At 33.7% G+C, this 135,879-nt stretch overlaps 11 protein-coding genes, 2 long non-coding RNA genes and 1 other non-coding gene across 23 annotated transcripts; 6 read left to right on the forward strand and 8 right to left on the reverse strand.

Annotated features, from left to right (window-relative positions):
- Positions 1–8,843: 8,843 nt before the first annotated feature.
- Positions 8,844–12,513, forward strand: LOC112324045 (AP2-like ethylene-responsive transcription factor ANT). 2 transcript variants are annotated; one of them, XM_024584595.2, is made up of 9 exons: positions 8,844–9,547; positions 9,684–10,368; positions 10,598–10,680; positions 10,808–10,816; positions 10,911–10,999; positions 11,118–11,191; positions 11,271–11,321; positions 11,420–11,496; positions 11,583–12,513. In XM_024584595.2, exons 1-9 carry the CDS (start codon positions 9,226–9,228, stop codon positions 12,248–12,250), a joined length of 2,058 nt encoding a protein of 685 aa, XP_024440363.1. In that variant the 5' UTR covers positions 8,844–9,225; the 3' UTR covers positions 12,251–12,513. The 2 variants fall into 2 exon arrangements, with proteins under 2 accessions (XP_024440363.1, XP_052303230.1); XM_052447270.1 differs by lacking the exon at positions 10,808–10,816.
- Positions 12,514–20,059: 7,546 nt separating this feature from the next.
- On the forward strand, positions 20,060–21,643 carry LOC112324043 (receptor-like protein 44). Its single transcript, XM_024584565.2, has one exon. It carries the CDS (start codon positions 20,530–20,532, stop codon positions 21,334–21,336), a length of 807 nt encoding a protein of 268 aa, XP_024440333.1. The 5' UTR covers positions 20,060–20,529; the 3' UTR covers positions 21,337–21,643.
- A 3,768-nt stretch (positions 21,644–25,411) lies between these two features.
- LOC7488852 (DUF21 domain-containing protein At2g14520) lies at positions 25,412–29,423 on the reverse strand. Of its 3 annotated transcripts, none has more exons than XM_024584919.2 (11): positions 28,981–29,423; positions 28,251–28,327; positions 28,074–28,157; positions 27,621–27,734; positions 27,392–27,478; positions 27,143–27,282; positions 26,967–27,054; positions 26,431–26,504; positions 26,207–26,313; positions 25,861–26,117; positions 25,412–25,769 (listed from the first exon to the last, which is right to left on the reverse strand). In XM_024584919.2, exons 1-11 carry the CDS (start codon positions 29,156–29,158, stop codon positions 25,722–25,724), a joined length of 1,254 nt encoding a protein of 417 aa, XP_024440687.1. In that variant the 5' UTR covers positions 29,159–29,423; the 3' UTR covers positions 25,412–25,721. The 3 variants fall into 3 exon arrangements, with proteins under 3 accessions (XP_024440687.1, XP_002320671.1, XP_024440688.1); XM_002320635.4 differs by having other exon boundaries at positions 26,189–26,313; positions 28,981–29,419; XM_024584920.2 differs by having other exon boundaries at positions 26,189–26,313; positions 28,985–29,053.
- Positions 29,424–30,958: 1,535 nt separating this feature from the next.
- Positions 30,959–33,925, reverse strand: LOC7497310 (pentatricopeptide repeat-containing protein At3g49710). The gene has a single exon (XM_002320636.4). It carries the CDS (start codon positions 33,621–33,623, stop codon positions 31,461–31,463), a length of 2,163 nt encoding a protein of 720 aa, XP_002320672.3. The 5' UTR covers positions 33,624–33,925; the 3' UTR covers positions 30,959–31,460.
- A 10,803-nt stretch (positions 33,926–44,728) lies between these two features.
- On the forward strand, positions 44,729–47,018 carry LOC7497311 (1-aminocyclopropane-1-carboxylate synthase 3). Its single transcript, XM_002319979.3, has 4 exons — positions 44,729–45,019; positions 45,257–45,388; positions 45,501–45,661; positions 45,759–47,018. The coding sequence occupies exons 1-4, from the start codon at positions 44,873–44,875 to the stop codon at positions 46,723–46,725; spliced, it is 1,407 nt and encodes a 468-aa protein (XP_002320015.1). The 5' UTR covers positions 44,729–44,872; the 3' UTR covers positions 46,726–47,018.
- Positions 47,019–57,574: 10,556 nt separating this feature from the next.
- On the reverse strand, positions 57,575–59,659 carry LOC7488853 (RNA-binding protein 1). Its single transcript, XM_052447009.1, has 2 exons — positions 59,282–59,659; positions 57,575–59,023 (listed from the first exon to the last, which is right to left on the reverse strand). The coding sequence occupies exons 1-2, from the start codon at positions 59,501–59,503 to the stop codon at positions 57,575–57,577; spliced, it is 1,671 nt and encodes a 556-aa protein (XP_052302969.1). The 5' UTR covers positions 59,504–59,659.
- A 14,682-nt stretch (positions 59,660–74,341) lies between these two features.
- On the forward strand, positions 74,342–78,262 carry LOC7497312 (growth-regulating factor 1). Its single transcript, XM_002319980.4, has 4 exons — positions 74,342–75,007; positions 75,720–75,947; positions 76,504–76,858; positions 77,093–78,262. The coding sequence occupies exons 1-4, from the start codon at positions 74,623–74,625 to the stop codon at positions 77,952–77,954; spliced, it is 1,830 nt and encodes a 609-aa protein (XP_002320016.3). The 5' UTR covers positions 74,342–74,622; the 3' UTR covers positions 77,955–78,262.
- Positions 78,263–79,769: 1,507 nt separating this feature from the next.
- LOC112324059 (uncharacterized) lies at positions 79,770–81,870 on the reverse strand. The gene is made up of 2 exons (XR_002977675.2): positions 81,687–81,870; positions 79,770–81,584 (listed from the first exon to the last, which is right to left on the reverse strand). It is a non-coding gene; the product is annotated as an uncharacterized LOC112324059 (long non-coding RNA).
- On the reverse strand, positions 81,335–81,422 carry LOC112324222 (small nucleolar RNA snoR8a). The gene has a single exon (XR_002977966.1). It is a non-coding gene; the product is annotated as a small nucleolar RNA snoR8a (small nucleolar RNA).
- Positions 81,871–92,709: 10,839 nt separating the features above from the next.
- Positions 92,710–107,538, forward strand: LOC7488856 (pre-mRNA-processing protein 40A). Of its 2 annotated transcripts, XM_002319983.4 has the most exons (29): positions 92,711–92,873; positions 93,294–93,355; positions 93,808–94,134; positions 94,229–94,426; positions 95,048–95,121; positions 95,380–95,449; positions 97,732–97,784; positions 97,909–97,966; positions 98,045–98,397; positions 98,592–98,664; positions 99,003–99,101; positions 99,394–99,462; positions 99,541–99,618; positions 99,786–99,872; positions 99,960–99,994; positions 100,094–100,199; positions 101,096–101,176; positions 101,258–101,350; positions 101,416–101,469; positions 101,547–101,663; positions 101,786–101,884; positions 102,717–102,764; positions 102,830–102,922; positions 103,658–103,765; positions 103,921–103,985; positions 104,103–104,205; positions 104,827–105,144; positions 105,222–105,355; positions 106,397–107,538. In XM_002319983.4, the coding sequence occupies exons 2-29, from the start codon at positions 93,323–93,325 to the stop codon at positions 106,428–106,430; spliced, it is 3,060 nt and encodes a 1,019-aa protein (XP_002320019.4). In that variant the 5' UTR covers positions 92,711–92,873; positions 93,294–93,322; the 3' UTR covers positions 106,431–107,538. The 2 variants fall into 2 exon arrangements, with proteins under 2 accessions (XP_024440121.2, XP_002320019.4); XM_024584353.2 differs by lacking the exons at positions 105,222–105,355; positions 106,397–107,538 and having other exon boundaries at positions 92,710–92,873; positions 104,656–104,873.
- On the reverse strand, positions 106,449–108,077 carry LOC18104793 (uncharacterized). Its single transcript, XM_024584354.2, has 3 exons — positions 107,453–108,077; positions 107,245–107,356; positions 106,449–107,148 (listed from the first exon to the last, which is right to left on the reverse strand). The coding sequence occupies exons 1-3, from the start codon at positions 108,056–108,058 to the stop codon at positions 106,505–106,507; spliced, it is 1,362 nt and encodes a 453-aa protein (XP_024440122.2). The 5' UTR covers positions 108,059–108,077; the 3' UTR covers positions 106,449–106,504.
- A 2,371-nt stretch (positions 108,078–110,448) lies between these two features.
- On the reverse strand, positions 110,449–116,754 carry LOC7488857 (kinesin-like protein KIN-7N). Of its 2 annotated transcripts, none has more exons than XM_006374757.3 (18): positions 116,568–116,754; positions 116,391–116,480; positions 116,192–116,310; positions 116,000–116,113; positions 115,813–115,894; positions 115,647–115,714; positions 115,481–115,558; positions 115,233–115,375; positions 115,047–115,149; positions 114,846–114,926; positions 114,677–114,745; positions 114,536–114,595; positions 114,296–114,448; positions 113,414–113,701; positions 112,815–112,901; positions 112,079–112,237; positions 111,717–111,986; positions 110,449–111,052 (listed from the first exon to the last, which is right to left on the reverse strand). In XM_006374757.3, the coding sequence occupies exons 1-18, from the start codon at positions 116,719–116,721 to the stop codon at positions 110,615–110,617; spliced, it is 2,556 nt and encodes an 851-aa protein (XP_006374819.3). In that variant the 5' UTR covers positions 116,722–116,754; the 3' UTR covers positions 110,449–110,614. The 2 variants fall into 2 exon arrangements, with proteins under 2 accessions (XP_006374819.3, XP_002320674.4); XM_002320638.4 differs by having other exon boundaries at positions 113,414–113,707.
- On the forward strand, positions 111,050–114,437 carry LOC112324030 (uncharacterized). 4 transcript variants are annotated; one of them, XR_008057350.1, is made up of 5 exons: positions 111,050–111,252; positions 111,334–111,406; positions 111,818–111,976; positions 112,071–113,960; positions 114,079–114,437. It is a non-coding gene; the product is annotated as an uncharacterized LOC112324030 (long non-coding RNA). The 4 variants fall into 4 exon arrangements; XR_008057351.1 differs by having other exon boundaries at positions 112,038–114,437; XR_002977600.2 differs by having other exon boundaries at positions 112,055–114,437.
- Positions 116,755–128,949: 12,195 nt separating the features above from the next.
- LOC7497314 (uncharacterized) lies at positions 128,950–134,119 on the reverse strand. Of its 2 annotated transcripts, XM_002320640.4 has the most exons (12): positions 133,732–134,117; positions 133,451–133,640; positions 133,281–133,355; positions 132,881–132,987; positions 132,579–132,639; positions 132,429–132,488; positions 132,266–132,340; positions 131,747–131,899; positions 131,150–131,204; positions 130,037–130,153; positions 129,573–129,802; positions 128,950–129,288 (listed from the first exon to the last, which is right to left on the reverse strand). In XM_002320640.4, exons 1-12 carry the CDS (start codon positions 133,761–133,763, stop codon positions 129,265–129,267), a joined length of 1,179 nt encoding a protein of 392 aa, XP_002320676.1. In that variant the 5' UTR covers positions 133,764–134,117; the 3' UTR covers positions 128,950–129,264. The 2 variants fall into 2 exon arrangements, with proteins under 2 accessions (XP_002320676.1, XP_024441477.1); XM_024585709.2 differs by lacking the exon at positions 132,266–132,340 and having other exon boundaries at positions 133,732–134,119.
- Between the last annotated feature and the right edge of the window lie 1,760 nt (positions 134,120–135,879).

The following is a 135,879-nucleotide window of genomic DNA, read 5'->3' on the forward strand; positions in this document are numbered from 1 at the left end:
GACGTCAGGATGCCCCTGGATCCAAACTAAATTGGGCTATTTGAGTGAACCTTGTAGCCCATTATAACAGTGGGCCACATTTACCTCGAGCCTAGCTATGGTACCGTAGGCATGGGCCATATCTAAAGAGGGTGAACCCCATGTCCATGAATGTCGATATGAAAAGTTAGACCCAAGTTAAGGATGGTTCATCATGTCTGCAAAACATTAATGTAGATCATAAAGAGAAAGCAAATGAGCAATCTAGTGTTACATAGAGCCGTAGAGAAGGACAGTTGTCATGTCAGTTTTTTTATGATGATTAGTAAATTTAAGTGATATTGATGGCAATGTGGGTCTTCAAAATCCCGTCGATTACCATTTGCACTGGTTAGGTACATGTATAAATTACCTCATTCAACAGGAGTACGAAGACTCTGGCTTGAATATGCTAGAATGAATTGTTTTTTATTTAAAAAAAAACTATTTTTAATATTAATATATCAAAACAATCTAAAAATATATAATTATTTTTCTTTAAAAAATTATAAAATATGATTTGAACTGCCAAAACAAACAACCTCCTTTATCATATTTGAAAGTTCGAACGTGCACCTTGAATGATGGTAGAAACTACCTTCTTGCTGCATTGTGCTAGCATTTCCTCCATTGATTTCCCTTTTCTTTTCCCGAGTGTTTATCATAATCACATACATTTCATTTCTTGCCTTGCATAGGCATGCCATAAACGAAAGTAGTGACCTAATAGTTCCACTATTAATGAAGCAATTAGGAAAATTGTTATAAAACTCTGCCAGCTCAACAAGTTAATCTTGTATATAAGCCAAGATAGTTAAAAAACAAATATCACTTAAACAGCATTGTTTTAGGATTTCTTTTTTAAAAAATTCCAAACTTTGATCAACCGGGATTAATTTACTGGAATCATGACATGGGTTCAGGCTAAGTTGATTCTTGAGCTGGGTTGATCCATGGTTGAATCTTATAACCATGATTACATTACATGTTGCACCTCTTTTTCAGTCGATGAAAGCTCTTGGATCTTCTGCAATTCCAGTCGCATGAGGATTGATATGTAATCGGGAGAAAAACGAATATGGTTCACCATTCAAGTGAGTGAACCATTATAGTAAAAAGGTGTGCACTGAGAGAATTCTTGTCTCTCTGATAGATACGTTAAGGAAACTTTCCCAGTTCATCAGGAAGTTTCAAATTTATTAACATCCAGTGGGTTTTGAATATGAAGTTGTCACGGGGAGCTCCGTTTTACTCCAAATCCAACGCATGCAAATTGGCCTTTTCATTAAAAAAATTAAGTGAAATTGAACCACCCAAATAAGAGTTAAATCAAACAGATGGCTGTCCTAATCAATCATGCTTTCTAAAGTCAAATACGTCTGCCACCTCTTTAGAAAAACACCCAAATGCCATAAACAAACATCCCTCTTTGGTGTCATTCCTTGTGCTGTTGGGAAGACAAAGCGAAAGTGGAAAGCAAATTGATCCATATTTCCAGGGCCTTTGCTGCAGACATGAAAGGCACCTCTTGTAACCAAAGATGGGATAGGAGTTTGGATTTTTCTTTGAAAGAAACCCTACCAACACTACCTTATTTTGTATGTGTGAGTATGAATATTATTCACTTATTTCCCTGCAGAACTTTCTCTGTTTGCACTCTTTCATTAATACAATTCAAGGGTTCCAGGAGTGTGGACAGCTTGGTGATTGGTGCTTTGATGGCATCAATAAGTGAATATAGGGTTGGGCCATTGCTTGCTCCCCTTGTAAATCTCCATCGGTTTCTCTATTTGTGAAGCAAATCTAGCAAGGTCTTGTCTCAGCAGCAGGGCTATGATCACCACTAAGTTTTGCCTATCTCTAGCCTTTTTTTTCTATGACAAGATAAATCTGTTCAAAATTTCGGAAATATTTTTTCCTTTTAAGAAACAAAACGCTAGTTCTTACACTGACCAAAGAAGTCTAGAAAGAGAATCTTATTTCTGAAAAGGACATGTCACATTTGCCCGAGACCACGACAATTCAAAGGACGGGGGAGGGAAAAATTGAGAGGAAGGTAAAGCTAGTAAAGAGAGTAATGAGGTTAAGTTGGGAGGAGGCTGTAAAGAGCTGGCAGGATCAGATGAACAGGGCACTTTATTTTTGCACAGTTATTAAACCCGTTTCAGTCTAATTCTCTCTATTAACCTTCCAACTTTATAGTTGTAAGACCTATTTCAAGGCCTACCCAGTTTAGAGGCCACGTCAATTCTATAATTATTTTGTTTTAGATAAGAAAATAAAAATAAAAATCTTAAAATTGACATGGATAGGTCAATCAGATTATGAATTCACCTGTAAAATCTCTCAAAGTTTAGACAAGTTAATATTTAAAACAGTTTTTAATAAAATTTAATTTAATTTAAGTTCATATTTATTTTTATATTTTAAAAGCGTTTTTAAAAACAATTAAATTTTATTTATTTTTTTTTACTTTAAATTAATATTTTTTTAGTGTTTGCATATCATTTTAATACACTGATATTAAAAATAATTTTTAAATAATAAAAAAATATTATTTTGATATATTTTTAAATAAAAAATACTTTCAAAAACAACTATAACCATACTTTTAAATAATTCTTAAATTATAAAACGATAAAATATCAGGTTAAGTCCGATTTAATAATGAATTACATTTCCTTTCCATTGAATTGCAATAATCTATCTCAGTGTTGTCTATATTATTGTTTGTCCTTGTTTTTCCACCATTACTTCTTGTTCTCTGACTTTTTATATGAACAATATTTTTCCAGGGCCATTAAGAAATTCTGGAGCACAGTGAAGTGACAAGGAGATCTTGTACATTTGAGAACCGGAGAGTAATTAACTCCATCAGGAGTTAACTAGATATTAAATGTTCTACGTCCTTGGTTTCGCTTAATAGTTAATACTGTTACGTAGTCATTCTCTCAGGGCCGTTTGTTTTATACAGAAATATTTTTTAAAAGTTGTTTACATGTAAATTAAATTTAAAAAGTATATTATTTTTTAATATTTAGTAATGTTATAAAAAAATAAATTAAAAAAATATTTTATAGTGTTTGACTATATTATAAAAAATAAACTGAAAATAATTTATCAATGTTTTAATTTTTTTCAAGTTTATTAAAAATAATGAGGACTAAATTTAACAAATAGAAAAAGTTGAAGAAAGATAAAATTAAAAAAATTCAATTTCATACATTATTTCAAATAAAATAAATAACAATCAAAATAATAAAGATCAGATGTAATAAATAAATAAAATTAAAAAATGATAAGATTGAAAAAAAATCAATTTCATAAATTATTTCAAGTAAAATAAATATCAATAAAAAAATAAAGATAAAATCTGATAAATAAAAAATCTCAATTACAAAATTAACAAGAGAAAACAAATAAATAACAGTAAAATAAATAAGGATAAAAAATTATATAAAAATCAAATTTTAAAAGATTATATTGACAAAGAATTCAAAATAAAATATATAACAATCAAAATATTAATAATAAAATTTAATATAATTAATTTTTTTTAATTTTCTTCATTTTTTTAAATTAAAAAGAAGCAGATTTTTGCTACGAGGAAACCACTTTTGATGAAATGCACGGTCACGGAAAACAAACTGGTATCCACAGTGATCATTAACGGCTAGATTTGCCTCACTTTTTTGCTTATGATTTTTGAATAATTGGTGCCTTTTTTCGTCACCGCAGTGCATCATTGTCCACTACACAGTCACAAATATGAATTTAATACTCTTAGTTTTTCTTTTATACACACACACACACACACGTGTGTGATCATTTACTCGCTTAAGTTTAAGCATTTCTAGATTTTTTCTAATTAAATAAAGTGCTATGTTAATTAGTAGTGGTCTAAGCTTTATGTTCCATTATTTATGGTTTTATATAATGTATAATTAGATAAATAATGAAAAAAAGGGATTAACCAATTTCTTTTTAATGAATCAATGATTTTTCCTTTTAGGTATTTCATGAGTACTGTCTTATACATGTTTTACGATAATACTAATATATACAAGATGTATTAATAGTGTATAAAAAAAAAATTAGCCGTGGGTCTCTAGTCTCTGAACACTCCTGCGCTTAATTTATTGATCAGCTCTACCATGAAAGTGTCGGGATTATTGTTTTAAAAACTGGATTTGACGCCTGAATTGGTGAACTTAATGAGAAAAAATAAAGATTTCGATGACTCGTTTAAAATTTCACTATCAATTCATTGACTTGTTTTTTTATTTTTTTTATTAAAACGAAATCGTTTTAATTCATTTTTAAAAACACAATTAAATCAACTTTCTTAACCCATTATTCAATTCAGTTAATTTTTAAAACTATCATGCAAATAGTTTCATGTGTCTCATCATTCTCCAGATATTGTTGTTCACTTGGCATGTCGAATTTGTATTTGTTTTTCTAAAATTCAACAATAAGGAATATATTTGTATTAACTTGTACGTCAATCAAGAGTATCTCTCTCGGCAATAGTAACAGCACATTCTTTATACCAGTCTTGTGCATTAAAATGATTCAACTCGTTTCAATGCTGGTTTCATAGTTCAAACTCAGAAGAAAAAAAATAGAGCAAAAGTGGGCTTGAGGCTGTGCTAGTTACAGGCTGCGCGAAAGGTGAGATTGGCTATGAATGATCGCAAGGCATTTGCTGAGTATAGTTGCCATGTCGTGGCTTCTGACATCCCTAAACGAATCAGCAAGATATTAGGCCTTGAGGAGAGTGTATCTTCAGCTGTGAGCCCAGTCGTATCCAAGTATGGTCACATTGATGTCTTGACCATCAATGCTGGGATAGGAAGTACCGGTCCTTTAGCTGAACTATCATTATATGTTATTAGAAAAGCTTGGGAAATCAACACGCTAGGGCAGTCAAGGTTTTTCAAAATGCTGTGCCTCAGCAGAACTCCATGCCATGTTCAATACCTTGCATGCTAAACTAAAATCCCCTTTGTGGTGCGAGAGGTAGCAGCCCATGCCATGTTTTTAAACCAGCTTTTTTAAACCAGAAATTAACCCGTAAACTAACACAATTTGAAAGAGACGCTGAACTATGAAACAAAGTCCAGTCTTTCAAAAGTCACGGAGTTTTGGAGTTTCTGTCATGTAGGGTATAGTGGTCAGTGTCCATCGAGGACAGTTGACCTAACTGTAGTTCTGTTGAAGGACCACTGGGAACCTTGTTAAAGAGAGGAGACACCGAGGAGCTGCTTCCCCACCAAAGGGTGTCGAGAACGAATAAAAGCAAGTTTTGCCGAGGCAACCAAAGCTCCTTTGCCAGGCCCATGAACCATTTCTAGCAAACATTTTATTGCCCTAGTGCTATTGTTGGTGGGTTTACTCATCATTACTTCAATCAGAAAAGGATCTTTCTTTTCCATTCCATCCGTTCTCTGTACATCAATCTCTCTTGAAATTCCTCCTTTCTTTTCCAAACCAAATCATTTCCCCACGAAAATCTGTCTCTTGAACTCGGTCATGCATAATCTTGCATGCACATATAATGAAATTTATTAAGTACATTATCAACTTGGAACATCCTTGATAGAAACTATGTCAAACATTTGACCGACACGAGAATTGAGATAAACTTCAATCCAAACCAACCTTGAATTTAGTAAAATATCAGAACAAGCTGACAGGAGTCATAAAGTAAGGTAATCATCCTTGAAACATTTATTTATTACAAATATTCAGTTACAAATTGAACAACCACAAGCTATATCAAATTACCTATGTAATTCTAAGCTCTATATTGAATAAAATCATGCTAGATATAATTGTTTTTATGGGTGAAGTCATGGATGAAAGAATATGCTTGGAAACTATCGAGTAAATGAATATGTGGAACTTCAATCGAAAGCATAAGTACATATAATTCCATGGTTTTATACATATGAAACCCATTTAACTTAATCCATAAAATTATATAACCATTCATGTCTCTCTCTTTTTTTTCTTTTTCTGAAATGGTAATAAAAAACTATTTAAATAATAAAAAGTCAGATAAAACAACGGTAGGGAGGAAGTAAAAACTAAACATATTTTCCTTTTCATTTCCATTTCTTAAATGTATTAAAAAATATATATTTTTTATGTTTTTAAGAAAATTATTTATAATAACCAACACATTAAAACATAAAAATAATAATTTAAAATTAAAAAAAATATTTTTTTAAAAAATACTTTTAAAATACAAAATAAACCCACTTTATAATTTCAAGCATCAAAACATATATTTGTGATGTCTCCCGTTTACCTTTACGTTTAAAAGATAATTTTGAAAAAATTAAGTTCTTTTAATTTGTCTACATGCTGCCATACACTACAAGAAAACAGGCTTTTTAGCAATGGATTTTTTTCTTCAATAACCAATATAAACTCAATCGCTGACCTATTAGCACCGAAAATTTTCTGTCGCTAGTTGGAAGCAACGAACCAAAATAAACCTTGCACGCACAGATGTTGACATGCACCATAGATTTTTAGTGACGGGATTTTCTATCGGTAACTGATATAAATTTAATCTCTAGCCTATAAGCTATGAAACTTTTTCGCTGCAATCAATTTTGGTTGAAAATTCGACAACATTCAAGCATCTAGTTTGCAACCGCGCAAGTGATTTTTGTTGCCTTCTTTGGATATAGTTTATGCGGCTGGGCATGAGTTTCTGCGGCAGGGCAGCATGATTTGTTTCCACGTTAGCCGTGTTTGGTCGTTTTAAAAGTATTTTTAAAAATATTTAAAATTTTTATTTTTTATTTACTTATTATTATGTTTATGATGTTTGCACATCATTTTAATATGATAATATCAAAAATATTTTTTTTAAAAAAATATTATTTTAATGTGTTTTGAAACGAAAAATATTTTGAAAAATAATCGCTATCATACTCCTAAACACGCTGTAAGTAACATACTTGAACTAGTTTGTGAGTTAATTAGATTAATTTTTTTAGATGATTTTAAAAGTATATTTTTATACTTGTTTAATATATGAAGATAAATTTAATAAATTTTCTTAAATATTAATTTTAAGATTTGAATATATAAAATTAAAGAAGATGCATATTCTTAATCATCAAATTAACTATTTGAATTTATGAAGCACTATAATGCCATCAAGTAACTCTCCAAGAAGCACTTCCATTTGGCTAGTGTACTCGGATTAATCATCAGATTAGATTTATTTTTATTGACCATTTTCCTTTTGAATATTTTAGGACAAAAAATATTTTGTAAAAAGCTGCTGTCCGTGAGAATCAAGATTTGAACCTCATGCAAGTAACCTAAACTAAACATTTTCAAGACTTGTCAGAATCACAATCCATAATAAACCAAACCAATATCCAGCCAAGGAGGTCCTCTGCTTGTTTGGTTCCAATTAGCTTGTACGCACTCCATGATAACCAGGTCTCTTGCACCGAAGAAGACAATTTTTTATAGCACTCGTGTATTGAGCTAAGTTTTTAATTGAACCAGGCCATGTATATCCACTATAAATAAATAAATAAATTTAATTGAATTTTGAATTATTCCGACTGAAATAAATGAATAAATAAATAAAATGAGACAGTTTTGGTAAAAGTAGTAGATGAAGACTAGGATGATATCTCATTATCTTGACACGATAACTCGGTAAACTAAACTCATTTTTCGAACCGGTCTCGAATCAAATCACACAGCTATGCTCCAGGCAGGACAAGACAAGAAAGACGGTCAGAGGACTGAGCTTGACCTTGGCAAGGTGTGATGGTCAGTGAATACGGCGTCGTCTTCGCCTCACTTGTGTGGCAGAGACCCCAAAGAGAGGAGGAGGTGGTAGACAGAAGACGAGATGCCTTGTTGCTGCCCGCCTATATCTATCTATAAATCCCTGTGAGGTGGAAATAAAGTAGGCCCTGCAGGACTGAACATTGAAGTGACTACAAGATGGACCGCTTTGTCTTTCTTTCTGCCCCGTGCTGTGAAATCTACTGATGCCTGCGCTTCTCACATTAATAAAGCAAAAGCATGATGTGGTTTAGTTCGTGTTTGATAAGATGTTTTTTATTTTTATTTGCTTTATATTTTATTTATCAAATACTGGCCTATACGGAGAGCATAGAGACTTCGTTATGTCTGCTGGGTTTTGCAGGGCATGGAGCTGAATATCCCCTTTTTTTTCTTTTTTTTTTAACTAATTTTTGTTTTGAAATATATTTAAATAATATTTTTTATTTTTTAAAATTATCACATTAAAATTATATAAAAATATAAAAAACAAATACGTTAAAAAAATCAACACCAAGTTATATTTACATTTCTAACAATTGTTTTTAGATTTTTATTTATTTTTAATATTAATATATTAAAATTATTACAAAATATTAAAATAATATTATTTTGATTTTTAATTTTTTAAACAAATATATTTTTAAAATGCAAGTACAAACACAGTAACAAACATATTAAAAAAAACATACTATTATTTAATGTGGTGTAACTGCTACCGCCAGAAATATTTGTGTGTTTAATACTTAGTACAGAATATTTTTTTTATTTAAATGATATTTTTATTTTTGATATAAAAATATTAAATTTATAGGAAAACTATATATCAATTTTATATATTTTCATACGACACGCATTTCAAAAACACAGCCAAACACTTCCTGAGACGCAATGAGAAACAACCGTGTGTGACAAACGAACCCTTAATGGTATCTTGGGATCATGGCGGTATTAATTAAGGAAAAGAGAAGGAAAAAAAAAGGCAACAAGGGAGCACAGGGTAAAGTAAAAGAAGAGGTCTTTCTCATACACAGATCCCTATGGAATGCAGATAGGATTCCCGGCATTGTTTGCTGGAACTCATTCTTTTTGTTTAGTTTAGAGGGAATTGCTTTGTTCTCTTTTAGATCTTTTCAGATAGAGAGAGAGGATAGATTCAGTAGCAGGAGTTTGGATTTGTTAGTGGCTAGACTTGGTCCTGCGTCCACTATATATCCCGTTCTTCAACTAGCTAGAAAACAAATGAATGCCATGTTGATGCTTCATGGTTAGATTATTTCTTGACCGATCGTTGTCTTGCCCTGCCCTTGCCCTTACCCTTGCCTAAGATTCTTTTGCAACTACGTTAGAATCCGGCAACATCAAAACACAAAAGAAATGAAGTCCATGAACAATGATGATGATAACAATAACCATAATGCAAATTGGTTAGGCTTCTCTTTGTCCCCTCAAATGAAAATGGAGGTTCCATCAGGTGCTGGTCACCATCACCAAACACAGCCTCCCTCTGCAGCTATTCCTACTGCAATCCCAACAGGTTTTTTCCACTCCCAATTACCACAACTCAACTATGGCATTTACTATGGCGTTGATGATCAGGGTGAAAATGGAGGGTTCTACTCTCCTTTGCCTGTTCTGCCACTCAAGTCTGATGGCTCACTTTGTATGATGGATGCTCTCACAAGGACACAGCCTCAAGGTTTGCCTAGTATAGTTCAAACTTATTTTAATACCATGTAGTATATTCTTTTCTTTTGGCTTTTGTTTTGTGCTTGGGGTAAATGCTGTTTCTCAAACTTCTGGACACTTGTGTTTGACTTTTATTTTATGTGAAGCAACAATGGTAACTACTTCAACACCAAAACTAGAGGACTTCTTTGGTGGTGCAACTATGGGGACCCATCACTATGAAAGCAATGATAGAGAAGCTATGGCTCTTAGCTTAGATAGTAGTCCTAGTATGTATTATCACCAAGACCCAGATCATGAGCCTAACAACCAAAATTGTCTAAACCATCTTCAACAAAACCCAAGACAGCAGCAGCATCAACACATCCAAGTTCAGCACTACCCATGTTACTCTAACTTTAGGAACAACGAGATGTTAGTAGGAGAGGATGCTAAACAAATGGCTCAGGCGTCAGATTGCAGCCTTAAGCTTCCAAACATGGGAGATGATGGGATAACTGGCATGAAGAATTGGGTTTCGAGAAACTATCAAGGTAACCATGCCATGGAGCAGAAGATGCTTAGATGCATGGTAGAAAATGGAGGTGAATCTGGGCCAAATATTAGCGCAATGGCATATGGGGATTTGCAGTGTTTGAGCTTGTCAATGAGCCCTGGCTCCCAGTCAAGCTGTGTTACTGGTTCTCTGCAAGTCTCACCTTCTGTGAATGACTCTGCAGCCATGGAAACCAAGAAAAGAGGACCTGGAAAGGTGGATCAGAAGCAAATTGTTCATAGGAAGTCCATTGATACATTTGGGCAAAGAACTTCTCAATATAGAGGTGTTACAAGGTTACTACTTATTTTATCCTTAATCCCTTTTTTGGTTTTCATTACAATAAAGTCTTGTCTTTGCACGTTAGTTTTTGCACTGCTCTTCCCTGTTGTCTTTGTTTCCTGTCTTGTCTGTGCCTCTGATCTCCTTTCTTTTTTTTTCTTTTTTCAAAAAAATTGCTTTTCTGTCCCTTTGTTTACATTAGATTCTCAAGAACAGATTATTTAATGGATTTTCTTTAATCAGGCATAGATGGACTGGGAGATATGAAGCTCATTTATGGGACAACAGTTGCAAGAAAGAAGGTCAAAGCAGGAAAGGAAGACAAGGTTAGCAAATAAATGCTTGAAAATCAATCATTTTCCCTATGATATTCTTGTTCTGAATGCTTAATATATCACTGATTTATTTTTTTATTTGCTGGGGATGCCATTTCAAACAAATGATGATGCTCAGTTTATCTGGGTAAGCCTTTTTCATGTATACAATGATCAGGCATTTTAATACACGCATACACACGAGTAATATTTATGAAGGCAATCCAAAATATAAATTTCAGGGGGTTATGATATGGAAGAAAAAGCTGCAAGAGCTTATGATCTAGCTGCACTCAAGTATTGGGGACCCTCTACTCATATCAATTTTCCTGTAATGATTTTTACCTTTTTTTATTTTTTTTATTTTTTGTTCCAATTTTATAGGGGGGAAGGGGGCCTCTTTTGCATTTCTTGTACTGAAATTCAATTTTTTTTTTGTTTCTTTATAGCTGGAAAATTATCAAAATGAAATTGAAGAAATGAAGAACATGACTAGGCAGGAGTATGTTGCTCATTTGAGAAGGTTAGGATCCTTTGCCTTTCTGCATATCCATTCCTTCACATGTTTTGTTCTGAATCTAATTCTTGCACCTTTTGAGCAGGAAGAGCAGTGGATTCTCCAGGGGAGCTTCAATGTACAGAGGAGTTACAAGGTCTTGATATCCTACAACTATATAATATCATATTAATATTGGTCATCTGCATTATGCAATTAGAAGAAAATGATTGTTTAAGTTTTAATTCCTAGCAGACACCATCAACATGGAAGATGGCAAGCTCGGATTGGAAGGGTTGCCGGAAATAAGGACCTTTATCTAGGAACATTCAGTGAGTTCTAGGGCTAATCTTAGTGCTTATAAGATTGACTTGCTTGCTTGTGCCAATTCTAATATTTAATCAACCTGAAACTTCAGGCACCCAAGAGGAAGCAGCTGAAGCCTATGATGTTGCTGCTATAAAATTTCGTGGAGTTAATGCTGTGACCAACTTTGTCATAACAAGATATGATGTGGAACGAATCATGGCTAGCAGTACACTTCTAGCTGGGGAACTAGCCAGGCGAAACAAGGACATAGGACCTTGTGATGATGCTTCTACCAATCACAGTATTCCTTCTACTCATAACAGCAATGGGGAATCCCTGCCCTCACAGAACAGTGAAAACGAGTCAGACTGGAAAATGGTTCTCTATCAATCATCACAACAGCAACTGGATCACAAAGCCTCAAATGTTATGGATAATTACAAAACTCAGGCATTCTTATTGTCCCCTGAAAATGTAATTGGAATTGATTGCATGAGCTCAGTTCACCAGCACGAGTTCGAAGACTCATCCAAGATGGGAGCTCACATGTCAAATGCTTCTTCATTGGTGACCAGTTTAAGTAGCTCTAGAGAAGGAAGCCCTGATAGAGCAAGCCTGCCAATGCTCTTCGGAATGCCGCCCTCAGCAGCATCCAAGTTGTTCACTAGTCCAAATGGTGATGTCAACTCTTGGATCCCATCAGCAGCAGCAGCCCAATTGAGGCCTGCAGTATCCTTGCCTCACGCCCCAGTATTTGCTGCTTGGACAGATGCGTAGGACTTGCGATGCAAAGGTTTTTTTTGCAAACAGGTTTCCAAAGAAAGAGATTGGTTTTTATTTGGGTTTTCTTTTAGTTAAATTAAACGACACTTGGGTGCATGGGACCTTTGTTCATGAACAAGAGCTTCAAATATTCAAACTCTTCCTTTTCTTGACCTTATTGGTGGAGGGAAGCTTTTAAAAACAATATGATTGGAGTCTATGGAATGATTTGTGCAATATGGGATGACCATTTTCATAATTAGACTCAGCTTTATTGCGTCTCTCAAGTACAGAACAAAACAAATAGAGTATGTATGGTTCTCTCTTTTGCTTTGAGCCTTCGACCATAATGTTTCTGATCTCATCACCAGTACTTCTGGTCCTCCATGTACATAACATAATGATTGCTTCCTTCCTTTATCACTTACCCTTTCTCTAAAGATGGCACTACAATCTACATTAAATTCCAATAATTCCAAAAGCTGAAAAAAAGTTGGGGAGGGTGTGAAGGTGGAAATTCTTGATTTTCAATTTTGAGGATTTTTTACTGGTTGCTTATGTCAGTTGCACTGAGGAAGGCACTTGATGTTAGGAAAAACCTCAAAGCTCTCTCTTTCAAAGCTTACTCCCCTACAAGATAATGATGTTAGGCATAAAAGCAATTTCATGTCCACATGTGGATTTCAATTACCAGTCAGTGTGCTCACACCCGTGTGCTTTCATAATCAATTTTGCCCCACAGAAAAAAAAAAACTCGAATCATTATTATTTGCTTCCAGTTCAATGCAGTTGTCAATTGTATACAAAAAGAGTATGGTATGACATCAAAATCTTCCTGTTTCATTCTATGAATTATTCAGATTGTTCGTTAGTAATTACCAGAACACTTGGAATAAATCGTATGAATCTTCTTGAAATATGAACATGGTAGGAGTCACTTCATGACAGCATTACAGCCAGTCAATACAAGCTGTTCGTCTCCTGACGTAGTAATAATATGATATGTCGCCATGCACTATCGATAATCACAACCCCAAGTTAATATTATTAGCCTCTCAAAAAATGACGTGCCACTACATATAATCATTTAACTACCTTTTGATGATCTTGATATTTTATGAAATCAGACAAATCTGAATTCAAGAAATCATAACTCGACGAAAGCTGCCCACCTACCTAACTAATCCATGAATTGAGAATGTATTTGGGACCAAATGTTTGAACTTTTCATGTTAGACTATACTAGGAAATGGATACAAGGTGAAAACGAGTTTGCCATTGTCTCGGACTTCATTTGTGGTCTGTAAATGCATTAAAAATAGTAGTTCAGTTTGCAGGTGCCTGTTTGGACTTTTCTGCGAGGTTATTGATAGCTAGCACCCCAATCCCTCAGCTTAGCTTCTCGTAACATTTCATGCTTGGTCTGGTTAGGAGCTAACCTAGGCTGTCCGGTTGTTGGCCATTGACGTAGCAACATCAAATGTTAAGTTGTTGGGTAAGAGTTAAAGTATAATTTATATTATTTTCTTGATATTTTTTCAAGTAAACATAATTCAAGCTTAAAAAATATTATTGAATAATTTCAATTAGAAGATAGAATATGAGCTGTTTTGATACAATGTTATAGAATAAGTTCAGTTTATAATTTTATTGAATGATTATTTTAATATTTAATTTGTATTATTCTTAAATAATACTCGAGTAAAAGTTTTTTGAATTTAAAACTTGTATGTATTTATAGTATATTATATTATGAACTAATTTTAGTTAGAAAAAAGTATAAGAATGTTGAAACTTAATCTCAGTGATGGGATCATTTAACTGTTAAATCTATAATATCATGTCAAAAACCTTTTCAAATAAAAAATTTAAACTATAAAGCCAAGCTTCAAGCCTCATTGATGATTTTGTATTGGTTGGAAGATGAATACTTCAAATCATTTGATTAATAAAATCTTGATATTATAATAAAAAAACTATTTTAAATAAAAATAAATAAATTATTAGTTGAGCATTGGTGGATAATTTTATATTAAAACTATAGCATAAATGTCACATCCGATTGTCCGTGCACAAGATATTGTTGTCTACCACACCCACGAGAGTTTGGATTCGAGCAATGAAAAGTTGGACCAAGAAAGAAGAGAAAATATTATTCTGTCCGAGGGACCATAAATGGGCTGCTGCCTGGAGTAGGAAGAGGTGGCAAACCCATAAAAGCAGAGGGCCTCACGATTTAAGGGTCAAGGCCCTCATTTTCACCACACAAAACTTCCTGGGCCCTTATGTCCCTTGGTAAGACCTCTCACTTTCTCCTTTCCAATTAGAAGATTTCCCTTCAACAGCATGAAAACGCAGCCCCAACAATGTGTTCGTTTGTCGGCGCTCATGTTCAGAGTAGCAACCAAGAGATTTTTCTTACTTAACATTGATATTACATGAATATTATTTTTTACATTGACAAAAAATTAACTCGTCTGACTTTTATCTTGTTGGACCACTAGTTGAAAATCAAGTACAGCAAAATCCAACTCCAGCGTTTATATAGAGAAGGAAGCATTACATTTCAGGTGCCAAGAACACTTCCTGGTTCTATCATGGAGAGCTCCGGTTGATGCCGTCAGCAAATTTCACCCCCAATTCAGATGAACTGTGGCCCAATTCAGATTACTTGATTGAGGGTACCATACAATAAATTATTGGACGTGTTCAAGAAGTTCTTTAACTAAACAAAGTGAGAACGAGATTTTATTGATGAAGTATTAAAGAAAACTTATTAGGGGGTTGAAAATTCAACCTTTTTTTTTCTTTCAAAATTAATTATTTTAGTGCTATTTTGATTGATAGAATTAAATAGATATTATACATATAAATATTTTTTTAACTCCTGTGAAGTTCATTCAAAAAGTCAAATATAAAAAAAGATATAAAAAATTATTTTTTCAACATGCTTCTTAACGCGAGATATGCTTTTATATATAAATTTAGAAAAATCAATTATTTTCTTTAGTAATTGTTTGAAGCAATTACAACTGTTTTATAACTACTCATCAATTTTTTTTTTAGTATACTGACCTGACCAAAAAACCAATAAGTGATGCATGCTTTATATGTATATTTGGCTATCAAAAATATTTGTGTGCTTCGTTGAATTAGTTTAAAACTATAGTCGGAGAACCCTAGCATTGATAGAGTGGTCGTGCCATTTTCCATTTTTATTTTTAAATTTTGTAGTTTTGTTTTTATTTAAAAAAAAACAAGAAACTTGTTTGGTTGGACAATTTTTTTATATATATTTTTCTTTGTAAAAAATACATATAGTTCCAATAGGACAGTCAAACTAATACTCATATTATTCAAAGTTGGAGGATGTAGCCCTATCTTTTTTTAGTCACGAGTCGATTCCCGTTCTCATTAATCTCGACTCAAGATGTCTTGAATCTAGTCTCAATTGACTCCTAGAATCCTTTTCTTCCTTACACTCTAGATCCAATGTCAGCTTGTTTCATAGTAGCTTCAAATATGATCCAAACCCAACTCTTAATGTCCGAGAGACTCGATCTCGCTTGACCCTAGCGCTTTAGGTTAGTCTTTATCCAACCTCTAGGCACCCTGGACTAGTTTTGACTCGACCCTCAAGCACCGTGAATAGTCTCAACCTGATCACGATCTAAATACTAGTAGTGGAAAAATAAGTTTTGAGAAATTTTAAAAACCACTTTTTTCCGTGTTAAAAACTGTTGCTTGGTTTTATTTGCTGAAAACAAAAAACGAAAACAAGTTTTCATATCTTGTTTTCAGTTTTTTAAAACCACAAATATTTTGATTCTCCCGTATTTGGAGAGTAGATATTCTTTGTTGATTTTTGGATTCATCGATCTGAATCTGGTGGGATGAATGCTCTTCATTATAGTCATTGGGAATTATTTCTGGGCCAAATTTATGCGCTTTTACACAAGATGTGTTTAGTTATGTTAGCTGGTATTCATATTTCAATTATTCTCTAGTTGTGCTTATTCCGAAGGTGGAGTCTCCTTCCAATATTAGTCTATTTAGATCAATTGGTCGGTGCAATGTTTCTTATAGAACCCTGATTAAGGTGATAGTGAATCGCATCAAGCCTGCGTTACCTTCTCTGATTGCTCCAACCCGGGTTAGCTTTGGCAGTGACCGAGTTCCCTCGAGACTTACATTCTAGCAAGATATGATTGTGAAAGATTGCATCCAGTCCAGTTTTCACTCACAGTTAGTTCATGAAATTGATCTTCTGTTGTAGCATCAATGGAAGGTTCAGTCTCGGCATATTTTTAGAGAAGTTAGCAGCGCTGCGGATTGGTTGGCTAACCGTGCTCATACTATGCACTTGGTTGTCGCTCGTTTGTTGGACGCTTATTTATAAAATTAAGAAGCATCCTAATTGTATTTTCTGGGCAAGATTGCTTGATTTTCTGTAATTTATTTATTTTATTGTTGATTTATCACTTTCTTTTACCATTCTTAACATGGTTTTTAACCTTTGTTTTTCTAAATATTTTTATATTATAAAAAAAACCTTTATAATTTATTAGACCCCTATGTTCGAAGGCCTGGCCATTGCTTTCTTTGAAATTCAATTACTATCGAATCTACAATTTGCTTAATCATGGAGTAGTAGTTATATTCTCCGAGGTTCAATTTAAACATTATTATTTATTGGAAGACTTCATTGACAACAAGTAGAATTTATAGAAGTGTGGCGATACTGTAACAATGATGAAAAGAGAGAAACCCTACAATCACTAATGCAAGTCTTGTTTTGAAATCAAAAAATGGAAATTCAATTAACTTTGAACTCAGGGGTCACAGTAAGATTTCTAAGAAGAATAAGATTGGTATCGAAAACAATTACAAATAAAAGTACCTAAATGAAAGATAGTGAGGCTATAGTGACTAGATTAGCACGAACAACTATTGACATAATTCGGTGCGCAGCAATAACAAATGGACACTTGGATAGTAGCATGAGAAGGCAATGTAATTAGGACAAACCCCACCAACAACAATGGTCTTTTCTTGATCTCGAATTCCCTTTCCTTTTCAAATCTCAAGTGATGATTATTAAAGCCAACCTTTCTTAAGCACGCCGTCTCAGGCTTCACAAATTAGGCATGCCGACTCTCCCTTTTGCATTCTTTAATGGAGGAGCAACGTGACTCTGCATTATTGGGGCAGCCCACAGAAAGGAAGTCCTTTGAGCACGAGTAGCTTTATAAACCTTGCATCTCCGACGATTTCTGAGGACTGCACTGCCTAGACATGTGATCCCGACTCGTTCTGGCATCTGCTCGTCCTGGACATGGACCCGCTCCTGTTCAACACGATTTCTTGCTGTGCTTGGAAAGAATCATGCATGTCATGTCCAATTCAAAGACTTCCCTGATCAAAACCTGGAATTATTATTGGTTTATATGTGTTTTCCATTCAAAAGCATCATTTTTATGCTTTTTTCAATCTTTCCAAGCGAATTCCAAGTTGATAAATGAGTTTACCTAACTTGTAAATTATGGTAAAATTTCTAGCATAAAAAATATATCGATTGTTATATTATATCATAAGCATGTTCATAACCGACCAATAATGATACATGTGACGAGGTTAGAGGCTACAAGTTCAAATTCAACAAGCTACTTGTGTTATTCCACTTTTCCTCCTCCTTAAAAAAATCTGTATGAGTTGGCAAAATACTAATATTGAAAACGATGACACCAAGGTTCCATTCTTAGTTTAGATTATTTATTTATTTTGAATCAAATTTTTATCTGATCAACTTGATTTTGAATGCACTAATCAGATTAACTCTTTATTTTTATTTAATTTTAAAACCGACTCGAGCTAAGTTAAATCATTTGATTTTCAAGTAAACCTAGATTTGACAATCGTAAAAGGGGTTAATATTTGGTACAAGGAAAGAAAAAATGGTCAAGATCTTGCACTCTTTTTTATGTTTTATTATTTTTTAATCAAGGATGGAATATCATTAAATACATAGAAAAATATCACAGAAGCACTCAATACATAAAAATAAATACAATAAAGAACAAATACCCAGAACAAAACTGATATAGCTTAACGAAAACAAACAAATTGCAGAGGATTAACCAAAATTCTTGAAACCATGTACACCAAATGTTCGTCGAGACTCTGGATCGAAGTCTCAAAATCCTACATAAGCTTGCTCCTCGAGTAACAATTTGAGCCAAAGGGCTCCAAACACAATTGTTTCCTCGTGGCCGTGGTGAATTCTACCTTGACAAGGCCTTGGATTTCATAGATCTAAATTGAAGTGCTGTGATCATGAGAAGATTGACCTGTAAAATCTTTGAATTTGCTATATTTTATCAAGGGAAATATCCCCTTTTAAAATCTGAAATATTTATCACACGCATACATACTTGATAAAGATATGAAACATAAAGGGAGGACATCACTAGAGCTAGGGATCTTGAAATCGAAGTGTTAGATTAAGATGTTGAATGGACAATTTATTATAAATAAACCCCAAAACATTATATCCGTTGAAGCAATCAAGGATTTGAATTCATTTATACAAGCTTTCGTCACCATTTTATTCGGAACATGGCAACTGTATCCGACATTTATAATACTTCTTTTAAAAGACAAAACCTATTTACAATGGTTGGAAAATCTTCTTAGTATCTTGAGAAAACTCTTTGTACTTGTGTAGAAAACACTTGATTTGATATCATGGTAATCTTTATTTTGTTTTTATATATATATTTAATTAATTAAATAGTATCTTGTTTTTATATTCACTTTCACATATAATTAAGTATTTCAAATCTTGTTCTTTTAAAATTAAAATGATATTTTTATTTATTTATTTCACACTGTCTGCGTTAAGAAAAAAAATCACACACGTACAAACGACATCAACAGGATTTATTTTTTAACATGAGAGGAGAGTATATATAATTCAATATCAATTGATAATTTCTCATATTCTATTGAATCATTTAACTCACGGTCAAAAACCGACAAAAATCAATCACTAAAATTCATGGTTACATCACCTTCAACGACTTCTACACCTAAGTATATATCACTTGCAATCAAAATTTCCACATGGTAACTTCACAAAGAAATTCTATCAACTACTTTTTTTTTTAGAAAAATCGTTGCTATAATCGACAACTAGTCTCGAGACTTGCTGTTCATAACACTTGTTGAGAGAGAGAGAGAGAGAGAGAAAGAGAGATTACAAGAATAAAAGATCATGTGAATGGTGATGAGTGATACACATATGAGAAATTTTATGGTATTAAAAAGGGTATTTACTCAATAAAATCAAGCTAATTAGATTGAGTTTTTAATAATTTGATTGGCTCGGTTGAAGATAACCAAGTTGATTTCAATTTTCTTTTTAAAAAAAAAACATAGATTGATCTGATAATTTATAAATTAATCAAATAATCTAAGAAGCTAGATCCTTTTCGAGTCTAACTCCGTTTCGGATTGAATAAAATATGAAAGGAAGGATGGGGTGAGAGCAGGGAGATATTATTCATCTCACGGATATTATGAGAAAACACTTTACCATCTCCATAACTTTTTACTTTCCTTGAATGGATTAACAGAAAAACAACACCCCAATGGATCGACAACGATGCCCCCTCCTGGTTCCCTAGGATTGGAACCCTTATCCTTTTTCATTGACCAAAATGCCCTCTATGCTCCAATAACGTGTTGTCACTATCTTGCGCTTCATACGTGCAGGTCACTACCCCACAGAAACCCCCAATCTCTAGCTTTCCTCTCAACATTTCACTTTCACCCAACACCCCCCCCCCTCTCTCTCTCTCTCTCTCTCGGACACTCTCACTTCCCTTCACTGCCACCTCCTCTCTTCCCCAATTCCCTTAAGCTCCAATCCAAACACCAACCATAACCAGCTTCTCTCCCCAATTCCCTTTAGCCAAGGTAGACCTTTACAATCAAGAATATTAGTAGTGAAGGAAAAAAAGAAAAAGAAAAAAAGAGAGTCCAACTACAAGAACAAGCCCTCTTTTCCACTTTGTATCCTGCCCTCATTTCTTGTTGTATATAACAAGAGTTCTCTTTTTTGTTGTTGTCAAAGGTGGGCTTGCCAAATTCTAATGGAAAAAGATAGATACAGTAGCATCCACCCATTCTCTGTCCTTTGAAACTAAGCTTGAGTCGGAGAAAAGAATTATTAAAAGAAAGTGTCTATTTGTCTAAGCCAAGAATCAAAATTCTTTCTTTCTCTAGAATTCTAAATGGGATTTTGGTTAGTGCTCTTGTTCACTTTGTTAACCTGCACAAATCTCTCAAAATCAGATCCAAGTGATGAAGCGTGTTTAACCCATTTAAGCCAATCCTTAAAGGACCCAGCAAACTTACTTCAAAACTGGACAAGATCAAATTTTGCAAGCCCATGTTCTGGTTTCACTTCTTATCTCCCTGGTGCTACTTGCAACAATGGTCGCATCTACAAGCTTTCTCTGACCAGTCTTTCTCTTCAAGGGTCTCTCTCTCCTTATCTTGCAAACTGTACCAATCTTCAGTCACTAGACCTCTCCTCCAATCAAATTACAGGTCCTATCCCCGCGGATTTGCAATCCTTGGTCAATCTTGCTGTACTCAATCTCTCGTCCAATAGACTGGAAGGGGAGATCCCACCACAGCTTGCAATGTGTGCTTATTTAAATGTTATTGATTTGCATGATAATTTCCTCTCTGGTCAAATCCCGCAACAGCTTGGTCTTCTAGTAAGGCTCTCAGCTTTTGATGTGAGCAATAACAAGCTATCAGGGCCAATACCTGCTTCATTAGGGAATAGGAGTGGTAATTTACCAAGATTCAATGCCACTTCTTTTGAGGGAAATAAGGATCTTTATGGCTACCCTTTGCCTCCAATGAAGGCTAAAGGTTTGTCCGTTTTGGCCATTGTTGGGATCGGTTTAGGAAGTGGGTTTGCAAGTTTGGTGCTCAGTTTTACTGGGGTTTGCATCTGGTTGAAGGTTACTGAACAGAAGATGGCCCTTGAAGAAGGCAAGATTAGCAGCCTCATGCCTGATTATTGACACTAATCAGGTATGTTTAGGTTTAATTCAAGATTACTGCCATCACTCTATTCAGCTAAAAAGGTTGGAATTTCATGGAGGTGTGGGCTAATGTTTTTAATTTTATTTCCTCTCTGATGGGTCATTTTCTTTCTTTTTTTTAGTTAGAAGTTGTATTTTACTGGTTTTTGGAGGGTTTTTGTTTTTTTCTTTTCTCCTTTAATATCCATAACCATTTTGGTTTTCTTTTTAGAAAAAAAAAATCCATTAGTATTTTATGGAACAATGTATAAATGAATTCAAATGAGATACAGTGCAGTTTCTTTCAGTGATGTGAGTTTGATATTACTGTAATTTTTTCAGTTGTGGTTAATTATAAATTATAGTTTTTTTTTTAAATTAAGATTCAAAGAAAAAACTTTCAATGTGAACGAAATATAAACCACGTCAAAATTATAGATTTTTTTTTATTTAAAATCTTTTTTAAAAAAGTCTTCAATACGGACAAAACATAAACCACAAAAATAAACGCAACTTTAATCTGAATATGGAAATGTAATTATCAATGTGATGTAGTAGTAATCTATATATCATCATATGGGTGGGTGTGTGGTGCACCTTGGAATTTTGTCAGCAGTGGCCAAAATATGCAGAAAAAGAAGGCAGTAGTGGACAACTTTTTAGTGTCTGCTGCAGAGACTTGGGGCTACTGGGCTAGGCTCTGCATTCATTAAAAATGCTCTTTTACCTACTTCTTTTTCTGAGTTTTAGTGCTTTGTGATTGTGAACTAGCAGGGAGACCAGCACCTCCACATGGATTGCAGATTGTCTGGTTTAATTATCTAAATTTATTATTATTATTATTATTAACTTTGATGGGCTTCGCTTCGCTTTCTTCTTACTCCAACGTTCTTATCATTTTGTTGGTCATCATTCCTTTACTTTGGATTGTTTTTCTCCTCGTATAGCAGATTCACAAACGGTGAACAAAACTTAGAGGAAAATGTGAGATTTGTTATATATATATATATATATATAGAGAGAGAGAGAGAGAGAGGAACTAGTTTGCAGTTCACATGTTGATGAAGTGGGTTTTATTCATTATGGCTACGTGGGTTTGTCACTTGATTTATAATTTCTGGGAGTTAAATTATGACTATAGTAAGTGTTTGTTTTTATGTTATAACTTATTTTTTAAAATGCTTTTTAAATTAATCTTTTGCTTGAAAAAGTAGTAATGTTGTTTAGGTGTTTTTAAATAGTTTTGATGGGTTGAAGTAAAAAATATATCATTTTATAATATTATAAGACATATAACTTACATGAAAACACTAGGCAGCTTGATTTGAAATTAAATATGATAGAAGTTGATTTGGTCAACATTTGATTTTTAATTTTTTTTTAAATCGAGGTTGTTTTTTTTTTTTTTTTCAAAACAATCCATGACTTGTGCTTTACTTCGAATTGTTTTTCTCCTCTAGTGTGATTCAAAAACAGTGAAAAGAATTAAGATATTTAAAAAAGAAAAAGTGAAAAGAATAATTAAGACCCAGTAATTAAACATGGCCTGACAATTAGATCCACCCAAAAATGATATTGATCACTTTTTTTTAGATTTTTTTTAAAAAAATCAATCAAAGTTAACACAGGAACTCATAACCTGAGCTTTATCGAGAAACGGTCACCGGAATCATGCAGGAGATTTGGTGGTTTATATACATACAAGTTGTGCGTTTATTCATTATGCTAACGTGGGTTCGTCACTTGGTGTTTTCGAGGAGTTAAATTATGACTTAGTCCTTGTTGTTTATAAGAACTAAATAATTAATCCTCTTGTTGGGTTTTGTAAAGATTTTGAAAACCATGAGATGGAAAGCTTGAACCACTTAATTAATATCATTACATTAAGCTTTAAAGGGATTAAGTTATGATTAACTGTTTTCCAGGCACCAAGGATTTTTTTTATTGTTCCCCCCCCCCCCCCCCCATAGGCAAGCGGCCTAGGCTTCTAGCCATGGATAGGATAGCTTTAATATCTTGATTAAAGAAATCTGTGAGATGCTAGTGGATTTCGTTTTTACTTGGAGCTTTGCATGCGGTGGCGTGCCGCCCCTCGTCTCAAATTGACTTCTTCGCTATTTGTAGATAATGGCAAAACCACCCTTCACATATTATGAATCCCAAACCTTTTTATATAATTATTTCTATAAATTAACCAAATATTAAACAATATCATCCTCACTAATAATAAATAGCAAGTTAAGAGATGTTGTCCAATTTGATTGTGTTTACTAAGTGTTTTTATTCGCTAAATTATGTTATATTATGCCATAAAGAACAGTTTTAGTGTCCAATTAAAATAAGTTTCACCTTGTTCTACTAGCTTGTACAAAAGGAAAATTGAAAGAAATTTATTGTGATTTTATGTTAGAATTATACTTTATAAGAAACTTGATGGTTATTTTCATGGATTGGATGGAATAACCAAAAATCACATATAAATATTGATATTAAAAATCACATATAAAACAAGTTTGAGAACCGGTTGTACTTGCAAATAACTTGGCAACCGTTTGCTTACATAATAATAATACAACATTTTAAACTGTATTTAAATTAAAAAAAATATTATAAACATTATTTTTCTCGAGTAAATCATAATTTGAACTGTACATAGTCTAAATGCTTCAAACAATGGGTTGTGAGCCGGTATCTTTTCCGAAAATGCCACAGCCTGGTGTGGTGGATTTGGCCCGTCCATTTTCAGAACTCACGCAACAATTTCTGCTTTGATAGCACCTGGACTGGGATTTTCGAGGATGAAGGGAGCAATGTGTCCAATGTTGTTCAATTCTATCACTCCTGATTTGTAGGCTTTGGGAAGGTGGTTTGAACTTTGAATATGTTTTGGCGTGTCTAATGTTGATTAGTCTAGGTTCAAATTAATGCTTAGAATTTGAGATAATGCGGGTGCTATGATTAGTACAAGTGACTTGTTCTTTCTAGAAAGCTGGTGACTGATCTCTAGGGCTTTGCTTGATATTATATTATCAAGTATCAACAAAAATATATATGCTGTTTAACAATGATTGACTAGTTAAAAGATTGTGCTTAATTAGTGTTTTAGAACAGAAAAAAATAAATATAGAAATGAATTTTATTATTTTTAAAAAATTTGAACTTTATTTATTAAAAAATAATCAAACACTAGCTATAGACATTGCTTATATAGTTTTTCTCTCATCAAAACCCATAACTTGGCAGAAAAGAAGAAAGAGGAGCAGGAGAAATCAAGATCCAGTTCCAAAATTGTAGGAGGGAGAATATTAAACATGCCGAGCACAAGAGAATTAGACAAAGATATTGCAACTTTAGCAAGACATGAAATTTGTCTACGCGAGGCACGGCTACCAGCCGAGCACGCCAAGCTTAACCACCGTAGGCCCACAAATATTCTCTGTCCCATCAGAGTTGATTAGTGATAGAACTCAATGGCTGTGATTGCAAGTAGTCAAACTCACACCGAAAGTTAAGATGGTCAAATTTGCTTCCAGTCCCTCACATTAATGGGTTCTTAAAAAATGGAATGCATGTCATTATGCTTGGGCCCATCCATCCCTGGCCCCGAGATCATGTTAAATTGTTAAAAACAAAAACAAAAAACAATTAAAATAAATAAATTGCTGATTATTAGGTCAAAATTCAAAAGAGGAAGTTGTATTTTTGGTCATCGATCTTTTACTTTTTTTTTTGTTTAAGTACATTACCTTTAATTTTACTTATTTAAGTTACTGATTTTTTATTTTTCTTTCTAACATGGTACCTAGCATTAAGTTAATGTGTTGGATGATGACGTGCCTGTAATTTATTTGGTGACACGTGACGACCTAATTAAGGTGGCATGCCCTCATAATCAATGATTTTGAAAAATATTGTATGATCACATAATCAGAAAGCATATATAATTGCCTGCCCTTAAATTCTAATTGAATGAATTTTCACCGATTTCATCGGATTTGTCCAATTTCTCAGATCATTAAGTTTATGAATGAATCTGTTCGACTAGAACCCATTCGAGAATTTCAAGGAAGGCACATTTTGATGCAATGCATATAGTATAATTTATTTTTATCGATAAAAAAACTCATTCTATCTTATATTTATTTTTTATAAAATAAATAAAAATAATAAAATTCAAACTTATAATTATTTATTCATTAAAATTCTAATACTATATTAAAAAATTTAATCTCCCTCTTAATTTTGTTATAGATTTGGAGAAGCTACCACCTCTTAGTTCTGTTAACAAGCTCTCCTGCAAAGTCCCAGTATCGAACTCACTAGTCCTCTTTGATTTGATGCACCATCACAACAGGGTGCGTGCGTGGTCATGGAAGGTTTTCAAGTCAATGATGGCACTCGTAACGATAATCTGTCTCGTCAAAAATCTCCTCCTGCGTGCAGAAAAGATTAGCAGGGTTATAAATCTTTGAATGAACTGAAAATTAAGTCGGCAGGCAAGAAGAAAACAACAAAATCACGTACTTGTAGTATCTCTTCAATGACATCTTCGAGTGTTATTATGCCAACAGCCTCCCTTTGGGTAAGCACCGGGAGCGGGTTGTCATCAATGTGCAGGACTTCAGAGTGGACTCCATTTGACCATCTCTTGCTCTTGTAGGCTTCCCTCTCGAACTTTTCTTCACTAGACAAACTACTCTTCGATTTCTTGATCCCTTTGTTCTTCAAACATATCTTCGGTGGGTGCCTTTCACCATCAATGTCGACCCTCACGTCTCTCACTGTATTATACATGATGCATTTGTTAGGGAATAGAAACAAAAGAATAGCAAGCTAACAAGTCAGTGTCTACCATGAGTTGCATTTTCACCAGCTAATTGCTTAGCGTCACTGCCCTCTCTTATGACCACAGCCATATGGCTATGACCTTTCTGAAACTCATTTAGTATGTCATATAGAGGCATTGACTCTGAAACCCTGGCACATAAAACATATTAACAACATTAGTTTCTTCATATCGTGTACCTTTGATATATTGAATAATTCTTTTGAACCACCTGTAACAGAGCTTTCGGTATAGGAAGAATGGACTACCTGGGGATTTTGCGAATAGTGACATTCTTCACAGGAACCTCATCTTCTGGATGGACAGTTAATAAGTTTTTTACCTACCATTTGTTTAGAAAGAGTGAATTATGAGTTGCACAACGAAAACAAAGAACTACTGAGAGCTTCGAATTCTAATGCCTAGACGACCTTAGTTTTTTTGGCAAAATTGTGCCATAATATAACCAATAATGCATCCAAGAAAATGCATGTTAAGGGCTCTGCTGATTAAGACATGCAAAATGAAGTAGGCTAAGTAAATAATGCATGTATGATGTTGAGATGTGTATATATTTATAGCACATAGATATTGTACATGCAAAAATCACATAATTAGCTTTAGGTAGCAGACACTAAGGTAGTGTTTGGTTGTTGTCTCGAGATAGAAAAAATAAAAACTGGAACATTTCGATTTGAAAAGACAGGAATTCACTAATAAACTGTAGCCTAACTACTAGTTAGTATGAAGATGATGCACTAGTACTCTCAAGAAATTATGCCAAATTAACTTATGAAGAAATTACCAATACAAGTCCAATAATGTTTCTTGGTTGCTCATTATAGACTGGCACTCTGCTATGCCCCTGCTCCAAAATTAACCTCATCAGAGCCCTGCACGTTAACGCTTCAATAAAATCACATGTCGTTGGCAAGAAACCAATTCTTCATAATGCTTTAGTTTTACAAAAATTCATCATACCTATCAAATTTAGCATTTATATCAACAGAAAAGGTTTCTGATATGGGAGTCATTGCATCCCTTGCGGTTTTCCCTGTGAGTTGAAGCGCCCCTGCAATGATCGTTGTTTCGTCGCGAGTTAGCTCTCCTCCTTTCCCAGCCTGCATATCATCAGCAAGAAGAATGGATAGGAATACTTTTTCCATGATTTCTTCTGAAGATATCGAGAAAAAGGAATACTTTGATGTTGATGAACATGATTATACATACCTCATTGCCATGAAAGTCAACAAGCGTCTCCAGCTCAGATCGGCGGAAAAGAGACATGTCTCCTTTCCCGAGAAAATAGTCCAGTAGCTGGAGAAATATTCACAGAAGTGAGTGAGGACCCTCATGCAATCAAACCTTATATGAAGTGAACTCTCTCGTTTCTAGTTTAGAAGGTTGAGTACCAAGGTAAGAAAGAAAATAATTTTCTTGGAAAGTCTACAATTTTCACCTTGCTTATTGGATATGCAATAGGAAAGCAAATCATGACGAGAACTTGGACAACTGGAGCCAACGCTGCACCGATTGCCAAACCATAGCGAGAACAAATAGCTTGGGGTATAATCTGTGTATAAAAATAAGAGAAAGTTTACATAAGAAGGGTTACAAATGATTTCTGTGCATGGAAGCTATATAGTTTAGCCTTGGCTGCCATTTCCTTCAAGAACACCAATTGAAATATATGGTTGTATCTAAAGCAATAAAGCTATCAACTCTGTGAGATCTCCAAGGGTGGTCTCAGCTACACTTTGAAGCAAGGTCCCGTGTGGCTCAAAATTCTCAATAATATAGCCACAAATTGACTGCAGTATATCCATCTATACAGACTCAAGATTCTGGTGTGATTGTTGGAGATCAGACACACGCACACAAAACCTAGTTAGGGCCAAGATACGAAACTAACCTCACCAAAGAACAGTATCAAGGTCACTGAGATAAGAATGGCACCCCAAGCTGATACCAAACTATCCAAAAATACAGGGAGTGCCTGCAAGACCAACCGGTTAAGAGATCATATAACTTTGACCATGCAGGATGTTTAAAGAAATTAGTGTTTGACAGCACTGTTGTTGATCATTACCTCCATTGCAGCAGCATTGCAGATTAGTAAGGTACAAAGCAACAGATGCTGTCTCTTAACAACCGGCAATATTTTTACTGTTACAGAAAAATCAGCAGCAAACAATTGTATGCTTTTGAGCTCAGTTTCTCTATGAAAATTTACAATCAAGCAATAACTTCCATAATGGATATCGATTAACCAAACAAAAAAGTATCACACAAATATCTGTTTAATGTGATCTTTCTAGTTGCTATCTTTTTTTATCTTAAACAGGAGCACTCTTCAATTTCTTCACTGTTACAGAAATATATCCAAATGTGAGGATGGATCTAGTCTTATTTGGAGCTAGCCAAAATGAATCATTGTAGTATAAAACTCAAAAGCTTTCCCTAAAAGCTAATCAATCTAGCTAATAATAACCTTGATAAGGAAATTAAGATTTATTTATCTTAAAAATAGATAATTAAAAAAATGTTATGCTGCACTCGAACTCGAACCGAGATGCTCTTCAGACACGAACTCTCGCAGCTCTGAAAGACAGGCAGGAGTTGAAAAACTAAATCTACAATGAATGGACTGAAGAACTAAGACTTTCCTTCTTTTAATGTAATTATTCCTACCCTTTGTCCTTAAAGAGATGCAACAGTCACAATGCATAGAACAAGCTAAGCATTAAAATAAATAAATTAATTGTAAGTAAATTAATCACTATACAATCATATGAAACAAAAAAAATATATATAATTACTTGCATGTTTACGATCATTAGGCGTTCCAGACTTGGCGAGAACCTCAAGATCAACAAGGCTCATAGACATGAGTCCTAACGTAAGTCCAGACATCATCCCAGCAAACAATACTAGAAAAGCCACAACTGCGACCCGACTCCAGAACCCAGCTCCACAGCATCTATACTCAAACCCCATTCGATTTCAAATTTCTCTCCTTTCTTTTATTATTTGCACACTCCTCTTTGGTTAGTATTAGTATATGAGTATCCACATGTGTACCAATTTATGACGAGGTGATTTGTGAAAAAAGGTTGAGCTACTTCTCGGAGAAGACTAGAATAAAATCAGATTCTGAAGCTTAGTGGAACTCCAAGTTGAAATATCGGGAACATTGGAACATTGCCTCTCTGTAACTAAATAATTGCTTTTCTATGAACAAATTATCAATAAATTAGTGTGAAAAGAAAGTGAAGGGAAAAGGAGTAAGAGCTAGCTGGCTGTTGAATGTTGGGGCCTTGATATGGACCGTCATCATCCAATATTTGCCCCCAAAAAAATCAGGGAAAAAATTTAAAAATAAAAAAAGAGAGAGAAAAGGCAAAAAGAAAAATGCCAAATAAGAGTCTTGGATAGAGGGCCAAGCCTATGCTTGTTTTTCTGGGCCATACAATCAAGCTTGCCTTTCCAAAAAATTGGAAAAGGTCCAATAATCAACATCTTTGTAGTTTGTCCTGCCTAGTTAAGTTTCCCAATGTTGATTCTGTGTAATTGGCCGGAAGAACAAACGGATTTTTAGGTTTTCTTTGGTATTGTTTGAAAATTTTTAATTTTTTTAATTTTTAATTATATTTTTAATTTTTGAATTGTTTTGATTTACTCATATCACAAATAAATTTTAAAAATTAAAAAAAAATATTATTTTAATATATTTCCAAACAAAAAACACTTTAAAAAACAATATCTACTACACTATCTAACATGCTTTTAATAAAAAATAATCTTTTTTTTTTAAGTTTTTTTGATCATCTTATTGAAAACTAGTTAGAAAAAAAAATCCAATAATTAAGAAAACCGTAGTTAATTAGACCAGACTGTATGATAAATTTTCATGGAGTAGAAATAGTAACTTCGATGACTGGTTTTTTCTAGTCATGTAAATAATCCCCTTAGTTAAAAATCGTAGGATCAATATTTGTTTTTTAAATAATTCATCTTAAAAAAATGGAGCAACACTATTTTATAAATCATTTTCTCCGTGATCGTTTAAACGCCGGGTTCAACAAAAATAAAATAATTTCCTTCTATAAAGGGAATTTTGCAAGTATTCCTGTATTCTACTCAAAATTATAGTTAAATATACTTTTTTGTTTGTTCAGAATTGAGTTTTGATGTTTTTATATATTAGGCATCAAAATATATATTTAGTTTATATTTTTATATAAAAGAAAAATAAATGATAAATTAATGTAAGCATCGTATCCTGTGTGCTTGCCTTCGTTTACTATTTTTACTGGATGCGAAAACAAAAATTAACCAATAAAAGAAAAGAGAAGAGAGATATATTAAAAATAATAGAAATTATATTTTAAAATTTTTAAAATTAAAATATTGAATTGAGATGATTTTTTAACATAATAACAGAGTCTTAATAATTAAGAGATCATAAATTCAAATCTTATTATCCCTATAAAAATAAAGTACAAAATAGTATAGATATATACCAGTTTCAAGCTCAAAAGATTCGGTTAAGTGAATGCATTAGAGAATAATATAAATTATATTTTGAGATTTTATCTAATAATTTTAGTTATTTTTAATTTAAAATTTTAGATTGAGATGATTATTTACAAGGTTTTTCAATGTTTTTCACCATTGGATAATATATTTCAAGCAAGCTGCTGCTGACTTCTGAAAACTGAAAAAACATATAACGTTTCAGGGGGGGGGGGGGGGGGGAATTTGACACTATCTTTATTGAGAGAAGAGGGAAAGATGTACACAAGAAAAAAAAGGTCTGGCCTCTGCAAATATAGCATCACCACACATTCTTGCCAACATAATAGTATCAAAGTGGTGTGTGCGAGGAAGAGATTCAGATTCCTGCTGTCGACTGCTCAGTGCTCCACTATCTTACGAGAACAAGGCAAGTAGGAAACGCAGTTAAATCTGTTGTCATGAATTAAAGAGAGAGCTGTTGAAATGCTGACAAGCCACATGAGAATAATAGCTCTAACAGAGAGTTTGGAATCTTTGGTTATCTACTATTCTAATCAATTCTAATGCACACTTTGAACACAATGAAAGAAATGGTTGTATTTTTACGAATCTGATCTATTCCTATATGATGGAAAATTTATGTATCTTTAACATAACTCCAAAATTGTTGTTGAGTTTTTGAGTTGAGGTTGTTAGTTGATGCTGTGCCCACTAAGGTGATAATATTACTAGCTGCTGATCTTCCTTGAAGTGAAAGAACTGAAAGTTCAGCTAACTATTATCACCAATAATCCCCACAAGAGCACCGCCCATCCTCAAAGCAATGAAATCTATAGGCATCCCTTACAGTAATTTTTCGACGAGCAATAGCCGACATAAATTTGATTGCATTGTGGCAATCCCCACATATCCTCAGGTTTTTCACCACAAGTAAAGGCTCCCCATGTTTTGTAAAAAGAAGTCCGAATGCAACTGCTAGCTTCTCGCTATGATGCGCTAACATAATCTCTTTCTCTTGTTCCCCTGTTTCATCGTCTTTAACAAAAGCCCATCTCACATCTGGCACATACCCAGCTCTCTTCATCTTGACAAACATCTCATCCAAGTACATGTGAATTTCCTTTATCCTTGGATGCGAATTATCTTCAGCCACAAACACATGCACCCTTTTGTTTAATTCAATCCAACTACAGCCTGGTTTCTTCCTTATGCCTCGATCTCGCATAAGCTTTCTAATTCTTGCTGCCTCTTCCCATTTTCTGGCAGCGGAATACATACTTGCAAGCATGATATAGGGTACAGCATTTGTAGGTTCCAGCTGCAAAAACTGGTTTGCTGCCTTCTCAGCTAGCTCCATATTTCCATATTTCCTACAAGCACCAAGTAGTGCAGCCCAAGCTGCAGATCCAGGGCTAAAGGGCATGGTGTCAATCAGCCTCTCAGCTTCACTCAACTTGCCAGCTCGACCCAAAAGATCAATCATGCATGAATAATGTTCTGCTTCAGGTTCGATCCCAAATATATCTTTCATCATATTAAAATACTTCTTGCCCTCCTCAACTCTTCCAGTGTGTGCACAAGCAGAAAGGATAGAAACCAAGGTTATACTTGTAGGGGCAATACTAGCTGCAAGCATCTGTTCGAAAAGGTTTAGTGATTCAGTTCCAATTCCATGTTGAGCATAGCCTGCAATAATGGAATTTAATGTCACAGTGTTATGTTGGGGCATCCTCTGAAATAATTTTCTTGCATCTTGAAGGTTTCCGCACTTTGAATACATTGTCACAAGTGCATTATTTACTGAAATTTGATTTGAAGGGATCTCAGATTTCATTGCCAATGCATGGAACTGTTTTCCCTGAGAAGGAGATGATAAATTAGAGCACGCGCTAATTGCACACACAAAGCTACAATCATCTGGCCAATAACCTGCACGCTGCATCTGTCTAAAACATTCAAGAGCCTCCACAGATAGCTCCTTATTCTGTGAATATCCAGAAATCATTGTATTCCAAACAACCAAGTCTGATCCACAAATCTCTTCAAATACTTTCCTTGATTCTGACATGCCAGCTCCACACTTTGCATACATGTCAATCAAACCGCTTCCTACGTGACGATTTTTATTAAACCCAGTTTTGATCGCCTTAGCATGGAACTGAAGCCCCCCGGACAAATCCTCCACACATGAAAAAGTCGTTAAGACACTCGCTAGAGTAAACATATCAATTTCAAAACCCCTATGAACCATATCTCGATACAATGCTAAAGCTTTAAGCCCCCTTTTATGCTGCCCATATGCCACAATCATAGAGTTCCAAGAAACCTCATCTCTAACTTCCTCTCCCATCCCATTAAACACCATTTCTGCCTCCTCCAAAATCCCATTTTTACTATAATAAGTAAGCAGAGAATTTTTCACCGAAACATAGGAATCGAAACCGGACGAAAAGGCCAGAGAATGCAACTGTCTAATCAAACCAACATGATTGCAGCAAGCAGTGATCACTCCAGAAAAAGTGAATCCATCCATGACAAGACCCATCTCTCTCATTTCCCCAAACAAACTTAACGCAGATAAAGTATCCCCACGATCCGCGTAAGCATTAATGAGTGTGTTAAAAGAAACAAGGTCTGGTTGGGGTATTTGATCAAACAAGTGGTGTGCAACATGAATGAGTGATTCTTTAGCATAAGCAGCAATGAGAGCATTAAAAGAAAAAACATTTGGTTCATGGGTTTGGTTAAAAGCATGGTGAGCAGTGGTTAGGAGGTTGCATTTGGAGTAAAGGAGGATGAAGTGGTTGGAGAGATAGGTTGAGGAAGGTATTAGAGATTTGAGGTAGATAGTATGGAGGGATTTTCCTGTTAAGAGGTCTTTGTTGGCTATGCATGATTTCAAGATTTGGCGAAAGCTTTGCAGGGTCCATGAGAATTGGGTCATCTGAAGTCTAAAACTTCTCAAAAGCTCTGGACAATTGCCCCTTCCTCAATGGTTTAACGCCCTTCCATAACTCGAGCACTAACTCGGGCTGCGGGTTGTTGTTATCTGTGATTCCAGTCATTTTCTCAAAATCTTATTATTGCACAAGAACATATGGTCAATGCTTGGTCACGAGGACAACACAGAATTTCACAGCTCAATTGCTATTAAAAATGTCTAGGAGATTACCAAAAGGATTTGTTGAAAGTTTTGTAACTTTCTTTTATTCCAGTTTTTTCCAACAAAAACTAACGTTAAGTTGCATTGATACACTTGCATGGAGTTATGAGTTATAACTCCTTTCTTATATCAGGCTTCATGGACCTTGGATCAGGCCTACCCATCATGAACGGATCAATCTTAATCCAAATCCAACATTTTCCACTTGGACAGGATGTTCCCATGAGCCCACATGTATTTTGATAGTTGTTATAATGTAAGTATCAGGTAATGTTTGTATGTGGCAGCGGTAGAGGAAATATATTTTTTATTTTAAAAATATAAAAATTTACTGAAAAAATATTCAAGAGACATGTTTATTTTCTATCTCTATTTTTATTTTATTAACCAAACATTTTTTACTGTTTTTGTCATTTTTATCCTAAAACAATAATCAAATGCTACCATAAAAATGTAGATTATTTTATTTTATTTATGTTTCATTGTATCCCATATATTTTTAATTATATTGGATTAAACGACCTAATCCCTTAAGGTTATATTGAATAATTTAATATAAATTGTCTTTTTTCACCCGCTCAAGTTCCAAACTGTCAAATCTATTAGTTCCCTGACACATCTTATAAGCTATTTATCTTCGCTGTTATCAGAAGCATACAAAAATATAACATATTACAAGGAATTTAAAAGTTACTAAGGCTATTTTCATATTTTAGTCTCAAAAGAAACTCACTCAATAAAAATATATGGATTGATCTTCATTTTCTTTATTGGTAGACTAAAGTACACAGTGGAGATTACATGTTTCAATGATGACTATACTATTTAGAAGAAATATACATATCATTTTTAGCAGTGTCTGTTTGAAAACGCTGCAACAATGTATTTCCAAACAGTCCGTCTCTTCATTTAGCTAAGATTTTGAAGGATTGGAATTGCAAAGGCAATTATTGGCGATGGAGCTATAAAAGTTAAAACCCAATAAAAATATTTTATTAAAATATAATATAAATCATATCTTAAAATCTTATCTAACAACTTAAATTTTTGAGTTGAGATGGTTTTTTAATATGATATCAGAACTTTAATAACCAAACGGTTATCAATTTGAATCTCATCATCCTATTTATTTGATAAAAATTAAATATAATATAATGTAAACATATACGAGTTAAATAATATAAATTATATATTAAAATCTTACTTAACAGATTATTTAACTTAATTCCAACAAGAGCAAGTGACAGGATTAAACCTGTAACATGCACCCTGTGGAAGCAAGACAGAACTTATGCTAATGTCTAAGTCTGTTGGGTAATATATGCACAATGGGTCCATTTCTTAATGGATTTAAGGGCTCTATGAAAGAGTGATCTGCATATCTGCCCATTTCACTTCGATTCAGTATTCAAAATGACAAAAAAGTGTTGAAATCTATGTTAACTTACAGAGTCACCGGGCCAAGACTTTAGCTGTCAGAAGTAACCCAACGGACACATGTTCTCGGCACTCCAACTAGCCCTGGGTCCATTGATTGACTCAATGGGCCTTCAATCTCTACACTCACCGTTAATCCTAGTTGGGTCTCAATCCTGAACCCCCACCACTTCAGATACTTATATTTATATATTTTTTATGAAATGATCTGTAACTCACCCAACCTAGCAATAGTTTTTCTGATTTTTCAAAAAAAATATCGAGATCGGATTCCTTTAATAATGAAAAAAAAAGTAATATTCCGTTTTAAGATAAAAAAACAAAAATAATTGGGATAAAGAAGACGTGTCTCTTTTTTTTAATATTTTTATATAATTGAATAATTATTTTGATGTATTTTAAATAAAAAATACTCTTAAAAAATATTTTATACCACAATACTAAACCCGTACGTATTTAAAGAAGAGTCTGGAAACAAGAGTCGGTATCCAAGGTGTAACAATACATACACGATTAGCGTGCAAATAACATTGAAGGGCAACGCATATATTGAACAATTATCACTGGAGTGTAGGCCATACACGAGGAACCGAAATCACTTTCAAGCTAGGCTGGACTGAGTGCCCATCGAAGGTACAATATGGGAAGCTGCATGGCTTGGTTGGAACTGTTTGATTTGGAGAAGTCCTTGTAAGTAATTGGAAAGAGGTTTTTATAACTGAGACCACTTGTTGTTTGATTTTGTATGCTCTCCATGCTTGATTGTTACCCCCCATAATGACCCCCTTGGATATATCCAAGACAGAACGTCGCAGCAAGTTTGACATGAACATGCAAGGCTTGTACTGGCTCTGCAGCATGGGTCCTCGGTTTATAAATCTCTACTGTGACTTTGAGAGCAACCAGACTAGACTTTCCTCGACGTCGAATTGCGTGTATTTATTTAATGAATTGAAGGTCAACTAGATGCTAAACTCAACATGTTAATTCAAATAGGATAAGAATTCCTTGATTGTTTATCATCATTGTAATCTTCAAATGTTGTATTATTTTTTTGGAAGGTAAAAAGCTTTGCATCCCTTCCCTCCTATCACAAAATTTTCCCAAACAAACTAAATACTAGACTTATTATCTTAGATAATATTACATTATATATAGTTTACATACATTATTATAGGATTTTTTGTGTTAATTATAGGTGAGCCATACCCATTATTACTGTATATTTACGTACCTTCTCAATTAATTTAGGTTTGGTTGCTATAAGTGCATATTTACCTTCTCAACTAGTTTAGACAATTAATTTCATATGCAATACAGACAAACTCTTTCACTTATTCTTGTGTTTTGTTATGGTATCACAGTAATAAACAATTTTTTTTGTCGTTTTCTTTTAAGTTTTCTGCTAGCTTATTAGTGTTCGAGGGAACCCCTACCTTTCCTCTTCACGGTGTTTCACTTTTGTTTTGCTGCACCTACATTATACTCCTAATCCATTATTTCTGGTGTTCGCATCCTTCGTGACACCTCCTATGCTATTAAATCTACCATCATTTGACTCGTTCGCAGTCCACTGTTCTTGGTAAAAGCTCGTATGTTTGTTTTCTTCGTCAACCATCTTCTCCTTCACTAGCTAGCCTTCTGTTAGCTTCGTTCAATCGTTTCTTGTCGTTACGAGCAATATTTACTTGAATTTATAGGTTCCAATCCATGTTAAATTGAGGTCTGTAAGAAGTTGATTGCTAACGGTCATTATATTAAATCTGTGCCATATCCAAAACATCTCTTAAAGCGATTTGGCTTGCTAGGTATGTAGACATCTAAGAACTCAACGAAACGCTGATAAAGTTTTTCACGTCTAAGGTTCAGAGTCGTTATGGTTCGAGGAGGGGGTAATGTTCAAGTTACGGTTTTGCTGAGAGCGAGAATATTGAGGGGGAAGCTAATACCAGAAAACTGAGAAATACAAATAAAAACATTCATATTGCAATGATTTTTATTGAAAAAATTTTTATTTTTATATCCATCGATAAATACTAATAGAAAAATTCATTGGTAAATACCGAGGGATTTGCAGTGCGAAAAAAAAAGAAGCAAATAGTATGATGACATGTAACTTTTACATATGGCATTACCAACGGTAAAGTATATCTGTAAATATGCCGACAGAAAAATCTCCTTTGTATATATCGAGAGGTTTATGGAGGGTATTACAGTGAGATTCCAACAGGCAGATCGTATGGTGATGCGATATTTTTACAGACAGAATGACCGACAGAGTTACTAACAAAATAATTTTGGTGATACTTAATTTTTTATTACAAGATAAACAATTTTCCACGTGATTCAGAACACATGTAAGTACTGTTTAATTAATCTTATCTCTTAGGATACTTAATTTCATTACACATTTCTCATTAACTATTCATGGTTGTACTTCATATACCGGGTTTATCAACTAGGAGGAAATGCTAGTGTTACTTTGTATTTACTAAGTCTGAGTTTTGAAAGAAAGTTGAAGTCCGATAACGAGTATTTCATCAATGGACATGTGTTTTAAACTGAAGAATATGAACAAGGTAGAAAGACATTTAACAGTGATGTTTGTGTTAAGGGATCGACTTCTAATGAGTTTGAAATTGACTACTATAAAAAGTTGGAAGAGGTCATTGAATTGCAACATCATAGCGAGCAAAATAAAGTATTTTTATTCAAATGTTATTTCCATGACACCACTGACAAAAGAATTAGAGTAGATCCTCATCATGGTTCGATCAAAATTAATTCAAAAGTTAGACTCTGCAACGTCAACAATGTTTTTGTTTTCGCTAAACAATGTGAGCAAGTTTATTACACATATATTCATTCCTTTAAAAATGATCGTTCAAGAGTTGATTGGAACAACTCAGTCAGTATATTCAAGAGAGAATTGGAAAATAATTACTACAAATATCACTGTTATTGTTAACTCGTCGACAGAATTACAGATGTTATTTTATCGGTGATATGTTATATTTACATATAGTTTTCATGTCGGTGATAAGTTAAATTTACCGATAGAGCTACTTACGGAATAAAAAGGGTATATTTTTTGTACGCTTTATCCATTTGTAAATTCATAGGTATATTTATTATCGATGGACTCACTATCAATTTATAAATTATTGACAAGAGTTTTTTTAATAAATTATTTCTATTTATCAGTCTATCAATAACATATAAATTGATGAATTATTAGGGTAAATATTGATAGAAATTTCTGTCAATAAAACTATTAAATTTAGTAGATCCCGGAAGTAGAATGAAGGGATATATTGATGTGGTGTACATCTAGAAACGGAGAAATTATATTGATTTGACTTGGTCGGTTTTAATAATTTAAAATAAAGGCTTAAACTACAAATGCATAGACTGGAAGGCTCAAACAATGAAAGAAACGGAGAACACATAATGCTACATCGTACACATGACATTCAATTCAATATCCTCAAGTTGATATATTTGTTGTACCATTGGGGTTAGGTGTTCTTTTATAATTAAGAGGTAAAGGAGTTCAAAAACTCACCATATATAGTTGGATCAAATTGTACTCGAAAGATCATTTTCAGAAAGTTCCTGATTCCTCAGTAATTAAGGGTTTTTTCTTATATATCGTCTACTGCACATTTCATCTGTTGAAAATGATTATCTAAATATATAGTTGAAGTTCAAGATCATGTTCTTCTTAACAACAAAGATTTTGCACGCAGCAAAGTTTTGATTACCTAGAGAGGCCTAATTATGCACATACTTCCGTCACATCCACATCATGAATTAAAGCTAGGGTACTAGTAGCCACAAGGATAAGGACCAGTCGGCAATTGAAATCGTAAGAAAGTGAAGTTGGGTTTATCTCATCATCCCAGCGCTTCGTATTTCCATGCAGAAAAGAAGCTAGTTATCATGCTACTAGCTACATGCACCTAGCGAGGTTCTTGACCAATAATTTTTCCCACTTCTGGGCCAAATTCAACCATTCTAATCGCTTACTTCATTTATAAGAGTGGCAACTTGATAGTATCCTTATTCGTGGGACATTCAACTGCCATAGCGTCCCAAATCAAACTTTGAGTTTTGAACCGTGGAATTGCTTGATGAACGACTTTTAATATTCTAGTCAATGCTAATTAAGAGTTTCTTATTTTGTTTTGATAAGGAATAAGGGAAGAAGAAAGGGATTTACTTTAATTAGCCCTTTGGAATTTACGTGTTTTATTCACATTAAAATAGCAGGTGGGTGTAGTTTTCGTTGACCTCTCCAAAATTTTACTTGGGAATGGACCTCAAATTGTGAAATTGCACAAGAGCAAATTTAAGATGGATAGATAGAGAATGAGACAAAGAGAGCATTCATGAAAGGATTAGGAAGGGGGCCAACGTTGTTGAATTGAGGGAAGCAGAGGGACCGTGCATTGTCTCCTAGGAAGTTTATGAGGAATGGACTAGCGTGAGCATCATGTTAGATGTCACCAAGGGACTATGGTCTCCAAATTGGTCCCCGAACCCTGCACTCTTCCTCTATGTGTTTTAGTGGGCTTTGTGCTGTGGGGGCAACTAAACGAGGGTTTCACATGCGATAATAACCCTTTTTCTACTACAAACCACGTGGCCACTTCAATTATTCGATCTCCCTTTCTCTCCTGTTCTTAACTCTAAACACTCAATTAATTATGTGGTAATTAATATGCCTAAGCTGATTATAACTCTATCGGGCCTGTTTCATTTGTCGACCTAAGAAAAATCCTGAGATAGGCCAAAATGTTAATTTGGATATACCCTTTCCAAGATACCAAATTCTTACATGTTTGAGCTCATCAATCGACAAACCAATAATTTCCTGCCCCGGAATCAGGTTCTTGATTGCTTATAAACTTAAACACGCAAACAGTCCGTGTAATTTACTGATCTCAATCTGGGTGTGTACATGTCCATCTCATTATTTGGGATTCCCCATAATTCTTTGCTTGTCGTCCCATAGCGAAGCTTGTGTCTGTCATAATTATGTGTTCATAAATTGCTTCAATCAGATCATTCTAGCTATAGAGGAGACCTGCATGGTAACAATGGGGGAGGGGGGCCAATATTTATCAAGCATTTAAGTTGGTTTGACCCTTTATTCTGGAAACATTATTGCCCTGTCACGTTTAGTAGTCGATATTTGTCAGTTTCAACAGTTTTGACATCTTATTCCACTATCTACCATAACACATTAAGGGCATATATGAATACAGGTGTGTTGACTCTCTTCTTTTTTTTTCCCATTTACTCTGAACCAAAAACTTTTTTTTAACGCAAGCTCTTTGTAATTTTGAATTAATTTTAAACTCCTTGATGGAATTCTTTTCGGTTGTATTTTATGTTGGTGATTTTGATTTTGAATATTTTATACTCTGCAAGTTATCTTTATAAAGATTTATTTAACGACTTAAGTTTTTAATATGATCTTTTTATAATATAATATAATATTAAAACTTATATGATAAAATATTAATTACAAGTTTAGATTAAATTAAAAATCTTAATAATATAAAATATTCATATATCTAAGAAAATTTTAAAAATTCATCTAAGTTTTTGAATCAAAATAATTCTTTAATATCTTAGAAGTAATCATAAGATAAAATTGATCAAATTATAGTTGCTAGTTTAGTTTAAATATTGATGTAATTATCAAAACTATATAAAAGAATTAGAAGGAGTATGATTCCGCCTTGGATAATGGATATATATAACTTGGTGCCTAAGAAGTATTTACCATTTTGTGTTGCATCAACTTGGATTAGGCAAGATTTTCTAATTGACAATGACATTGAAATTGATTTGATTTTCATTTCTCTAAATTACTTAAATCATCAACTTTGATGTAATTGTAATTGTAATTGTTGATTTTCATTTCTCTAAATTTCTCTAAATTACACATTGTCAAGGAGAAGTCATGTCCTCAGTATAAGAAGTCTGCAGAACTCGCACGCCAGCTCAAAGAGTCTGCAGAACCCACGCTAGGCACAAGTAAGAATCCTACGCTCAGTCTAAGTCAGAGTCAGAATTCTAAGCCTAGTGAAAGTGTTACAGAACCGACACTGCAACATGGTTTATAGATTTTCTCATGTTAATGTACAATTAGTTGATATCTTATGTACTTGTGTCCTCTTGTATCTAGTTTTATTATGTACAACTCCTATGTATAGTTTAAATATTAATGGAAAACACATACGAGGCTGCGTGCATATATATCAATAGCAAGGGGCTCGCTGCTATATCGTTTTCCTCTCTCTTTATTAATAAAAAAAAAAAAACTAAGTCTGATATTGAAGTTATTGTATCCCAGGTCTCATGAATTATCTTGATATTTGATTGTGAATATTACAAGTTAATTTAATTTATTTTTTTAAGTTTTTTAATTAATTTTTATTTTATTTTTATTCTTTAATAATGGATTAATTGAGAATTATACTTAATAATTTATTTTGATTTGTTTTTGGTGGAGTTATCATAGTCTCATAACGTAGATCGTAAATTTAACATGTTAACCTTTTGATCCAAGTCAAACCAATATATTGCTATCTTAATATTAAAAAAAATATCATCGTAAAATTTGTTTTAGTTCAATTATGTATTTACGGGTTGTATGGGTTGATTTTGAACATATAAAGTCAATCGAGTTAAATCGGATCAATCCTCATATAATTTAAAGCCGCAGCATAGCGCGAGTTAATGATTTGGTATTCTACTAATCACATTAGTAATTGGAGTATAGATTGTTAAAGAGTTATCTCAATCCAAAAACTTAGACTATTAGGTGAGATTTTAAAATACAGATTATATTATTCTCTAATACACTCCCTCAAATAAAAGTTATTTGCCTTTGAAACTTGTATAGACCTCTACTATTTTTTTGTGCTATTAATTAATTTTAATTTGAAGAGGAAAATAGAGTTGATGAAATTTAAATTCGTGACCGTATAATCAATTAGATTTTAAAAAAATATCAAAGAACCATTTTAATAAAAAAAAAAACTTAAATTTTTAGGAGATATAATATAATTTTTTAAAAAGTTTTTATGGCGGAGCACTCATTTTCAACTCTATATATTATGTTTTAGTGTTTATTTATTATATATAGGATTGATAATTCTAACACTCTCGTTTACTAGCGGCATATTTTTTAAAGTAGTCAAGTGAATTGGACTTGAGATGGCTCTGCTATTATATTAAAATATAATAGTTGAGTTTAGATGTGTTAGAATGAGCCGTCAAAGATTATAAATTAAAAATACAAGAAATCTATAAATTAACCTTATTTTTACTTAATAATTAGCATGTAATTATTATGTAACCTGTAAATCTTAAAGCCATATATTAATAAAGATGCGTGGTCTCTGTATTAAACTGTGAATTTGTAACTTTGCCTACTATTTTTAATTTTCCTTCTTTGTTGTTATATTTTTCTAGCTTATTCTAGATGCTTGATTTTAACATAATGGTATAAAACAAACTTAATTGTGAAATAATCTAAATAGATAAATTATAAAGTATTGGAGTTATTTCTCAACAAAAATGCCACCTACCGGGGAAGAAAAAAGAGAAAGACCTAGCAGACGAAAGGGTCCCCGGTCATTAAGCAACTACCAACCACATATTATATGCAGTCCTAGCTACAGGCTGCTTCCAAGTAGTTTCAAGTTTCAACATTCCATTGATGACTAATCCACCTTAATGCTAGAACTTGAAGAAAGATTAAGAAAGTTATTTGATGATGATGATAAGCATGAGCTGTCCCTCACTTCACTTGACTACAATGGTGAAATAAAGCAAAGGAATATATCATATCCTAAAAAAGAGAGAGAAAAGTCCTCTAAATCTGCAGCTGATTTGCCTGCCTCCATAATAAACACCACTACCACCACCACCATCTCACCTACCTCCCTAGCTTTGCCTTCCATATTTCATGCAGCGGCCGTACGACAAAGTAAAACTCTTAATATTTTTTCTCCCTTTTGTTTTTGTTACAAAACACTCAATCAATGACATTCAATCCCTTAATTTTAACTCTTCCTTTTGACCTTGAGTTTTTTAATACTAGTCTTAGCTAGGATCATATGACCATGACCAAAAAATATTGCTAGTGGGGGATGGTCAGAAATCAGGTAGCCGAAAAACCAAGTGCCGAAGATGGTTGGAATTAAATTGCTGCCAACAATTGCTTGAATTCGATGTTTGTTCGAATCTTTACCATACCCAGCTCATAAAAACACACAATCTCATTAATTACCTCCTTCCCTTTATTTGTCACGCAACAAAGATTTATAACGAAACAATCCATTTTATCAGTCTCCACCGTCCATGCTTGGTAGCTATATATCCTGAACAATATAGGCATTTTACTCAAAATTGATGCTGGTTCAATGATTTGGGTCACTACTCAAGTAAATATGGGACAGTTGGGAATCAAGTTCAACTGTTTCGTTCAAGGGAATAGGGCAACCTTTTCTTCACATTTCACATTGTTAACTAGGATTTATTCATTGTTTTCTTTGCCATCTAGCTGGTTATAATATAATCGACTATTATTAAAAAAAAAAAAGATTTATTAACATATTTATCTAGTGAGTAGTAATTAAGAGATTGAACCAACGGTCTAGCTACTTACCGTTTCTATAGGCCGACTGACCATACTAGTTGCTAGCAAATCACTCCATCTTTCTAATTGTGTTACAACCTACACAACATGATACCGACTAATTTCTTTCCATTAGAGACTAAAGGTTTGGCTTCAAATCAAAAGGTTGTGTTGTAGGTAATATATACATCTATTTGGCTCTACGGGTTAAAATTAAGCAGAAACAAAATGGGCCGATTTGAGTGCTAAAGAGGGAGAATGTGGCCGACAAGGTTTGATAGGTCCAGGAGGCACATGGACCCTCGGTGGCACTATCTAGAGTTCAAGTTACCGTGGGTCACTTTTAGCCATTTTCTATAAGATTTCCTGTCGGTATATAGCATTTGAACACCACTACTGCTACACTACTTGTATGTACAATCCTCTTTCCTTCTCGTAAGCCTTAGTTCTTAGTTTTCTACTCCCGTATCCAAAAAAAATATGTTAGCTACATATAGCCCCACGCGATCTTGCATTTGGTGGAGCACACTTTCAATCTAAAGGGGTATGGTATAAGGGCAACACTACCAGATTCGAGCACAGGAATGTGTGATGTCTTGTGGTACGGTGCAGCGCGTCGAATTAACATATGTTTGGTGTCCTGAGCAATTAATGAATTAATTATTAAGCATAAGAAATCCTGTCTCTATGGTCAAAATTGTCTATGACTAATCTGTCTTTAATTGAACTTCTCTTAATAAGCCACTATATATATATATATATGCTAGCTACAATATTGATATGCATTCCATAATTCCTTCTTCCAATTCTTATCTCTTGAGCTTTTCTTGTCTTGAAAATTCCTTCTTGCTAGCTACTTGTATAGTTGTTTCTTTCTTTTGCTAATATTCGAAGCTCTCTAGCTTGAAAACAACTTGTTCAATAGATAAACAAAATGAAGTTGTTGTCTAGAAAAGCCACGTGTAATACTCATGGCCAAGATTCCTCTTACTTCCTAGGATGGCAGGAATACGAGAAGAACCCATACGATGAGATCAAGAATCCAACAGGCATCATTCAGATGGGTCTTGCAGAGAATCAGGTTAGAAAAAACATACTCAAAAATGTTTCTTCTATCATCTATTTTGGTCCCTTAGGTGGTAAGGTCTGGAATATATAGAGCTTCAGGCCTGTCATTCTATCCCTGTTTTTATTACAGAGATGTTACATACTGCCCATTACAACTGTTTCTTTGCTTCCTGTGTCCTTGTTGTCATATTCCTATGGAGTATATATTGGAATTACAGGTAGCTTACGTTCCATTTGCTATTTTTTGCAGCTCTCTTTTGATCTTCTTGAGTCATGGCTTGCTAATAACCAGGACGCAGCTGGGTTCAAAAAAGATGGGCAGTCCATATTTAGAGAGCTTGCTCTTTTCCAAGATTATCATGGGCTTCCGGCGTTCAAGAAAGTAAGTTCATTATTGCTTGCTTTTTTAGGTCACACACGCGCACACATATACGTTGACGAATGATTTATGTATCTAACTAATAAGCTTGGCTCCAATATTTTTTTCTTTACAGGCATTGGTGGAATTCATGGCTGAAATAAGAGGCAACAAAGTAACCTTTGATCAAAACAAAATAGTACTCACTGCTGGTGCAACTTCGGCTAATGAGACACTCATGTTCTGCCTTGCCGAACCCGGGGAGGCCTTTCTTCTTCCCACTCCATACTACCCGGGGTAAGCATATGATCTATATACTTTATCCTCCTATATACTTTCCCTGTTACTACTTGCATTTCTACAGTATTAATTGGTTATTTAATTATTCTTGCAGATTTGATAGAGATCTCAAGTGGAGAACTGGGGTTGAGATTGTACCAATTCAATGTACAAGCTCAAATGGCTTCCAAATCACTGCACCAGCCCTTGAAGATGCCTTTCAGGAAGCCCAAAAAAGAAACCTGAGGGTTAAGGGTGTCTTGGTCACAAACCCGTCAAACCCTTTGGGGACTACAATAACCCGCAGTGAATTGAATCTTCTTTTAAGCTTGATCACCGAAAAGGGCATTCATCTAATAAGCGATGAAATTTATTCCGGCACAGTTTTTAACTCTCCAGGGTTTGTAAGTGTCATGGAGGTTTTGAAGGATATGAAATGTGAAAGCTCTCAAGTTTGGAATAGAGTTCATGTTGTGTATAGTCTATCAAAGGATCTTGGTCTCCCTGGCTTTAGAGTTGGTGCAATTTACTCCAACGATGACATGGTTGTATCAGCAGCAACTAAAATGTCCAGCTTCGGTTTAGTGTCTTCTCAAACTCAATATCTTCTTGCTGCTCTGCTCTCTGATAAAAAGTTCACGAGGAATTATATCTCTGAGAATCAAAAGAGGCTTAAACAACGTCAAAAATTGCTCGTCAAGGGCCTTGAAAAGGCAGGAATCAGCTGCCTAAAGAGCAATGCAGGCTTGTTTTGTTGGGTTAACATGAAGCATCTCTTGAGTTCTAACACGTTTGACGCAGAAATGGAGCTTTGGAAAAAGATTGTTCATCAAGTTAAGCTCAATATCTCTCCTGGTTCTTCTTGCCATTGCACCGAGCCAGGTTGGTTTCGAGTGTGCTTTGCTAACATGTCTGAAGAAACACTAAACCTTGCTATCCAACGATTGAAGTCATTTGTGGAGTCCATGAACATTAATAATCAAAGCCATCACCAACTGCTGAAAAACGCAAGAAGAAAGTCCCTCGCCAAGTGGGTCTTACGGCTATCCTTTGATCATGACCGTGAGCCTGAGGAACGATAGCCAGGTAATTGTGTGATCAAGTGTGAACATTAAAAAAATTTAACCAAAATTTTTTTTGGTTGATAAGAGATTTTTTTTCTTTTTTATCTTTTCTTCAATTGTAGAAAGTACATGCACTCCCCTGCGTGGATTTGGAGTGGCTCGATCTTAACTAGCTAGCTAGATTTCTTTTGTAAAACTTTGTGTTTATTCCCACCCGCCCCTTCCATAAAATTCTTCGAATCAAGAATATCATGACCAATGTTATTAATTATGAGTTATATATTTAACATAATGAAAAAACAAAAAAAAAAAAGTTGTCTTCTTTCTCCTTCTTCTTCTTCTTGTGTATAATTATGACATGATTGACTCATTTACATAATGTTTGTTTATCTCTCAAAATAAGAAAACTAAAGTTAGTGAAAATAAAAATAAAAACATGTTTTGTATTTTTTAATTTTAAAATACATAAATTTACGTAAAAATCATTCAATAATTATAAATTAATTAGTGTCTATGCTATATATTTTCAACCAAAGTCATTCGTATCTATTCTATACATGTCATTTCTATCCTAAACCAGCTGTAATCAATTGCAAACTCGAATATGTATTAGTATGTTTGATCACTACATTTGCAAATTACTTTACTTGCAAAAAACAACAAACTAACAAATAATGGCTGGCCGCGTATTGGTGGATAGAGACGGGTGACGTTTGTTGCCGACCTAGTTGTAGTCGGCCTCCATTAAATGCGTCTCGAGCGGCCATGAGCATTGCATATACACACCACTTTTTTTATACACTACTCGATCTTGACGTTGTTTAAGCCGTTTGAGCAGGCAATTAACATTAATTCTAGCTACGATTGGTGTATTAAATCAAAGTGAAATTAATCTATGCACTGTATGTATAGGACTGGGACACTGGGAGATGTGTTTGTGTGGTTCAAAAGGCCAATGAGTCAAAAGGGGGGAAATGTTTGTTTTATGTAAGGAATTATAAGCTAGGGTTTCCAAATGAAAAATAAATTCAAAAGAATCCCACCACTCTTCTATTAGCTTCAACCAAAAGGCATGTAAAGTAAAGGCAACAAGTGTCCGGCAAGATTGATTCAATCCAAAGTTGTCACTATTTACGCAAACAATATTTGTCTGGGAGAGTTTCTTGAAAACATTTCAATGCCTTTTTAGATGTATGCTCTCCAGGATCAATCAAGAGTGCTTGCTTTTTTAGAAAAGTTTGTTTCCTAAAGCTACGCGGCTTCGCATCTTATTTAACCCCATTACAATATTTGTCTCCCAAAAGACCAAACTTTAGGAAACAAAACATGCCTATGTATAAAAGTATAATCTAAAAGCTTTGTTTATACAAGAAAATAAAGAGAATTAATGTCCTTCCTTTCTCAATAATGTTTGGTTGGAGATTTTCTCTCTAATCATGTTGCTTTACACCACCAGATTTAACAATTTTATTGACGAAAATTTCTGTCGGTATTTACGCTAACAATTCATTAGTGATTATTTTATTGACGGGATCATGGATGGTAAGTCTGTCGTTAATAAATTTACTTGTAGCTTTACAGACGGATCGATCATGCGTGCTAAAAAAAATTATCCATTTTATTCTGTCGGTAATTCCCTAGATACTATTTAACGTATCGCCGACAAGAAAATCATATGTAATTTTGTCAGTGAGTTAATAATTGTAGTGACATTTACAGTATTTATTTTTCAACTCTCTAGAATATATCGATGAACTGATTACGTCGATGAGTTAACAATAGTATTGATATTTGTTATAATTCTTTTTCAACTCTTTGGAATATACCGACGGAATAAGTTTGTCGGTAACCCGTCAATAATAATTTTAAAATATTTTTTAAAAAATAATCTATTAAACATAATTAAAAAAATTAAATTAATACAAAATTCAAATATTTAAAAATAAATTATCTTGATATAAAAATCAAATATTTATTATAAATTTAAGCATTTGTATGTTTAAATACAATAAAACTAGAATAGAGACGGCGTTAAAGGAGGAGGCTGATCGTCCTCAAGACCGTGGGGTCAATAAAAGAATGTACTTGTATCACTCATATATGATCTTATCTTCATTAATTACCACTCGGCGGAGTTCTTCATAATCCGCCAGAAAATCGTTCATATTTTTCATTGAGATAGGTCATATTTCATACATGGATTTGTATATATGGTATGTACTTTCACTAGCATAATTTTTTATAAAAAAATACAAGTTCAAATAAAAATCTTCATAGCAAACAATAAAACATCATAACATCTTCGATAGTTTATATGTAACATGCCATTGGTTGTTTATATTCCAAGGGCTTGAACTTGTGTCAATATTTCCTTAATCAAATCCTCCTCAAATTGCATCCTCCTCGTCACCTCTAGCTTTATTTGCATTGCTATGTTCTCTATAAAGATTAATATTTAAAAAAATTGTGTTCATCATCATTGTCAAAGTTGATATCAAAGGCAATTAATATTGAATACATGCATGGACTTAGCTTCCGGTGCTGGGGCAGCACGAAAACTCTCCTTTTGGTGTCTGATAATTTCATCCAAAAGCTCAAAAGAGAACATTGAGTTTTAATGGAAAATTTTCTACCAACTTTAATTATCGAGTACTGATCAAGCATAGTAATTATCTCTGAAAAAATATAAATTTTACAGTACTCTTAAAAACCGCTATATATATTTAATAACATATAATATGTACGTAGACCTCACCCCACCGGCTTTCAGATGTATTATGCATCTCATGTTGTCATTAAACTTGACTCTGTTGCTTGTTCATGAAGTTTAACAAAGGCACAAAGCCCGTTTCCATGTGCTATGTGGGAGCGACAATCTATCACCTCCCTGATAAACAAAAAAAAAAGAAAAAAATAAGCAAATTAATAATTGAAGTTGCAATTTATTATATATATATATCAAAATTTAATAATTTACAATAATTAGAATTCGATCTTTTTGGCTTTTCCAAGATATGCGGCGAATACCCGTAAGAACTACCCACCCATGATCCTTGCATGTGACGAGGAGTCTGGTATATCTAACTCCCAATTGTGGTCAGAGATTAATAAAAAAAAATAAACAGACTAATTAATTAGTAAAGTATAAAAAGAAAATAAAAATTTTGGTCGATTTATGTGTTCTTGTTGACTATAAGCATAGCATGTGCCCTAGATTTTTTTGCGTTTTCGCTTTCTCATTTACATATAATAATAATTATTATTATTATTAGTTTGGAGGTCATAAGTAAATATAATTGGGATTGATGCAATAATAATTAAGAAAAAAAAAAGGATAATGTCGTTTCGCTTTCTCATTTACATATAATAATAATTATTATTATTATTAGTTTGGAGGTCATAAGTAAATATAATTGGGATTGATGTAATAATAATTAAGAAAAAAATGACAATGTAGTAGCTAGGGATCGTGTTCAGTTCTAATTGATATTAAATTATGATTTTCTGGTTTGATTAATTTATTATTAATTGAAAAGTCAACGCGATTTCAATTAATTCCATTTTCTTTTATCTGTCTCATGAGATTCTGAAAGGTAGATGAGCTATAAACAAATGCTCAGATAGTCTTTGAGTTGAGCTATACACAATAATATTGGTAAATTTAATATTAGTTACTTAGGAGTTGCTATATGACAAGTTTATTAAAATCGGTGAAATTCTATGGGTTGATTCAAGACTTCACCCGGATCAAATTTTAAAAAATCTTGGAAATTAACATGACTAAAATCTTAGTTAACTTATAATCAAATTAACTACATCAAAAATTTTGAAATAATATTATTTTATGTTTAAAAAATTAAAATAATATTATTTTTATTAACGTAAGTAGATTATCCAGAATTAATATAAGGAGGCAGAGTTTTATTACTTGACATATACAATGCTCAAATGAAAATTAGTTTCCCTTAGAAAAGCTTGCAAGAATGTGTAGCAACAAGGATTAATCGGCACCTTTTAGCTTGATAAAAACAGGCACGAAAGATCAGTAAAGCTTGAGTCAGCAAACAGCTAGTTTATTGGCTTTATTCTTGAAAACTACAAGAAAAAATCTGGACATGAAAAGAACTGATTAAGAACGCTTGTCTATAATCACTCGGACACAAACATCACAACTAGACATTAACCACCGCCAAATGTTTACATTTCCTAATAATGAAGGGACAATGACAAGAAAGCCTTCGCCATAATGTTTTGCCCAAAAATAATCAATCAATTATCGATCGGCATTCGACAAATTAAACCTTGAATGTAGTTAAGGTTATTTTCATTAATGTTATTATGATTAGTCACTAATTACTGCACTATCTACAAAGTTAGTTAACTAGAAGTAGCTATTTATGACATGCATGGTTATAAAACTAATCCCAGTTGATCGATCCATGATTTATTGATTTAGAAATACTTTGATCTGAATTGGGCTTATTTTAAATCTTTTACTATAATAACATCATTTCATTAATGATAAAGTTTGAAATCTCCAAGTAAGTTAAGAATTTAATTAATTAGTTCTAATAATATTATTTATTCTTCCTAGTTAAGGTGGCTTGTGGCTAAATAACTGTTAAATAAATATCTTTTTAAATATAAAAAAATACAATAATATTTTAGAGATAAATCTTTGAAAATATATATACAGTAGAAAATGAAATTTATGAACTTTTGTTCTGAAGATCTCAAGGTGTATTTATAACCCATGAATCTTGTCTTTTTATGAAGAGAAATAATTAAAATGTAATTTTAACTTTTGTAATATTTTGAGTTGTATTGTGAGTTATATTTTATTTATTTTATTTAGTTAAAAGATAGAGACATAATAGGTTATAAAAGATTTTAATATATCTAATGATGTTAATGAAGCGTAAACTTATTTAATTAAATATATTTATTAAAAAATAATTTTTCTATAATTTTATATAAAAATCAATAGAATTTAATAGCATTAGAGTCATATATTATATCCACGAGTATACTGAATTCGACTATACTCGAGAGATAAGATGGTAAAAATTCTACATACCTGACACCCTTAAAAGGCCGCAAACCAGGCCCAGCTTGTTGCCCTGGCTCAGCTGGACCTGGCAGCTGCCGCCAGTCCAGCAGCATCTACATTAAATTGCCGATTTAGTTCCATTCGTGACCGAAGTCTTGCTTATAACTAGGTTGTTGTCAGCGGAAGGGCCGCCATGAGAAGACAAATTTGATTATGTTGGTATGGGTGTCATGTGGGTTTCACATGAGCAAGCCTCGCCCATCAAATGCCAGGGGAACATAGAACTCCTGCACAAGATTATTTTTTTGACTAAGCGAGTGGAAAGGGTTAGTACGTAGGGTATAAAGGGTTTTTCTCTCCTGGCGTGGCATATATATCCAAGGAACAACATGGTATGCCTACCCTTTGGTGATGATGCTTATATCTATGGGGACAAAGAGGGCCATGCGAACATGGCTCTTTGCCTCCCTTGCAGTAATGCTATCTTACCCACTTCCCATACCAAAAACAAATTCTAGTATATATCTTAAACGTCGGGGTCCCATTTGAGGGGTCAAGACATAGATATTGGTGTTGTTTTTTCAATTTTTTGTTGAATGATTGAGCATATATTACATGTTTTCTTCTTATTTGTTTTGTCTTTATTCGTATGGGATATGATGTGGGGAAATTTAATATAGCAGTTTACGTGTGAGTGTGAGTGTGTGTGTGTGTGTTTGGTACTCAGGTCGAGTAGATACGTCTTTGTTTTCAAAATTGTTAACTCATGAAATAAGCGAAATACAAAAAATATCAGGGAATACAATCTCCTCGACTTGGACTAGTCGCTTGCTCAATATTATTAAAAATGTATTCTCGATTTCTGCCTCCATAATATTCAAAGCAACCATCAGTGGCCCATTGATCTGACTGAGCACTTCTAAGCTCTTGAAGTTGAATTGTGTCCGTCTGGAAACGAGGGCAACCTGCGTTTCCTAGTGAAAACCGAGGTTGCACCGCAAGTACAGCTTCAAAATTAAACCTACGCGAGTATTTATAAGCGCGGAGAAAATTGTGTTTTTAAAATTTTTAAATTTTTTTAAATAAATTTTTTATATATTTTTAAATTATTTTAATGCGTTGATGTTAAAAATAATTTTTAAAAAATAAAAAAAATTATTTTGATCCATTTCTAAGCGAAAAACACTTTGAATCGTCAACATCACTACTAGAAAAACTAGCAGTGATCATGTCCTCACAACATGCAATAGACTTTCTCCTAGGCATCTACACAAATCAATGGATAAAAATATTAAATGATTCCTGTTTAAAAAACAATTGACAACGTCTCCCCTATATAGGAGACTACCTGAAATTTTTAAGCCTGCAAATATACAACATATATGTCACAAATCAATTGATTTTATTTAATTTCTTCTAACAATTTAGCATAATTCAATTTCATAGAAAATTTTCTTTTTCTACGTGATAATTTTTTAATCATAACTTTATAAAAAATATTCTAAATTTATAAAAATTAAAATTAATCCTACACATTTAATTGAAATTGAACAACAAAATTGAAAAAACAAACAACTAAAATTCAACAAAAATAATACAAAAATTATTGCAATAACAACTAAAATTCAACACAATTATTTCTAAGTGATAATATTTTTAATCCTAAATTTACAAAAAATTATTCAAAATGGAAGAAATACAAAATAATAATTAAAATTAATCCTACACATTTAATTGAAATTGAATAACAAATTTGAAAAAAAAAACTAAAATTCAACAAAATAATGAAAAAATTATTTCAATAACAACTAAAATTCAACACATTTATTAATTCATAAAATTATTAAGAACACAAAATTGAACAAAAATAATGACAAAGAAAACACCAAAATGCAAAAAAAAAAAACACCAAAAAGGAAAAAAAGAATGAAAAATATTTACGTTAATGGTGTGCTTAATTTCGAATGATAATTAAAAAAATAAAAGAAAAGAGATTGTTAATAAACCCAAAAAAAAAACATACAAAGAAAAATGAAGAAATACAACATAGTTGAGGATGAGAAAAGAAGTGAATACTTGATTTCAACCGAGAATGAGAGAGGGAAGAGAAGAGAAAGAGAGATAAATGATGTTGTGAGAGAAGAAGATAAAGCACAGTCTGTTCTGATTTTGGTCTTTTAATTTAGTTTTTACCGACACCAACGGAATGAAAAGTCATCGGTAAAGTCAAACGGAAATTTACGACTTTCATGAAAAATTTTAGAAAGCCCCTTCAAATATTATTAACGGCTTTTCATTATATTGATGATGTCATTAGAAAAAAAAAGTTAATAGTCAAAAGAACATTAATTATTAGCGTATTAATAAGTGAATAGTTCACATAGTCTTTAGAATATACCGACAGATATATTTTATCGGTATACTCGTATATAATGAACATCGTGAATAGTGTCAGACAGAAGGGGAACAATTCTCATAGTCTCTGGAATATACTAACGGATACATTCCATCGGTATATCCATATGTATTGAACATCGAACAGTGCTAGGGAAAAGGAGAATAGTTTTCATGGTCTATGGAATATACCGACAGACACATTCTGTCGGTATTTCTATCGGTGTAAAATAGTGTGTAATGTCAAATTGTATTTGTATTCCCTATCTATCTATCCTGCAAATACTTAAATTCATTCATGCACACACAACACAATAACAACAGTTCACATCACAATAATAAAATAAATATTTCTTTGTCATTTAATAATAAATTAATATCATTGTCATTACATTGAAGTGAATTTCATCTATAAATATTATTTCATAATTTATGGCATTACATATTCGTGTTGTGTAAATTAATCAAAATTGTTTCTTCCTCGTCAATTGACTCGTCTTTATCTCCATCGCAATCTTTTACATTAATTTTGTCGCTATCATCTTCATTGACTTGTGTATTTCCACTGAAACTCAAAACATCATTCAACTTCTCAGTATCAATATCAACAAAAATATTATTGAAAATGCAAAAATTTAAAATATTTTTTAAGTCATTAGATAGAGCAACTCGATATGGATCAACTAACTCACCAAGTTGAAAGACATCATTATAGTTAATTCATCATTGTTATTCTGAACAATCTCGATATGATCCCTAGGTTTGGTTTTCACTACGGATAATCAATTAACTCTTGAACGATCCTTTCTAAAAGAAAAGGTGTATGTGTAATAAATTTATTGGTATTGCTTGATGAAAACAAAGACATCACCAACGTTACAAAGTCTAGCCTTTGAATTAATTTTGATCAATCCGATTTGGTAACCACACCATGTACTCCTTTGAAATCTGTTTCCTTACATGGTCAGCCACCACAACATCTGCTAGATTTGCTTCAACCTAGAGACACCACCAATATCAGCTGGAGTGTCCTAACATAACAGCTGCAGTTCAGAAGTCTTTTTAATCATCTAGTAACTTTGATCGATAGCTACAGGCATCCATCGAACTATCACAATCTCCCCTTCTGTTTCCCCAGTATTTCCTTCAGCTGAAATCACCTTAACCTTGTGTCTCCTCCTTCTACTAGTGATAGAAATCACAAAGGAGGACAACAGGCCCTGTTTCCACTGTTGCAAAATCAAGCCCAAGTTAACCATCCATAGGACGTGATGGGCTGAAAGCCTAGGGCTGATCGGATTCCTGTGAGTTGCCCAATTTGTTAGAATTCATTTGCTCGCGTCAAAGGAGATGAAAGAATGGCGTCCGAAATTCATGGTGGTCAGCCAGCGTGAGTGTTTATTCGAATCATCAAGTTCACCTAAATTAACTTGATTAATTAAAATTGATAATTTTATTTTGGATAAAAATTTAAAAAAAATCTTTGGAATTTCTCATCAATTCAATTTAAAATAATATTACTTTAAATAAAAAATTAAAAAAATAATCTTTAAAACTAACTCTATTGGATCTAATTTAGATTTGATAGGTGAATTATATCATGATTTAGATTTGATAGGTGAATTATTTATTATATCATGAGTTGACTTGCAAATAGAAAAGGCAATGGGTACTCGTGGATTGTAGTTCTTGATATTTATATCTTAACTAAAAAATTTAAATATTTATAAATTGTTTAACGGGTTTTGAATATTTATTATTAATTATTGTTTATTAATTTATAAAAATAAAATAATTAACATTTATATTTGAAATATGCATATATATATATATATATATATATATATATATATATATATATATGCTTGCGTGCGCGATTTTCATTCATACATGCAAGTCATCAGGTTTTTTGGATCAATATTCAAACCTGTTCAAAAAAACTCAGCTCAGCCAGGCTCTCAATCAAAAGTTTCCGGGTTGACGGAAATCCAAGATTTTGTGCTCTATAAAATTTAGCTATTAGAACGCCTCATCTTTCTGGTTCAATTTACTTTAAGGCTCAGTTATCAAACTCAAAAATCATCATCTCACTGTACCTAGCCACCAAATTCTCTACAAACCCATGATATCCCCCCTCTCTCTTGTCCCTCTCACCTAAATCTGCACTCTCACAGCTTGTAACAGTAGCAGATAACTATGGCTGTAATCTTTGAAATCATACAAGCGTCTTCCTCAATGAGCGCAGTGCTCCACCAATAAGTTACGTCCCCTAATCTGTGCATTGAATTTGTGGCGTCAAGCTTCTACACATAACGAGTGATTTGAACAACTGGGAATGTGAAAGCAACAAAATTAATGATAGTTATCATTTGCAATCCAGGATGATGTTAGAGAAGGAAAAAAAAATCGGAGGAATCAGATTGAAAATAAAAAGAAGGAAGGTTAGATTTGTCTTTTAACTAAAGGATAACCTCGAGTTAAAATGATGTTATTTTTGACAAAATAATAATAATAATAATAATAATAATAATAATAATAATAATTAATTCTTCATTTATTTTTTTAATATACAAAGCAGTTCAGACCCTAAGGTAGTCAGGTCTCGGACTCTCTATCAGGATAATTCTGGTTTTATGACATTATTCTGATCCTTTTAATAAATAATAACTCATCCCTCTAGTGTAATAAAATTAAGGGTGGCAAGCATTTTAATGCCTTTTAAGCAGCTAAATAACAACTGAGAATTGAAAATTTGTCAATTTAGTTTTTCATATCTAGCAGTAAAGATTTTTCAAAATAAAAAACAAATGTGTTGCTTTTTTTGCCTTAAAAATAATAAAAGTAATAGACATAAAACTTAAAATGACCCGAACACTGCTCTTATATTTTTTATAGTGGAGAATTTGAAAAATAACTATTTTGTTATTACGGCCTAAAAAGCTTACTAAAAAAAGAATCTTTTATAAAAATAACCACATTATAATTATAATAATAATAATAACAACAACAACATTATGGCTTGCAAATAATAATAATAATAATTACATTATGGCTTGCCCAAAAAAAAAACAGAGTATAAATGAATAGTTCTTATAAATGAGCCACAGCAACATGATTTTCCCGGCAGACATGAGCTCCTTCAGAACATGAAGAGCAAAGACCGAAGTTGAATTTAAATGAATTTATGTTAAGAGGACTGAATCATCTGTTAACAAATGATTGAAAGTAGAGAGGCATGGCAAGCAAAATGTTTATGGCGCAGAATTCACACCCAAGATATGGACATCTGAAAAGTGGTGGGTTATATTGTCCTAGCCAAATCAGTGAACGAAAGGTCAGGTAGAATTATCTACAGGTAAAGGTTTCAACTGTCCATCAAGATCCAAGACCTACTCTATTCCGTTAGCCACAGCACCATCATTACTACCTTGGTAACCCATCATTACTACCTTGGTAACCCAGAGCATCACTTCCAACCTTGCGCTCTTCACTCGGAGGTGCTGTTGCATTAGATGGAACATGTCCATTGCTGTCACCAAAGGCTTCCACTTCACCATTTACGTCAGGCTCAACAATCTGATTGTACCCGCCAACCTCTTCACCATTCACATCAGGCTCAAAATGCCCATTGATGTCAGGAACCGCATCCACATCACCACCTTTTAAACCAAAAGCATCACTTCCAACCTTGCCCTCTTCACTTGGAGGTGCTGTTGCATTAGATGGAACATGTCCATTGCTGTCATGAACTGCGTCCACTTCACCATTCACACCAGGCTCAACATGTCCGTTGTTGTCAGGAACCGCATCCATATCACCACCTTTTAAACCACTTCCAACCTTGCCCTCTTCACTCTCAGGTGCTGTTGCATTAGATGGAACATGTCCATTGCTGTCACGAACCACGTCCACTTCACCATTCACACCAGGCTCAACAACCTGATTACACCCACCAACCTCTTCACCATTCATACCAGGCACAACATGTCCATTGCTGTCATGAACTGCATCCACATCACCACCTTTTAAACCAAAAGATTCACTTCCAACATTGCCCTCTTCGCTCGGAGGTGTTGTGGCATTAGATGGAACATGAACATTGCTGTCATGAACCACGTCCACTTCACCATTCACACCAGGCTCAACAATCTGATTATGCCCAACAACCTCCATAGCCCAAGTGCTACTCGCATCATGCATGTAAGCAAGATAAAGACAGGCATTGTTGTAAGGAAACGGTCCAGCTGCAGGCATGAATGGGATAGTAGGGACCATTGGTGAAACACCCAAAACAGGTCTTCCGAATCCTACCATAGGATACACACCCCCATAGAAACTCATTCCATAAAAATACCCACGAACACCATCATACATCAGAAAAGGAGTATAATGTGGGTCGTGTGTCGAACCATAGAAAGGGTGATTTTCAGGTTCAGGACCTTTATCAGCGAAGCCATTTGAACTACAGCTACCAATATCACCATTTACTCTATCTTTTGGCACAGCCTTCTTAACCTCCACTGTCTTACCGTTCAACTCATGAAAACTGTTGCGCATAACCTTGGCAGCAGATTCCTCGGAATCAAAGGTGACAAACCCAAAGCTCCTAGGCTTGTTTGAACTATCCTGCATCACAATTGCATCTACCGTCCTACCAAACTTTTCAAAGTAATTTCTAAATTGTTCATCAGTTAGACTAGATGATAAACCTCCCACAAATATCTTCTTAGTCCTATAATAATTTACATTGCCAGTACTATTATCACTATTCATCCCCGACCCATTGCTAGCAGTTTCCTGGTTACCATGGGGGTGGCGCTGCCGGTGCTCTTGGTGTTTTTCAGTTTTGGGTATTGCTTTCTTCACTTCTACCTGCAAAAAAACAAACAAACAAACAGCATCAACCAACTAAACAACCAAGACATGCAAACAATAAATCCCTTTTAAAATAATATCCTAACACGTCCAGAATTAAGCCAGCCTTCCATGAACAAAATAAATCAAACAACAAAGGCCCCAGTTCAATTCTATTTCCACTTTTATTGAAACAAACAGCATGCAAATTCATAATTTAACATTAAACACACAAGTAACACATAAATAATACCAAGAACAAAGCAAGAAACTGACCGTTCTTCCACAAATAACATGGCTATCTTGAAGAGCCCTAGCAGCAGAAGCAGCTTCAGAGAACACAACAAAAGCAAACCCTCTTGGTAATTTAGTGATTTGGTCCTTGGCCACGAGTAAATGCGAAACGACACCGTATTTACTGAAGTGATCTCTTAGAGTGTCCTCGCTCGTCCCTCGCGGTATACCTCCCACAAAAAGCTTCCTTTCCTCAACATCCATCGTCAATTGCAATAATCAAACAAGAATTTTCAAAAAGCCCCAAATTCGAAACCCCAATTTGAAAACATAAACCCTAAAAATCTTGGATTCTAGGGTTTCTAAAACTCGCCCATGTTTCGTGTTTTTACCTTTTTACCGGGTACGATAAGCTTGATGTGGGCTTCGCAAAAATCCGGATTAAGTATATACCACGCAAGGAATTTGGTTGATAGCAGTAGTCTTCGCGACTTCAAACTCTGTATCAAACCAGGCCCAGACAACCCTAATTGTTTTGGGCTTATTGGGCTGCTTTTGGTCCACACTGTTAGAGTGTTCTTTCTTCTTACACCCGTTAAAAAAAAAAACACTGCGTGTCAAAAACTATTTTATTCTTTTTTCTTGTATCTATTTTTATAATTACACAACGTTCTAAAACCCGGATTGACTTACAAATGAATTGATTTACATGTCGTCCAAAGATATGATCCTGAAAAGGTCAATTGAAAAACCATGGTTTTTTTACCAAAATAATATTATTTCACGGGTTTAATAAAATTTAAAAGTTGGATGGAAGGGAGCAATCGATTTGATTAATTAAGAAATAGCTTGTTATAAAATTCTAGTTCATTTGACCCATTTGGTTAATTAATTACTTTCAATAAAAAAAATAAACAACCAACTTTTACTAATTATATATTTTTATAATGAAATATTGATATATTGAAAAAAAAAAACAGCCGATCTTGCTAATTGGATAAAATCTATAATAACTAATTTGTATTGGCAAGAAATTCTTTACGCATTAAAAGTCTTGTTTGATAATAATTCTTGTGTGGCTAATTTGATTTTTAATCAAATACTGATACTAATTTAATTAATTCTGATATTATCAACTTAAAAAAAAAATTCAAATATTCTACGTGACCGCGTGAGAATAGAGAGAAGAAACACCTGGAGCTTGTCATAACACGCTTGAAACCTTTAACGTCCATCAACAGAAGCGACTACCGAGACTGGTCCTTCTGGGTTCATGCAAAGGGCTCCAGTAGAGTCCACAATGCAGAACCTTGGATGTCATCTGTTTGAATTTTAAATATGAGGCCATGCGCTGTGGGCTTTTGCGGTCTTAATATTCCACAGAGGCTTTTGTGTCTCTGTAGGTTTTTTTCCATAGTAAAATAACATTCGTGCCCTTCATGTCTAAAAAATATTGGCCTTTAAAATAAGGGTTGTTGTGTATTTGTATATTTTATATACAATAAATTTTATGTTCGCCCTTTGACTTCAAAAAAATAAAAGATGTCTTGGGATGATTTTTTGGTATTTGCATCATGGTTTGTTTTTTTTTTTTTGTAATATTTGTATGTCCTTATGGCCTTTTTAGTAATTTTATTTTTATCATATTAATAAATCAATAAAGTAGGCATACGATTGCCACACGCGCATGGGCACGTTATCGCCCCCCGCGCCCTTCTAGTGGCGCGTGGGGGCATGTACGGTGGCCAAAAAAAGGCTGATCGCCTACTCACTCAACGCGGAAGTTGACGACTCATCTTTTAGGGTGGCATGTTTTGTCATCTGAACGACAGTTCAGCGACAATTGGTTTTTTTCCTGCTCCCATTACTTTCTTTCTCACAAGCCCTAGTATATGTGCAAAACTTTGACAAATTCAATTGTGTCCTCCAGTTTGTATTTGTCTTGTATTTGGTCCTTATTTATTTATTTTAGATTTGATGTTTCTTTAAGTATGTTTTGTTTTTAATTTTGTTCATGGTCATTTAATCTCATTAGATTTTTTTTTTATATCAAATCTGGTCCCGATTCTCTTGATTATTGTTATTTTATTGTTTTATTTTATTTTGTCCATGGGAGTTTGATTTAATTTTATTTGGTTTCCAATTCTGGTCCTTATTTTTTTATTGTTCTTTTTTATTATCATTTTCTTTATTTGTTTTGTTTTTCAATTTAATCCCTTATTCGTTTTTTTCAATTATTTGTGTGCATTGTTTAGTCCTTGATGTTTTAATTTTAGTTATTTTAATTTTTTTTACGGTTTGAATTTTTTCTCTATGGTTTTTTCATGTTTGTCTTTTATAAAGTAATCTCAATCTTATATCTCGGTCTATCAGTTTCGATGATGAACATGATTTAAGTTCGATTTTTTTTAAGGTCTTTTTAAAAAATTGACTTTTATTTCATTTTTATCATTTGATATTAAATTATTGGGCCTTAAGCTTCTTGAATTGTTTTGTTTTCCTTTTTGTTGGGCTATCCTTGCCTTATATTTCAGGTCGCAAGTTAGGTGAGTTAACTGAATTGATTTGTTTTTTTTTTGTTTTTTTTTTAAATTTATCCTTTGCCATTTAATTATTGACTCTTGATCGTGTTTTATTAAATATTATTTAAAAATAGATGCATGTGTTAGCGCGTGACGGGTTATCCCAAGTGCGAGGTGGTAAAGTTAACCCGAGCTAGCTTGCATTTTCTTACTAAGTTTTTTTATTAAACTTTGGTATTTTTTGCTAAATTTTTCTTTTGGAAGTCTGATTTTTTTCTGGGTTTTTTTATGATTTTTTTTTTCAATTTCATCATTTTGCATTGAATAATTCCCCCTTGAGCTTTGTTATTTTTTCGCTTTTCTTCTTTTTGGTTATTACGATGGTTGGTTGGTAAGTTAACTCGGGTTAACTTGGTTTTTTTTTTAATTTGTTTTGTTCAAGTTTTTTTTTTGCCACGTACCTGTTTTGAATTTTTTTTTTATCTTGATCTCATATCGTGGGTTGTATGTTTATCCAGTTAAGTCGAGTTGACTCGGGTTTGATTCTTTAGCATTATATTTTTTTTTATTTTTGACAATAGGTTATCATATTATGAATTTTATGATTTTTTTTGTTTTTTTTTTTACAGGTTATTTTGATTTTGTAATATAAGTTGTGATTTAGTAAATTTAACTTATGGCTGAATAATATTTTTTTGCTTAAAGAAAATTAGAACCGGATATATATATATATATATATATATATAGAGTACAAATGGCTAATTGATAGCAGTAAAAGGACACTGTATGGTAGGGCATCCAGATTTCTCAAAAGGTAAGATGGGATCGAGAAATATGAAAAAACAAGTCACAAAGCTTGAGCAGAGAGACTCAATCCCGAGATCCTGTCACATGCTGTGGGTTGAAGCTCAATGCTAAAGTAATAAGCAACGCCATTAGGCATTAATATAATCATATGATCTTATGCGTGCGAATATTCGGTAATTGAGCCAAAATTATTATTTCTAGGATACGTGAACACTAGAATCCACCTTAATCATTTATCTAATCAATTCTTTACAAATTTCCAATCCTTTGCATGTGATATAAACCTTTTTTTTTTAATTTAATATAACCATGTTGTATTAAATTAAAAAGATCCTTAAACAAATATGCATGATGATTTACAACTATTCACGTTGAATCATGTGGTAATAGCACGAACGATTGGGTTTTGATTTTAGAGCCTCATGCCCTCTTGGCTTGCATGTATTGAGTACCGAAGATAACCTCGTCTAGAGGCAAAAATTCTCCGAATTAACCTGTGACGGGCATCGTAAAAGTGGCAGATTAGGGTTTTCGACACCCTAAAGTGCACTGGGGAATTAATAAGGATAGTCGAGGTCTTGTGGTCTGGTGACTAAAATACACAAAAATATGAAGGGAGAAGCATCTCTAGGTGCATGTAGTATTTATTGTTAACATTTCTGGGGTTTACCAATCTTGCTTTTGTTAGTTATACCTTTGTCATCTTCTCGTTGCAAAACATTAAGAGTATACAATACTCAGAGCACATACTTCATAAAAGCATATCTTTTCCTGGGTTTTGGGTCCTCACTGGTTTCAAGGTATTGCCAGTGGATGCCATGAGTGAAGGCAGACCAAGCTCCAACTCAAGTCTATGATCAAGTCTTATTAGTGATGGTTTTTCTTAATTTAGACTAATCCACGGTTTAGCTAGCTGCTTCATGAGCTCTCTTGGGTATTTTATATATGGGTCTGTTCAGTAACATACAATTATGTTATTTTTTTATTATTTTCACTTCTTATCGGATTTTTTCTAATAAAAATTTGAAAAACGTAAAAAATAGATGAGAGTTTTTATATTAAAATAACAATAAATATGTCAAGATTGTAACATTTTTTATAAAAAATTGAAACCATAAATTTCAACAATCATCTTAATATTTTTACTTGTAATAATCGAATTATAAGATATTAATTTTATTATATTTAGATTAAATATTATCATGAAAATGTTATTTTTTTTAAAAGGAAAAAGTTATATTTATCACTTGAAAAGGATAAATAATCTATATTAAAATTTAATATTTTGCATTGCAAAAATATTGTATTGTTCATGTTTTAGTTTTATTTTTACTTGAAGAGTTTGCGAATAAAAAAATGTGAAAAACCTTTAAAATGTGTTTTCTAAACTCTCTACAAATTTAGAAAAATAAAAGCTGATTTTTAAGAGTTTCTCAATTTTCAAATAAAAAAAAATATTACATTTGAACATGAAAGTCCAACCAACTCTGATTTTTTGTAAAATTAAAATATTTTAAAGCTGGAATTCCTCCTTCACTGCCATCGCTATCCCTGTCCCTTACCATAAAAGTCCATTTAATCTAACTATAAAAAGTGGAGCGTCATAGGATGCACTTGGAACATAATCACCTGTGACCTGTCCTTGCTTCTTTTTTCTTTTTTCTTTCCCTTAAGCTCACACTAAATAGTTAAGGATGGACCTGTTCGACCCACATTATACATACAGAAAGAGTAAGGAGTGAAACACACACATTTTTATAATGCTCTTCGATTGGTAGCAATTACGAGTTCTCTAATCCGATAAACAATTGGAAAAGCCAGACTTCTTGCAGACAAAACACTTGCAAGGTTATTTTACACATTTGATGTGGAATTTGGAGTATAAGATTTGCTTCGTAATATATATATATATATATAAATAAAATTTAAAAAGCATTGTAAAAATGTAATTTGATTTACTATTTCAGATCCTAATTTTTCAATTACCTATCAAAAGCAAATGACCCTTCTCTGCAGAGAAGGAAATGGCATTACCAAGGACCGACATCTAATATATATATATATATTTTTTTTCATTACCAAGTTAACAAGGGAGTCATAATCAGTGCAAAGCCCAATGAGATGATGAGAGATGAGAGATGACCTTTGGAGCAATAATGACGAAAGACAGCCCTAGATAACCTTGGAGTCTAGGTTCTTGCAAGGAGACATCAGACTTGATGCGCTTGAATCCTTCTTGGACAAGGGAAGGACAGGCATGGTGGTTCATCGAAAAGTTTAATCCTTGTTTAATTTGACCGAGAGCAATGGTGATAAGACATGCCTTTGGGATTACACACTCTGTACATGTAAGCCCTAGAGAAGAATAAAAAAGAATTAAGGTCTTGTTTTTTTATATGCTCTTTCATCGATGCCTGCCTGGAGGTTATATGGTCTTGCTTTCTAAGTTTTTTTTAAATGATTTGCTTATAACCCCAACAAACCTATGGTTCTATGCTAGACATTTATGACCCACCATGCTGTCTAACAAATCCTAGACTTTCCTAACAACCCAATGCTCTAGTTCAAACCCCCAAACAAGAAAATAATAGTTTAGTAACTCCTCGAGAGTTTTTTAGAATTTATTTTTAAAATATAAAAATAATTTATTTTTAACATTATCATATCAAATCATCCAAAAACATATAAAAATTTAACTTAAAACAAAAATCAAAAAATTTTAAAAATATAGTTTTATCATAATACCAGAAAAAAAACCTTTTACAGTCAGTCCTTTTCTAACTTTTCACTATGAAACTTGTATAGTCCAGGCTGTCTCCAATAATTAAGATGATACTGTTTAAAAAAAATAAAAAAAATCAAATTATAAATTGACCCGTTAAATACAGAGTTAACTTTTTTTTATTTTTTAAAAAAACTAGAGGAACCAGTCCCAAATCAAATAGATCTCGAATTGACTTGACCTGCCAAGGTCGACCGGATTTAACCACTCTGCTTCCATCTGAACGAGAGAAGGGAAGAGGGGAAACGTGTATCCAATGTCCTCGTCCAAAAAAAAAAGTCCAATTGGGGGGGGACCAAAGTGATCTTTTGAGTCAGCAACACGGCATAGGGTTATTAGTTAGTCAAGATTAAGCTGAAAATTAGTAATTAATATTGATGGAAAAGGTAAGCTAGTCACGTGAGCATCATGATCTCAACTGGGGGCTACCTATGATATGTTCTCCCTCTCTCATTTTTATGTTAGGTTAGGCTTTTCAGATTTGTACTACACTAGAGTACTTACAGTTATTCTATTCTATTTTTATTTTTATCAGGCTGGTTTATAAGTAATGGTTTGATGAATGTTTTTAAGATCCGTCAGATTTAAGGCTGTCTTCTTGATTAGGGCATCCCACCCAGGTGTTGATCATTGATGTCAAGAATCTGTCTCTGGATTACTTGCTACTGCGAGAAGCCATGACACTGTAAACAACGACGAGAGCATTTCCTGTATTTTTTAAGGCTTTGCCTTTGGACTTGGAGAGAGAGGGCGTGCTCTGGTTGCTGCCGTTCTAATGCTAATACGCCTTTCCCTTGGGTTCGAGGTTTTTAATTTTTAGCTAAAAACTGTGTTTCAAACCAAAAAAACATAAAACATGATGTTTTTTTTAATGTTTTCTTAGCTTAAAATGCAATTAAAAGGTAATAAACCACGTAGACCGGACACTAAATGCTTAGTTACCAGGTATATGTGTTTGAAATGCGTGCCGATTGATGCAACACCCTGCTTTCGAGAGAAGATAGAACGGGAAGCCTCGGTGACCTCAGAATCATTTCGAGACTCCCTTTTGGATGGAAAATTATTGTGCAACTTTTAATGCACTAAACCTACTTTGCATCTAATGAAGTAGCAGGTGGCTCGAAACTGAATTTAATAGCGGTTGTAAAGGAGACCGTTTATTTATTGTGTCAAGTTTTGCAATCGATCCTTTTTAATTATTAATTGAAAAGAAATAATTATGATTCGCGAGAAATTACTCTTGCGAGATGTGTAAAGATTAATTTCTATTTCTGTACGTTGAAAAATTAAAAAAAAAAAACATGGATCTTCACAACTTGAATTTTGAGTTAAAAAATGATTAACGAGACGCGAAGCATGACCGGGATTTTCAGGTTCAATTTTGAAGAATTTATCCTTATGTTAGATAAATTCTTCAATATATCCTTGTAAGTTTTATTGCTTTAATTAGTCCTTGAATTTAAAGTCATTCTATAATTTATTCTTTTTATCAGATTCTTTTATCCAAAATAAAAATATATTTGAGTGAGAAACTCTAGCCCCACCTAATTTACTAATAAATATAAATATTCAAAATTTGAATTTTAACACCACGTGACACGATTCATTTTTTAAATATTTTCTTAGTAAATCAAGCTGGTTTGAGTTTTTCATGGAATGCTATTGCTGTCGATTTAGATGGGAATATTTATCAAAATATAATTTAAAATATAAAAATAAATTATTAGTGATTGGATTCGTTAAAACATGTTAAAAACTAAACCTAGAATATTAAAATAAACTGAGCCAATTCATCCAATTTTCAAATTTATATTGGCGAACGCTGCATACATCATGCACACTAACCACGAGCTTATTGCAACCTAAAAAAAACCACCAGTTAATAAATATTTGGTAAATATAATATTTAAAAGGGTGATAATAATTATTTTTTATAGTATTTTTGGCTCATGAAAATATCAAAATAATATTATTTTATTTTGTTTTTCAATATTTATTTTTGATATTGGTATATTATAATGATGAAAAAAATATTAAAAAAATAAATAATTTTTCATGAAACGTTATTTGTAGCATGAAATTAAACAAGCAATTTTACTACTTTGCAGTACAAAAAGGAAAAAAAAAAACTCACAATGGCCATTGAAACATATTTCTGTTATGGTATCACTGGTTCTATAAAATTAAAACAGGAGGAGAAAACAAAAACATTGAAAATGATGTTTTGTTATAAAAAAAATGTGAAACTCGATTTAATAACCAATCTAGAAAAAACAAAAAGAAGGTAAACTTGTCAAGTTAAATTGCAGGTCACCAATACAAACTTTGCTTTTATTAAAATCTAATTTTTTTGTTTTTTTTGTATTTTGGCATGATGACATTTAAATTATATTTAGCTGGGTCATTAAAAAATTGATTAAATCCATTAAATATTACTGGATTTAATTTAAATCAAGTTCCAAGTATAAAATATTCTTGGTCAAGCTCGGTGTATTAAATTTTCTAGGCTAATCCATCGGATAAAGCCGTGTTGAACAACTCTACTCATGTCATGTGCATGGAAGAGAGAAACCATTGTAAGGCGATGAGGGTCGCCACATACCAGCACACCGCCTTGAAAATATCAAATGTTAGTGAGCCCCATGCGGAGTAAAGGCCCGCTGAAATGGCACGACAGGGATGACGCAAGTGAGGACAAGTGAAAAAAATAAAAAATAAAAAAAGAGAAAGGGCGGTGTGGGCCCAGCCTATGACTGTCGGCAAATGGGAAGCGAATTGCTCTATCCACATCTCGCCCTCTCCAAGCCCACCAACAAACACCATCTCTTACCACCATTTGCAAGTGGTCATTACGAGGGCCCACATGGCACTGTCTTGGCCACACCCTCTGTTGACACGTCAACATCAAAGACTCTCCTTCTCTCTCCATGAAGCACATGCAGATATGGTGATTCCGAGATGATATGATGACGGAGAGATGTGTGCTTCCTTTGCCTTTTTTCAACCTTTGCCTTGTTTTGTTTGTTTATGGTTTGGTTTCTCTCCCTCTCATGCCTTCTTTATTGGCACCCCCCGTTTGTCTCCCTTCCTGCTACACGCAAACTCGCTCTTGCCTCACGCGCTTTCCATGAGTTTTTTCCTCTTCGTTTTCTTTTTTTCAATATGGGACCACGTCAGATTCGTCGCAGTAGGTTTTATCTATATTATAATTTTAAAAATATTCAATTAATTCACATACACTATAGTTTTAAATAAAAAAAATTCAAGTTTTAATTTACTTTTCAAATATAAGCTTATAGTTTACAACCTCGCACGGACACCATTCTGGAGGAAAAAATCTAGGCTGTTAGATCAGTTAGTTTATGGATTATCAAATCAAGTATTTATTATGAATTCGAACAATGAATATCTGATTTATCCTGGTAAGCAAACTTGGATTTGGGGCAAGAAAATCTTTTTAATGGGACCTACTGGTAATTACATTAAGGAAGGGAGTTCGTCAGTATTTTCACATTTTTGTATGTAATGTAATTACTAAATGACCATTGGGTAAAAATAATTTTCATAGTTTCAAGGGTTTTTCAGTTTTTTCATCTTTTTTTTACAACTCAATTACTTAAATGCCCCTAAAAATACTCTCCATTAACCTTGGATGCAGGGGCACTTTAGGCATTTTATTATATTTGTTTTGTAATTTACATGTGAGTTCACAAGTAATTGGGTCTTTTGAAATATATATTATTATTATTTTAATTTTAAAACAGTTGATGCGTGTTAGTCGAACATCAACAAGTGAACATTATCTGCACCATTTCAGTGGCACGTGTGGTTCCGAGACATCACGGTGGCGAGCGTGTGTTCACATTTGACAAATAGCAAACCTCCACACACAAGTTTTTCCCTCCGCCCCTCTCCTAGGAAAAAGGGTGTTAACCATTGCAAAAAAAATATTCTAGTTATTTGTTTATCATATTAAATTAATTTTTTATTTTTTTTATTACAATGTATTTGGTCTCAATTATTTATTGAGTTGATTTTATTTTTTAATTTTATCACTTCACCTTTGATTTTTATATCAAATTTAATTTTTATTTTTTTCATTACAATACATTTAGTCTTCGATCATGTATTTTATTATACTCACGAACATATCAGAGAATTATAAATCTATCATGTAATTTAAATTTAACATATCATTACAAATAAAGTGAAGTAAACATAAATATGTGTTATCTTTGTAGAAAATCAATGGAACGACTTTGAACATAATGCTTTTAGGCGGAATAATTTTTTTTTCTTTTTATTAATTTTTCAAGGTCTTCCGATTAGAAAAAATGGATATTTAGTTTATTGTGGAGGTTTTTTGCCTGGATAGTGATTGCTTCAATGTTGCCATCTCGAGTTAACTATTAGGAAGAGGTTCTAGTAATATTTTTTTAATCTTCTCGTAGATGTACTAATACTAGTATGGATAGCTTATTTAAGAATGGATAAAAAAAAATGTCTCGGCCATTAAAAAAGGACACCGGACCATCGAGATTCCTAGCTATTAAAATTCAAGATGTGAGAACAAATTATTTTGTTATATTTGAGGATGGACTGGTCAAATGAACTTGGTCAGCTTGTATTTTTTTTTTAGCATTGTTGTTTTATTTAATTTGGTTTTTTTTTTCTAGGTCTTTTTTTTCTAGTTTTTTTTTAATCTTGATCTTATTAATCAAGTTAACTCCGTCTAACTTATATTTTATTATATATATATATATATATATATATATATATATAATTTTAATATTTTGTATTAAATTATTTTTCCTTAAACTTTGTTACTTTTTCACTTTTTTTTATTTGGTTATTCCAAGAGCAGGTTGATAAAGTTAACTCGATGTTTTTGTAATATTTGTTTTTCATTGAACTTTGTTTATTTTTACTATGTTCTTTGTTTGAAATTTTTTTTATCCCGGTCTCATATCACGAGTTGTGGGTTCATCAAGTTACCCCAGTTTGACTCGGGTTTTCTTCATCGACATTATTTTTTTGAAATTTTTTGTTTTTATTTTTAACATCAGGTTATTAGATCTTGAACTTTATAATTTTTCTATATTTTTTTACAAGTTCTTTTGGTTTTATATTTTAAATCGTGTTTTAGTTAATTTAACCAAAATTATCTTAAATTATAGTCATCTAAATATTATTTCCAGCAATACCTAGTGTTTTTTTTTCCTGACAGTTTCTGGAGGTTTATAATAAAAATAATATAATGACATATTCATCAACCCAAACTAGCAGTTCTGTTTGAGAGGTTTCTTGGAGGTGGAGGTACCTCTACTCAGTTTGGTGGCGAAATTATTTAATCAGAAGCTTGTACAGGATCTCTTGCACTGTGGTGGAAGAATAATTATGGAGCATGGCCCGAGGTCAAGCTGTCTTCCTAAGCTACAAGCCTTGACAAGGATGCGTCGAGCATGCCTCCTCTGCCAGGCATCTTTCTTTCAATGTCAAATTATCTTTCTGTTTTTTCTTCTCTTTTTTCCCAATACCATCAACCCTTTCCCCACTATTTCCCAACATTCCATTGAGCTCTCCATTTTCAAACAAGTCTCCTGAATTATAATTTCAAAGGTCATGTGACACGAGTTACAATGAAGGATAGAGGGTTTAAATATATTTAATTTACGAAGCTCAAATTAAATTAAATATATAAATCTAATCAAGATTGCAATCTAAAAATAACCAGTAAATTTAAAAATATATATAAAATAATAATTTTCATACCCAACTCGAATGTAAAAACAATCCCATTTATTTTTAACAAATTAACTCAAGCGAGTGGAAGGTGTTGATAAAATCCCAACTTAACTCGAGCGATTAAATTAAAAACGATGCTTGTTCCTGTTTGGAAAATCGTTCATGTTTTTTTTTATACTTTTGCTCGCACCATCATGCCTTGACTGTATTTTTTTTTTTTTAATATGAATCGCGTGGGATTTTATTAGTACTGGGTCAGTTTTTATTTGCTTCCTAATTTTTACATTTTAAAATTAAGTCAGGCGCTCATCCATACAAACACATGACTTTTTTATGAGGTTCGAACACTGAAAAGGAAAGTCAACCTACCATGCTCCGATCATTGTTAAAAGAGCAATGGTAAACATCAATCGTTATCCAAACAACTCCTCTTGCTTTGTGGTTGGCGCGCTGCGCCGAGGAATAACTCTGCCTTGTACTGTATTCACACATTCTTGAACTCGTGATCTCTAAAATCCTAGTCACGGGGAGATTAATAGGAATTACGAGGCAATCTAGCTATCTCCATGGGCGCATGATAACTTTGCATTCGTTTTCACACGAGTCCCGTTTTGGAATTACTACTTTACTACATGACTGGTTTTTCAATAGATATTTTCTCACATTTAGGTTTTTTTCTTTAAAAAATTTAATATCAAGATAATTTAGAAACATAAAGAAATTAAAATATTTCGGTGACGCTGAAGCAGCCGCGTCACTGAACAAGCTCTAACATGTGTGATTAAACTGTGCATTGCCGTTCCAATGATCCGAAGGTCAGAAACTTCTTCGGAGTCCCGGACTTGGACCAGCTGCTGGTTACCTGAACTGCAGATGACAACATCAATTATCGTGACAATGACAAGCAGCAAGAACTTCAAAACTTCAGAATGTCCCTCAGCGTGAAAGTGTGTCCAAACATAAGCACGTCCATGTTCTTATTTATATTCTTCTGTTGTCTAATTTGTTCGTCCAACTTGACTGTTGAGCTCAGACTTTTCAGTTTTTCCAGAGAGTGAACTCTGCCTTGTAATTTCCTTTTTTTCCCCTCACCTGCGCTCCAGATGCATGCAATAAATCAATGACCTGCCCAGTTCGATACGACGTTTCTATTTAAAAATCTTTCAATCATTCCCGTGTTTTTATTTATGGTTTTACATGGATTCTCTCGAATTCTCTTCCCATGCAGGAATTTATTTTTCTTTTCCGAACTGGATGACCGGCTCGTAGTTATCAAACCTTTATTTTGATATAGAATCATTTTGAATATTAATTGGGTTAAACTTAAATAATCTAGTATGTAAATTTACGATTTGGTTGACTCAACCAGTTCAAACATGAATAAGACTTGATGATTTTAATTTCAAGGATTTTTTATTCATGTTTTCGTATGAATTATCATGTATACTTTCGAGCATTAATGCAATTTTCTCTTTTTAAAAAAAGTGGAAATCTTGCTAGGCTTTCATGATGGAAATAAAAACAATGTCTGCTTCCTACTGAGTCCTGCAGCGGGGCCTAAGAAATCAATGCCAACTCGAAGAGTGGGTGGAGCACTCGTCAGTGCTGGATTTGCTTCCCATCACGCACGCAAGAGTGAGGAATGGAAACTGCAGTGTTGCGCTTTTGTAGCTTGAGGAAGAACTAACATACGTGTCTCAAATTTAGAGACATTTTAGCTGGTAGATTTAATAGTATATTTGTCCCTTCAATTATGCAATCTCAACCAACTCATGGAAATATGGGACACTATCAATTAAGAAAAAAAACAAAAATTAAAGAAAAATCTTAATTTAAGAACTTAATCAAGACCAAGTAAGAGTTTAAACTTGAAACTTACAGAAATCTATCATTAACTCATAATTAAATCATAATTTCATCATTAAATTAATCTTAATATTTGAGAGAAAAGGAAGGGTAATAAAATCTAGGTGGTGCCCGATGCAAATGTCATGGGCCCATTTCACATAAAAGAGACAGGGAAAGATGGGGGAGATAAAGATGGGGCGTGTAAGTACGGCTTTATGAGACGACATTAGAATTTCTTTCAATGGCGTCTGTCACGTGGCAATGCATCTTCCTTCATGCAGCCCAACTTGCCATCGCCTTTCCAATCAATGAACGACAGAGAAAGAGAGAGCGAATAGATTCATTGTGTATCGCATTTGCAACCGCTAGCGGACTTTGCAAGGCAAAGTAAGCCATATTTCTTTCTCATCTCCACCTCCCACTACGAGAAAAAGTACTTTCAATCTTATTTAAAATAATATTTTTTTATTTTTAAAAATTTATTTTTAAAATTAACACATTAAAATAATTTAAAAATACTAAAAAATAATTTAAAATAAAAATAATTTAAATTTTAATAAAAAAACAGATTAAAACTCACTTTCAAACACCATATAAAAAATTAAAAAAAATTATTTTAATATACTTCCTAATAAAAAAAACTTTTAAAAATAATCTAGACTACAGTCACAGATGCTCTCATTATATATAGCTGTGTTTGGGAGTGCTTTTTTTAACAAATTTTGATTTTTTCTATTTTAAATTATTGTTTTTCTATTTTTAGGTTGTTTTATGTGCTAAAGCTAAAAATAAATTTTAAAATAATAAAAATATATTATTCTAAAGCATTTTAAAATAAAAAATATTTTGAAAAGTAATAAATACTGTCCTTGTAAATAAAAGTTCTATCTTTTAATTCGTTGATTATTAGGTTTAATTCTATTTTGAAATTAATCTGATTATGTAAAACTTAACTCTTCTTCATCAAGTGGTTTGACAACACAAAATTTTGTTGCTCGATATATATATTTATTAAAGTAGTTTAAATTATTTTGTAAAAATATTTTAAAACTAAAAATATATTAAAAAAATATCTTTTTATCCTTAATATCAAAACATTAAAATTATAAAAAAAAACATAAAAAAATATTAACTTAATAACTGTTTTAGGTAAAAAACAGTTTAAAACGTATTATAAACAGTGAACCGCGTTACCGAATGTAGCAAAAGAAAAATTTGGAAGATAGGTTTTAGCAGGAGACAAAAGTGACCATTATAGATTCTAAAAGACAATAACACCCTTGGTTTTTTTCGTTATGCCATGTCAATTACACCCCTCCTCCAGGGGTTTCTCTGTAATATTATTGAACAGAGGTTCTTGTGAGTTTGTCTGAAATATATAAGAGTAGTTAATACCAGCTTTGTCTGGTCAGTTTCCTCCCCACCGCTGTCTCTCTCCAATTATTTTTTATCTTTCCAAAAAACAAAATCAAGTCTTGAACAAAAACCAGTCTGGTTTTTTCAGTTTCAGCTTTTGTAGCTTTTAACTAATATCTATCATCTACTCTCTCATATGAAGCTCTTAAGATGAACCTGTCCCTAACACCTAAAAGTCCTGTCTTTTTACCGAACGGGCTAATGCTTCTTCAGTATTGTTTCTTTAGCGTAGAGGTTTTGTAGTTTCTGTTGGGATTTTCTATATGGATTTTGGGGTTCAGGTGGGTTTGGATGGGTTGGTGGGTTCAGACACAAGTAATAGTGGTTTTGCTTCTCTTGCTGGCTCAGATCCTGAAGCAAAGCAGAAGTTGTACGGATCTGGGTTCTTGAAGCAAGAGAGACCTGGCAACATCGATGGTGATTGGAGGAGCTCTAAATTGTCGAAAACTGAGTCAATGCTGCTTGAGCAGAGTAACACTTCACTTCTGAAATCTAGCTCCAACTTTCTCTTCGCTGATGGACAGCAGCAGCAGCAGCAGATGCTCAGCTTCTCCTATCCCAGATCAGCTCCTTCAGCGGAGAGAAGCTCCCAAAATGGCACATTGCCGTACTTTCACCTCACATCTTCTGCTCATAATAGAAATACAGGTACCATATTGAACACCATTAAGGGTTCGCCTATAAGTGGGATATGCTTCATTATTCGAGGATATGATAGTGTTATCCTTGGTTTCCTTTGTGGAAGCAAGTGGCTTCTACAGACATCATGGCTTTATGGGGCGCATTGCATGAACCCATGATTTTTTTTATTGAACTCACAGGTGACGGGGTTGTGGTTTTTTTGTTAACGTCTATTTGATCAATAGCTTGTTATTTGGGGTATGATTCCCGGTGCTAGTGGTGTCGAGAGGTCATTTTGGTGAAATCTAGGAGTGGTCTTGTTTAAAAGTCTTGTCAAGATAAAGTAGAAATTGTTATCATCTGTGTCTTCCTTTCTGTTTTGGGGTGATGGGTTCTGGTAATTAATCATGCACAGGGAACCAGTGTGCTCAAAAGGAGAAAATTTTGTTTTGGATTTCGTCTGTTTCTCCCTTTCATGGCTTTACTTTCTACCTTTATGGTTTGTTTTCATGGCCTCTCACAGACTGAAACTCATTAATGTTTCAGCCTCTTCAAGTTTTGTAGGCAAAAATTGATTTTTAGTAACCTTCTAGACACTTTCCATGCTTTCCTTCTCCTTTCTACATCAGGAGATCATGACCTTTTCTATTTTATATTCTCTGCGGACGAAGAGATTTTGGATTTATGTTGAAGTTTCTACATAGTTTGACCTGATTTTTTTTGGTGTTTGTTTTTTCAGGCTACAGCTCTGGTATCTACAATGCTGCCAGCATGCATGGGGTTTTGACCGAGACCAGATGGCCATTCACTCAATCACAATGGATGGAGCTTGAACATCAGGCCTTGATCTACAAGTATATAGCAGCAAATGTGCCTATACCATCTAATCTGCTCCTTCCCATTAGAAAAGCTCTTGATTCTGCTGGGTTTCCTAGCTTTTCTGCTGGATTTTTCAGGCCCAATACATGTAAGTTTTGTCTCCTCCATAAAGAACTGAGTTCCAAGTTCTTTTTGCTTTTTGTCCACCAGATTTGCTTCTCTCCCTCGAATTGATTCTGTCTATTTTGATGTACAAAGTAGCCATACATGCCTTTGTGTCTGTCTAGGTGTGCGTCAGTGTTTGTATTTTGTATGTGAAGAAGGGGTCGTTTGTGCAAGATGGGTTTTCTTTTCTTTTCCGTGGAGATTAATCCTGTGGTTAAATGGTAAATCTTTGAACGCATGGCCACAGATCATTTCCGCTGGAATCTCTAGCATCTTAGTGAAAAGAAATTCAATCGAGCTCTAATTATTAGTCCTTGCGAATAAGTAATCACCAAAGCAGTAGTCCTTTGAAAAGAACTAAAATTTCAGCTATAATACCTGTACTCCATTTAGTTTCACTCAATCTAAGTTAACACGGAAGTTCTATTCTTAGCTGCTTCGAATTTGTATCCAGCAGATTAGTCAGGAATCGAAATATCATTTCTGTATCTGACATTCGTATCTGTGTTCCATTTGTCTTGTGAAATGTGCAAATACAGTGCCATGGGGTGCTTTCCATATGGGTTTCTCCAGCAACACTGATCCGGAGCCAGGACGGTGTCGAAGGACAGATGGAAAGAAATGGCGGTGCTCAAGAGATGCAGTTGCCGATCAGAAGTATTGTGAGCGGCATATGAACAGGGGCCGCCATCGTTCAAGAAAGCCTGTGGAAGGCCAATCAGGCCATTCCGCTGCAGCCGCCACCACTGTAAAGCCAGCCAATGGCACTTCGTCTTCTACATCATCATCAGTGGTGGGGCTTCGCAGCACTGTGTCCGACAGCCTCACTATTGCTCATAATCAGCAGCAAGCAGCTAGTCCATCTAATCTTTCTGCCTCTAATACGCTCAGCAGGTAAAAGCAAGATGAATTTAAACCTTGACTGTCGTGGAATCCATTCTATCCTTTTAAAGAAGGTTTTATTTTTATTTATTTATTGTGACATAGGATTTCTATGTAATAGGGAATCGGAATTCTACTTGTAAGGAATTCGTTGATGTCTTCAGATCAAGTAGCTTATTCTTTTTTATACCCAAAATTGGCTTGTTTGAAGGTAATTAATGGTTTGTATTCATGGATAACTTGCAGGATGTTCCTTACTAAAGAGAATGTAGGTGAGAGAACGCAGGATGCGACAGCCTTGTCCATGCTTCGATCCAACATGGATCTTAAATCTAAAGAAACTCCATTCTTCATATCAAAACAACAAAACTCATATGGGGAATCCTTACGAAATGAGTTTGGACTTGTCACCTCCGACTCCCTCCTCAATCACTCACAGAAAAGCTCATCTTTAATGAGTTGCAGAAATTTTGGTTCGTCTCAGGACCTCACTGACCAGGAATCTGTTTCACAGCACTCCCTCCGCCAATTCATGGATGATTGGCCTAAAAGTCAGTCTGATCGTTCTGCTGTTTCTTGGCCTGAACTTGATCAGCAATCTGAGAGAACCCAGCTATCGATTTCAATCCCCATGGCTCCTGCAGACTTCATGTCATCTACTTCCTCCCCAAACAATGAAAAAGTCACTCTCTCCCCATTGAGATTATCACGAGAATTTGATCCAATACAGATGGGACTGGGAGTGGGAGGTGGAGGTGGTGGTATTGCCAACGAACCAAACCAAAGGCAAGCCAACTGGATTCCCATTTCTTGGGGAACTTCAATGGGTGGTCCGCTCGGGGAGGTCTTGCACAACACCAATAACAATGCAGCAGCAGAGTGCAAGACCACGTCATCGCTGAACCTGATGACCTATAGATGGGACAACAGTCCTCGTATAGGTTCATCTCCAACTGGGGTCTTACAAAAGTCAGCGTTTGCTTCCCTTTCAAATAGCAGTGCGGGAAGCAGCCCAAGAGCAGAGAACAAGACCAATGAAGGTGGCAGTCTCTGCAATGACCTCCTTGGATCCACTATTGTGCATTCTTCTTCATTGCCTGCCATGTAACTCTGTTGATCTGCTGCCATCCAAGAAGTCTCCTGTCATCGTAGCTGACAAAACATGGAGCACTTTGTTTTTGAAGTTGTTAATCTGTCTGTTATATTGTTATTTTTCGAATTTTATTATATGTATTTCTTTGGTTATTTGTGTGTTCAGAAGAAATGGAGAACAGTTTCAACGATGATCGCCAATGTGCTTGGCAGAAAGGTCCTTTAAGTTTAAAGGCTTGTAATTTGTATCATGGAATTATGCTTGTCTAGTATAATTTTGACTCTCAGTCCCTATGTGGTGTTATATAACCTGTGATTGTTCTATTATTGTTTTTCAGATGTTGAGCCAGAGGCTTTGTTGCTGTAGATGTGCCTGACGTAGTTTTTACAAATTGAGATGGATTTTATTTATTTTATTCTTTTTAGGACCGACAAGACTTGGATGGAAGAATTCAGATACACTTGCTAAATCACTCGATGAATATTTTGATAGGCTAAAATGTCAAATGTGAGTTTTTATTTTTTTTGAACATTTTAGAACATAGCTGTGATGTGAAATCCGACTTCATCAGGCAATATCTAATTTGATTGAAATAACCAAACTCTATTTAAATTAATTTAGTAAGGTCAATTTTAAATTAAGAAAATAATTTGATTGAGTTAACCAAACTCTATTTTAATTAATTTAGTCAGCTTTAAATAATAATAAAAAGGGAAAAGGATGAATCTACATTGTTTTTATAAGCATATTTTTTTTTAATAATTGTTTTTATAAAAAAATTAATCCAGATGACATAATGAGCAACCATTTTAATGAAAGTAATTAATTGATGACGAGGGAAGCAATGAGTTGACATAATAATGTTTAGTAATAAGTTATAGTGTGTTTTTGTAAAAGAAAATGTCATTTGAGAAAATATTTTTAAAAACTTTTTATTTAATTTTGATATGATTATATTAAAATCATTGAGAAAACACTTCAATTTAATATATTTTTTATGCGAAAAACAATCTAATCTTTTTGTTAGAAAAAAGCAAGTTAAACTACGAAGAAACACTTTTCTAGGGCAATCTTCAAATCGAACAAGGCAAATGTAAAATTATATATATAGAAGTATCAGCTGATTACGGTGCTGCGAGGGTGACAAACGTGAGCTGGCTGCCTAACTAGTGGTTACGATTGGGCTTCTTTTGACTATTTCATATTGGGCTTCTTTTGTTCACGGGCTTTAAACTCGAGAGTATTTATGGCGTCCAACCCTGGGACTTGACATTAGGCTTTCGGCTTTTACAGGGGAAAACTAAGCGGCTCTAGCATCTCTGATCTCTGTACAAAAAGAATTCCGTGATACTTTTTGTTGCAAATTTGAAGTGAATTGAGTAGAGCCAATCATGGTGAGGCTCTTTGTGGACTTAAGTTGGGCTTCCATATAGAAAATACTCACAAGTGTTAGCCTGTTTTTTTCTTATTAATTAAATGGGAGATCAATAAATCTAAGCCTACGCATTGAGAATCACAATGCCTAAATTCACCACTCATTCCCATCCCTCCGGAATTTAAATCAAGTCTCCAGAAAATTTCAAGCCTTGATAGTTTGGAAGGGTAAAAACTTTATATTTCTTAAGATGGAAACAAATTATGATTGAAAAATCATACTTGCTGTAATAATAATGATAATAATAGAAGCGGTAATATATATATATTTGAAAAAAAAACACACCGTAGATATACAAATTATTGAATAGTAGGTTGCCGTGGACCAGATTGAACTTTGTAGAACATCCGGTGTGCCTTGAAACAGGCCTAAAGAATCCATTGGCATGGCAACTCTAGGCACAAAATCCTTGCACAACACGTTTATTTGAACTGGGAAAGGAATGGGATATTGTACAATATACAAAGGAAATCGTCCAAGACAATCGTTTGAACTTTAAACAAGAACTGTATTGCGGAGACTACATGCTTGACTAGAGGAGAGACACAATAAGATGAAGCAAAGAACAGAGCTCATCATATTGCTTCTAGTTAACTGACAAATTTGATAAATTTACGTTTTTGGTCCATTAACAAGAAACCAAGGCCATCAAATTACTAGCTGATCAGTGCCACATGAAAATCAAGAAATTTCTATCATTTCTTCTGCTTTTTTTTATTCTTTTTCTACCATGATTGCATCAAAGTTCTTGAAACCTTCTCAAGCCTTCACTTTTGCTTTCTGGTTTAATGGCACGGTTTCTGTCCGTTACGCTCTTGTTCTTCCCTTCTTAATTCCAAGTCACAGACCACAAAACATGTAGCCGGAGAATGATTGAAGATAGCAATCAAATTCCAAAGATGGAACTCCCAGTAAGTTCTGCGTCAAAATGTTCATAAAATGCTAGCAAAATCGCATCTTTAACGAGTTTAAGGTCCCAACCACCCTTCCCACAATTATCTAGTGACCACCCAGCAGACAGACAACTGCAACAGAGATAGATTTCGGTACTGTCAACAACGAACCCGCAGGACACCCATTCTACTCCAATTTCAAACTCGTTTAGTTTCGCTTGACTCGTCTATGTTCAATAGATGGATGCTCATGCTGGAGGTTCTGGCCAATACACCTAACAAGGCACCCACGCCTGGGTACTCAACAAGCATCAACACCAATCCTTTGCATACAGGTTCCAGTTGTAAGGCTGGTAAAACCCATAACCATGCAAGTATAATAGAAAACAAAGCACCAAATATTTAATCAGAAACAGTATATAAACTCGAGTTTCCCTGTTTTACAGCACATTCAAATAAAGTTTCCCTAAATTCCTTCAATGCGAGAACAATTAACTATAAAAATCCTATGACGCTTATGATGTAACAATCAAGAAGTATGAATCGGTAAGAAATAACAATTTAGAGCACATGCAAACAAAATCTCCCAAAACTCCCACGATGCGAAACCAATTTACTAGAAAGATTCTACGATGCTTAAGCTGTAACTATCAATAAATCCGAATTGGTTAGAAATAACAGTTTATTGAAGAACCATCTTATGCTCAAGAAAATAAGAAATAAATTCAACAAAAAACGAGTTAAGATAAAGTCATCAAGTGATATGGAGGCGTGCGTAACCCTAATCCACAGAATTTCAAATTCCATCAAATTAGGGCTTTAAACACCACCAGATTTAATTTAAGGAGCTGACAAAACACAAAGCATTTAAAGCAAATGCATTGCAAATCATGGTCCAGCTCCTTCAAACCCTTTAATTAATTCAGCATAAAAACACTAAATTTAACATGGAAATGATTTAAGTTAGACAAATCAAATCAGATAAATAAGTTTTAATCCAATTAAAAATAAAATAAAGCAAAGAAATTCGATAAAATAGAATCTGAAATTGAAGACAAGAGAGGGTCGGTGCTCATATTCTATGGGTGTAAATGAGTCTGTCAAGCCATGGCTATAGCATTCAGAACGATGAATTTTTATAATCATCACAGCCAACCCTCTTTTTAATCTCTTTTTCTATCTGTAGATGGAGCAATTGATTAATAAAATTTGTAGAAACATAAAAAAAAAAAGAAGAGGAAAATATGTTAAGAGGATGAGAAGCGGGCTGCGCAGGCGTCATGTTCGTGGTGTGTTTAGTCCTCCTTTAAGCGGCATCTGTTATATAGAGAGGAAAGTCAGATGCCAAAAAACCCTAGCCTTGATTGCATAGTTATAAGTACCGATTGTTTCGTATGGAAGTGACGCCGTTTTACTTACTTGATATTGAGATTTTTATTGGGCTGTGCCGCCCGGATTCTATCCGGGCTTGGAGTAGCTATAAACTGCGTTTTCGAACAGAAATTGCAGGCTGTGTCTAAAGTTAGAAACCCACATAGTAATTTTGCATCTGAAAAAAAAGAAGAGTAGAAGCTTGAAATGGGTCTGATTTGTAATTAAATTAAATAAGACATTGAAATAATAAAAAAATATTTATTTGGTTGAGTTGTTAATAACCGAGTTTATCCAGCCAAATTTTATCCAAGCCCAACTAAAATAACATAAAATAATAAAAAAAGAAAGAGCAAAAAAAATATTTTCTTAATTAAAACGATTAATATGATGATTTATTCTCTTTTTTCGAATCAACTTGCAAGTCAATTCTAATAACCATGCCCCCCAAAAAAATTCAAGGTTTAGTTTCAAAGAACTTGTTGAGAGAAATGGATGGAAAAGTTTTGGTAGAATTCTAGTTCACAAAGGATTCTCTTCTCCAACTAAGCATGCCTGTGGGTGCTGGATTTTATATATATATATATTCTCGAGAATGAGATGAGTCATATTTGATTAAATTCGAATGTTAACTTCAATCCTAATCAACAATGTGATTTAAAAATAAAACATTGTTAATATCTATTATTAAAAAAATTCCCAGTCAAGAAAATTATGATCTTTATGACCAGACGTGATTGAGCGGCCGCCTGGGGCATTCCTAGTTATGTAGTTTTCAATGAACAAGTTGTATCCTGAAAATTTACCTCTGCATTTTTCAGTCTCCAGGATGCATGACAGTAAATTTCCTCACTGATTCCTTTCAATTTATACATTTTCCTATGGTTTGCCGAATTCCAAGTCTTGTAATTAAAAAAATATATTTTCTTTGTTTTCATTTTCTTACACTGAAATATATTTTTATTTTTTGAACCAATAACTAAACACAATTAGGGAGCGTTTGGCTCTGCTGTTCAACCTGCTTTTCGGCGAATTTCAAATTTTTTTTTTTTTTTTTGCTAAAATTGAGTGCGGTTTGTACCTTTTGGATCGTTTTGATGTGCTGATATCAAAAATGATTTTTAAAAAATAAAAAAACATCATTGGCATGTATTTCGGCACGAAAAGCTATTTGAAAAGCAACCACTACCACACTCCCAAACACCCTCTTAATATTGCTTCCGATTTGCGTTTGGTCGAGAACTTTGAAGAGGGGTGTTGTTGGCGCGATGACCCTCTACCAATGTTTCGCATGTGGAATAGCAAATATTTGACATGGGAATCTCAAAAGAGATCCCACCCCGTCTCGAGCATTTATAGCATTTTTGTTAATGATATAATGAATATTTTTTATTTGTAAATATATTAAAATAATTTTTTTTATTTTTAAAATTTAATTTTGACATCAAAATAATTTAAAATTATAAAAAAATTAATTAAAAAGATATTTTTAAAATATAAAAACAAGCAAACTCTTATGTTTAAATTTAATAGTGATCCTGATCTAGAAAAGTTTAGAATCCTTGACCCTGCTCGTATTAAATTGTGCACTATATATATGGGTGGGTAGGTCCAGCTTGTCAAAGCTCGGGTTGGTAGGTATGTTCTTGTCCCGGGTTATTGAGGTTCGAGTGCTAGGTACTTGTCTTAGATTTTTCAGGTTGGGAGGATTTGGTTTTTTAGAGCTCTTAGATCTTAGCATGTCAACACTCATGTCGGTAGGGTTAGTTCTTTAGAACTTGGATTAATAGGTATTTACTTTTGATTTTTCGGATCAGTAGATCTTAACTTATCAACACTAAGGTCGGTAGCGAATTTCTAGGTTGTTACTTCCCAACGCACTAGTGCAATAGATTAAGAAAAAAAAATCTCTACATTTAATAAAAATATTGCAAAACAAATCATGTTTAGATCTTGATATTTTAATTTCAAGCCACCACCCTTAACCTTAATAGTAATAAAATTTTAAAACTAAACTTATTTTGGATTTTAAAAAAAATGAGTTTTGTAATATTATGAAGCTCACCTCACAGAGGGTATTTGGACATTTGAAGTATAAAATTCAAGACACTTATTCTATAAAAAATAAAATAAACAACAACTGTGTCATTTTTCAAAAATAAAATACAAGTGTTTGACAATCCTAACTACCTTAAATCATGTATTGGTTCGTATAAACACATCTCCGAATAAAGCCAAGCCAAGCCAAGGAAAACCAGGAGCCCAAAAAATAAAAGATTAAAGGAAGAAAAACTACTACCAGCGTACGTAGTGTCTTCACAAGAAACGACAAATATTCAGCAAGAGATTTCAAGATCCAGTGTTTAAAGTATTGATGAAAAATCACTTTCTGTAAACAGTAAGGTTTGGCATGAAAAATACTTCTCGTTAAATCCAAGACGTAACAGACAACTAGAAAAGTAAATGCAACCGCAACTTGACTAGAATTTGCTCATAGTTTTTTATAATCGTATTCTAGGGTTTGTCTATTTCTACAATTTTCAAATGCTGACTAGGGAGTGGTTGTAACGTGATCTATAGATGTTCAAAGGAGATAAATTAATCACTAAGCACTGCTATCATTGCCATAAAAAAAATGGAATTTTGCTGACTTCGAAAGCAAAACTCAGATTTGAGAGAGTATTGTTTTGCCCACAAGTTTATGATCAAAGCATGGACATAGTATTAGACCATCCCTAAATCTTTATCGGAATCCTTTTGTTACATTATAGATATAACGATTGCATGATTGTTTGTTGACTAGGAGGTGTTTGAGAACGTGTTTGTGATTGATTTTTAAAATACTTTTTGTTTAGAAATTTATTAAAATAATAACTTTTTAAATTTATTTTTTATATTAGCCCATTAAAATGATTTAAAAAACAAAAAAAATTAAAAAAAAACTTGAATTTTAACCAACTTGTGTTTGGACCGCAATCTCAAAAATGTAATGTGTAGCCATAGATAGAACATCAAGACTTATTCAACCTACGTTAGAATCCTGAATTGTAAATAAATTTATTTAATATGTTCTGAAATTAAATCATTTATAAAATTGACTTGAAAAACAATACACAGAGGATTTATACAATGACAAAACCAATCTTGGCTATATATATATATATATATATATATATATATTTTGAAACTAACTAGAAAAAATAAATAAAATTCAAAATAACACTAAAATAATTTAAAAAAAATTGGGTCCATTTGAAAGCCTTTCTATCCTGACTGGTTATAGAAAGTTTACTCTTTGTAGAACTTGATGTATAAAATTTTATAAAATTCAAGTTTAATCTAACAATTATATTTATATTTATAATTATTTTTATTAGACTGGTTATTTAACGCTTACAAGTTTCTTCACAAATATTACCTCTTGTCTATGTGGTAAAACACATCCACAGGAGTAACTAATCCATCAATATAAAAAATTCACATGATATAAGCCGGTCCATGGTTAGCATATGCAATTGTTCAACTATTCAACTATATACGCAGAAGCCAAGCAAGCAAGTAAACAAAGCTGAAAATTAGAATTAGAATTAGAATTTACTACCCTTTACAATTAAGATTGCTGGCCCCTTGCAACCGGCACAAGCTAACCACTGGGTATTTTCTCCCTGATCTACATGACATTGACTCCCTTGACCATTCAATTTCCAAGTTGTTGAAGCGTAGTACTTCAACTTTCTTGACAACTTTGCTACGTTTCTTACGAATCATGTTATATATGACATAAAATCCTTAACAAACTGGACATGTTTTTCCTACTATATGTTTTAATTGTGTACTCCTTTTCGTTACCTAAATAACTGTTTGCCTTTTTTTCTAAGGAAAATAAGTGAGCCGTAAAAGGCATCAAGCACACGAGCATCTTCCTTCATAAAAGCCTAACCAACCATATCTCTATCCAGTATACCACCCCAGAAGAACAGGAAAAATGAGCCACGATGATGCAGTCCAGTCAAAAGTAAACGTGCCCTTTTCGTGGGAGCAGAAGCCTGGAGTGTCCAAGGTTACACGCCAAGAAGTACGCCCCGAGGACATATGGCATTTCAGACTGAAATTGCCGCCTCCTCCTCCTCCTCCTCCATGCGCGTCAAAGAGCACTAAGTTTCCTTCTGACTATAGCTTGCAAGTTCCTTCAACTCCATCAAGCTCTTTCAAGAAGGGTACCAGGATTCAAGAAGACCCCTTTTTGAGAGCTTACAAGAAGTGTATCGGGTCCCCTATAAATGGCAAGTTGACCAGTGATGGAAAGACTGATCATGGAAGGCCTAAGATCGTGAGGAAGAACGCTGGTAGTCGCAGTAGCTCTCTCTCGTGTAAGTACTCTTGTTCTGTTGCCGGTTATCATTTGGCAAGAAAGTCTCGGTTCTCTACACCGATTTCCAAAAGCGAAGGAACTGGAAAGGGACAATTACTGGGCAGTCGGTTTGCTAGCCGATGATCATATATATCCGTTTTGAGCTGTTCTCGAGATCTACTTAATTTGTTCATTTTCAATAATAATAATAAAAATGATTAGGAGTTCAAGTGATCAACTCAACTCGTCTGGTAGTAATCAAATCATTGTGTAGACCGTTGAATTATGGCCGGATCATTCTGTTCAAATTAGAGTCAATGAACCACCAATAGTTAAAGCCGGAGAGTTTCCATTTTAGGTTGCATACGGCTCTACAAGACAATTCAATTTTACAGTTTAAAATTTGTCATTTTACCTCTAAAAATTCCTAACATCAAGAGATCAACCAAATGATTTACAAATATATTCAAATAATTTTTATTTTGTTTTTTTTCACACATTAAAATCATAAAAAAATTAATTTAATATTTTTTCAAAACAAGTATATTTTTAAAATACATTTAAAAATATAATATCAAACAATCATCGATAACATTCAAGAAAGACACTTCATTTCAGTTAACGCGTAAACCTGTTGCTGTAAAAAAAACATTTTTTCAATTACTTCGCCATTAAGTTAAACACTAAAAACTCTCAATGCTTCCGTCATATCTAATGAATTCGAGTATGTTTGTCTAAATTTTTGTTTTTATGTTTATTGTGGAATACAATCCTTCACATCACAAACCGTGTAAGAATAAAAACATACTATATTTCTTTATTTTTAATAATAAACACCACCACTAAAAACAAAAATAAAAACTTGGATAAACACACTGTATCTCGGTCACCCCATGGTAAACGCATTGAATGAGTATCTCTAGATAAAGGTAGAACATTCAACAAATTTAGCAAAACGGTAACGAGGGAAGTTTGACAAGCAGCGTCGCTATATGTTCAAGGGATTGACCACGGATTTTTGAAATTTATACGGCTGTCCAAGACTACAACTCATGGAATACTTATATTTAATTAATGACTATACGCAAATTCGCATATAAATTTCTGAATAATCTCTTGTCACTATTTAATTATATAAATTTGGCTAAAACAATAGAGATCCCCTGAACTGTTCTCGATTGACACATCATTTTTTCTCTCTCTTTTATTTTAATAAATTATGGTGAGTAGCCAATTAATTTTATTGAGTAGCTAATGAATTGTAATTCAACCCCATATTAGTGTTTTTATTTGCTTAAAAGATCTTAAGTTTGAATCTCTCCTATATAATAATATATAAAAAAAACTATTCATAATTCAGGGAGTTTTTATGAGGTTTGCGTTGAAAATTTATTTGGTAGGTGTATATTTATATCATCAGGGGTCCAATAAGGAATGAAGTGCATGGATGCCATTAGATTGTGTTGCAAAGTTTGGGAAATTTCAATTTATAAATACGTGTTTATTTCTAATAGTACGTGGACGTGGACGAGTTTTAGCTTGGGGATTAGTTATGTCATGTTATTCGTGTTTTGTCGTGGCTAGGTTGTTTTATTTTTTATAAAAAAAAAATATATAATTTTTTTTTCAATATATTTTTATAATTTAAAAAAATTAAGTTTAAATAATTTTTTATACATACATATAATCAAATAAATCGATAATTATATATGCGAATAAATAAATAAAAAATCATTATTGATATCTAAAAATAAAACTTGAAAAATCATGAGACAAATATAAATCGATATATTTAATTTGAAAAGATGAGACATTCACCCGGTTGTATTTGCTAAATTTATTTATTAATAATTTATTTATTTAAGCAAATTATAATATAAATAGAGATATAAATTAAATTGATCGAATAAAATAAAAGGGGAAGAAACACATCTTGCAATGCTACACATATTAAAAATATTATTTGAAAATATTTTTTTATTTTTAAAAATATAGTCCATCTATGCAAAAGATAAAAAAAAAATATAGATGAATAAAAAAAAACTCTTCAAATTTAAATACACAACTAAAAAAATAATTGTTATTTAAAAGAAGCTTTCCAAATAAAATGAAAGAGAGAATGTTTACTAATTTAAACATAAAGTTTTAGAAGATAAATAAATGACCATGAAAAAAAAATTCTAAAAAAGAGAGCAAAGGTTAGGCACTGCAAGGCCTAATATGCCAGCCCAACCTGTCTCATCCGTTTTGTCAGGGTCCAAGCATGAGTTTGCCTTAGAGAGCCGCATGATTGGGCCTTTATATTTTTTTGTTCGCAATTGGGGAGGGCGACATGTTGTCCATCCTTTTAAAAAAAAATTCAAATGACACTTTGTTTGATTTGTCCAGATTTAGTAGCCGGAAAATCGGGGCTTAAGTTACTTTTACCTAAAAGTTTATTTTTCAACCCATTTGTTTACCCAAAACACCGTATGAATCGTGATAAATCTATTTATGGTCTAAAAAAAACTAAAAAACTGCCCAAAAATCAAAATCGATCCAAATTAAAAAATAAACTAGAGCTCATATATATTTTTTCATGAACTTTAAAAGTAAAAAAACACTTACTATGAATTTTTCTCATTAAATGAAATCATTTGACATAAATATCGTTCGTTTTGGTGGTCTAAATCGGTGTTAATGACACTTTTCTCTCTTTACCGCTGAAATTCGATAACCTGTCTTTTTCCTCTCAGCCAGAGACTAAAAAATAACAAAAAATAAACTTTTGCATTAAGATTGAATTGAAAAAATATTGAGGTACTGAAATTGTATAATTTGTGTGATTTTTAAAGTTCAAGGATCAAAGTATATCTTTTACAAAACTAATGGCATGCCACCTATATTTTACATCCCTTTTATTTTGGCCCCTTTTCTTTTAATTTTTTCTTTTTCATAAGAAATTAAAATCAATTGGAACTAAATTGTCAAAAAAAATTTAAAGATTAAATTAAAAAAAATATAAAATTTTACATAACTTATCCACAATAATATAATTACGTGAGAGGATCGACAATGAAATCTACAATGAAAACCCATACATTTTAAAGTAATACTTAATTAATGGTTTCATACAAATGGAGTCAGCCAACCACTTATTTCTCAATAGAAAATTAGATAAATACGTTAAAAATCACGCTTCTTTGTGCAAGAAATTTATTGTTGCATCGGACTTTTTATTTATATATATAAAATCCAAGAAAAGGTGAACAAAATTTAAGCATCGAGTAGGTTAATGTATCAAAAATAAAAAAGCATAAATATAAAAATAATAATAAAAATGTTAATTTAGTTGAAGAAACGAAACACTGACATAAATTTATTTAAAATAAATTTTTGTATTTTCAAAACTTGAAATACATAAAGATATATCTTCATTTTCCGTTATTTATATTCCAAGACTTTAACCAATTGCTACCGATTTGTTTTTAAGAATTTAAAATAAAAAATAAAAATAATATCAGATAACCGATAAGATTACGTATTTAATTAAACTTGAGTGTTTGAGAGTTGGACGGCAAGGAAAATTTATAAATATTCTCGAGTATCTTTGCTTGTAGTTTCTTAATAATTCTGATTTGTCTCTTTGCCTTGAACCATTTTTCCAAGCTCTCAACAAACTCTTATGACGCAGACCCCTAACGACTTAGTCATTTTTAGCCAACTTCAATTGTCTCCACTCTTACAATTTGTTTAAAAGGTGCTAATTAACCATGGCCTTATACCTCCCACGTATACGCCTCCTTGGCTCCTCGATCGTATCTCTTCCTTCTTCACGTTTTATTCGCTTGGCATCAACCTTGATCGGCCTTTGTAAGCGTACAAGGACTTGACCAACTCCAAAATCTCTCGAGATTAGGTGCATAGCATTAGGTATGAGCATGAAGCAAAGCAAGATTCACTCAAAAGGAAACGTGCCCTTCTCATGGGAGAAAAAGCCCGGAGAGTCCAAGGTAACTAGCCATCACGACTATCTTAGTAGAGAAACATCCGTGGTAAAGCTACAACCCCCTCCATGTCCGGTTGAAAGTTCCAGGATTTCAACTCACGATATCATAATCCCTCTTCCTCCATGCACGTTCCAGGCTCCGGGTGCTCCTTTGAGAAGTTCTTCAAGAAGAGGCCTCAAGAAGGATATTGATGACGACCCATTCTTGGCAGCTTATAAAGAGTGCACCAAGAAAGATAAGCCTGTTGGAAAAGATTTTGGGTCTGGACGGAGAAAAAGAGCAATATTTGACTTCTCATCATGCAAGCAATCGTGTAGTGTCCGTGACGATAACTTGGTTAGGGTTTCTCAGGTTCCCTACGAGAGAGAGAAATGGCACCATTCGTGAATCTTGACGGGTTCCACTTCCATGTGCTTGGTCAGCTATTCTGACGAGTTACTCTGTTTTTTGGGAGAAGAACTAGGCGATCGGCGACTTGGTTTTTGCTATTTGTCCGTGTTTTCCATGTAATAATATGGTGGCAATGGTGAAGATGGCCATTTCAAGAAGATTATGATTTGTAATTTTCATTTTAATGTTTTAACTTATAACTCTTGGTTTGTCTGTGCTAATTGGGAATATCGATGTGTATTTAGTAGTAAATTTGATATATTGAAGGTCAGGTGAATATTTGTTTTTGTGTTATAAAATTTTTTAAAGACGCTTTTTAAATTGATTTTATTTTTAGGTTTTTTTTAATAATTTTAATATGTTGGTATTAAAAATAAAAATTATTATTTTAATATATTTTTAATTAAAAATTACTGTGTATAATAATGTCAAACACTCATGTAATCAGAGATCCTCCAGCAGGATTGTTTAATATTTGGTCTAAATTATGTTCAGTCATCATATTTCTCCAGCAATTTTTCATCTGCAGATTTAATTATAATTATTAATTAGTAATTAACTACATGAGACATTATTATGAATCAAATTTTGTACATTATCTCTATTGTCAGTTATTTTTGTTAGGATCAAATAAAAGATTGTGTTGTAGACTTTCATTTAAGATGTGCATTTGTATCGACCCATTTCAAGATCTCTCAAGGTTATTTAAAATTTTAATTATTTTAATATATAGAGATTGGATTATACTTCATTTTATATTTTTATTATTTTTTAATTGAGTCATTTCTAAATAAAAATATAAAATCATGCGATACAATTTGTAGTGTTTTTTAAATAAAAATTCAAGTGTAATTAAGAATTTCAAATGAATATGTATTGGGTTTATAGAATAATTCACATATGTAATTAGATACACGTGAAAGCACATGTAAAAATGTATTAATCAAACCATCTAGGTGCTGGTCCAGTGGTAAAAACTTGGGACCAAGAGGTTTGCTTCTTCTGTGGTCTCAGGTTCGAGCCCTGTGGTTGTTCATATGATGGTCACTGAAGGCTTACATGGTCGTTAACTTCAGGGGCCGTGGGATTAGTCGAGGTGCGCGCAAGCTGGCCCGGACACCCACGTTAAACTAAAAAAAAAAAATGTATTAATCATTATAATTGTAAATGGATATCTTTATACTTTTCAAATCCTCTGCAGCATAGAGTAAAACAACAAATTATAGTGTTTCACTAACAGTTGGACTGCTGTATAATTTTCCATGCTTCAATTTATTTTTTAAAATATTTTTTATATGAAAAATATTAAAATAATATATTTTTAAATATTTTTTTATAATTTTTATATGATGATATAAGAATATATAAAAAATATTTATACAAAAATACACTTTTATGCATAACCAAACACACACCTAGATTATTGTCCCGAACTCAGATTATCATTCTCGGATGGGTGTTAGTGATAGAAAATTATTATATAGTTCAATTTGATATGGTGCAATTTTTTTTTTACAGCAAGCATAAGGATATTTTTGGTATAATTTACGCGTCTATAAAAATCAAATATTTTTTCTTGAAAGGATACAGCTCTCACATTAACATGTTATATTAACAAATTAATAATTCCTAAAAATTTAAAAATTCATTTGATTATTAACTCTAAAATTTTAAATCCAAAAAATAAAATAAAAAAATTTCCTTGACCTGATGCTATTGTCTAGAGTTAACTCGACATGTATGTTAGCAAAAACGAAGAATAGTTCGTGGATAAGGGGTTTGTTAAAGACTTGTCAAGGAGTGAGGTAATTTTTAATTTTTTAATTTTTAATATTTTTTAAAAATATATTTATTTTTAAAAATATTAATTTTAGTGTTTTTAATAATTTTAATAGATTGATATAAAAAATAAAAAACAAAACCTGAAAAAATAATTTTAATATATATTAAAATAAAAAATATTTTTAAAAATCAATTGATGGACTCATTGCTAAAAGTAATATGAAAATAATGCTTTTGATATTTTAATTTTGTGGTGTTAAGGGTTGTACTTCACAGCAAACACAAATCTAATTGTTAACCAAATAAAAAGTAGTGTATAATGTTTTTTAAAAATTATTTTTAATTACAAATACATTTAAATCATTTTGTTTATATTTTATTTTTTATATCAATATACTAAAACCCTTGAAAATAATTAAAAACATAAATTTAGTATTTTTTATGAAAAACATAATTTAAAAAATATTTTAAAAATTATGCACTAAAAATTTGTTAAACCCCGTGGCGGTTGATGATTGCAAAATCAGCCAATTGCAGGGGTAGATCAGGGAAACAAGAACTACCACCGGAAAAAAACACATGCCTACTTGATTTTAACCATCTCAACCATATCAAAATCCTCTGCGCTCCTATTTTCCTCTTAAACCCTAGCACTGAGACTCGCGCGTTGAGAGATCTGAAATTTTTCGATTTCTCTCTTGAATTCTTCTCTGCCAACTGCAAGTAATGCTTCTTTCTCTTCTTTCTTCTCCACTTCGTGCGATTTCCTTCTTGTACTTGCTTACTCTGCTTGCTTACTTGGAAAACTGATAACGAAAATTGAAAAACTCGAAATAATGTACGTAACCACCTCTTGTTTGGTTACTAGAAAAATATTTTTTCCTTCGCATTTCCAAGCGGTTCTTGATTAACATTCTGTTACGTAACAAAAATTATGCTCTCGTATTGTCTAGGTTTTGATTTCTTAGGGCGCAGACAGTTAATTGGTGTTATTGATTTTTTTTGGAACATTAGCTTAATTATTATTCGGTGCTGGCTGTCTGTTTGTTTGATTCTTTTGCTTTGTTTGTGGCTGCAATTTTTTAGCTACTGATTTCTGTCTCTAATGAGTGGTTATTGATTGTATCATTATAATTTATGCAGCCGTTGATAAGTTTTGCGTATGTGCTGGAATGGCCAGTAATCCTCAATCTTCTGGCGGACAGGTAGCTGTAAAAAATCTCATTCAACTTTTTTTTTTTTAAGATGGCTCAGCTTTTAATAGGCTGCTTGTTTTTGTGTGTACCATATTGCAATAATAATACATATTGTGCAAGATTTTGAAAAATTTAAGCTGGGTTTGGTTTTGGCCGACTCTAAAGGTCATTTGCTTAGCAGTGGACTATCATTAGAGTTTGTTTATATAATTGGAAACGGTTAATGTTTGGATATTTTTCGCAAGTGGCCCTTAGCTGCTAAGTTGTATGTGAAACAAGATATTCAAGTTTTTTCCCTCTCTCCACCTGTGGATGTGTGTCTTGGTGCTCCAGCCTACAATTGCTGGATCTTTTAGTATACCCTTTTCTGTGCAATTATTTTTTTTCTCCTTTGGTTTGGTGAGTTTTATTATTGGTAGTATTATCTGATTTTTATGGTTATTATGGATAAATCCTTGTAGTTTCGACCAATGGTTCCGACACAGCAAGGGCAGCCATTCATTCAGGTGGCTTCCCAACAGTTTCGGCCAGTTGGACAAGGCATGCCTTCTTCACATGTTGGGATGCCAGCTGCTCAAAGTCAGCACCTGCAGTTTTCTCAACCAATCCAGCAGTTACCGCCATGGCCAAATCAGCCTGGGGCACCTTCGGCACAGGCTTTATCAATGCCTTATGGTCAACTAAACAGGCCTCTGACATCATCACAGCCCCAGCAAAATGCCCCTCCATTAAGTAATCATATGCATGTGGTTGGCACCTCTGGAGTTCCTAACTCCTCACCATATGCCGTAAGAACTCATAAACAGATTTCTTCTCTTTGTTTATTGGCTTATTTCATGGGATGTCTTTTGGACTTACTTCTGAAGTTTTGCATCGTTTCAGTTTGCACCATCTTCTTTTGGCCTGACACAAAACAGTGCCAGTGCATTGCCCCAGTTCCCACCAATGTCTCAAATGCATGCACATGTTGTACCTATGGGGGGACAGCCTTGGTTGTCCTCTGGAAGTCATGGTGCTTCACTTGTTCCCCCAGTCCAGCCTACTGTTGTCCAGCCTTCTATATCTTCTTCCTCAGATTCAGTAAGCTTCCTCTCCCTCACCCTCTCTCTCTTTCATATTTATTTCATTATTCATGCTTCATCTTCTAAAAGCTCTTTATGAAGTGGTGCTGTTGATGATTCCTCAAAGATTCTTATTCATGTAACTTGATGCATATTTAAGAACCTTGTTTTTAATAAATTGCATGGGCAAATAAATTTGGATAAGATGACAGTTTGTTGTTAATCATGGTAGAAAATTTTGAAAATGACATTACTTTGAATTTGTTCCAAATTTTATGAGCTTCCCTGGATGTTAATCTTTTCAACATAATGACATGCATGCTCCTCAGGTATAGTATCATAGGTACGATCAAAATGCTATGTACACTGATTTCGAATGCAGAAATTTATAGAAGTAGAGGAAGCTGATTTAATTGTATCTCAGCAAGTAAAATTTTGTAAGAACTTATTCCTCCAGTGGATTTTGAGTTGGTTTTTCCTTATATTGAGAAATATATATATTTTTTTCAATGGAAAAATGCATCTATATCGTCTACAGATCTGTACTAAGTTATTTGCTCCATAAATTATCTTTTACCCACACAGCTACTGTTTCTCAGGATTTGGTTAGCCATGCTTAACTGTTTATATGGAATTTCAGACAGTAGCTGTTTCTAGCAATAGTCAACAGTCTTTGAGTGATTGGCAGGAACATACAGCGTCTGATGGGAGGAGGTATGTTTTTGTTTTTACCACATCATTACTTCTTATCTCCTGCTTGGGTATTCAAAAGGCTGGCCTCTAAAAATGCTTTCTTCTTAATAGATTATGGTTTCTTACAATATTTCAGATGTTAGGTACATGCCACTTGCATACAAGTTAAAACAACCCAAATAATTATTATGGTCTAACAAATCCTTCCCATGCAATAGGATGTTCCTGTTCCTTCTTGTACAATTCGATAACTAATAACTAATGAGTATATTTTGCCAGGTATTATTACAACAGGAGAACAAAACAATCTAGTTGGGATAAGCCCTTTGAATTGATGACGCCAATTGAGGTGAGCTGTATTCCTGAGCGGCTATAATCTGCATAACTTAAAAATGTTGTCTCTGTTATCTACTGTACAGGCCTTTGATATTGTTTGATATACATGCAAACATTGTTCCTTGGATAGATGTTGCAATTGTAGCTGCCCCTAAGTTGATCAAAATTATTTTATTCGAGATCTCTTTTTCTTTGCATGTTTCTTTACTTGTCTGTAGATTTCGTGGCAAGTCTGGAGAAATTTAATGACTGCTCTATATGGTCACTTTCAAGACTGGATTTCACTTTCTCAAGGCAGACAGCATTTTGTTATTTCCATTCTACTTGTCATTGGGCAAAATTTTATGCAGAAGCTGTGGTTGGTGGTGTGCATAACCAACTTTGGGCTTTAACAGTTTCATTTTTCTCAAAAGTTTAGAATGAGAATGGTTACTCATCTCAAATAGCATCTATCTATTTCTTTATTCACGAATCTCATTTGTTGTAGTTTCATGCTCCTACAGGTTAATGATCTGTGCAAGTCTGTAAGATAATTATAGTCTACTTAGCTGGCTGTTTTGCCATTATTCTCGCGCCACCTTTTGTTTCTCTTTAGTCATTATGCTGTTTATTTTAGGTCCTAGTGTTTTTTGTTGTTTTTGGTTTTCAAAACTTGTATGCATTGTTTTTTCTTGTATGGCTTTCTTTGATTTCTGAATAGTTCTCTCCTCTTTCAGAGGTATAAAATGCTTGGCTCTGCAGTGTTTCCTTTTAATTATGTATTTCACTTCTCTAGATAATTTAAAGGTTATTTTGTGTTTTAAATAGGGTTTTTATAGGCACCAATATTTTATGTATCAAAAAGGGATGCCTAGTTTATTCTACCCCCCCTCCTAAAGAAGGCCCTTGTGAATAGTGAAAAAGTGTTGATCTAATTACAAGGGAAATTGTAGCATGAGTATAGCTTTTGCAAAGATGAAGCTTTATGATACCTAAGAAGTCTGATTGCGCCTATGAGAAATAAAAGTGTTCACACAAAGGTCTTGAAGGAACAGCCTGTTTGTGATTTTGTATGTCGGGCATGTTCGCATCTCTGGTTGTAGTTGCTGACCTGGTATATACTGCTTGGTGCCTTTCTTAACAGAAAGTTTAGAGTCCTGGTTGGCCTAGATACCATGGAAAAAATATTGTTCTTGGTTGGACCCTTTTTGTTGTGATTCTACAACACCCTCAGTTTCCTTTATTGTAATGATAATGGATACTAGTTTCTGGACATTGGATTGTATCTTGTACTCAAAAAATGATGTTGCATCTAGAAGCTTGTGAAATTGATAACTAAAAGAAATATTAGGGGAGGGTTTAATTTGACTTAATCTGGATGCGCTGAAGTTGTACTTTATGGCTTCATGAGACTTTTCCTCTTTTTATCTAATTTCAGAATACTCACTGTTTTTACATGTAGATGCAATCACTTAACTTTATAACATTATCCTCTTCACAAAGGTGAGGTCTTTCAATCAAGACATGTTACTATGACTGAATGAAGTAATAACTTTTTTAATTGATTTTCGTTTTCTTCCTTTTGCCAAACCTATATAATTCTTCCAAGTGAGGGTTGGAATCAAAGATCACCACTTAGGAGGAAGTTTTACACTTCCAACTCTTCCAGAAACTGTTGGTACTGGGTTAAACCATCTGGATTGTACTAGAAATGGACCCTTTTTGGTCATGTCATGTGAAATTTCTAAGATCTGGTTGGTTTTATAGCTAGCGAGTCCTTATGCAACTGTAGATATGTACAAGCAAATGTTGCACATGGGGAGTTATAATTTCACTTTGTGATGATTATTTATTAAAAATCAGGAACTGAATATCGACTGGATACAATTTTGAGTGAGTTTTGAATGAAAAAAATACACAAACTATCACTGAAGGTGGTGGCATGCTAAGCTTTCCTTGAGCAACATAATTCAGAAAATGTTACTTTTCATTGTTTACATTGAATTACAAGTTTTTTTTTTCCATTGCGCATTTCTTTGTCCATGGTATGCTTAATTTTATTCTTGACGTTTATGATTTTGTTGCTTTCACTTACTGCTGTATTATTGCTTTTCTTGTAGAGTTATACTTTATCTTTAAGCCATAAGTACATGTTATTTTTCCCTTTTTTATCCTCAGTTTCATCATTCTTATGCATAGTTACCTTTCTTTGTAGCTGTTAAAGTGTTTTTAAATTTGTGATATCAACTGTTCTTTCCTTATATTTTCTGAAACTGATCTTGCTTATTCATCTGATAATTGCTGCCATTTTAACAGAGGGCTGATGCATCGACTGTTTGGAAGGAATTCACAACTCAAGAGGGGAAGAAGTATGTTTCGACTCCATTATTATTTTATTTTTGTACACCTAAGAGTTTTTGGGAGTGCTTTCTAGTATCTCTTCTTTCTTTTTTCAACAAGATCACTATTGAATCTGGGGGGTGGTGTTTACAGGTATTACTACAACAAGGTTACAAAGCAATCTAAGTGGTCAATTCCTGAGGAATTGAAGGTATGCTTGTGTAATTTTTATTATTTGTTTCCCTGATGTGGCATTTCTGATCTTCTCCCCCTCAACACCTGCTTCCAGATGGCTCGTGAACAGGCGCAACAAACAGTTGGCCAGGGGAATCAATCAGAAACCGACGCAGCTTCAAATGTCCCAACTGCTGTTGCTGTTACCTCAAGCGAAACATCCACCACAGCTGTTTCAGTTAGCTCTAGCTCTGTGATGTTACCAGGGGTCTCTTCAAGCCCAATTTCAGTCACTGCTGTCGCTAATCCACCCCCAGTGGTAGTTTCTGGATCACCAGCTCTTCCTGTTGCACATTCTACCACAGCTAGTGCTGTAGGTGTCCAACCCTCTGTGACTCCTTTACCCACTGCTGTTTCAGTAGGTACTGGAGCTCCTGCTGCAGCAGTTGATGCAAAGACAACATCACTGTATGGACCTCTTTTTAGTTTTTGATGATATTTTGTAATAAGAAACTGTCTTGCCCCCCCCCCCCCCCTCCCAAGTACTGATGGTGTAGCCACACCAGATCACCATAACAAGAGTCACACACTCAATCTTGAAGAAATATTAAAATCAAACCCTGTATTTCTTTCTAAGTTAATACATGCTTGAACAATTGCAGGAGTAGCATTGATAATCTATTATCTCAAAGTGCTGCAAATTCTGTAGATGGAGCATCTATGATGGATACTGCGGTATGGCTAATTCTTTACAGGCTATTTATGAATTTTGCAAGCTGGATTTGCATGTTTTAACCACACTGCCAATTGTATGTTGTGGAAAAAAGAGCATCACTAAACCTGTTGTATGTTTGTAATATATATTCATGCTTAGATCCTTTATGAGTCATTGTTTTGAAAGAAAAAAAGGCATTGAAAATCCATGGACCTCTGTCCTGGTTTTCATATTAAAACAAGGCTGCTTGAGTAAACATCCTCCTATGGTAAACACACTTATTTTCAAGAGTTGGCCTGCACAATGAAATCTGAATGTTAGATTGTTGTTTTTTGACTTCTGTATTGCATCACCACAGGAATTCAATAAAGTATCAATGGATATGGGAAAAACTAACGCCAGTCCTTTGGAGGAGAAGACCCCAGATGAGGAACCTTTAGTATTCGCCAACAAGCTGGTATCAACTTAAAATTTATTTGTTGCCTCCCTCCCTACTTTTCTTGACAAGTAAATCTTGAATAATGTATCACACTTAACTATTTTCATATATGGGAAACTATGTTGATTCTGTGTGGGAATTTGCTTCTGAAAGGAAAATAATGCAACAAAACTGCAATGCTCAATATGTAATGCTTCTTTTAGTCATCATTATAACCATCTTCTCTCCCTTGTGGGGTAGAGTATTTTATTATTTAATATTCATTATCATCATGTTAATTTATTTTCACTTACATGTTTGATATGTTCAGGAGGCAAAAAATGCATTCAAAGCTCTTCTAGAATCCGCAAATGTCCAGTCTGACTGGACTTGGGAGCAGGTATCATTGTTATTTATTATTCTTACCATCTATTTTCTTCATTAAATGAATGTCATTAATGTGGGAATTTGATGTCAGACGATGAGAGAGATCATTAATGACAAAAGATATGCTGCTTTAAAAACTCTTGGTGAGCGAAAGCAAGCATTCAATGAGGTAAGCCTCATATCAATCTCATATGGAACTTTTGGGCATAAATTAATGAGAATCTGTTGTGATTGAACTGGATTTGAGTGGTTCTGATTGCGTATACTTTTCTATATGTGCATTGATGTATCAATTCATGCCATTCTGATGTCAATTTGATTATTTATTTGCTTTAGTACTTAGGTCAAAGGAAAAAACTAGAAGCTGAGGAGAGGCGTGTAAGACAGAAAAAGGCTCGGGAAGAGTTTGCCAAGATGTTGGAAGTATGTCGCATATAATTAAATTGTCTTGTCTTTTTCTCTCTCTTATCTGATTTTGTAATGCTTTTTGATGGTTTTATCTGTTTTCAGGAGTGTAAGGAATTGACTTCATCCATGAAGTGGAGGTTGAAGTTTCAGTCTATTCAAAGAAAAGTTTGATATCTAGTTTATTTTGCTGTAGAGTGAAGTTTTCTATTGTTTTAACTTATGCCCTGTTATTTCAGCAAAGCTATAAGTCTGTTTGAAAATGATGAACGATACAAAGCTCTTGAGAGAGCCAGAGACCGAGAGGATCTTTTTGACAGCTACATTGTGGACCTTGAGAGGAAGGTAAATATTTCTATACTTGTGCTTTGTTTGCTTGTGCAGGAGCCCACCTATATACATATAGGTGAAGTGTAAATGTGAATCTTTTTCTATATTATATAGACATGAAATTGCCTGATGGTGATATTAGACATAGAGGTGATATTGTATACATTTCTTTTTTCTTGGAAAAAAAGTCTTTTGTAATATTATATTTACTCTACATGGCTTACAAATAGTAAAAGTTTTGAAACTTGAAGTGTGGCAGTTCCAATCCTGACTTAATAGGTTTCTAGAACTTCCATCAAAACTTGTATGCTTCTCTAATTTAATTGAAAGCAAGAATTTCTTTCAGTAGTTTGTTAACTTGATTGACACTTGTAATTTTTATTACTGGTTAAAAGATAGCTGGGTTTCTTGGAGCAAAACTTTGATTGATTTACTTTGATTGATTTACTTTGATTTTGGAAGAACATTGCCCATGCTCATTTCATGTGCGGTGAAACAACTAATGGAGAAAATGAATTTCATTAGGGTTTTTATGTGGATTTTTAATCTAGCACCCAAGCTCTGTTGTATCAATTTGCTATTGAATGTATGTTCATAACAGAAACTCCATTTGTTTCTCTTGATGTAGAAATCCAATAATGTCTTTACATTTAGATCTTGTATTTCTCAGTCAATGCTTATAAGATTCAATCAGTGCGTCACTTATTCTGTTATAGCGGCACACCCTAGGAGGCATTTGTATTTCTGGATGGTGTTAATCTTTTTTCACTGGGAGAAACATCAGTCATGCTGCTATGTTCTTGGTGTTTAATTTTCATTCTCATTTCAGGTGCAAGCTGCACCTTGGATGGCTAATTGTACTATGCATACCATCCATTTCTTACATGTTTATGTTTTGACTTGTGATGCAGGAAAAGGAGAAGGCTGCTGAAGACCGTAGGAGGAATGTAGCAGAATATAGAAAATTTCTGGAGTCCTGTGATTTCATCAAGGTATTTCTCAAGGAACATAAAAAAAATATAGCAACGTATTTTTACTTCTGTACCTTGGCATGATTATTCTTCCATTTTCAGGCCAGCAGCCAATGGCGGAAAATTCAAGATCGCTTAGAGGATGATGAGCGGTGCTTGTGTCTTGAAAAACTTGACCGTTTACTCATTTTCCAGGTATGTTCTCTCACTTGTAATTCAATATATTGTTGTGAACTAGGTGCTGATATTGGTATTGGCAGGACTATATTCGTGACTTGGAGAAAGAGGAAGAGGAACAAAAGAAGATACAAAAGGTAGCTGTTTATTTATGTTGTAATTTTTTCTCTTCAGTTGTATTTTCTTACCTCATTTTTTTATCTCTAAATAAAAGGAACAATTGAGACGGGCTGAAAGGAAAAATCGTGATGAATTTCGCAAATTGTTGGAAGAACATGTTGCTTCTGGCTCCCTTACAGCTAAAACTCACTGGCTTGACTACTGTTTGAAGGTGCCATTCTCATTTGTTTTTGTGAAATACACGAAGAAGAATTAAATGAAAGATGAGAGGAAAATTGTACCTGATATCTGGATCTGAACTTGTTAGTTCATTATTTTCTCTTTTGGTCGTAGGTTAAGGATTTGCCTCAATATCAGGCTGTTGCAACAAACACGTCTGGCTCAAAGCCAAAAGATCTGTTTGAGGATGTTTCTGAAGAACTAGAGAAACAAGTAACTTGTCTCATTTCTGATTTCTGCAATCTATGATGAATTGTTTTTTTCAATCTTTTAAGATCGGGACTTGCATAAATTATTTTTAGTAAGAGGATTTATGGTTTCATTACTCTGCCAAATCAAACAAGATCAATCTTGTGTGTCAACATTTGTGGTTTTGTTCTAATATAATCATGACACCAGACAGTTTATTTTCAGTTTACATCTTTTCTTCTTTTGGATTTAGAATTTTTTTCCTGGCATTAGTGGTCCACATGTCCCTCCATCTCTTGGCTTCTTGTTTCTAGTTGATTATATGTTGGGATAGAAAGTAATATAGTATATGCTCCTTGTGCATTGCTAATGTGGGAAACATTGGCATGGGTTAGATTTGAATCTTGACCTGCAATATAACAAAAAGTACAGAAATGTAGATTGTATAACTTATGTTAGTATTTTTTTCATGCGATAGTTTTGATTGGTGACCTTGATTTTGCAACCCTCTTGCATCAAATTTTCATGTTTTTCACCAGTTTCAGTTGCAAAATACTAGTCTTAGCACTGCTTTAAGCTTGTTATTTGTGCTATTCTATAGTTCCAAGTTCACCAGTTCTTAGTGGTATATAATTTAACTAGTAAACGCAATCTTTTATTGCCCTGACTCCATCAATATATATTTTTTATTGATGTGAAATTTCGTTTCTGTTATAACCCATATATTCAAATTATTCACTGTATATTTAATCTACTTTCTTTATATTCATATAACTGGTTTTGTCTATATTTTCTGCCTGAAACGGTTGAAACCTGCTACACACGTGTCTTAACCTTTCCTTTTTTGTATTGACAGTATCATGATGATAAAACTCGAATAAAGGATGCAATGAAGCTGGGCAAGGTAAGATAATATATGCTTCTTCTTTTCACAGCCCCTTTCTAAATCTGGAACCCTTATATGTGCAGATTACCATGGTGTCAACATGGACATTTGAAGACTTCAAGGGTGCTGTTGCTGATGATATTGGTTCTCCACCAATATCAGATATCAACCTAAAGGTATTACATTTTCTGTTTACCTCCTGGTTTTCTCAAAAAGGTCTTGTGAGCTGTAAATTGAAGGTTTATGGTCAATGAAAAAAATGTCTTGTTATCCAAAGGAGCAAATCACACTAAACCTGTAGAATTCATCCTGTTCTATATGAAACCAGAAGTCTGTCTGCACTGCCTTCAAACTGTTATTGAACTTTTTAATGTTGGTGATAGTCCCATGAGAATCTAAGACTGTTGAGATGGCAATGGTGGTTTGCCATGATGAAAAGTTATATAGTAAGCTTTTGATGCATGGATGCATGCAAGTTTTGAGGAAATTATTTCTAATGCACCTCATGTCTTATGCTATCTGATGAAGTTCCATTATAACTTGAGAGTGAATCACTGCTTCATTATTAGCATGATGCTGCTTCACGAGCATGAAAGTGGCCTGACATTGCCCTGGACCTCATCTTGTTTTTCTTTTGGTTAACACTTTGTCCTGCTTTTTGGGGCCACACAAACACACATGCAGGCCTTGAATATGTTGTTCATATGCTTTACATGGGTATTTCACTGATGCTTCATTTACTATCAAGTGTCACTTTCTACTAGTCACTTGCAGTAAATGGCTAGATTTGAGCACCCCAATTACTGTTTCATTAATGAGGTGATCTCATTGAAGCTTTACTGTAATGATCAAGTAAGACTGCACACAGTGGGTAATCAATCTTAAGATTTTGATTGTACTCTACTTTGAAGCTTTTATACGAGGAGCTAGTTGAAAGAGCCAAGGAGAAGGAGGAGAAAGAAGCTAAAAAACAGCAACGTCTTGCTGATGATTTCACTAAATTACTGTATACTCTTAAGGTATATCAAAAATATTTTGAAAATGTTGTGATCTCTGTTCTGTTTTACAATCTTTGGATCATCTTCTATCGGCCAAAGAAGAAGAGAAAGAAAGAAACATAGATATATTTTCTTAGTTATCCAATCTAACCTGTTAATATTATGCTCTCTTATAGGAAGTAACTCCTTCTTCTAACTGGGAGGATTGCAAACCGCTTTTTGAGGAGAGCCAGGAATACAGGTATTGCAGCTTACTCCCACCTCCCTCTTTGAAGATGACCTGCTAATCATTTATCTTTAAGAACCTGTTTACACCCACCTCCCTGTGCATTTCATTGTGTTGATTTTTCTTTTGTAGGTCAATTGGGGAAGAGAGTTTGAGTAAGGAAATTTTTGAAGAATATGTCACACACTTACAGGAAAAGGCCAAAGAGAAGGAACGCAAGCGTGAGGAAGAAAAGGTACTTATATTTTGTTAGTATACCTAGCTAAGCCGGTGTGATTCTGTCATTTCATATGGCTGTTAACTGTTTCTTCTGGTTCTTTTTGTGGCGTTTTCTGCATGACTAGTCAAACAAATTTGAAGTGTTTAGCTCATGTGGGGCTAATAAGTACCTCCATACTTCAAATTTATTCTTTTGATTGACCTTTCAGCATATTTGATAAGAGAAGGGTTGCCTGTAGAAGGAACTTAAATTACACTTGGAAAAAGAAACAGAAAGGGGAAGTCAAAACCACTTTCTATCTGAATGCACTGCCATTAATTTATTTATTTTTGTGTTTTCGGATCGTTTTGATGAACTGATATTAAAAATATTTTTTGAAAAAATAAAAAAAATTATTTTAGTGCATTTCCGAGCAAAAAACACTTTGAAAAGAAACTGCTACCACACTTCCAAACACCCCCTCAGTTTGCCTTGTAGATAAGAGTGCACAAGAACCTGAGCTTAGATGAGAGCGCACAAGAACCTGAATGTGGAAGCTGCTACCCTAGATAATCTGTCTGAGCTTTCCCCCCTGTAAATAATGCTAGTTATACTGTTTAATTTCTTGATTTGTTTGTTTTTTCTCTCTTTTGACAGGCCAGGAAGGAGAAAGAGAGAGAGGAAAAAGACAAGAGAAAAGAGAAGGAGAGGAAGGAGAAGGAGAAAGAGAAAGAGAAAGAACGTGAAAGGGAAAAAGGAAAGCAACGGACAAAAAAGAATGAAACAGATGGTGAAAATGTTGATGCAAGTGATGGTTATGGCCACAAGGATGACAAAAAGAGGGAAAAGGACAAAGATAGGAAACACCGGAAACGGCATCAAAGTGCCATTGATGATGTAAATTCTGATAAGGATGAGAAAGAAGAGTCTAAAAAATCACGCAAGCATAGCAGTGACCGTAAAAAATCTAGAAAGGTACAATTCTAGTGGCGCATTTGTAGTTTAACTTCTGAGAAAAATTTTCTGATTTTCTTGGTGATATTTCTCTGCAGCACACATACACACCTGAATCAGATGGTGAAAGCCAGCATAAAAGGCACAAGAGAGATCACCGTGATGGTTCCCGCAGAAATGGCAGTAATGAGGAGCTTGAAGATGGGGAGCTTGGCGATGATGTGGAAATCCGGTAGTTCCTTATTTCCTTTTGTTTTACAGATTGTTAATCCAAATGCACCAACTACAAATGAGCATTTCATAGCTTGTCCTTGGTATATGCTGGATATAGTTTTCAGTGTTTTCCTTGTGCATTTGATTTGTTGCAACAAATTACTGTGCATAGTACTGTTTTGGAAATGATATGAACTTCATAGATTCTGAAATTTGGCTGGCCTTAAGAACTGCTGATTTTATAGGACGAGTAAAGTGTTGCTTTTGACTTTGTTATCAGGAACCATGATTATGACTTTGGCTTGAAAAGGTTAGGGGATAAATTTTACTTTGGCTGGAATAATTCAACAGGAAATTGGAATTAGAAGAACATAAATGGAAGCTAAAAGGTTTCCAAGGGAAAAGGATAGTCCTAATTTTGTTCTTGTTTCAAGAATAATGATTAATTCAACTCGGCTATAATCAAAACTTCAGGACTGGATCATTCAAAAGCCCTCTATTAAAAAAAGAGAGAGATAAGATAAAACCTAACTCATAAGAAATGATAAAGAACAAATGGGAAGTGAAAGATGAGGAACCAAAAGTGAATATTGTCATATTTCTACAACAGATTGTTAGAGTGTGGTTGTGGAACAAACTGCAACTTTCACACATAATCAGAGATACCCATAGTATGTCTTAGCTTTCAATTATTTGTATTACTTTTGGTGGGTGAAACATCAGTATCCACTAGTCAATAACTTTGTATGCCTTGAACACTCCTTTTGCTTCCTTTTCCTATGACTGGAACTAGAGTAATCTAGGGTCGGCTCATGGAAGTGTGGTGTACCCATACAGCCATACGATGGCTTGGCAACCCTTCTGATTGACCTTGATGTGCTGTGTGAGTGGGTTTTTGTGATTTACAGTGAAAGATACATGGTTAATGCTAGAAATTCTAGACTCATGGATGGTGATTACTGCTTGAAAGTGTCCTTATTTTATTGTATTGAATAAAATGGATGTAAAAGTAACCATTAAATGGAATGCCTACCATTTTGTTTTGTTTTGTTTTTATCAGCAAACAACATATGGCAGCGGAGATTGATATCTGAATTCAGGGAGATGGAAAGTGGTGACAGAAAGTCAAAGAGTTGGGAATTAATTAATTTTTGAAGCTAGCTTAAGCTTAACATCTGGTAATTGGTGATGAGAAACCAATCATGTTTCTTACTATGTCATTCACAAGCTCTTCCAAAATAGTATCTCCAATCTCTGATCCAGTTTCCCTCCTCTGTAGCCCATACTCATTCCAGTCTTGTTCTGAATACAGTAAATCGAAAACAGTATCTTCAATTGCTAACCCATTATCCCTTCTCTCTGGCTTATAATTACTCCCGCCTTGTGAACTCAGTAAATCCAAATTCAGCAATTTTGTCAGGTTTGACTCATTGCCAGATTGTTTATCCCATGGCTTCATTTTCTCACCAATTATCTTTCCAAGCTCTTCTGGCCCCAAGAATTGTTGGTGATGACATTGCGGCTTCCCTTCGCTTTCTTGGGTCTCAACAATCTCCTTTACGTAATCAAACAGAAGTTGCTTTGTTTGCTGCAGAACCATTTTGGATTTCAAGTACTGTGGAGAAAAATAAGACAGGACAAATTCTTGTATCTCTGTGGCTTCTCCACAAACTGGTTTCTCATTTGGTGAGTAAAAAAGGACTTCCCGGAGAGATGCTGATAAAATGCAATCTTCTGTAAATTTTTTGGGTAAAATAACTCTAGTTTTGGAAGCACTCTCTTCTTCTGTTGTACTGGAATCCTCTGTTTTATCTGTAAGAACAAGAATTTATTTTCAAGAAAAGTTTAAAAAGGCTGACAGTAAAAGTACAAGTGTACGCCGTGTTCAAGGCAGATAAAGAGACTAACTGCTGTGAATTGGGGAATTTCCATGAGAAGGAATCCGTTCTAGTACTGATGCCGGGCTGAGTTGCCTGCTTTCTTCTATACACTGCTGTTGGAGCTTTCTATCTGCAGTAGCCTGTTAGCTTTGTGAGTAAGTGAATCCAGTCTGTGATTCCTTGGAAAGAAACGAATGAAAAATGTTACTTTTGTCTAATAATTATAGGTTTTCTACCTCCTGTGGATTGTGGAGGTTGGGAAGCTGTGAAGTGTTTGTTGTGAACAAGATATCATTTTGCGATGAAGTTGACGTTTCTTCTACTTCACTCTCAGAACACGAATTAAACACTGTTGCACTGCTAGCCGACGAAAATTTATCTAATTCTGGAACTTGCTGGTTATTCCTGCCCTTCTCACTGACATTTAGTTTTCCATCATCATGATTAGAACCATTGATTCTTAGCCTCTTCTTTGTGGAAATGACCTGGTTTAATACAGCTCTTAATACCTTTGAAAGTTGTGGCTTTTTGGTCGTGTTTAGACGACAACTGACCGATCTCTTCGGGGACTTGCTTGAATTTCCATAGCAGCAGCTGAAGGTATGTTCTGAATTCGAGCTTTTTCTTGAATATCCTCTTTCTAGAAGGTGAATATTTAGGGTGAAAGATTCCTGTTGCTCTTGAAGGAGCTCTCGAAGTTGCTTGGGTGGTTTTGTTTCTGTGATAGCCATTAGAGAAGTGTCCAAGTGTCTGGGGCTGGAGAGGTGGTAAGATGGAGATGTGGGGTGCTTGTGTATTCTGTTTGGAAAGATGATGAGATTTATAGTGGTGTTGTATTGCATTAAATGCTATAGACTATAGACAGCGCATATCAGTTGGTTTGGGACCTGACTAGAGTAGAAATAGTAGGGGAACGGATATTTGAGTATTGGATAGTGAGGGATAGAGACATCGTGTAATTCGTCTTAATTCGTCTCCAGGCTATACGGCTTCAACTGTTGGCGGCACCCTTTGTTCCAGATCACCTGTAATCATAAATTTAGGTCGTGTGCGGTTTCTATCATAACTGTTACACCTGACCCGGGACTGGTTCAAAAAAAGAACTTAGATTGTTGAGTTATTGGGTCAACTTGCGAGTCATTGGGTGAATTTAGAATAATGAGTTTTTATGAAGTCAGTAGCATTTTGTTTTATTTTTTTGAAAGGCATTGATCCAACCGGGTTTTTACTAGGTTCGGCTGGGTCACTAAAATACTGGCTAGGTCGAATAGTTCTGATGGGTAAATGGTTTGTCTAATTCAACTGAAAACCTAAAAATTGGTTAGATGTTAAATTTTAAATTTTCCAAATCAACCTGTAAAACCAAGTGTTGTTTTGGCGGTGTCATTTTTTGTTATTATTGGCAGGCTTCGGACCTTGTGCAATCCCCACCCTTCCTCTGTGATAGACATGCATTTATGAACGTAGGTATGCTTATGGTCCCTACAAAATTGTGTCCATTTGGAGAGGGTGTCCAATGGATTGCTGACTTATGTGCTTGTGTTCCTGTTATTATTTTTAATGTTATTAGTTTAATACCGCAATGAAAGCATATTTTCTGATCAACGCCATTTGACCAATCAGTTGAGTGCCTATCTTTGGAGTATTTATGCACAATTAGACTAGGGGGGGCAAATTTTCTCCCATGTCCCAAATCTAATCCATAGACTGGACATTTTCAATATCTTTGCTTTATTATCAGAGGAGGAAATGAAAAGTAAAAGGCACCTTTTTGCCTTTTCTTTTTGTTTCATTTTAGGGCGGCTTCTTTTGAGATTCTTGTTTTTTTTAAAAAAAATTACTGAATTGTTTGGGAACATGTTTGGACACGTGGAACGACCTGCATTTCTAAAATTAAAAGCATCATTTCCAAACGGGTTGTGTAACATGTGCGACTGTGTTTCCAAACGGGTTTTTATCCAGGATTTAGAAGCTGAAAAGATATAAATGTGCTATGATTTTCATGGCATCATCATCGACTTTCGACCGTTGGCTCATTGGGGCCCGAACCGCGGAAATACTAATAAAGTTAATCCCGGATTTAGAAGCTGAAAAGATATAAATGTGTAATAATTTTCTTGGCATCATCATCAACTTTCAATCGTGGGCTCATTGGGGCCCAAACTGTGGAAATACTATTAAAGTCGATGGGAATTGCGGGCCTTACACCCATCACAATCTATTCAATAATCCAAAAAGCAAACTGCTCATGGACTCTCTCTCATGCTTCGGAGCCTAGTATCTTTGCTTTTTTAACCAAGGCTTTTAATGTGACTGGGACTTTTTAGAAGGAGAATTTGCTCTCATTTCCTTGGCCACCTAACGAGGTTAATTTTTGGCGTGTCTGCTTGACATTTACACGCGTGAGACGTGGATTCAATGAAGACATGAAGCTCGATAAAACGATTGAGCATCTTGGTAGAAATTTTCAACCTTCAAATTTTTTCCAAGAAAATAAATATAGAAGGGCTTAGGGATGGACATGAGCAATGAGTGCAACCTCACTGAAAGAGACTGAGGGTGACCATAAAGCTGAAAGACTGAATGGCCAAGCAATGCTCTCATTTTCTGTGCCGACATATAATGATTTCGAATTGAGTTGTTCCTGTCGCATCATACAGGTAGTGAACAAGCATTTTGCAATGTAACGAATTCTCACTTCTTTAGTATGTATAAACAGTGTTCTTACAGAATAGAAGCAATTCAGGTGCATGTTTGAATCAAGAATTCGCTCACCAGTTTGGAACCACCGGCTCATCTGCGCATGAGCTGCATGCTAAAAGTAGCAACATCTTCAGAGTATTTTCACACATGCATTGTTTTCATAGAATATTTATGCACAAATAATTCGATGCTACATTTCAAATTATCTATTGATACAAGGCATTCATTTTCAGAATATTACCGGGAATTTATCAGAAGGTAGTCTAGGCTAGTTCCTTCAAATTAGGTGAATGAAATTTCTGAATGCAGGAATGGACGGTCAAATATGTTATTTATGCCAAGAACTAAATAAGTTGATACACAAGTTAATTCATCAATCCGAGCTTAACTTCTTTTTTTGAAGAAAAAAAAAAACCCAAACAATGATGTTTCATGGTTTTCCCACTAGCTATGGCCCAGCCAAGTCCCGGGATGGTGGGTCACCGGGTTGACCCCCCATGCCAAGCTAGGCCTTGTAACAAGGGTTAACTGACTAAATGTCTCTCATAACTGCATGATTTAGTTCCTAAGGACATCCAAACTCAGAAGATCATGTGTAGAATTACAGACAGAAATCAACGCAAGTAAATGGGAAGCAACATGAACAGAACCATGTGAAATACAGAATAAACTAACAAGCAGTCGAAACTGAATTTTCAACACCCAAGAGATTCGGATGCTGCAATTGGACTTTGGGCTCTCAATTTCTCAACTTTAGATAGAAATTCACCTTGGAAAGACATGAAGGATCTCTGCCGACTGGCAAAAGCAACACTGAATTGTTTGATCTCTTTCTCGAGATATTTCCTTCTCTCTGCTTCAATGTTCAAATCCTTCAAAATGTTTTCCTTTTGAAGGGCAACCGCTGCTAGGTTTTGAGATGACTCGGAGACCTTTTCAAGCAAAGAATCTCTTTCTTCTTTCAAAAGCCAATAATCTCTTTCCATGGTATCATGTCTTTCTCTTGAATCCTTCAGAAGCTGGTTATTATGTTCTAACTCTTTCTCCAAGGCTTGGAGTTTTTCCTTGATAGCACCAAGTTCACTGCCCAGTTTCTCCTTCCAAGAAGCAGGTTCTTCTCCCAGAGTGCATTCCTTTATCACATTTCAAAACTAAACCTTCAAACCATGTAATGTGACCTGAATGATGTATGATTTGATACACAAGCAGTTCTTTCATTGTAAAGTAGCATACACTAAACATTGTTTTAAGGATCGTTATTGCCACACTTTGGAACTTGACAACATGCATCATGCGGACTTCACAGAAAAAACAGAACTGATTCACTGTACAAGTAAGAATTACATATAAGATCTATGGAACATAACTCTCTACATGTATAAACTCCCACGTGTATATATATCTTAAAATGCAGGCAGCACCTAGGATATCGTCGGAAGAGTAAAAGACAGGCTTAGAGGCAAGATAAACGAATACATCAGATTTAGGTATGACTCTTCTTCTTTTGGTCAGAGACTGGCAAGTTTACACTTAGCATTCACATGCACATCGAAAGAGTTATTTAAATGGTTTATTAGAATGTTTCAAATATCATCCATACTGCCATGACATGAAGATCAACTCAAATACAATTCTATGTTTATTTTGGCTTGTATTGTCATATAATTAAATAGCTAAATAAGCAACAGTTTAAATGACAGAAATCCTGAAAGAGGGAACAATATATCCAAACATCAGGATGAAAAATAAAATCATGATTGATAAATGATATCTTGATGATTGTGACCAGGCAGCTACCTTATATGTGGAGCCGCATATTGGATTCTTCTCTTCTTTATTCTGAACAGCTAGTTTTTCTGCTAATGCCAGGGATGTAATTGTGCTTTTCAATCTTTCAGAAAGCACTTCGCAGTTTTCTTGGACCAGAGAATCATTCTCATTAAAAGATTTGTGATCATCCATTGCCATAGAGAAACGCTTTTCCAAATTTGAGAAAAGGGTTAAGCCAATTTCACTTGTGGTAGATAGGAATTTTCCAATTGAAGAGTCTCCATCAGGTACAAAACTCTGTTTAGATGTCAAAGTAGAAATTACATTTTACTAATCTAATGCTATCAGTAAATATGAACTGACAGAGGCATATAAATGCAGAGCGTCACCTGCAACGTTAACAGAACATCTTTGTAAGTGTCTCTGCAACTAGCCATAGATTCACATAGTCTTTGAGGTATTTCTCGAATTACCACTGCTTCATGTTTGAGTTCTGATATCTCCCCCATTAAATGATCATTCAACTGTAATTGTTCTAAGTGCTTCTTCTGCAAACATATGCATGCAATACATTAAGATTAAATGCTTGCACCAGAAGAATAAAATAGACAGAACTGAATAGCATGATCAGCAAAAAACACTTTGCTACGTTCCATCAATTCACAGAGATATCAAGAGTTCTCCTATTTGGAGTAAGACGTATACCTAGAAACAGTATTTATTTAGAGGCCTCAGATTGAAAAGAAAGCTTTCTACCGGTATCAATGCATAGCTAACACCAGGAATAGATGGAAGCGTTGTGTGTGGACGGGAATTTATAAGTGTTATTCTTCTAATTTTCAAATGAGCTAAAAATGAAAAACAAGCACACTAAAGAGTCGTCATTGCACGTTCCTGTGTCATAAATTGCACATTGGATGCATTTCTACATCATAGTTACCAATAGTAGTGGTGCGTACTGTATGAAAAAGTGCCCAATGAAATGGAACTACTTGAGGAGAGCAAACAACAGCAACTGAATACAGTCATCAAGAACATGCCACTTTCAAATATCAAGCTGACTCACTGAATTATCACCGATGTATGAAATCGAAAATTGAGAAAGGGCAAGAGCAAAAGGCAAACCTCGAGTTCATTCTTCTCTTCAAGGACAAGTTCTAGTTGCCTTTTGAGATTCTGGACCTCTACTTTGTAATCCTCAGTTGAAGAACCCTGGCAGCGATGTGGATGAGTCTAATTAAAAAAATTATGTGGCTGGATAGTGCTACTAGTATTATCTAAACACTGAAAAATAAAAAGGTATCACTATCATAGCTATTTATCACATTTAACGAGCAATATCAAAGTTTGAAAATGCTAGAACACTAGAAGACTAATTTAATAAAGGTCATGCCAGTATATATGCTTTATTTATTTATTTATTTCTGTTAAGTTACCAAAGATGGAAACCCTTGGCTTCTAATTCAACATTTTTTTTTATATGGTTTATGAATGCGATGGAGAGACGAACAACCACATGCAAACAAGAAAACTTCGAACACTTGAAACAAAAAATGAATTAGACCAAAATATAGAAGAATTAGAAAAGGTGAACATCAGTTCTCAAGAGGACATCCTTGATATTCTCATCTCAGGATTTTTCCTTAGTTTAACACATAGGAAAGGGACAAGTAGCAATTGCAGATAACAAGACTGAGCATATGAAAAACTTAACATAAACTTACTAGAGTAACATCACCAAAAGGAAAGGATTGAACTTTTCTCGCAGGAGTCATTTGAATTGAATCAAGGTCAGCGATGAATCCTTTGTTCATTTTCAACCATGTGTCTTCATCGGCCACATTGCTATAGTTATCTGGTAGAGGACTGAAATCTGGCAGCCTGGAGTAATTGGACCGTTTGCCAACAAAGGCATTGGAATCTGCCTTTAATGTAGGGGTTCTGAAAACATCATTTTTGAAGACACTGTTGCTGCCACTGAATTCTTCCTTGAGGATTTGTCTCCCAGCATTCTGTTCCTACGACCAGTAGTTATTTTATTATAAGAATATCAGTAACCTAAGAGATGAGTAGAAGTTTTTGTTAATGCATAAGAAATCACAGAAAGAATAGTAATGATTACATGAAATATATTAAATGAATACAAATAGAATAAATATATATTATTTGCCATGACTGTTGTGACGCAAAACTTGACTATAGAAGACCAGAAGGGAACAAATTTGAGGTTACATATCTTGCTTACATCTGTACATGATCAGTTTGCACCAGGTATGTGCTTTATATCACTCTATTCTTTGCATCCTTCAGATGCTTCATTAAAAATCATGCTAACAGTCATATAAATTTGTCTTTAAGAAAATTTTGAAATGCTGCATTACTAATATAGGCATAAATGATGGAGAAATCCAAGAACCAGGGCAAGTTACTCTTGTTTACAGCAAGAAGATATGGACCCATAGTGGATGATGGTAAAACCAGTATCTGCTGCCAATTTGCCATTATCAAAGTACTAGAAAGAAGGTTATGCTATCCGTGTAGTGACCTCTGCTCTGCTGGACAAAAGTGCCGAGAAATTATGGCGTTTTGCTTTGCTTGATATATACCTGGATAGAGTTCCTATCACTATCTGAAAAGGAGGCACTGGTACTGAGATTGTCAATTTTCATCTGCTGCTCTTTGATGCATTGATCACGTTCCTTGTGTGATTTCCTCTCCTCTTTCAGTTCCATCTCAAGCTTTTCTCTCTCCAATTCGTACTGGAAATTGGAAATTGGAGCTCAATTAACACAAGTTTTGAGCGGTGTTCATGATAATGGTCAGATCATGTTAGACGTAGAATCTACCTTCAGCATATCATTTCTCAACTTCAAAATTTCTTGCTCCAGTACTTCAGCCCGGGATCCCTGAACAAGTATTTAACTTAATCAAATAATATCTAAATCTTTACGATGTAGAAATTACAATGAACATGGCATGATCATAACCTGAAGTTTCTTACGCAGCTCCTCTATCTCTAACTTCTGCCGCTTCAGCAAGGCTGCATCTGACAAAATCTACAAGAAGACCGCGAGGAATGAATATATTAGAACCCAGTTACCTACTCTAGTTAAGGTGATAAAATGGTTAATGCTCTGTACAAAACAACAGACATACCTCATTCACTTGGGCACAATTGGTGATGCGCTTAGCTCGACTAGCAAACTGGAGAGTTCCCTTTGTTTCCTCAATGTGAAGCTAAAAAACAACAAAAACGAAATACAGTTAACCTAGAAGGCTCAACTTGACGGTGGGCCAATTGGAACCGTTGGCGATGTATAGAATATAAACACTCCAATGGAACAAATAAATGACTACCTCTTCTGGGGCTACAGTGCATATAATTGAAGTCTTGGCATTTCCACCAAGAGCAGGTTGAAGTATACGAGTAAGCTTGCTATCACGATAAGGAATGTGCCCCCTGTATTTTATAAACTAAAACATTAACAAAAACAGCTCTGATAAAACCTAATTAAAGAGATAAATTTCCAGCGCAGCAATTACCTCTGCTTGGCACCTTCACTTAGTTTGTTTATTACATTACCAAGAATCATCAAACTCTTGTTAATATACTTCCCTTCTTTTAAACGTACACCACCAGCACCAGTTTTAGCTATCCTTTCTGATCCAGCTAAATCTACCAAGTTCTACTTCCACACAGCACAAAATGGCATGTAAAAATTAGAAAAACCAGATCCTATATAATTCAATGTGTTATCCTCAATGCAGCAAAATGTGGAGAGATTACACACCAACACAGAAACTCGGACAGCATCACTACTCGAATAATCACTAGAAGAATTGGCATCCTTCCTCTTACTTTCAATCACCTGACACACACAGCCTCAAGATTGATAGTAAATCTCATCAAAGAAATTGTATCTCACTACATCTTTCATCATGTCAATGACTTCTTACCATTCTAAAAATCGTGTGAGACCTACTGCTTCGAGCATTCATGTTCGTCTCTCCAAAGTGTCGATTAACTGCAGTGCACAAATTTCAAATTACATGTAACCACACATACATTATCACCAAAACAAAGTTTTAAAAACAAGGGCTACGAGTGAATTATGCTTCAAACCTTCTCCTCCTTCGATTAACTTCAACACTTGTTCACCATTACTCACAATTTCCTCCTTTAGTCCTGCAACAAACACGCCGCGCTAGAACCAAAAACAAAAAGGAAAATCAAAAAATTAAAATCAGTGAATTATACAAGCAAGGAAACTAGTAAAAGAGTAAGAGAATTCCCAAAGCCTCTATCCAACCTCCAAGCTCTCATGTATTGGCAATTTCTGATTCTCAACAGCAAAAAGATCATTAATCTCCTCATTATAAATTTCCATATACGAAACTCTTATGAGAAACTCTCTCTCGGAAATCTGCTTCAAAAAAAAAAAATCATCAATCAATTCAAATTTTGCCCAACACAGCAGCCACGGCGTGCTTGCGGTAATTACCATGTGAATTTTTTCAAAAATATCTTTAACAGCTCGATGAATAATTCCTCCATCGTTTTGAGAACCGTTCATCGTAAACGTCTTTCCACTGCTAGTCTGTCCATAAGCGAACACCGTTCCTGCATTACAAAAATTAAAAAATTAAAAAAAAATCAAATTAAATAACTATTGAAACTACACAAGCTCTAATGAATCATACCGTTAAAACCGTCAACAGCAGCAAGAATGAGATCCTTGGTAAGGAGCTCGTAAACTCTAGAGTTTGTGCAGCTCTCATCGAACACGTGATCTACCAAAAATTAAAAAAAAAAATCAGTGAGTAAAATACAGAAATCAAAGAGGAAATAGAGAGAAATTGGAGAGAACAATGAGGTACCAAAGGCATAAGAGACGCCGGAGATAGGAGAGCCGTGAGATTTGTGAAGAGAGATGCGATTTTCTTCCACTTTCCAGTAGGTTCCATTGATGGTGGTGTCTTCAGATACAATGACAGGTGGTCTCACTCTAATTGCTACACAGATCTTCTCCATTTTCTATCTCTCTTTGATTTGATTTTTGTTTACGGGCGGGATGAGCAGCTGCTTTTGACGACTGTCGGGATTTGAAAATTATTTTTAATTACGGAAATGTCCCTGGAGGCGATTGTACGTTTGTCTTGGGCTAGTAACTTTGGATCTAGATGTGTAGGCCCATATTAATAATTGGGCCATTATTAATGGAGCTTCTTATGAATTCCATGTTATGTGAGCCCATAGATAAATACCCTTTTACCTAGGATGGAATGGATCGATCTCTATTATATTTATATCCAACATATTACTTATTAAATTAGATATTCATAGCCGCTTATTGGCTTTTGAATATCAATTTTATAGGAGTAATAATTATTATTCAATATAAAAATAACATATATTTTAAGATATATATATATATATATAATAGATTGAGTTTGGATCGGATTTTTAATTGAATTTAATAATATTTATATTATAATTATTACATATATAAGAAAAAAGATAACTATAGTTGGTTCAATTATTATACATAGGGTTTGGGTAAAATTATCATCATTGGTTTTACCATTTAAATAGTAAATATATTTGGTCCAAACGAGGTAGAATAATCTCTCACACTTAAATTAAATATAGTATGTGAAACAATATTCATCCTAAATTAGTTTTTATAAATAGGATCCATTATCAATTGGAATGGCTCCATAATTAAATAGTTGATATATACATTTGAAAAACTATTTCAAAATACTAGATAGATCGAGCACGTAGTCTTCTTTTTGCTACCAAAATCGATAATCCTCGAGAGCCTCTCAAAGGAAAAAGCAATTAATAGCCTTTTGCCATTTTGTTTCGTCTTCTTTATTGTTTGATTACCACATCTTCAACTCGTCCAAGTCTTCACGGAATATCTTAAATAGGAAAAAAAGTTGCCGGTATCCATAGGAAAACAATAGGAAATGAGTCACATGACATGACAGATCCTACACTAGTTCTGATCCCTCGAGCCCCCTCTCCCCCTTCCTTCTCTTTTCTCCTTTCGGGCAGTCCATTCCTGACTATATGCCATGCTTCTCGTCAAAAGGAATTTCAGCAAGCTCTGTAGCCCTTTTAAATCAGTGATCGATGAAGTTCAACAAGCTTGTTAAGAAAAGAAGAAGATGCTTTGTAGCCCTTTAAATTAGAAATTCAACGATGATCACTAAGCACCCCTCCCCTCTCTTTGCAGCTCGAGGAACCTTGCAAGAGAAGAAAGAGGCAGGAGGGAGACAAGATATCGGTGACAAGTCTTTGTTTTTTTTTTTTTTTGCTTTGAACTCGAGTGACCAATCGCAAGTAAATAGGAATCAACCATGGGACGACACGTATGCCAAATATTGATCTCATGATTGGCCAGGCTAAGAAAAACGTAGCCTTCATCTTTTTTCAGTTTTTCTATGAGCAGTTGGGAGTACTTGATATGTATAATCAAATTTGCTTTTTCAATGTCTTTTTTATCCATAATGACACTTGCTTTGATGATTTCATGGGGACTACAAATCTTATGATCCGAGCCCCTTCCCTGCACCTAGAGCACGAAGGGCCCCTTTTTGTTAGACACTTTTTGACGGCATGCATGTATTTATTGCAGATGCATTAATAAAGTTCTTAATAGCACAATATGATGCATTGACTCAGTTTGCAGGAAGCATGGATTTTTTATCCATTGTTTTTTGAGGAATGAATCATTTCAAATCAGGAAACAGCTTAATTGGCAGGCAAAGATCCATCTTACAATCAAAAGCGGGGTACGAGAAGATCCATATTATTATTAAAAACGATAAGTTAGGTTGTATTTGGTTAGTGTAGTCACATAATAAAAATAATATATAAAAGAAACATAAATATGTTTAATATATATAAGGGATAGAAATTGAATAAATCTATTTATATGTTTTTATTATATATAGTTTTAGAAAAAATTATTATTTTATAATAGAAAGAACAAAGAAACGTGTCCCTCTATTTTTCATTGTCTTTCTCGATGTTTTTATTTCCACAAAAATTGGAAATTAAATCACTCCCTCTGATTTATATGCGCGCGCGCTTGTTCGTGCAAATGTTTAACTATATATACTGGTAAAAGTCTGACAATATTCTGATAATTGAGTCGATTAAAATTCCAAGTTCAGAAATTTAATATATTCCCTTGATTACTAACAAAATCATGCTAATATTCCCCTTCTTTATTTACAGCCCGTCCTGCCCTTTTGAGACTCTCTTGCTATATAATGCTATAGCTCCTTGCAGACATTTATATTTCTGCCACTGATTAAGCAAGGTTATAGGCTTTTCATGGTGATGATTTCTAGCTAGCTTGGAAAATCTCACACGTAGAATGTTTTATTATATGAAGGGGATGATGCAGGCCAAAATTAAGGAAGGTTAAAGGCTATTCATGGTGATGATTTTTAGCTTGGAAAATCTCCATTGAAGAATGGTTAATTTAGTATATAAAGGGGATGTTGCAGGAGTCATTATTAATTACATGATTAATAGATTATATGTTTCATATAAATTTTAATTATAAGTTGATTTAAGTTTTTTTTTTAACTCAAAAAAAAGTTTCAAGTATATTTAATTAGAAATAACTTTTGACTCAATTAATCAAGAGTTTGCTATATACTTCAGTCGAATTTTTTATTTAAACAAAACTTAAAAATTTTAATTTATGAATTATAACCTGCACCCCATTCATATACTTTGAATCATTTTTATATATTAAACTTATCATAATTTATTTATGAAAAAAAAACTTTTAAATTATGGCTGATCAAAATATAAAAAAATATATAATTCAAAAGTTATACGTACCAAACACATTCTTTAATAAAAGCTTAGTCAATATATATGATATGTGCTTTTCATTATTTTTGTAGATAATTAAGTTAGTGGCTTGTGGAGTGTCACTTGTAACGTAATGAATCATTCTCATGAAACGTAGGAATTTGGAATCTAATACTTTTCTTTTTCCAAACACATGCATGGAATTAGAATCATATTGTACCTCTTGCCTTTTAAACGAGCCACACAGCAATTGCTGCGTGCTTTAGCTAGTAGCCTAGCAGCACCCTTCATTTCGACTGCCTAGAGCTATATAAGGTGGATGATTCACCAAATCTTACGTCCTCATGAACAATGTCATTAATTAAAGCGGGCTTGATCCAGGGTGGGTGTAATTAAAATTAATTCAAAATCTAGATTTATATTTTTAAAAATATATTCAAAACCACATCCTTTTTCTATTTTGATAGGGACAAGACCAAGTTAACTCATTTAATTAATAATTTAGATTTAGGGTAAAGTTATTAGCCAAACTGGATTTAAGATAAATGAGACCTCTCGGCATAAAATTATAAATATAATATTTTAAAAACCCCAGGAATAAAACAGCCAGTTAATTGTGTATTTGAAGCTGCAAGGAAAATTAATTTACAATTTTCTTATGAATTCAAGTGATAATAATATTTAGAAAATAAAAAAAGATACTACGAAAAGCAATAAAAGATACCAGTTAAAAAATATGAATAATATTAAATCTTAAGAAACCATGATAAGAAAAAAATAAATCAAATCACAGTTTTAAAACTCATCTTAGAGTTAATCAGAATCATAAATTAAAAGGTTAATCTGGGACAAGACTTGAGTTATGAATTGCTGAGTTTCTTATCGGGTTTTACCCGAGTCGGAATCTATTTTTTTTATTTTTTTTAATATAAACCTGTCCAAACTTAGATCGATCGAGTTCTAAATTAATTTGCCGAGCTAATTCAAGTTTTACAACTAGTATCCAATTAGTTTACATATAGATCATCAGATTAATGCGACGTGTGTTTTTCATAAATTAATCATTTAATTTAAGAAAAATTTATTATTATTTTTTTTATGTATATCTAAGACATTGGATAATCTTTATTTCATACTTAATGTTGTTTGTTAAGTGGGATAGTAGTTATTTTATAGAATATAATTGATAAATATATCTTATTTACTTTTAGAATTAATTGTTAATTAGTTGTGGTCTTTGACCATTAATGTCTAAGCAGTCTTAGTTTAAAGTACTGAATTGATTTTAATAACTTTGATAATGAAAGTAATAAATATTAACAAAGAGAGGGATGAGGGGAGCTAATTAAAGTTACGTTGTGATCATATGATCACTTTATCTTCGCCATTTGTGTTCTAAAGTTTGGTTGATGAAAGGAGAAGACAGCTTTTTCCAAGACCCTCCTGCACGATGAAGTTCCTTTTCATTTTTAGTAGAACACGTTTTCTCGTCAGCTAATTTAACACTAACTTTGTATACTGTAAAGGGTTAATTAAGAACACCTTTTCTTTTACTTTCGAAGCCTATGATATAGTGAAGTCACGATGAATGGTGCCAAATGATCGATCAATTGTGGCGTCTTCCTCGGTTTCTTTTGGTGTAATACTGTAATTAATTAATATCGGTACATTATCCATCAATCAAGTCTTTTTTATTTTTTACTGTATATTAAAGTGTAAGTTTTGGATTTTTTTAATTGAGGAGATGAATTAAGATAATATTTTTTATATTAAATTATTATAATTATTCAAAAACATTTAAAGATATTAATTTAATATATTTTTTCAAGTAAAAAACAAGTTTTAATATACCAACAAACACTAACAAATTAGGTGTGTGTATATATATATATAGGTTGATATTTTTACGAACTAAAAGAATTCAAAAGGGTTAAATTCAAAAAATTAAATTATTATTGGGTAGAATATTAAGAATGTTTTTATACTAGCTTCGAAAAACTATTTAGACTTGTGATTTGTTCAAATTCATTATTACATTATGCTGAAATACATGATTTATTTAATTAAAAAAATAGAAACAATAAAATTTAAACTTGATTAAAACTCTCTAATATTTTTTAAAAAATTACCATAATTCATCTTCCCATTCGACCAAAAGGCAAATCCTCACACAGTTACACACAATCATTGAAATATATGTCGTTTATTGTTTCCTCGTGTGGATTGGAAACCCTTCAAAGATACAAAAACATCAATATGTTTTTTCTATAAGCTTCCATCCAATTTTGCTATAGAAATTCACTTGCAACTAACTTATCCATTTAATCAATAGTAAAAACCCTGTAGGGATTGATCAAATAACCCTATTTTGCCAATTTTCATAATTTTCTCTCTCTTTCCTTCTCTTTCTTACCCTCCATATTTCATTTCTTTATTTCCTTCTCCAATGAAAGCACCCCCAAGTCATATATGATCTCATCTTCTCATCCAATCCTTGAAAGAACATAAAAAAACCTATATTTTTTTGTCCCCTTTTATCCAAACTCTTATAATAAGACGGTGATTGAATGGCAATTTTAACTCATTATTTATTTTTTGTTTAAATTGAATGAAAATTGATTCAGTTAATTTGATTGATTCTGGTGAGTTAATCTTGATCTGGTTATTCTTTTAAAATTCAGTTTGACTTAAAAAACAATTCTAAAATATTATTATTTTAACTTTTTTTAAAAAAATTATCTTAAAACAGTATTTTTTTTATTAACCCATGCATGCAAAACCGAGTTTAATAACTTCTGATTAATAGTCTCGCATCTGGAGGTCAATTATACGTGGAATAACAGTAGGAAATCGCAATGAAAATGTTATGCAAAAATTAATATATTAGCACTGCGCGCTGTCACTTCAATGAAAATGTTGATTTGCATTGGAGGTCCAAACAAAGTTAGCATCCCACTGATCATGCACGTAATTCTCCATTTGTTTTTCTCTTTGGCAAAAGCTAATGGAAATATATTTATCAAACTTTTTTCGCTGTTGGATTAGGTTTAGAAAAGGAATTATTTTGTAAGGTAATTATACATTAAAGATTTCAGATAACATCGCAATCCATATGACTAGTTTCCAAAAAACATCTATTTACACAAGTCATGCCCTAGATGAATATGATAGCAATGCTACCAATTCATGAAGCTGCAGTACAGTCTACTGCACCTAACATCACTAGCCAAACACATAGCTAAAAAAGCTTAAAGAACAGGGGGGGGGGGGGACGAAAAGAAAAAGGCTATCCTGCTAAAAAGGAAGTCCTGGACAAGACCAAAAGGCAGGCCTCATGATCTTCACATGGTACAACAACGTGGGCTTTGTCTCCAACAAAATCTCAAGAACAGCCACATTAAGCTAGTTAACACCCACCTGCACTTGGAGAGGGAGGGACGAGGGACGAGGGATCAGGGCTCTAATATTTTCATGAGTTTATTAGAGCTTTATTTGGCCTAATTATCTTGGTTAAAGTTTAAGCTTTAATAAGGACCAGATTATTGTGCTTGTTGCATGGCGTTCATTGCAGCTAAAACGAGGCGTAAATCCGAAAGTCTGGCCTTGAGAGCCACAGATTCAGACATTAAGCGGCCATTCTCTCTCCATAATACGTGAGACTGGTTTATAATTGAACCTAACCGGTTCTGGAGCTCCCGGTTCTGGATTTTCAACCGGTTTAACTGTTGTGTGAGGTCCTCTAAATGCTTCTTCTTTCTCAAACGGGACCTTCTGGCTGACTCTCGGTTCGATACCATGCGCCTGCGCTTCCTCTCATCGATTGAGTAAACCGCCTGGTTCGATCCCCTTGAACCGGAGATTTCGGTAGGAGAGGGGGGTTGGAGGAGAGATAAGAGTTCTTGAATCTCATTGGCCGTGAACCCGGGGCCATGAACCGGGTGCTCGAACTGGACCGCTTCCTGGGCAAAGAACATGATGGGTGAACCGATAGTAAATTAATGAAACAGGTTTTTCAAATTTAGCCGCGAGGGAGGAAAGGAAGGGAAAAGGGAATGATGAAGTGCTGGGGATGGCTATTTATGCACCAAGGGAAAAGACACTCGGGGCCCACATGAAGAAAGGATTTTGGAAGAGCTAGGGCATTCTCGTCCAGAGGGCATGTATTTATTTTCATGTAGACCCAGCTTTAGTAGAAGGTGCCATGGTGGTGGGAGTGCTTTTATTTTACTTTGGTCTGCCTTTTGAATTTCCTGTAGAGAACTGGTTGTGGGTCAGGGAGAAGGGATAGGTTAGCTTAGGTTAGCTTAATCACGAAGAATCAAACGAAAACAACTTAACGCAGCAGCCACTTAGGGTATGCGGTGTTTCAAACTGCGGTTTGAATAAAAAACAGCTAACATGCTACCTTTAATTTTGAACCGCAGTTTAAAATACAACGGTATGGTTTATTCCAAAATGGTGGGTTACCAAAGTTTAATTAATGCTTAACATGTTAATATTCTTCTATCAATTCGATTACGCATTGAGTGGATAAGATTTCTAATCTTTTATGCTTGTGCAAATGCATCGTCGAATTTCTGCTTTTTATAGTTAATCTATTACAATTCGATTCAATCCGGTTCAAACGAGATGATATTATTTTAAGATTTTTTTAAAATAAATAAAAATAAAGTTATTATAAAAAAATTAAAGCAAATCTTTTCAGATATAGTATTGCAGGTTAATTCATCGAGTTAATTAAATTTAATCCGGTTAATTTTTATCTAGTTTGATACAAAACTAAACTCAATTTAGAAATTTTAATTTTATTAATCACCAGAATAATCAAGATTTTACAACACTCATCCATGAGACGAAAAGAAGGAAACTAGCAGTAAAGCAAAAACCCAAGACAGAACTGCTTTAAAAGAAAAAAGAAGTTATTTTTTCTCTAAAGCAAAACTTTCAAGCGTTCACATTTCCCAAATCAAGATTTTATTTTGTTGGGTGAAATGCTCTTCTCTCCCAAAAGCAATTAAATTGGTCTGCTTTCAAGCAGAAATGTCCAAGACTTTGTTGCAGACACTACTGCTGCTTCTTGGGATCATGGCATGCACATTGTATTGGACTATGTATATATTAACCCACACCATTACATGAACAATGAATATTCCAAGTTCGTTTGTTTGGTAGTTTTCTTAGTTGGCAGTTAGTTCTGATTATAGAATGCTAGCAATATCAAAAGCAGCCATAGCTAGTGGAGGCCAACATGCACAGCTGCACACCTTCCCTTGTTATTTCAACCTTTTTTTTTGTTTCATGAACTAAAGTGAATCTAAGCGTCCTGCAACCCTTTGTGTTTTCAACAGTGCCAAAGTAGCCTTCATGTGCTGCAGACATGGGTACTAAATAAATCAGTCCGATACCAACTTTTCAAATGTTTTCAACTGCCTTTCATATGCTAAGCAAATTAGAGGCTCTTGTTGCTGTTTGGTTCTTAATTAGATGACATATAGTACAGCGTAATCGTTATATTATAATGTTATCTGGGTTGATGAGCACAGCACCAGCATTCTGCTTCGTGCAGAGATAGATCGAAGAACACATCCACGGGAGGGTAAAGGAGAGTCCGAATAGATTTACCCTCTTTTTTTATGTTTTAAAACTATTTAAAAAAAAATTATTTCAAATTAATATATTTTTGGTATTTTCATATCATTTTGATGCACTGATATCAAAAATAATTTTAAAAAAATAAAAAAATACTAGCTATGCATTGTTAAAATTAAAATAAAAAAATTAATTTTAATATTTTTTCAAATGAAAAACAACCGCAACCATACTCTCAAACAGACTTGTTAATTACTCATCATGAAATTGAGATCGTTGGTAGTTTATGTTATAAAATAAAATACAAGAGGTTTTGTTGTAGGTTATAATGTAAAAATTAATAAATTTGGATATTTAACAGAAGAATTGGAGGGAAAATCAATATTTATATAATGAAATTTGGCATCATGTAAAATAAATATTTTTGCCTTTTATTTTCAAAATTAATTAATTAATTAGTTATGCATGACATCTCTTACCAAATTATTAAAGTTAATTTATTTATGTTTTTTGAGTTCTATATATAAAATAATTTGAAAAGATATTTCTTTTAAATTTTATCGTTATACTGGACTGAAGAGATGTTCTTTTAAGTTCTAAATATTTATTGGTCGGAAAAAATGTTATTTTTTTTATAAATATTATATTGATATTGGTATAAATAAATTAAAAAACAATTTTATTCTCTTCCTAGTTTTCTCTACACGCTCTTTATTTAAATTTATTAAAAACAAAACATAAATTCTTAAAAAACTTATAAAAAATGTTATTTATAAATTTTAATATTTTATTATATCCTTAAAAAATTATTGCTTTAATTCAACATTAAATATAATAAAAACAATCAATATCTTAAAAATCTCCGCGTGTCAAACTTGTTTGATATACCTCCCATTGACTTGGAAGTGTAATCCCACCATGGCGGATGAGTACTGGGGTACTGAAATCAGTAGAGGGCACTAGAGACAATGATAATCTATTGGAAATGAAACAAATGAAGGATGATGATTAGATTCCACAGTTAATCATTAAAGTCTTTGGATACTTTCACATCAATTTCTAATTCAAATAGCTAATCCACAGTTAATCATTAAAGTCTTTGGATACTTTCACATCAATTTCCAATTCAAAGAGCTAATCACAGTTAATCATTAAAGTCTTTGGATACTTTCACATCAATTTCCAATTCAAAGAGCTAATCACAGTTAATCATTAAAGTCTTTGGATACTTTCACATCAATTTCCAATTCGAACAGCTAATCACAGTTAATCTCGTTGATAATTTTATTTGTCCCTCTTATTCTCGTTTTCGTTAACTTCTCTGGCACCAGAGACGCAAGCAGGATCGAAGGGTGCAAATGGTGAAACATCCTATTTAAATGACAGACATCGTAGCTTCAAAACCATTGCAATATAAACGTCATATTGACCTGACCCATCAGAGAGGGCACAGCCAACAGCACGAATTTGTGTTGTATTTTGGTGATTTCTTCGTTGAATTCGTTTCGCAAGAAGAGTATTCAAGATCACTCAATGGAAGGGACGAGGCTTATAGAACAAGGAGGTAGAATGAAGCACGATAATTACCTGCTAAGCTTTTCTTTCTTTTCCTGCCTAAAAGAAAGCAGGTCAGAAATTTTTCCCAGCCACGGCTGCAGGCAAAAGGGGTGTGGGGATGGAAACTGGTTTAAAATCAAGCTTACTGGACTGTCAATTGTAACCAGGCCGGCGGGAACGAATTTGAATATGTAAACAATTAGTACAATACTAAAACTAAAACCCACACTACGCCGCACGACAATTCATTTTTTTTAATGTAAAAAGAGAATGGTTAAACAATGATAGTGTTTTTAAAAAGTAATAAAAATAGGACACTTGAGTCATTAACTTGATTATATTTAATAAAATCTGTAAATTTAATAATCTAATTTAAACTGAGAATAACAATAGTAAGTGAATCATAAATAAAACACCTTGGTAATAATTAACTAAAAAAATGAGTTATTGATATCATGTTTGTTAGGAAAAAAAAGAAAAAATTATTGGAAACTCATCGCTACTCCATTGTAGACATCGTCCACAACAAAAATAATTTGTTGAGATCGTTAAAACTCCATTATAAAATGATACAAGACAATATAGAAAAAAGTCGCATGGTTCTCTAAAGCAATGCCCTAGAAAAACAATCTGAATAAAATGTAGGGAAGTGAGTATTCGTCTATGTTTAATCAATCAATTCTATTTAATCAAATAAAAAAATTATTTTGAGAAAATATATTTAACAAAAAATAAAAGGACCTCATATAACCCTATCAAATAAAAAATAAATAAATGATGTAGAAAGCATATAAAAAAACAAAAAGCCCAATCTTCAATAAAAAAAATATCGAAGGATAAAACTAGAAAAAAAAATAGATTACAAGAATGGTAAAAAAAAATCAAATCAACCCCTAGCGAATGTCCTTAAGCTGGGTTAATTTTTCAAATTGTAACCCATGAAATTTCGAATGAGGTTAACAAAGAAGTTCAAATCTAAATCAACTCAATGTTGAATGATGAAATTGAGTGTAAGAAAATACCAAACTAAAAAATTTGGCAAAGCAAAAAAAAATAACAATGAAAAGAATGAGAATAAGATCTGATAGAAAAAAAAAATGATCGAGAGTGAAATTGCCAAAACATTACATTATAAAAATTATCTCAGATGACACAAATAGTAATTAAAAAAGGGGAGAACAAATCAGAAAAATTTAAAAAATCAATCGAGGATAAAATTGAAACAAATTTTGATTTTTATAAGTTATTTCAAATAAAACAAATATTAACCAAAAGACCAAGGACTAAATTAAAAATAAAAAGAAGTAAAAGAATCAAATGAGGATAAAATTAAAACAAAAATCGAGGGAAAGAAAAAAGAAAGAAAGAAAAACTACCAAAACCAAATCGGAACTCTGTTTTTTTATATGTGCCACCTTTATATAAAAGAGACATCGAGATGAATCTAAAAACATCTTGAAATAGTATTTTTTATTACCAAAATCAGCTGCACACACCGTCCAAAAATGATGAAGCAGCTGACATGCAAACACATGTCCAACACGCGTCAACAATTTTTTTTAAATCCCTTTAATTTATTAAAAGACAAAACTAACCTCCACTTTACTACTTTACCTTATTAAAAAAAAAATCAATAGTGCAATAATAAAAATGCCTTGGAATCTAGGATATAAAAAAAATTAAACTCCAAAAACAAGGAAGTATTTAACGGTATAAATAAAAAGGATAAGACCAAAACACCCCTCTTAATCAATCAAAGTATTTTTGTATACAAGGATAGATCGATTATTTTATTGCATATTTTATAATTAAAAATACAAATCTACTTTTCAATAACACCCAACAATATATTAATCTTAAAAATATTTATAATAATTTATTATGTAATTTAAAAGACAAATACTCACCCTAACCTCGATCAATTTGGCCTCAACCATTAACCTAAAGCTTCTTTTTTTTTTCCAGGCAAGAAGAAGGTAAATTCACTATTCCTACTATCCACGGTAAGATATGCCTAAAAAATCAGTGAATTCACCTTCAGTTTTTTTAATGCAATATCATGATTATGATATCAAATTTCATCTAACAAAAGAAATTCTTTTAAGTGATAGGACCACTTACCCAAGTTGAGTTGGTCATTGAACCAAACTAGCAATAGACCCAGATGAACTTAAACAATCCAGCCAAGTCTAGAGTGACTTGGACCAAACCAAACTCAGGTTCTTTCAGTTTTTTTTTTTTTTTTAAATATATATCTAAAACGACGTTTCAAGATTGGATCACGACCAGGCCAGACCCTGGCAAGGGCTGATAAAAGGCCTGTTGAATTTTGAAAGTGGAAACCATCAACTGACACTTACATTTGTCAAGGTTGTTAATTATTACAATATTACAACATTCCAAATTCAGCCCTATAACACTACTTAACAGAAAAAATGCAAAGAAAGAATTTTCACGTACAACTAAAATTATAAGGTTCCGTCAAAGTTCAAGTGCTAACTCCGACTAACATCCGAAAGTTGTTTTATCCCACACTTTCCTCTAGCCGGCGACATCTTTGGGCTGTTTCGCGATAACCATGGTGTATATTTACATGTTCACAGGAGGACTTCCCTGAGATTGCAGTTAGTGAAAAAATTAGCACTCTTTTGCAAACGTAAGGAAATCAATATCAACTCCCACCAAAAGGACAACGGAAAATTAATGTCCACATCCTCAAATACCAAAACAGAGTTTAACCCTACCAATTGGCACGCTAGTTGTAACACAGGAGGAAAGATGATGGAAACAAAGAAGCTTCTAGTATCTACCTAAAGACGAATCCAATACCACTATCCAAATTCCGAAAACAAACTCATCTTTCATTGAGGAACAAATAGCAAAAACATTGATTTTACCTTGAACAAAAGATCATAAGCGATATATTCCCAGGGCAATGATATGGACATTAAGCAGCATTTGAGGGGTAACATCTCGTCATCTGAAGATACGGAGGAAGAAGCAGCTGCAAAGGCATGCTTTGCTGCCACAGATGCAACAGATGCTGCTTTTAGAAAAACTGAGCCAATCCCAAACCCTTTCTTTGAAGTAACAGGTGAAAAAGGGCCAACATCCTGCTGGCTTTGATCTGATAACATGAAAACTCAATTCAGTAGAATGGAAATCATTGTGCATACTATTCACATATCTAATCAACTAATAAAGAACAGTGACACTTTTGCAAAACAATTAGGAGTCTTAAACCCCAAACCACAAAAAGTGGGGGAGGTGGGAAACAAATAGATCCCCGCCCCTCAAAAGCCAAAAAAAAAATACACTGAAAGAGATCAAGATATTAGGAAGAAAAGGATTCTGCTTTTACCTGCAACACCAGAAACAGCTACTTCAACTTCCCCACGTCCTCCTGGACCTTTCATGTAAAGTCTGTCTGTTTTTCCAGGGGATTGACCAAGAAGACTCCCAAATCGAGACTTGCCAGCTGTTGAACAGGGGAATAGAGAGATAAGAGAGCTAAATGAGTAAAGAAAATTGTTGGCATTTCAGTTTCTGATATCTCCGCAAGCTGCATCAAAGTTCAGAAACTGGTAACAATAAAATTCTTTTTGCAAATAAAAAAAAAACTCATTTTTACCACAGGACACAGATCATAGTTGCAATAGTTTGATAATAACCAGAAACCAGAACAATTGAGTAACAAAGTCAACTTCGTTAAGTTGCCAAGTCAGAACTTCAGAACGAGAGAAACCACAAGTGTAACAAGAACATGTGAGAACACTTGCTCCCAAAGAATTTAACCCCGGGCACCCAAACAAACAATTGTACTAGGAAACTGCTGAAAGCTAAAGACATTACCAACAAAATAGAAAAACGTGTGTAAGGCATCAAGAGCTGGATAGAAAAGATAGTTTGCTAACATCACAGTGCCTATTTGAAATATTTGGGATGAATGCACCCTCTTTGTTGATTCTGATAAACCATTAGTACAAGTGTTCATCTGCTGTGGAAGCAGCAAAATGAATTTAGTTAGAAGTAGATAAAGAATGAATTACGGTTAAGTGTTTAGAATTTATGCCCAGAGTCCCCAGAAGAAAATTGTTATTCAGTCTAGGAAAATTAAAACAAGGTTTGCATATTGCAAATCAGAAAATCTTCAGTGGCTATAATGATTATCCAGCATGCTTGCCTCCATATGAGACTAAAGGATATTTTTGGCTCAAAATAATAAAAGCACAAGTAAACTACAAGTTACATATGTCAGGCTGAAGACAACAAAAGCAAATTCAATGTCAAAGTAAGTCATGACTTCACGTGCTTCACACAAAAGCTTTCCTGCAGAAATAACAAGTGAAACTAATAATCCAGATAGAGAAGAGCCAACTTCATATCACTCTAACTGAAAGTCACCTAAGATTTACTTCTGATGAAACAACAGAAAGAAAGCAGAACCATTTTGAGTAATTTATTGAAGATATACCATCATATGCTTCTCGAACCATTTGATAGCTTACAAATCCAGAGAAAAGTGTGAGCTGAAATCATAATAATGGCTCCAATTAGATAAGGAACTGAATGAATTGTAGATAGAAATAAGAATAGTTTCTTTTCATGTTCATCTCTATCTCAGCATATAAAACTAAGTAGAGACAACACAGGAGGATGAAAAAAGAAATCATAATACCCTACAATAAATCAGCAACGCATTTGTGCATTTAGAGATATTGCAATTTGGAAAATGTATGCTCGCGGTCAACTAAACTGGCAAGTTTAACATGGATTTTCCATAGCCACCCATGGCATCTACAGTAGTTCATTCCTAGCTGTTGGAATCTAAGGTTCTGTAAAAGTTTTCTAATAAAATTCCAAAGCTCTCCATGTAAGGAGAGTATGATATATGACACCAGAAACCACTTTGATCTAAGGCAAGCTTGTCCAAGAGATGTATCAAAGTGTCAGAGAATTTCAAGCAACTTAAAGCCTCTTCAAATCAGAATAGCTCAGCAAGTGGGAGTTCATGGTAGATCAAAGAGCTCAAACAAGCAAGTTTCATGTGTTGGGTGGAACAAGCACAAACCTTAGAATTCTTTTCCTTCCCAGGACTAGTATCATTTTTCTGACAAAAATTACTGCTAGAACTGCCATCTTGCAACTCTTTGTCACTAGGAAATGCTGCCCCATCATGTGCATTGAGAAGTACACAATAGCAGTGGTCACTTTCTGTCAATACCTGATGATAGCAAAATTATAAGAAAAGTAACAACGAATTGACAAAGTTTAAAGATGTAAAAGATTGTGAATGTGTCCTAGATATGAAGCATTTTATATCATTTATTTTCCTCAATGCAACGTGCTGAATAATTTATGCTCTTCATATGGAAAATTCATTCTTAGTAAGGGTATAACTCGATCAAATTTAAGTGATACAGATCAAATTTTATTCCACTCCCCTTTGTTTAAAAATTTCCATCTGACATATTGACATGCACAGCACACCTTGTCACGAGAAAAACATCAATAAGATAAAAAAAGTAAATTGTTGACCTTGCAAAATAAAGCATTAAAAAGTACAACAGTCATAAGATAAGCACAGTACCACTGCATCAAAAGTGGAGTCAAAATCATCAACTGCAAAACAGATATCTGGATATGCAGGCGTTGTCTCTACTTCCTATATATGCATCAGAGATAATGTCAGGTGAGAATTGAAGACAAAGCATGAATTAAGAGGATGACTTATTAACAGCAAATGAGCATACCTTTTTTGAGTCCAAATGAAAATATACACGACTTGGAGATGCATAAACAGTCTTTACAACCTGCAGAGAGAAAGTTAAATTCTCCCTATGGATAAGAAGCTCACAAACAAACAAAAAGAAACAACCATGCTATATAAAAACTGGAAGTACCTTATATATAGGAGACAACTGTGTATCTTGCCCAGCTTGATGATTCCGAAGGACTTGTTGACTGAAAACGAAAACAAAAAACAAGAACTCACAATCACAAAGTTCTTTCATGGCTAAAAAAAAAAACCTTTCCAGTTCAGGATTAATACAATATCCTATTTTTATCAGTCATGGGCCTTTTTAAGCAGGGGAAAAACCATGAATTTCAAAAAAATTCTTGAGTTCCAGAGCAACTTTCAGCAGTATGGCAAGTAGTATACGTAATTTATTAAGGTAAAGATATGACATGAGAAACAAAATACCTGCAAATTGCCACAGTTACTGTGTATGATGTATGTGCAATCAAGTTCAAGTAAAACGAGCGCCTCCAATCCACCTCCGCTGAACTTTCACTAACTAAATTATCCAACTAGTAGACAAAACTGAAGATAATGAGCACCTTAGCAAAATCAATTCCATATACAAAAAGGCGACATCTAATTACCATATGCGTAATCAAAATAAAAAAAAAAGACCAAACCACAGCCTAGCCCAAGTTTCTTCAACTATAACCACATTCAGAGTTTTATATTCACAATTGCATAAACTCCCACACTATCTTTCCATCATGCTGTGGGAAGAAAGCCACAAGCATGCCGGCTTTCCCTCAAGCAAATATTATCACAAAATCAATCCAAAGCACAAATTTACGCCGCTCTTTACCTTAGGTGCCCACCTGCGTACAAAGTAAGAAGCAGCACTCTCTACACTATCATTGAAACCATATCCTTGCGTGTTCTACAACAACATAATTAAACAAAATTAGTACGAAATCGAAAATCAACATTAAAGCGAAACTAGATAATTGCCACTACAAATAAACAATGCTTCACCCTTTTTCTAACGAAAAAGACGAGATCATCATCCTGCTTTCTCCTTGATTCTTTACCACGAATAAAATACAAATCCAACACATCATGCCAAAACCGCGAGTCCATTTCAACATCTGCTGCATCTTCCTCTTCCACTGTAGTTTTCCCTAACAACTTAGAGTGTTTCTTCACCATAGACAACAACTCAGACCTATCAATTAAACAACAATTTCCATAATTAAATATCACACACAAATTAAACCTAAAATTTTAACCTGATTAAGTAACAGAATCTGCAGTACCTGGAAGGAGTCTCTCCGCCATCCCCTAGCATTTCTGTTTCTCAAATTTGAAAGGAATTCGTAAGCAGCAAAACACTTCGCGTCGTGATTAATGATATCGATTGACTTTTCAGCAGCGACCTGGCTAGGTTTTTAGAATTTCCTCACCAGCAATCATTTCGACTGAAAAAACTGGAGCCGGTGTGCGGGTCGCTGATCCGAGCCTTTCTTTTGTTGAGGTCTTCGAGACTGAGAGGAGAGAGAACGATATTTAGAGGGATTATTTGGTGTGTCTCGGTAGCTGAGAATCTTTGTGAGTTTGCTTCTGATACACAACGGGTGTCAATATAAGGGTGTTTTCTGCACCTTAAGACTCTGCCGACATCGTCTGTTTTTGGCCTGCCATCAAAATGAACGGTGAATGATTGTTGATTGGTTGTGCGGCGTTGTGATCATGATAATAATAATAGTAATGAGTGAGGCCTGGCCTGGTGCTTGTGGCTGGCCCAACTTGAGCTGGCGTTTTCAGTTAACCGTATTTCGTGAAGGGCAGTGCATGCGCGACACGTGCTCCTCTAAGACACGTGGTTTTAAATTTGGTTTTGGATATGATAGTGTAAATGGGACGTTTTGTCCCTATACTTTTGAATTTTAATGAGTTATATCCCTCTATTATTTTAGCAGTGAAACTGTCAAGGTCCTTACCGTTCTTCAAAATTACATCTGCAATTGTAAAAATTGATAAGAAATGAAGAAACCTAAATTTTAAAGATTGTATCAAATTAAAATATAGATAAAAGGAAAATAAATATGAAAAAATCAAATAAGTGGGTTCTTAAAAAAATTAATTTTTTTATTATTGTATTTATGTAAATATTTAATTTAATAATTATAGTTTAAACATTATGAAATTTAATAGTATACTTGCAAAAAAAATCAAAGAAGTGGGTTCTTGAGAAATATATATTATTTTTCTTTCTTATTGTTTTTATCTTTTTTATACTATAGATATTTAATAAATATAATTTAAACATTATAAAATTTATTTTATTTTTTAATACATATCTTAGGTGAAAGCACTTTAGATTTAAAATTTGCACAAGCTTAAATTTCTTTGTGTTTTTAATTTTATTAATTAAAATAAAAATGATGAAATTCAAACTTGTAATCATTTTATTATTAAAATTTTGATACAATATCAAATAATCATCTATATAAAAACTTAAACTTTTACATAAAATCTTAAATTTATATTATTCACTAACACTTATTAATCATATTCTTTTTAAATCTTCATAAAATTACCATACTACATTTTTAGACCAAACAACGATCATACATTCATTCTGGTAGATCCAAGCATCCCATGTGACTTGCCAGTCTAATAGCTCGTCTCATGTTTCTTTACTTGAAAAATGAATTTGAGGCTTCTAATTCACTGATCCATGTCAAGATTTTCAATGAAGGTGTGTTTTGGTAATATGGTTTATATAAAAATATATATATTGATATTTTTTTACGTATTTTTTATTTTAATATATATATATATATATATATATATATATATATATATATATATAAAGAAGCAAGTCTCCTTGATTGATTATACATGACTACTCTCATGAAAAGCTTATAAAACACGAAGGAGGTAAGAGGAATACAAGAAAGTTATGGCCAGGCAACTGATCCATGATCGTACCCTTCTCTCTGGCCACTTCTCTTGGATCGGGCCATTAAAGGTTTCCCCCCTCTCGCTATATATATTTTTAAGTGAGCTTGGCCAGCTGGGAGACCAGCAAAGATCATCGACCAGGCAGAAAGTTTTACAGACGAAGATCTCCTCCATTTTTAGGGAACACAATCCATTGGATAGTGTCGATGGAGCCAATATCATATGGACAACACTCCAAATATTTCCAGTTTGTCCTCGTTACTCTTTGAAAAATCATTACTGATGAGATTTGGTTCATCTTTTTTCTGCTAAATAGAGGATTTGGTTGTTCTATGGTTCTTGATTTTGTTATTCTATGAACAAACCGTGAAGGAGTGTAGAATTTGAGAAGCGCAAGGGACCCCGCTAGCAAATTAGCATGTTGAATAAATTTCTTAAATTTAGCATAACAGCATTGATACCATTGACAGTGAAAATCTGTCCTCTTGAAGGTTCCA

The sequence above is a fragment of the Populus trichocarpa genome, chromosome 14 (assembly GCF_000002775.5).
Source record: "Populus trichocarpa isolate Nisqually-1 chromosome 14, P.trichocarpa_v4.1, whole genome shotgun sequence".
NCBI classification, from domain to species: domain Eukaryota; kingdom Viridiplantae; phylum Streptophyta; class Magnoliopsida; order Malpighiales; family Salicaceae; genus Populus; species Populus trichocarpa.

Coding starts and splice junctions, on each gene's coding strand:
- LOC112324045 (XM_024584595.2), top strand. CDS start 9,226: ATGAAGTCCATGAACAATGATGATGATAACAATAACCATAATGCAAAT. Junction 11,322..11,419: donor ATGTACAGAGGAGTTACAAG/GTCTTGATATCC, acceptor AATTCCTAGCAG/ACACCATCAACATGGAAGAT. Junction 11,497..11,582: donor CCTTTATCTAGGAACATTCA/GTGAGTTCTAGG, acceptor CTGAAACTTCAG/GCACCCAAGAGGAAGCAGCT.
- LOC112324043 (XM_024584565.2), top strand. CDS start 20,530: ATGGGATTTTGGTTAGTGCTCTTGTTCACTTTGTTAACCTGCACAAAT.
- LOC7488852 (XM_002320635.4), bottom strand. CDS start 29,158: ATGGGGTTTGAGTATAGATGCTGTGGAGCTGGGTTCTGGAGTCGGGTC. Junction 28,158..28,250: donor GCAATGCTGCTGCAATGGAG/GTAATGATCAAC, acceptor TTGGTCTTGCAG/GCACTCCCTGTATTTTTGGA. Junction 26,505..26,966: donor ACATTATTGGACTTGTATTG/GTAATTTCTTCA, acceptor AACAAATGGTAG/GTAAAAAACTTATTAACTGT.
- LOC7497310 (XM_002320636.4), bottom strand. CDS start 33,623: ATGACCCAATTCTCATGGACCCTGCAAAGCTTTCGCCAAATCTTGAAA.
- LOC7497311 (XM_002319979.3), top strand. CDS start 44,873: ATGAAGTTGTTGTCTAGAAAAGCCACGTGTAATACTCATGGCCAAGAT. Junction 45,020..45,256: donor TGGGTCTTGCAGAGAATCAG/GTTAGAAAAAAC, acceptor TATTTTTTGCAG/CTCTCTTTTGATCTTCTTGA. Junction 45,662..45,758: donor CCCACTCCATACTACCCGGG/GTAAGCATATGA, acceptor TTATTCTTGCAG/ATTTGATAGAGATCTCAAGT.
- LOC7488853 (XM_052447009.1), bottom strand. CDS start 59,503: ATGGATGTTGAGGAAAGGAAGCTTTTTGTGGGAGGTATACCGCGAGGG. Junction 59,024..59,281: donor ATGTTATTTGTGGAAGAACG/GTCAGTTTCTTG, acceptor GTTTTTTTGCAG/GTAGAAGTGAAGAAAGCAAT.
- LOC7497312 (XM_002319980.4), top strand. CDS start 74,623: ATGGATTTTGGGGTTCAGGTGGGTTTGGATGGGTTGGTGGGTTCAGAC. Junction 75,008..75,719: donor TGCTCATAATAGAAATACAG/GTACCATATTGA, acceptor TTGTTTTTTCAG/GCTACAGCTCTGGTATCTAC. Junction 76,859..77,092: donor GCCTCTAATACGCTCAGCAG/GTAAAAGCAAGA, acceptor GATAACTTGCAG/GATGTTCCTTACTAAAGAGA.
- LOC7488856 (XM_002319983.4), top strand. CDS start 93,323: ATGGCCAGTAATCCTCAATCTTCTGGCGGACAG. Junction 101,664..101,785: donor GGCTTGACTACTGTTTGAAG/GTGCCATTCTCA, acceptor TTTTGGTCGTAG/GTTAAGGATTTGCCTCAATA. Junction 103,766..103,920: donor AATTACTGTATACTCTTAAG/GTATATCAAAAA, acceptor GCTCTCTTATAG/GAAGTAACTCCTTCTTCTAA.
- LOC18104793 (XM_024584354.2), bottom strand. CDS start 108,058: ATGCAATACAACACCACTATAAATCTCATCATCTTTCCAAACAGAATA. Junction 107,357..107,452: donor ACCTCCACAATCCACAGGAG/GTAGAAAACCTA, acceptor CAAAGCTAACAG/GCTACTGCAGATAGAAAGCT. Junction 107,149..107,244: donor AAATTCCCCAATTCACAGCA/GTTAGTCTCTTT, acceptor TTGTTCTTACAG/ATAAAACAGAGGATTCCAGT.
- LOC7488857 (XM_002320638.4), bottom strand. CDS start 116,721: ATGGAGAAGATCTGTGTAGCAATTAGAGTGAGACCACCTGTCATTGTA. Junction 115,715..115,812: donor GTTAATCGAAGGAGGAGAAG/GTTTGAAGCATA, acceptor TGTGCACTGCAG/TTAATCGACACTTTGGAGAG. Junction 113,708..114,295: donor GTGATAGGAACTCTATCCAG/GTATATATCAAG, acceptor TACTGGTCGTAG/GAACAGAATGCTGGGAGACA.
- LOC7497314 (XM_002320640.4), bottom strand. CDS start 133,763: ATGCTAGGGGATGGCGGAGAGACTCCTTCCAG. Junction 132,341..132,428: donor TTCATTTGGACTCAAAAAAG/GTATGCTCATTT, acceptor ATGCATATATAG/GAAGTAGAGACAACGCCTGC. Junction 129,803..130,036: donor AGCTGTTTCTGGTGTTGCAG/GTAAAAGCAGAA, acceptor TCATGTTATCAG/ATCAAAGCCAGCAGGATGTT.